The sequence below is a fragment of the Ahaetulla prasina genome, chromosome 4, assembly GCF_028640845.1.
Source record: "Ahaetulla prasina isolate Xishuangbanna chromosome 4, ASM2864084v1, whole genome shotgun sequence".
Classification (NCBI taxonomy): Eukaryota; Metazoa; Chordata; class Lepidosauria; order Squamata; family Colubridae; genus Ahaetulla; species Ahaetulla prasina.
This window is the reverse complement of record NC_080542.1, coordinates 25643090-25754823: the sequence shown is the minus strand read 5'-3', so window position 1 is coordinate 25754823 and position 111734 is coordinate 25643090. Positions and strand designations below refer to the sequence as shown.

Below are 111734 nucleotides of genomic sequence, written 5' to 3'. Positions count from 1 at the left end.
CAAGGGGAAGGTCGTTTACCTCGGTTGTAGAGCGTGTGTGTATATATATTGGTGAGTTTGCTGATTTGGAGCAAATTTGGCACAAGACAGAGCAAGAAGGAAGACACTTTCCTTATTCTGACTATTCCCATTGATTGGGTGACTGGAAGTTTACTAGACTCCCAAGATCCCATCCCAAGAATAACAACCTTCAGAAGTTCTGGATTGCATTTCTTTGTGAATTCTGGACATAATTCCTGGGTGAGACCAACAAGAGCAGGAATCCAGAATTCTCTATAGTCTTCCTTCAAAACAATAGAATCCAGTGACTGGCAAAACTAGGCTAAGACCTCGAACCTTGAGTTCCTCCTTGAATTTTTTCTACGGGCAAGACTATCTTTGCCATCCCAGAACTACATTTTGCCTGGATCAGCCATCCTTGAGCCATGCTGTCTGTTTCAGTTCTTCTCCAACGCAATGGTTATTTCCTGCTTCCCATTAACCTGCTCTTCTGGGCTACATTGGTCCTCAGGACTGTGGCCTCTCCGGTGCCAAATTCCAACCCTCTGTACCAGTTTGATGGGCAAGTCCGGCTTCGTCATCTCTACACGACCAATGAACGGACCGAACTCCACCTGGAGATCTTCTCAGATGGCACAGTGCGTGGCTCCAAATACCAGAATTCCTTCAGTGAGTATTTGGGAAATAAATCATTCTGGTTTCCTCCAAATGAGTTTTTCCAGAGTTATATGTGGAATTGGGGTACAGTCAGCTGGGTTCTTTGGGGAAGAATCGGGTGCTAGGTCATGAAATATGTTTTTTTTCAGAAGAGGACATTTCAGAACACGTAGCTTCTTAACAGATGTGTTATCTATAAAACAAATGTTAACTTTGTCCTCTGCTGCAGATGATCACACTAAACTTTCAGAGTAAAACAAGCAGTAGAAATAGGAACCGTAGAAGGTGTTCTGGTGGGCTCCCACAGATTATGCTATACAGATGTTACAAATAAGAATGAAGAGGATCTGAAGAGGTTGATGGCTATTAGAGTTATAACTCTTCTAAAGAGTTCTCCTTTTCACAAGTAATTTTCATTCCTTTCCCCACCAATCTGCAGGTTTGATGGAAATCAAAGCAGTAAAGTTGGGGGTCATTCGTATATTGGCTAAGAAAACCTCTAGATTTCTTTGCATGGATTCTGAAGGACATCTATATGGCTCAGTAAGTATAATTATCTGGGTTATATCTCTGTGTTGAGAGCAGTGGTTTCTCAATCTCGGCAGCTTTCGGATGTGTGGACTTCCTACCAGACTTCTCCAGCCAGCATGCTGGTTGGAGAATTCTGGGAGCTGAAGTCCACACATCTGGGAATTTCCAAAAAAGAAACACTGGTTTAAAGCAAAGGATCAATGGAGTAAAATAAAGCTGTATATTGAAAGATCCACCTGTCTGATTATGAGTTCACGCATTTCCAAAATATGCATTTTTGGGGGATCATCTCACACATTATATGGCAATAATGTTAAGTCTGCCGTTCAGAACACACAAGCACCAGTTACTGACCCAGGTGTTTTCCAGAGATAGTCGAGTTGTTTTCATTCACAAATTAAATTTACACCCCCAAAATCATACATACCAAAAATAATGTGTGATAGTACTGTATTAAAATCAAAGCAAACTGTTCCTGCATTTTAATCTTTTGATGCTGAGGGGACTTAATAGATTAGTGGATATATTCTGAAATCATAATAAAAAGCCTACATTTTTAGGGACAAACTAAAATGTGGTGACATCCCTTAAGAAGCTTTCTCTCTTCTTTTTAAAGTCATAGCAGCATTTATGTTTGTAGTCCCCTATATTTATTTATTCATTCAGTTTGCATAGTTGCCGATCTGAAACCAGTGACTCTGAACAGTGATTCATAAAAGCAATTAAAACAGTTGAAACACAATATAAAAAAGAAATTAAATAGGAATAAAAACTGAGACATACAGTATATTATGTCTTATATAATAACCAGGAAAAAGGGGTCCTTCATAAACTCTGATGTGTGTATTACAGGTACACACAACCACAATAGAGATCAGAATTTCAATTGTTAAGGAAGGCATTTGTTTACATTTCATGGTCATGGGAATGCGGTGATGGTCATAAGTGCAAGGAATAGTTGTAAGTCACTTTTGAGTGTCGTTGTAATTTTGAATGGTCACTAAATGAATGGCTTTAAGTCAATCTGCATCTATATACAATAAAATTCTCGTTCTGTAATCTTTAACTGGGGGAAATGATACATCATACAGTAAAACTTTTTCAACTGAGGTATTTCAAATGGGCTAACTTCTAGAAAGCGTCCAAAATTTGGGACTCCCGTGAGACTGAAATTTGGAAATTAAAAAAAAATAATTTAAAATCTAAAAATTATCATGAAGCATTTTATGACATCATGCAAAATGTCATAAAACTTTTCATGTGTTGATGTTTGACTGTGTTCTAGAGTTCAACATGGGCTACTTTAAAGGGAGATGCAACACTGAATATCCCCCTGGATTTTTAAGAACTATATTATTAGAAGGTCTGTCATTGTTGAAGATATTGAGGGTCTCCAAAGGATTTATCCAGTGGTGGGATTCAAATAATTTAACAACCGGTTCTCTGCCCTAATGATTTCTTCCAACAACCAGTTCACCAAACTGTTCAGAAAGTTAATAACCGGTTCTCCCGAAGTGGTGCGAACTGGCTGAATCCCACCACTGGATTTATCTCTGAAACAATGACCCAACAGGTCATGGGTTTTTTAGCATGCTATTAGAGCAAGGCAAATCCACTCATTACAAGGGGAGTGTGTTTTTGAGTTAAACATTTAATTACTGGGCCAGTGAAACAGAAATACTTTGTGAAGGGAGAAAAACAATTTTGAACAAATATTTCTTATTTTGAATCGTTATGTCTATGAAAATGAAGGGGATAAAAAATACAGGTTGCAAATTGCAATCCAACTTTTTTGACTTCTGAAATTTGAACTTGTATGCTGCAACAAGTTGACCGCAGTGCATAGAAATAGAAACTTTTGGCAGATGCTCAAGATATAAACGTTGCAAATAAACAAATGGTAAAGATGATAACACTGCAGAATTCAATGCCAAATTTCAAGCCTGAATGGAGGAATTGCACATTTGTTGATCATACAACACTATATTCACTGTTGATATAACTACTGAACAGTGAAAATAGCATTTCTTTAGCCAAAATCAATTTATATTATGGTGTAGCTTGATTGCATAGATTAGGTACGGCAATGTATATAAGGCTGAATTATAGATAGTCCTTACAACAATTTGTTTAATTCCTTTCATAGTTACAAAGGGACTGAAAATTGTGCACAGCCAGGTTTGATTAGATGCTAGACTAGAAAGTTCTTGGTGATAAGAATTGTCTGACAGTGAAAAAGATTACCTAAGGAAATTATTGTCTTAGTAGGAAGTACATGAATAACTGAAGCTACAAGAAATAATATAGCAGATGATGGCAGAAGATTGGATAAAATTTTTTCCTCAGGCTTACCAATTTGGTATGATCCTATATCATTGATTCTATGCTCACTTTGCACAGATAATTGTTGTACAATCTCCTGGCAATAGGTAGTTCTAAAGCAGGGATGTCAAACTGATGGCCCGGGGGCCCCGGATGCATCACATGCAGGCCACACTCATCCCTGCTCTGCAAAAGCCAAAAAATCACAATGCGTCATGTTATGTCACATGACCTGATCAAGTTTGACATCTGTGTCCTAGAGTTACACCCGTAATAGAGCTTGCAATTACCATCATATATAATGACAGTCATAAAGCAGGTCACTGTGTGACTGGACGTGATTTGATGTCCTTTTTTGCAGCAGTTGTTAAGTGAACCCTGTTTGCTGCAGGCCAGTTTTTGCCGAACACCATACATAAATGCAGGCTAGTTGCCAAATGCCCAATTGCAATCATGTGACTGCGGAAGAGGTGAAATTGGAACAGGGTCAAAAGTCCCAATTTTTAGAGTCCGTCGTAATGTCAAATGGTTGCTGATATCTGAAATCTTGATGTGGCCTTCAGTGGCCTCCTAACAATTGCTGCTTGATTGTATTTTTTAATGTGACACAAGAGAATTTAATACATACTGTAGGAAGCTATTATAGGAGCAAGATAACAATAAACTAACTTTAAGCCTAGCCACGTCAAAGGTAAATGAAATGAAATTCAGTTGTTTTTGCTTCTTTATTCTTGGCTGTCTGTAAAGGCTCTGCATTCTTGAAGACCTAATAATCCAAGCGATCTCTTCTCTTTGCAGCTGTCGTACTCGGAAGAGGCCTGTAACTTCCGCGAGATGGTTCTTCAAGATGGCTATAACGTGTACTATTCAGAAGCATACAATCTTCCGGTGAGCCTCAGCTTGATGGAGAATTTGGCCCAAAGCCGTCTGCTGCCCCCTTTCTCCCAGTTCCTACCTTTAATAAACAAGGTTCCCCTTGAACCCATAATCATGAACTCCGAATACATTCAACAGGTACATGACATTGAGTCACCTGATCCCTTCAACATAATGGGTCAAAATCAGGACCTAAGAAGCCCAAGTTTTGCCTTCAGATAGAGCAGGACAAGCTCGGCCACCTCTATTTTATTGCATTAATATGAAGAGTAAATATGAGGAAGACAGATCAGTGCAAAGGAGCAGAATGATGAGATTCCCAAATCCCAAAACAGACAAAGAATTTCTGTTCTGTCTGAATCACTTCAAATTTTCAATTTTCCATTGTTAATCTTGCTAGCTTTAAAAAAAAAAATCCAAGGTTTTATTTCTATTTATCCAACTATTTAAGTAACTTATATATTATATGAGGTTTATTTATTGAAGTAAGCTAGAGCGATAGGGAAGCAGGAAGGGAAGGCATAATGTGAAAATCTTTTGTGCACAGATATTTATATATTGTTATTTATATGCAACCGTTTATATGTGTATATTTTCTGCCTGCATATTTATTTCCCTTTCTGGCGAGGACCAGCCAACTGAATTTTAAATCTGATCATGATTTTATGCCTGATATCCCTTCTGTATTTTTTTTGAGTACTGTTTCTCCAAAAATCAATTAATGAGCCGTAGCAATGGGTGCAAAGAGGTTGGAGGCTGCATGTAAAAACAAGGCAGGACTTCCATCACATTCGCCATTTTGATTTTGTGACTCCCCCACAATGAGGTTTATGAATCAAAAGAGGCCGAAATCCCCTTTTCGCCCCATTTTTATTTGCCTTTAAAAAAAAAAAAAGCTTGTATTGCGCTTGTAAGCCATCATACCACTTAAAAGAGAGAACTCTAATAAGGAAAACAAAGTAAAGGGCACATATATTGATTATGAATGTTTATTTATTTGTAAGCTATACTACATTGTCATTAAAAGAATGTACCTCTGCTGTGTGTGTTTCAGCAGCAGTTGTTTCTGGTGAAACTATTGTTGTGCTATTGACAATTCACTGACTTGACACAAATCTGAAAATTGTTGTATTCTTTTTCTGTTTCTTCATTTTTATATAAAAATACCTGTTTCCTTGTGCTTTAATTGTGACCAGTGTTAACCGTCAGTGGGCTGAAGCGTGAATGGTGTATTTTTAATGTGAACACAAATAAAAGGCTTTTTTTAAAGAAAAAAGAAGTAATTAATTGACGTCATATAAATTAGTTCTTAGAAATGTTTTCATTGGGCAACAGTAATTATTGCGAAAATAAACAATAGTTTATCGTCGGCAGGGAGGGCAAAAAAGTCAGACCACCCCAGCAGTGCAAGAGAATCCTCAACTCTTTTGGCATCTCATATATGTTCAAAAGGGGCGGGGCTTCCATCATATCCACCATTTTGACACCGCCCCTCACTCCGGTGGACACCCCTCCCAGGAAGAGTTCCTACTACTTACTTAGTTACTCAGAAGTCAAAAGTCAGAATTCAATTCCATCAATTCAATACTGCTTTCAATGGCTCTTATACAAAATACGACATCTGTCTAATGTCCAAAGACCATCATTTCATCGCACAGTTTGATCCTCCTCCAACTCATTGTAGTTTCAGAATCTGTATGTCTGGTGTAAGCTGATGAGAGCACCTTGTGGGTACTTTCACAAAATTGCTTCCTACCAGCCTACACGAAAGGCCACCATTATTCCCAGTTTACTTTAGTTTTTTATTTATTTATCTGCTGGATTTCCAACCCTTCAGAAATCCAAGAGGACCTGCACAGTGTTCCCTCTTCTCCTTTCCCCTCACAACAACCTTGAGAATGGCTCAAAGTCACCCACTGAAGGGCTGAGAGTGGGCTTGAAGCTGGATCTCCTCATCCAGTGTCTAATGCTGGCTTTCTCAGGATGAGAAAGCCCTATACATTGTAAGCCGCCCTGAGTCTTCGGAGAAGGGCGGGGTATAAATGTAAACAAAAAAAAAAGAAAAAAAAAAAGAATGTAGGACATCTTTCCAAACCAAGACTCAGCTTAGACTAGCTCACCATTTATATTGTCTGTATAGGGCCAAGGAATATTTTTTGCAGATAGAAATGAGGCTAGAAACTGTTGCAAAATACTAGCATTTAATAAATCTTAATCCCAAAACTCACGTGGTACAGGAAGTTGGCATGTGCCAAGGGAGATGCCCTGGAGCCATGTTAGACAAAGAGCCGAACTGCTGTTGCTAAGGGATCAAAGGTTGGTTGGTTTTCCCAAAATACACTGACGGGAATTTCCAAGAAAGTGAAAGTGATTGGAATTGGGAAGCAAAACGCAGGATCCAACTCCATTCCTTTTGGCACTGGGGGAAAGTGACCTTGAGAAGAACTGCAGCACTGTTTACCATTATAATGGACAACTTTTTGGCCGTCAGTGATAGGACAACATCCTGACTGGAACACCATGCAAAAAAGTATTGTGGTCTTTTCTAAAACACCCCTTAGTATAACCGTGGTAGCTACAAAAGCACTAACTGGATGGCACAGGGAGGAGTCCTTCCCTCCCTCCCTCCCTCCCTCCCTCCTTCCTTCCTTCCTTCCTTCCTTCCTTCCTTCCTTCTGTGGCATCAAGAACCTCAAGTAAGGGTGAAGCATGCATCCAGACAGGGGCAACTGCAGGGAGTGGGTGGTCGAAAAAGTCAAGATGGCTGCTGTGGTTGTGCATTAAAAAGAGGTGGGCTTCACTGGGAGGGTTCCAGCCACCATCATGGTCTTTTTGACCTGTCCCTTGGATGTCTGCCCACTAAGGAGGATCTGATGGTCCTTCAACCATCTGCTGGATCAAGAGAAAGCTCTAGTGTCCCTAGGCCTTACCAGAATTGCAAAGAATACTGCTCTTTGACAGCAATTTCTCTTTGTGCATATACCAGCCTTAAAAGGCACCCTTAAAAAAGGACAAGGGTGCACACACAGGCATGTACATGTAGTCCTTACCTTACAACAGTTCATTCAGTGACCATTCGAAGTTACTGAAAAAATGACTTATGACCATTTTTCACACTTATGACCATTGCAGCATCCCAATGGTCAAGTGATCAAATTTCAGATGCTTGGCAGTGGTCTCATATTTATGATGGTTGCAGTGTCCCAAAGTCACGTGATCCTCTTTTGTGACCTTCTGACAAGCCAAGCTAATGAGGAAGCCAGATTCACTTAATAACCATATTACAAACTTAACAGCAGCAGCGATTCAGTTAATAACTGTGGCAAGAAAGGTCATAAAATGGGGCAAAACTGACTTAGCAAAAGTCTCACTCAGCAACAGAAATTTTGGGCTCAATTGTAGTCATAAGTCGAGGTACTAGGCCAATTGTTTGTATCAAGAGGCATACAGGTAATCCTCAACTTGCGACCACACTTGGGACTGGAACGTCTGATGCTAAATGAGGCTATTGTTAAGTGGGCTGTATCTGACTTTACAATATTATTTGCCAAGGTTGTTAAGCGAATCACTGCAATTGTCAAGTAAATCATGCAGTTGTTAAGTGAATCCGGCTGCTCCCATTCTCTTTGCTTGTCAGAAGCCAGCCGGGGAACTCACAAATGTCCTCAGGATGCCACAAGTGTTGTAAATACATGCAAATTGCTGAGTGACTGAATTTTGACCCTGTGACCATAAGGAAGCTGCAACAGTGGTAACTCTGAGGATCAATTGCAAGTCAGTATTTTCAGTGACAATGGTGGTCACTAAAGTTTAGTGAGTTAGAATGGTCACTAAAAGAATGGTCATAAACCTATGACCACAGTGGAGCTCAACATTTCTGTTGCTAAGCGAGATATTTGTTAAGTGAAATTTGCCTCATTTTACGAACTTTCTTGTCACAGTTGTTAAGTGAATCATTGTGGTTGGTAAATTACTAACACAGTTGTTAAGTGAATTTGGTTTCCCCATTGACTTTGCTTGTCAGAAGGTCATAAAAAAGGATCACATGACCTTGGGCCACAGCAACAGTCATAAATATGAACCAGTTGCCAAGCGTCTGAATTTTTCATCACATGACCTTAGGGATGGTCATAAGTCAATTTTTTCAGTGATGTTGTAACTTTGAACCGTTTGAACTGTTGTAAGTCAAGGACTACCTGTCCCGTATCTGAGCTGTAACAAACCATTCCACCATTAGGTTGTAGCAGAGATGCTCAAAATCTTAACTCTTGACAGCCATCTAGTGGCTGCAATTGTTTAAATAGGATCATCCTACTTTTAGTATGTTTTGGAATTGCTTTTGCTTGTTACAGAGTTATTTTTTACTAAAGGAACACAGCATCTCTCTTCTCTTGATTAAAGTAGTCCAACCACCTGAGGCCTAACTCTTTTAAAATTTCAGCAAGAACTTTAAAAAAAAAATGTTCTGGTTTAAAAGAGATTTATTCTTTACGCCACCTTTAAACTAGCAACTCCTTTATTTTTCCTGTTTGTGTGGAATCCTCAAAGAAGAATTGAGCTGATTTAATGAGAACAGAGAAGCACTGACAAATTCAAGATCTAAAGCAGGGCACTTCCAACCTTGGGAACTTTTAAGACTTGTGAACTTCGACTCCCAGAATTCCCCAGCCAGCATGGCTGGCTGGGGAAATCTGGGACTTGAAGTCTAAGGGTTTAAAGTTCCCAAGACTGGACTTCCCCTGGTCTAAAGCTTATCTTCTGCAGCATTTCTGAAGCCAACCCAGACTTGATGGCACCCAACCTGCTCCTTGTACTATCCATACAAGCATGTTCTTGTGGTGAGGGTCAGAGCTAAGATGCTCCCCAAAGAAACAGAAAGGGAAATTATAGTTTTGCAAAAGAAAATTCCAAGGTGAGGTTTTTGCTCCAATGATGAATGTGGTCAGAGGATGAGGTTTCACAAGGGATTGATAGCATCTACAGATCAGAGATCACACAGGAAACCCCACCTGAAAAAAGAGGAAGAAACTGGGGGTAGGGGGGGTGACAAAGATACGAGAAAGTTTAGGAAAACGTTCTGAACACCCATGCCCTAGTTTGCAAGTGTCTGCAACGTCTCATCACCCAGAAGAAAAACACTTTTCTAAAGTTCTTCAGATTTAGGATTATTGTGCAAAATTGGACTAATGCAGCAAGAGTTGTTGGGAATTATAAGTACTGTTAGGACATAGGTAGTCCTCGACCTACGACCACAATTGAGCCCAAAATTTCTGTTGCTGAGACAGTGGTTAAGTGAATTTTGCCCCATTTTATGACCATCTTGCTACATTTGTTAAGTGAATCACGGCGGTTGTTAAATTAGTAACAGGGTTGTTAAATGAATGTGGATTCCACATTGACTTTGCTGGTCAAAAGATAGCAAAAGATTATCACATGACCCCAGGACACCGCAACCGTCATAAATATGAGTCGGTTGCCAAACATCTAAATTTTGATCATGTAATCATAGGTATGTTGCAATGATCATAAGTTTAAAAAAATGATCATAAGACCTTTTTTCAGTGCCATTGTAACTTTGAACGGTCAGTAAATGAACTGTTGTAAGTCAAGGACTACCAGTAGTATGGAAAAATTGGATAGGAATTTTAAGTGTTTGTGGCCAATCTATTTGGAGGACTCTGAATTTTGGAGGACAAAATTTGGTGTAGGACAAACTAAAACATGGTCACTCATGGCTTAGTGATTTTCTGATGGGATTACTGCAACACTCTTTAAATGGGGCTGCCCTTGGAGACCATTTGGAAATTACAGCTGGTCTTGAATTGGTAGCTCACACTGTATTGGCCATCCCTCAGTTTGCCCATATTATATCACTGTTGAAGAACTGCATGGGCTCCCAGCGCCCAGAGGCTAAAATAGTAAGATTGGAGCCCAAATATTGTAGAATGAATGGGTATAGTTCTTGGGTTGGGCAGCTGATTTTTCTTGATTCTTGGCTGTATTATTTTTATTGCATGTGAGTTATGTATCACCAGGTAGGTGGCCATATAAATTTTTCAACATATAGACAAACATCTGGGAGGGAAGAAGACTTTTTCTAGTTGCAATCTCTGAATAGCAGTGATGCTCTTGGATTCGACCAGCCATCACATCTATCCTTTCACATAAATACGCAAGCAACCCCTCAACAGATATTCCTCAACTTATAATTGGGATCAACATTTCTGCTCCCAACCAAGGCAGTTGTTAAGTGAGTCACACCTTATTTACAACCTTTTTTTGCCATGATTATTAATTGGATCACTGCAGTTATTAAGTGAATCATAGGGTTGTTAACTGAATCTGGCTTCTCCCATTGACTTTGGTTGTTGAGAATCAGCTAGGAAGTTCACAAATGGCAATCACATGACTCCAAGATGCTAGCTTTGCCACTAGCTTTATGGTGCAATTATATATATATATTTATATTTATATATATATATATATATATATATATATATATATATATATGTATGTATGTATGTATGTATGTATGTATGTATGTATGTATGTATACACATACATACATACATACATATATATAATTGCACCATAAAGCTAGTGGCAAAGTGCCCAAATTTTGATCAGATGACCATTGGAATGCTGCAATAATCCTAAATGTGAGGATCAGTTGTAAATAGCCTTGTTTGGTGCTGCTGTAACTTCAAATAGTCACTAAACAAATGATTGTAAGTTGAGGACTATTTGTATTTCAACACATATATTCCTGAAGGAATTTCTCTCACCTTGCGTGCTCAGGCTTGCCCTGCGACCGAGGTCTCAAATATTTTCTTGCGCCCTTCCATGCCGCTCAGTGCATCGATATTCTTCCGCCAATCACCTACTTCCCGATTCTCCTGAGGGGATGGGGGTGGGAGAGAAACCAAGGGCCAGGAAATCAGTGGAGTCCCAGGCTTTGTGGGAGGAGTAACTTGTGTCCTGTTAGCTCACTTATGTTTTTATTTCTTGGAGCTCAGAGGAACTTACACAGTTCTCCTTTCTCATATTCTTCCCCACATCAACCCCATGTGATTGGTTGGGAGACAGTGGCCGATCCCCAGGTCCTTCATAGAGCTTCCAAAGCTGAGAATGGATTACAATCTGGATTTCTATGCTCTTAATACATCACTGTGACCATTGTTCCATAGAAGCCCTCATTCCCCTTTGCTTTGTGGAATCATCATCATCATCATCATCATATTTTAATTTGTATACCGCCCTTCTCCCGAAGGACTCAGGGCGGTGCACAGCCAAAATAAAACACAAAGAGAACAGTACATATAATATTAAGAACACCTCTTAAAAAACTTATTCAATTGGCCAAAAATTTAAAATACAGTAACACCCTATAAAAATTCACAAAAATGTAAAACCCATAAAAGCAAATTAAAAATTTTAAAATCAAGCCAGTCCAGCTAAACGGAATAAATAGGTTTTAAGTTCACGGCGAAAGGTCCGAAGGTTGGATAGGTGACAAAGTCCAGGGGGAAGTTCGTTCCACAGGGTAGGAGCCCCCACTCCTTAGTTCAGGGGTGGGCAATTAATTTTTATCAGGGGCCGCATGAGAAGCCTGAATTGTGTCAGAGGGCCACCAACTTTCTTTCATTGTAAAATACTTAAATTAAATATTTTGAATAGCTGGTACTGATAATCAGAAGAATAAAGCACTCTGTAAATATGTATATTAGGTTATGTGAAACTGTGGTCTATTGGTTAAATAAGAAAAACAATTATTGAACCAGTGCAATTTATTTTTCAAAATAAAAGTTAAAAAAAAAGTTTAATTTATGGTGTTTATGATTGGCCTCACGCGGGCCGGACAGGGACGTACAAAGGGCCGGATGTGGCCCGCGGGCCTTAATTTGCCCAGGTCTGCCTTAGTTGGTTTGGTTTAGTTTGATGAATCATCAAACTAAACCATAAGAAACTGAACAGAACGTTTCTCTTCTCCTGTAGAAGCAATCTATAATACCCACAAATTTGGAAAGGTTACTTGTGCCCAGTGATATAGTTGGATGTTCCTGAATTTTGTGCTATTCTGAAGAAATTTAGCACCCACCCTTCCCCTAAAAAAATGAAATATTTTGGGAAATATTAAAAAAGCCAGAATATTATATTTCCCTGGATGATTAAAAAAAAAAAGAAACATGTTTTAAATTCAGAAAGCAACTCCCTGCCCCCAGCAGATATTTGGTGCCTATTAAGAAAGACTGCCCAGCCCATCAACAGGACAAAGGACCTCCAGCTCCAGGGTGATGGGATTAAGACATGACCCTCCAGGACATATTAATTCTATTATTCTATTCTATTCTATAATTCTATTATTAGGTTAATTCTATTAATTCTAGCAGCAGACCTCATCATATGGCACAATCTCCTAAGGACACTGCCTCAGCAGTCCAAACTTCAACCAATCTTAGCTCAGACAAACGGGACCCCTACGGGACCCCATGGGAGTCTGAAAACAGCAAATAGATTACATATTCTTGCACAGGAACAGGAAGCTCAAGAGCAAAGCCCAAGAGAAGGTATAAAAGCCCACCCCCCTCAACTCCATGTGTTCAGCTGCATCAGAACCACAAACATGTGCTTCTGTTCATCAATTAGTGAACCCTCTTTCCAATTAGCCTCCAGCCTCCATTTTGTCTCCAGTGCCTTTCTCCCTGATTGGACCTGGATCTGGATATCTCTTCCAAAACAGTTAAGTTCTCCAGATGAGACCAGAGGGATCTCTGTTGTTATGAGAAATCTTTCCATATTGTCTCAGTTGCGGTCTTGGTTGAATAAGTACTCAGACTGAGGAAAGGAGAGGCACTACTACATGAAATGCAGAGGTTTTTCAAAACTCAAAATCAGCACAATTATTCCCCTTTCCCCAAGTAGACTTTATACATGCTCCTTTATACAAAGATTTCCCAACCTTGACAACTGTAAGATGAATGGACTTCAATTCCCAGAATTCCCCAGCCATCATGAGAATCGCTAGGGAATTCTGGGAGTTGAAGTCCACATATCTTAAAATTGCAATGCTTGAGAAACCCTCCTTCATACCCTTGCAAGTAATGTCCTGGGGAAAAAAAGTTTTGCAAAGGCTGTCCTCCAGGAAGGAATAAAAAAAAAGATAGTGGTCATAATACATATGAAAAGGGCTTTTTGCATTGTTTTGGCTGCCATCTCTCCTGCAGCTTTGGAAGCAGGGTTGAACTTTTTATGAAAACCAGGAATTGGAGAAAGGGCTCACTGGCCATCTAAATTGACTTTCTTCCTCCCAAGTGAACTTTAAGATTGCTATTTAAGGATAACAAAAATAAAAGGTTGCTGCAATGGTGGTAAAATGTAGCCCAAGGTGCCAAGAACTAAATTTAAGACTTTGACATACAACGTCATTAATGGGAAATTTCTGCCTGGAAATTATTCACCACCAATGAATGATCAGTCAGGCTGTAAGTAAATAAGCAGGCAAGTATGCAAAGTTTGGACAGTTCAATCATCTCAGAACTTCAGCCACCTTACAATGATCCTAGGCCAGGAATGGGGAATTTTTGGAGGCCACAAAGGGATGTAACATCCCATTTATGGTCTGCAGAGCCTCCAGAGAAGAGGTTTGAGGGACAACATATATTCAAACTATCCAAAAGGACTAATTTTGCTCTTTTGGAGATGAGTGAGAGTTTAAATGACTCTTAATCCGGTGGTGGGATTCAGCCAGTTTGCACCACTTTGGGAGAACCAGTTGTTAACTTTCTGAGCAGTTTGGCAAACTGGTTGTTGGTTGAAGAAATCATTAGGGCAGAGAACTGGTTGTTAAATTACTTGAATCCCACCATTGTCTTAATCCATTAAAAAAAACCCAAATCAACTTCAAAGTCTTTAGCTTAGGGGTCTCCAACTGTGGGAACTTTAAGCCTGGAGGACTTCAACTCCCAGAATTCCCCAGCCAGCTTTGTTTTGCTGGTTAGGAAATTCTGGGAGTTGAGGTCCTCTAGGCTTAAAGTTGCCAAAGCTGGAGACCCCTGCTCTAGTTAACAAAGATTACCCACTTTTTTTCTAAATGAAGGAAATGAATGACTCTGAAGCCACTATCTGTGTACTTCCTCTTCCTTCCCTCCCTCTCATTCTTGGCTGCTGATCCTCCCAGGCTCACCTTCTCTGTGTCATCTTTCTTGACCTGTTTGAGGTTGGCCCGCAGATCCATCGAGACCTTGTGCTTGGAGCCAAGCAAGGCCTGCATCATGGCATCAGCTGAGAGACGCACCCGGCGAAGAGCAGGGCGCTTAAATTTGCCTCGCAGGTCAAAAATCTTCTGGTTCAAATCTTGGATCTGGAATCAGAATAGACAACCTGTTAGCACGCTTGAAATTTAGTAGCAGCCGGTCACCAAATTCACTTCACAATTTTCCCCCACCTGGATGCTCTTCATATACATAGATTAAGTGATTGTGACTGGGAATTCTAGTCTCAACACATCTGAAAGTTGGGGAAAGTCAGGTTATATGAAGAAAACTTCAATTAGGAGTGAAATATTGTACTGTCCTTCCAGATTTCCTCAAACTTTCCCACAAACTGTCTTAAATAAAGAGCATTCTGAAACTGTAAATCAGTTATTTCTCAATCTCAGCAATTTTAAGATGTGTGGCCTCCAGCTCCCAGAATTCTCCAACCAGAATACTAGAGAAAGTTAAAATCCACACATTTTAAATTTGCCAAGTTTGTAGAACACTGTCCTAGCAAGATCATGAGGTCTGCTGGGCCTCATTATGTTTCAAACGCTCCACTCTCTAGCACTGATGATGTTATTAGGGCAATGAAATGTTTCCAAGCAAACAACCAAGTTCAGAGAGTACCAAGAATTCTGAAGATGAGGGTGAAGGTTTGTTCTCTGAGCTTGAGGGTTGGTTTCCAAACATTTTATTACCAGGCTAGGTAACATCTTCAGTGGAGTTGAAGGATTTGGGATCGTGGTGTATGACTGCCAGATGGTGTTCATGGATCCTGGTTTTTAACTGACGTGATATTTGCCACACGTAGAATTAGTTGCATGGTTACAGTTGATTTTGTAGATTAGAATAGAATAGAATAGAATAGAATTTTTTATTGGCCAAGTGTGATTGGACATACAAGGAATTTGTCTTGGTGCATACGCTCTCAGTGTACATAAAAGAAAAGATACGTTCATCAAGGTACAACATTTACAACACAAATGATGGTCAATATATCAATATAAATCATAAGGATTGACAGCAACCAAGTTACAGTCATACAGTCATAAGTGGAAAGAGATTGGTGATGGGAACTATGAGAAGATTAATAGTAGTGCAGATTTAGTAAATAGTTTGACAGTGTTGAGGGAATTATTTGTTTAGCAGAGTGATGGCCTTCAGGAAAAAACTGTTCTTGTGTCTTGTTCTGGTGTGCAGTGCTCTATAGCGTCGTTTTGAGGGTAGGAGTTGAAACAGTTTATGTCCTGGATGTGAGGGATCTGTAAATATTTTCACGGCCCTCTTCTTGATTTGTGCAGTATACAGGTCCTCAATGGAAGGCAGGTTGGTAGCAATTACTTTGATTTGATTTGATTTTGTAGATTACATTGTTTCTTTCATCCTTCTGAATTTTGTCTTTGGTTCTGGATAATTCCTGGTGGAGTGTGGCTGTGGGTTTGTGTGCTATTGCTATTCCAAGGGGTTGGAGCAGTGATGGTATTCAGCCAGTTCTATCCCGTTCGGGCGAATCGCTAGCGACAGCGGCAGGAGGCTCCGCCCACCCACCCGGACATAATCACATCCCGTTTTTGATGCTCTGCGCATGCATGCACTCACATTTGCGAACCGGTAGCATAGGTAAGTGAATACCACCCCTGGGTTGGAGAATTCTGGATGTCAAATCTTTAATCTCTACCCACACCAACAATGAACAGCACCAGTTCGATTGAAGCAACACAAAAATAATCAGCCACGTTACCACCCGCCACGCTCATGAGTTCATCAAAGCCTGGCACTCCACAAGCAAGTCCATACACATGGACTTACAATCAGCCTACAACCCCCTCCGAATCCAGACCAACTGCAGAGCCACCCAGAGACCCTCAACCAACCCATGCAACTCCCCTCTGCAGTTACCCTCCCAACAACCCTGACCTGCTATAATCTCCCTTTGACAAGACCCATCACAAGACCCTCACTTGACATACCCACACCTGAAGCCCCTATAAACAGAAGAATACTGACATCCCCTAAACTCCGCTGAAGATGTTACCTAGCCTGGTAACAAAACATTCAGAAACCAATGCACAAGCTTGGACAATTCAGCCTTCAACCCTCATCTTACACCCAAGCTACAGATATTTTCCACTGTTGCAAACTCTAAAGATGTAGGCATAATAATGTGTGAAAGAGCTATAGATTGGTGATAACTGCATGCAGGGTAAAAATTATTCTTAATTCTATGAATACTGTAGATGGGTGCAAATGCAGTAACAGAATTACAGAAAAAATGATTGGGGCAATCTGATCCCCAAGAATAAATGGAAATGGTGACTGCTTAGATCTTAGAAGATCTAAGAAAAATTTGAAGATTAGTTAAAGAAACAAAGTTATAAGAACTACCGAAGATGGGGCAGCATCTTATTAATATCAAATGTGGAACTTGGGGGAAAAATGGACCTGACAGAAAAGAAATGAGTGTAGAAATAGAAGGGCTGGCTCTGAAGAAACACGGACTGAATGGAAAAGTGAATAAACAGTATGAAAAAGTACACTGAGATGATTTGGTCACATACAGGAAATGAATGAGAATTAACCTGCAAAACAAAGAAGAGTGAATGAGTGAGAAGAAAGAGAAGATTGGGAAATCCATGATTGAATCCATGATGGAACTGACTAGATCCTAAAAAATGGAGAAGTGAAAATTACGAACAGTCAAAACGTAAAGCAGCAGGTGGACCTGGTGGAAGAATTAGAATGCTTTTCAAGGATTGAATGATATGGAGAGATATAATGAATGATGCTGAGGCAAACTAGGTTTATCTGGACTCCCTTTTATTCTTCTTATCTCATGTCATTTGTTTCATTCACTTATTATGTCTTACTCCTTTTCTGCACTTTGCAAACCTAGCGCAATATTGCAAATAATGTAGTTGCCTTTAAAAAGCCACCCTTCTCCCCAAGAACACCACAGTGTGCATATGTTCCACTTTTCCTGATTTGATTTACCCAATGGCCCTAAGTGATTTTTTTTTAAGCTGGGCGAAAAAGACAAGGCTGTGTTTTGCATTTCCCTTTTACTGTCATTAAAATGCCAAATTTCATTGGCTAAATCCTTCATCTGAAATACACTTAGGTTTTTTTCTATCTTGTATGATCAGGATCCACAAAAGGTGCCCTGTAAAGATAACTGTGACCCAAATCCCACCCAAGGCCCATGCTCAAAAGCTCACCTCATTGATGCTCTTATTGACCCGGACCTCCATGTCATAACGCTCCTCATCAATTTTGTCAATTTGCGCATGGAACTGCCGACATAGCTCCTATAGTAAACAAGATAATATAAGACAAATCAAACATCAGATTAGAGACAAATAAAGAGTAGGGTGTTCCTGAAAAAGTGCAAAGTGGATTTTTAAAGGCTATTGAGAGATGAGTCAGAGAACTGACTTTTTCGGACATTAACCACTTGAATCAGAATGGTCCAATTGGAGAAAGAAAAAGACAACAATTTCAAAACACTCCAATATCTCCAAATATGCTGGAGATTTACTTTCCATTAATACCCACAATTATACATTTTTCTCAAAGCTAAGACTTCTCTCAGCTGGCCTTCCAGTTGTGTTGGCCTATAAACCCCATGTCTAGTTCATATACCCGGAGTGCAACTGTTTGAAGAAAGCTAATTTTGAATATAGGCTTACATGAAAATTTTAATTGGGTGGCTTTTTCTAATCTAAAGTAATGTTGCCCCTCAAAGTAAGTGGGATGTGGATCATGTTGCAAGTGATTGGATGTCCAACTCTTGCTTTAGACCTACTGGCGCAAAGCAAGTTGTACAGCAAATGCATAATGCTCTTCTCAAAGAGCTTATCACCTTCCTTAAAAAAAGTCAACATCTAAGCTAGTTTATCCTGAAGATCAAAGATATACTTTAGAGTTTTCCTTTCCTCTGTCATCTGTCTTTATCTTTCGTCAAACTAGAGACTTTTCATGGGAAATTCAAGACATCTGGAGAGCAACCAATCAGAGAAGGCTGGCTTCACTTAGCCCAAGAAGCAGATCCTCTGCAATTTGGTCTGCTTTCTCCCTCCTTCATTTTCCCCACTTCTATGCTGACCTGCAAGTCCGTGAGGTTGAGTCCTGCTAGTTCTAAGGGGATGCAGCGGTCGGAGAGAAATCTTTCTTTGTCCTGGGAGCGTTCTTCTTCTTCCTTTTCCATTTCCCTCTTAGCCACTTGGAGCATCAGTGACTGGGTGAAAAGACAAGAGTTTGGGTCAATAAGCTGGGCTTATATCTTGCTTGTGTTCCTTCAACCTGATGAATATACCATGGCTTAAACTAGCTTTTCCCTTCCAAGGGACTCTGCAGAAGTATGGATGTACCCCAAGAATGGTGGTCATACTAATCCAAGAATTCTGAGAGTTGAATCACACACATCTGGAGGGCATTTAGACTGAGCACGTCCATTTTGTCAAGTGTTCCTTCCTACCAAGTATTTGCATCAAGTACGTGTGTGGGAGGTTGTGGTTGTGTGGGTGTGGTCTTCTCTTGGAATCTGAGCTACTGTGCATCTTTTCCACCAGGTTTTATACGCTGCACATAGTCCTCGACTTACAATTGACTCCCCAAACCTCTGTTGCTAAGCAAGACAGTTGTTAAGTGAGTTTTGACCCATTTTATGACCTTTCTTGCCATAATTGTTGAGTGCAATTGTTAATTTTGTAACACAGTTGTTAAATGAATCTGGCTTCCCCATTGACTTTGCTTGTCAGAAAGTTGCAACTGTCAAAGATACATGCCAGTTGCCAAGTGGTCAAAGTTTGATCATGTGACCTCAGAGATGCTGCAAAAATCATAAGAGTGAACAAGAGTCATAAGTCACTTTTTTTTTTCAGTGGCTTTTTAACTTCAAATGATCATTAAACAAATGGTTGTAAATCAAGGACTACATGTACTACGTTTTGCCTTCCAATCGCCTAGAACAGAGGTCTGCAACCTGCGGCTCTGGAGCTGCATGTGGCTCTTTCATTTCTCTGCTGCAGCTCCCTGTCGCTCAAAATATGCGTCACAACTGCCAACGTGTGACACCCACTGGCACGTGATTTATTGAGCTTTTCGGCCCATCTTTTTTTTTCAGAGTTCAAAATGTTTTTGTTGCATGCAGAAGTAAAAATGTGTTTTCTCTGTAGCTGGTCATTGATTTCATAAACTATAGTTTTTTTAATGCATAGCCATAAAGGTAAAAAGTGATGCATGCAGTGTTATCTTCATTTTAGATGTTAAAAGGGTTTTGTGGCTCCCGGTGTTTTCTTTTCTGTGGAAAACGGATCCAAATGGCTCTTTGAGTGGTTAAGGTTGCCAACCCCTGGCCTAGAAACTTGCCAGATGTGCCCCCAGAAGTGTTTACTACCTTGTGCTCTTTTCTAAGTGTATCAATACCCAGAAGCTCACTCTTTCCACATTACCTTGAGTTGCAATTTCCGAGAAGCTGATATCTTGCATTTTATCTGTGGTTGAACAAAAGAAGAGAGATTAAGAGGCATATTTCACATTCCGGAAGGATGGTGCTGAGAGGAACTTCCTAAAATTACAGGGATGACTGGTTATCCTGAATATCCTGTTCATAACATGGGGAGCAGTTTAATAGAAACAGAATCAACTGATTAGGTTTAGGTCTGGTTAGATTAGATTAGATGAAGTGACAAATTTCCAAAGGACAAACCGCAGTCACTTAGAGGAAAGGAGTGATAGGAAATAAAATATAATCTGCTTTGCCCAATGGGTTTAATTTCTTTCTAAATGAATAACAGATGGGATCAATGTAAATCAAGTGTGTCCAACCTTAGAAACTTTAAGGCCTGTGGAACTCCCAGAATTCCCCAACCAGAGTGACTGGGGAATTTTGGGAGTTGAAGTCCACAAATGTTAAAGTTTCCAAGATTGGACACCCTGGTCTAGATTAACTGACACCTAGAGACTGTTGGAATTCATTGTTGGAATATATTTCTGTGCAATAATTACGGTACTATTAAGCCAGAAGATGGCATTATTTACAAGTTTGAATCTATGGTATATAATCTATGCTCTTTTGTTCTGAGTAGTTTCCTGTTACATTTGTATAGCTGAGCAGTAAAGCACATAGTGACTGTACTTTTTGTTTGCTCTGTGTGGTGCTTTATATAAACTGAATTTCTAACAGAGACCATTTGGAAAAGGTCACATAGCCTCCATGCTTTTGAAAGATTTGAACAGATTTTAAGGAGCAGAAACATCCTGAAATGAGAAGGAAATTTGAGATGCTAAGCACGAGACTGGACACCTAATTTTCTGATTCTGCGACAGATTATGCACAAAGTTGAGTATCGATGTGAGACATAGCAGACCAATGTGTTCAACTTCTAAACTGCACTTTGAGCTTACACTTTGAGAGATGTGCAAAGTCATCCTGGCTTCATCTTGGTGTATTGTTTTCATGCATGATGATAAATTTACATTGCTCTCTGAAAACACACAGAGACGCACATATAGATACAGATACACAGACACAAACACAAACACAAAGTGCTGCATTGTTTCCATTTCTGCATTTCTTCTCCCTTTGTGTCCCCCTTTGATTTTCTGAGCCTCTCATTCTTAATCTTGCACTGGGTATTTCTGCATTTCTGTTTTTCAATTCAGCTGGAAAGGTTGGATTGGAACATACCTTGTCATGTGGCTCAATGGCATAGGCCCGGTAATTGGCAGATGATTTTCGGCGTAGGGGAGGCACTGTTGCAGGAGGAGGGGCAGGTTTGGGAGCCACAGGCGCCTTTTTTGTCTCCACAATGGTCTCCTGTACTTCCTCCTCTATGTATTCCTCTTCTTCCTCTTCCTCATACTACAGATTTAAATAATGCATTATCTCAAAAATGCTTTCTGCAGCCACGTTTTTGACATATAAAGGCCAACTGCACTTGCTGCTCTAACCCCCAGATTCCAGATTTTGAGAGAGGATATTTATGTAAGCGAGGGAAATGGTACAAACCCGCTCCTGTTCTTTTAAGTACTTTGTATTTTAATTGCTGACTTTCACTGTCCTACAGCTAGTTCTCAACTTATGACCACAATTGGGAACAGATTGCTAAGCAAGGGGATTGTTAAATGAGTCGTGCCTGATTTTATTACCTTTTTTGGACACAGCTGTTAAGTGAATTACTGTAGTTGTTAAATTAATCATGCTTTCGTTAAACAAATCCAGCTTGACTTTGCTTGTTGGAGGCCAGCTGGGAAGATTGCAAATGGCAATCACATGACCCCAGGACATTGCAACTGTCAAAAATAGATCCCAGTTGCCAAGTTCTTTAATTTTTGATCAGGTGACGGTGGGGAGGCTGCAACTGTTGTAAGTTTGAGGAACAGTTGTCAGTCACTTTTTTCAATGCCCTTATAACTTTGAATAAACAAATGGTTTGAACTAAATAAATGGTTGCAAGTTGTGGACTACCAATATTTTCCTGACAAATCCTTTTACTTACAAAGAACATGTGGAAAAGAATAAAAATTAAAAATGGAAAACTCAGAAATGCTACTAACAATAATGCATAACTTTATTTTCTCAAACTCTGCTGATTTTTGCCACTAGATGGCGCTTGAGTGAGCAGAATTTGAATTTTGGATTCATTATGGAAGACGACAATACAAGTAGTCCTCGACTTACGACCTCAATCAAGCCCAAAATTTATGTTGTTCAGGGAGAATTTGTTAAGTGAGTTTTGCCCCATTTTACGACATTTCTTGCCACAGCTGTTAAGTGAATCACGGCAGATGATCAGTTAGTAACTTAGTTGCTAAATGAATCTGGCTTCCCCCTTGACTTTGCTTGTCAGAAGGTTGCAAAAAGTGACCACATGACTCTGGGATGCTGCAACAGTCATAAGTTTGAACCAAGTATCAGAATTTTGATTACACCACCATGGGGATGCTGCAAAGATTGTAAGTGTGAAAAACGGTCATAAGTCACTTTTTTCAGTGCTGTTGTAACTTTGAATGGTGACTAAACTTTGAATGGTGACTAAAGGAACCATTGTTAGATAATTAGATAATTTAGATAATTTTATTTTGTCACAACATCATATAAAAAGGATTATATAGTATATAAACATATATATGAGTAAATATAAGGAGGTATAAGCATATATATATATAGGAAGAAGAAAAGAAAAACAATAGGACAGGAACGGTAGGCACGTTTGTGCGCTTATGCACGCCCCTTATGGTCCTCTTAGGAATGGGGTGAGGTCAATAGTAGAAAGTTTTTGGTTAAAGCTTTTAGGATTATGGGAAGAGACCACAGAGTCAGGTAAAGTATTCCAAGCACTGATGATTCTGTTACAGAAGTCATATTTTCTGCAATCTAGATTAAAGCGGTTAACATTAAGTTTAAATCTGTTGGTTGCTCTTGTATTATTGCAATTAAAGCTGAAGTAGTCTTTAACAGGAAGGACATTACAATAGATGATTCTGTGAGTTAAACTTAGGTCTTGTCGAAGGCGACGGAGTTCCAAGTTTTCTAAGCCTAGGATTTCAAGTCTGGTGGGATAAGGTATTTTGTTGTTTTCAGAGGAATGGAGAACTCTTCTTGTAAAATATTTCTGGACACGTTCAATTGTATTGATGTCAGAGATGTGGTGAGGGTTCCAAACAGGCGAGCTGTATTCTAGAATTGGTCTAGCAAATGTTTTATATGCTCTGGTTAGTAGTGTAGTGTTTTTGGAAAAGAAGCTATGCAGGATTAAGTTTACAACTCTTAGGGCCTTTTTTGCTATGTAGTTACAGTGGGCTTTGACACTTAGATCATTTGACATGAAAACTCCAAGGTCTTTAATGGGGTGGGGGTCATCTGTAAGGTAATGTCCATCAAGTATGTACTTAGTGTTTGGGTTCTTTTTTCCAATATGTAAGACTGAGCATTTGCTGGTTGAAATCTGGAGTTGCCAAGTTTTAGACCAAGCGGTTAGATGATCAAGGTCTTTTTGGATGATAGATGCATTGTCTGTGGTGTTAAATAGTGGTTAAATAAATGGTGTTACTCAATAACTACCGTATTACAATATTTATCTTCGTTTTCCAGATTCGTGATTCCTCAGAATGGCTTCTACATTTTTTGCTGTGATTTCATCAGGATGGGCATACTGATGGACAAAAGGGTGCTTTTGGGTACAGTGTGGATTTCTCTCGGTCTCATGTCTGCGTAAACCTAAAATGAGGCATACTAGAGCTACTTGCCCCATTAATGCTTTCTGTATCAGTTGCTCTACTACAGCAATGTTTTTCAACCTTGACCACTTTAAACTGAGTGGACTTCAACTCCCAGAATTCCCCAGCCAGACTTGAGGGAATTCTGGGAGTTGAAGTCCATGCAGCTTAAAGTGGTCAAGGTTGAGAAACACTGCTCTATAGCAGTGCTTCTCAATCTCACCCATTTTAGACCTGTGGACTTCAACTCCCAGAATCCCCAGCTGGCATGGTCTACTGCTAGTAGCGGCCACGCTAACTAGAAAGGATGGTAATTGAAGATCAACATATCTTGGGTCGTCCAATGACAAGCCAAAAATTCAGATAGTGTCCCTTTTTATATATGTTGTCTGTAAAGGGCAGGAACTAAATTGCATAGGCCCAGCCACCATTATGATTATTTTGAGGTATCTGTGGATATCCCTTACTAGATATCAAATAGGAAAGACGGGGGTGGGGGGGAATTCAGGAGTGCTTGAACAGAGATAATTTCTTTTAAGAAAATGAAATGTTTAAATATGCTAACAGAAAAGTCTGTAAAAATTGCCATGTATGAAGATGGTTTATTTGTTTTTGTTTTTTTCATGAAGGAATAGTCACTATTTATAGATTTTAATCTGAAGTGATGCTGGTGACATTTTGCAAAGCTTATCTTAAACTATTTTTTAAGGAGCTAATATCTGGCTAGACCCAGCAAAGAAGCTTTTGTCAAGTTTATCCTAAGTGACGAAAGACAAGTGTCTCGTGGCAAGATTCAAAAACCTGATGTAGGGCACATTTATTTACATATTTATTAGATTTTTAAAAAACCTTTTATTACTTTATAGGTAATTCAAAAGAAATAACTCTTCTGTCTCCTTTTTTTCACTACAAGAACAATCCAGTGAGTTGGGCTGAGAGAAGGTGACTGGCCAAAAGTCACCTTGGGACTATAACATAAGTCTCCTGGTGATTGGCCCAAAGTCACCCAGCTGACTTTCATGCTTAAGGCAGGACTAGAACTCACAGTCTCCTGGTGATTGGCCCAAAGTCACCCTGCTGGCTTTCATGCTTAAATTGGGACTAGAATTCACAGTCTCCTGGTAATTGGTCCGGTTCTGTGGGCGTGGCTTGGTGGGCGTGGTGTGGCTTGGTGGGCGTGGCAGGGGAAGGAGATTGCAAAATCTCCATTCCCACCCCTCTCTGGGGACAGCCAGAGGTGGTATTTGCTGATTCTCCGAACTACTCAAAATTTCTGCTACCGGTTCTCCAGAACCTGTCAGAACTTGTTGAATTTCACCCCTGCTCCTAATCTAATGTAAATAACAACAACAGAGTTATAAGGAGGCCTTCTAGTCAAACCCCTGCTCAGATAGAAAACCTTCTACCATTTCAGACAAATGGCTGTCCAATCTCTTCTTAAAAACCTCCAGTGTTGGAGCACTCACCACTTCTAGAGGCAAGTTGTTCCACTGATTAATCGTTCTAAATCTCAGGAGATTTCTCCTTAGTTCTCGATTGCTTCTCACCTTAATTAGTTTCCATCCATTGCTTCTTAACCATTAGACTAAACTGGCTTTACACATTACTTTTCAGAAAGCATATAAGTGTGAAGGTGTAGGTATTTACTTGCCTGCAATGACCGAACAATTGCCTGCAGTACAGTAACATTTCCCTGGATAATTTACCTTCTGCTCAACTCATATGAAGTGAACACCTTGATAATTTCTCCCAATTTATTAAAGGCTCTTGAGAGAAGAGAGAAAGATGCCTGTATAAAATAAAGGACACTGTTCTTTATCAGTTCTGGTGAAATTGCTTCATTTGTACTTACGGTGATCTCTTCCCTGTGGAAAAATGGAAAGATACCAGTCAGATTGAATAATTTTGTTTTGCCTGGTTGCTCCCCCATCCCCCAGGACCTTAAGCTGCTTCCTAGCTTTCCCCCTGCTGTCAGCATTTTAGTAGGATTATTTTTAATCTAAGGAGTGAGTCTTGTCTGCCAGCTCAAAGAACAGCGCTCTTCTTCTGCGGATCTTGAACCCGTGTCTTGCTCATTAAATTTTCCCAGGAGACACCCCATACCCCCTTCCCTCTGGTACATAATGTACGATAATTCCCACTGACATATCTTTTAAAAGACAAAACTACTCACTCTTCTGCCATCTTGTGAAAGCAACCTTCAGGTCCACTGGAATGAGAGAACAAGAAAAATACATTATTCATAACTCTGCCTCTGTCATCTCTCTCTCTCCATCACCTTGAATACATAAGCATATACGTGCACATTGTAATATATAATAATATGCAAATACAATATCTATCCTATAAGGAACTACTTGGGTGTAGTGGTTAAAATATCAGGCTAGAAAATGGGAGACCAGGAGTTCTTGCTCTGCCTTAGGCACAAGGCCAGTTGGGTGATCTTGCCTCAACCCGAAGAAAGAGGCAATGGCAAAGTACTGAAAAACATTGTGGAGAAAACTGCAGAGATTTTCTGGGGGCAGTTTCCAAGAGTCAGACATGATTAAAAAGAAGAAAAATCAACATCTATCCTGTGTTTAAGTCTCTATCTTTTATTCTGGTTTTTTCCCCCTTCCTTCCTTCCTTCCTTCCTTCCTTCCTTCCTTCCTTCCTTCCTTCCTTCCTTCCTTCTTTCTTTCTTTTTTCTTCCTTCCTTCCTTTTTCTTTTTCTTTCTTTCTTTCTTTCTTTTCTTTCTCTCTCTCTCTCTCTCTCCCCCCCCACTCCTTTCCTCCCTCCCTCTCTTCCCTTTCTCCTTTCTTCTCTCTCTCATCTGTCTATAGGTAGTCCTTGACTTGCAAGAGTTCATTTAGTGACTGTTTGAAATTACAACAGCACTGAAAAAAACCCAGCATGACTGTTTTCGTGCGTATGACCATTGCAGCATCTCAATGGTGACACACGACTCGGCTGCCTGGCAGCAGGCTCATATTCATGACGGTTGCAGTGTCCCAGGGTCATGCAATCCCTTTTGCGACCTTCTGACAAGCAAAGTCAGTGGCGTAGCCAGATTCACTTAACAGCTGTATTACTAACTTAACAATTGCAGTAATTCACTTAACAACGGTGACAAGAAAGGTCATAAAATGGGACAAAACTCACTTAACAAATGTCATACTTAGCAACAGAAGTTTTGGGCTCTGTTGTGGTTGTAGGTTGAGGACTACCTACACTTTTCCGTTAGAGACCAAAAGCTTCTTTCTAATAATAGCATCTTATAAAGCACCAATAGCACCAGTCATGCTTATCCTTCGTGACTCTCCTTGGATGTCCAGGCAACCTGAGAAATGTTTGCCCTTTGTGGGCAAACTGTCCCTGTGTCTGTGTAGCAGAGAAGAAAGCAGCATTTAAAACAAGTTATGGCAGGATTTAAGGCAGGCTTAAAAGCCTTATCCTTTTGATGTCATTTCAGGCTATTAGGATCATAATCCCGAATGTCACACCTGTAACTGCCAATTGGGAAACATTTTTGACATTTTGCACTGCTTCTGCAGGTCTGTGGTATGTGAAATACAGATTTATTTGAAGCAATTTATCTTGCTGTTTTACCACTCCTTCCTCCCTCATCCTCCAAAAGGCTGGTAGAGCGCCTTACATAAGAACGGGTGGGAACATTATCCTTTAAGTCTTTTGTTATCACCTTTCAAAGAAAGCTTCTTCAATGTATTTTGGTACGTGTCTCTCTATATGTGTATATGCAGACATTGGAACCCTGGTTGCATTGCTATGCTCACTCAGAAGTAAACAAACCAAATTTTAGCTTAAGGTGATATGTGAATTCAGCCATGAAATAATTTTACATCAGCAGGAATCTCTTCACCTCAGAGGGTTGTTTTGCATAGGTTGGAGTGATGATTTCATGTGATTATATATGAATAAATAAATGTTTAAATTGAAATGGCCCCTCGCCAAATTAAAGATACATACAATACATACATACCATACACATGCTACAAAAATTAACAAATTCTTCACTATTGGACCATATTTCCTGGATGTCTGCTAAAACTATTTTAAGGTGGGGTCTCCAAACTTGGCAACTTTAAGACTTGTGGAGTTCAACTCCCAGAATCCCACAATCAGCCAGCTAATTTTGTAGAGTGTTTATGGTTATGTACAACTCTTTATATACTGAATAGCTCAGACATTGCCAGATCAAGTCATAATGTGATGTATGAGCCTGTAAAAAGAAACAAATGTAGACTAAATTATTAATAGCAATATTTTTGTGAGAGATTATCAGAGGCCACCTCGATTTAAACATTTATTTATTCATGTATAATCACATAAAATCATCCAAAACAATCTTGTGAGGTACGCTGGTGGAGAGATTCCTGCTGATGTAAGATTATCTTGTGGCTGAATTTACATATCACCTTAAGCTAAAATTTGATTTGTTTTACTCCTGGGTGAGCATGGCTGGCTGGCTGGCTGGCTGGGGAATTCTGGGAATTGAAGTCTACAAGTCTTAAAGTTGACATGTTTGGAAACCCCTGTTTTAAGAGGACATTTACAGTGTGGTAAGAATCGATTTATGCCAGCCTTCATTATATCAAATTAATATAATTGTTGCATACTTTTGCTTATATATATATTTTTATGATGTGTTGTTGTTTTATATCAATGTTTGCGTATACTGTTGTGACAAAAAAAAACACCATTGGATCACCACACATCATCACACAAAAGAGCAAGAGCAAAGTTGCTCTGGCTGTAATCAAGAGATTATAACTCTCTTCAAAACCTCTTGTTGTTGCTTTCTAAATTCAGATCTCGCTTCTCACTCGGGCCCACCAGCAGCCAAGTATTGGCCTCTCTGAAAACTCACATTTGCGCAGACGTTGTATGAGACATCCTGTTATCACTTCAGTAATTTGGGCTGCTAAATTTGTGCTGTCTTATCGCTTCAAAAATGGGGCCAGGTCATTCCACAGGGAAGAGGCAGTGAGCTTTGCAGGCAAAGCACGTGCTCCAAAAACCAACAGCAGATGGAAGGCTGCTTGTTTGCTCAACTTGATATGGCATGTGTGCGTGCATGCAGCCGCACAACCATTTTTACAGAAAGCTGGATTGAGGCTAAATTCCCAACTCTGATTATTTTAAAGCAAGGCTTTTAAATAAGATCTCTCTCTCTCTCTCTCTCTCAAAGATGATAGTTGGAAGCTTGGCAGAGGGAAGAGATATGGGCAGAAATCCAACGGGGGGGGGGAACAAAAATACAGCGGCTGCGTGTTCAGCCCTCCCCTTTCTTAGGAGGCCTTTATTCTTAGCGTGAGGTGTGAAACGAATCCTTCAGCACTCTTGCGAGAGACATCTGCTGTGAGACTCAGAAATAAAGCTGGAGGGGCCCTGCCCAGAGCTGCTAAGCTCTCCCAAAGCTTTGTTATCTCTCTCTTTCTCTTATTCTCTGGCTGATGAAAAGAACAGCACTGCCAATGCTTGTTTGGATTGAGCCAGTTTGATTCAATGATTTAGATCAGGAGTGGGGGAACCAGAGTCCTAGTCCTATTGTAGGTATGGAAACCTGCTGGCCAGTTACTCTCTCTCAGCCCTGGAAAGAATGCAAGACACTTCTCTTCCCAAGAAAATGCGTAGACTTGTCAATGTGCAGATAGTCCTCAATTTACAAGAGTTTATTTAGTGACCATTCGAAGCTACAACGGCGCTGGAAAAAATGGACTTATCCGCTTTCCACATTTATTGACTGACCACTGCAGCATCCCCACAGTCACATGATCAAAATTCGGATGCTTGACAATCAAATTTAATATTTATGACAGTTGCAATGTGCCAGGATCACATGGTCCCCTTTTGCAACCTTCTGACAAGCAAAGTCAACGGGGGAGCCAGATTCATGTAATAATCGAGTTGCTAACTTAATAGCTGCAATGATTCACTTAACAACTGTGGCCAGAAAAATTGTAAAATGGGGCAGCACTCACTTAACAAGAGTCACACTCAGCAACATAAATGTGGGGCTCAATTATGGTCATAAGCCGAGGACTACCTGTACTTGCCAAGATCAAGACTTAACAAAAACAGGTCTATTTAATTTCAGCCAGTGGGGCCAAGGATAGATTGGAGTTCCTTTGAAACCGAGGTTTGCAGGTCCCCTCCTTCCAAGGAACCGGTTCCCAGTGAGCCTTGCCCTGCGACCCCTTGTGCTGGGGTCATGCCAGATTGCTCTGGCCTTGTCATCTGTCAGAAAATACTAAATTCCAATACCCTGGTGAGAATCAGGAAACCCTCCTATTGTATACTCCAAGAAAGCCTTTTTTGTGGCCAGACGGATAAAAATTGATGCCCCTTCCCCATAGTAGTATTCCTTATTGTCTTGAAGGTGTCTCAGTGTGGCTGGTTAATAAGGGAACAAGGTAACAGCCATCGATATAGAAGGCAGGAGGAACAAAGAAGCAGTGATTAAAGGACAGCAGCAACAAAAATGTCGCTACAGCCTTTAAAATCCAGGATTAAGAGTTGAGGAAATTAAATTGTCATTCTACACTAATAGGGTTAACTCTGTTAGAGTGGGGAGGGCCTTAGGAACCCGTGAATTGCATTGATTTTGAGTATTCTGTCCACATACGGGCAGCAAGGTGGTGGTGGGAGAAGCCCTTCTTGCATGCTTTATGAAGGCTGCTCTGATCTTCCCATAGACCAAGAAAGGGCAAAGCAGAAAGATGTAACAAACTACCGTACTGCTTGTTTGCTCATTATCTATTTGCCAACCAAGGACAGGGATAAACTACATACCTGAAAAATTCCACTCCACTTCCCCAAAGTAACAGAATGGTCCCTCTGTTTTACCTGGATAACGGGCAGCCAGCGAGGGAGCAGTTTCCTGGTGATGTGTGGATACCAAAGTGGCTGGTGGCTTTTTATAAAGAGAGCTGTTGAGCATCAGCTAAGCCTTTTTAGGGAAGAAGGAGAGAGGAATGCATTCCTCTGATAAGAATGGCCCTGATATGCCTAAGAGAAGGATGGAAAAGTGGGCCGGGGTGGGAACTGGCTTAGGTTGACAGAGCCCCAGTAGAAAGGCTGGTGTTGGCTTACTGCTGTACCTTTAATTCCAACTCTTTCATGCATCCCATCTAAAGCAAGAGGATTCCTACAGTTCATTTAATGATCAAAGTTACAATGACACCGAAAAAGGGGACTTATGACCGGTTTTCACCCTTACGATCGTTGCATCATCCCTTTGGTCACGTGATCAAAATTTGGATGCTTTGAAATTGGTTCGTATTTATGACATCCCACAGTGTCCTGGAGTCACCTGATCACCTTTTGAGATATTCTGCCAAGCAAAGTCGATGGGGAATGCAGATTCGCTGAAGAATCATCGTGTTACTATCTTAACAATGGCAGTGATCTCCTTAACAACAGTGGCAAGTAAAGTGGTAAAATGGGGCAAAATGTTTCACTTGACAAATGTTTCACTTAACAACCCAAATTTTGGGCTCAGTTGTGGTCGTCTGTCGAGCGTTACCTGTACATTCAAAGTCTTGTTCCAAGTTCACCCATGACTTGCAGAAACAATTGGGTGGAATAAGATTAAATCCAAAACATGATTCATGTTTATGAAAAGACTGTACATTTGGGATGGTCAGGCACACTTGTACAATTGTAGTCGCAAAGCTGCTTTTCTGAGAGGCAACTGGACTTTCTTGTTTTTTTTTTGAAGATGTTTCGCTTCTCATCTAAGATGCTTCTTCAGCTCTGTAGTCGCTGTGTTACTCATGGCCACTGTATGCCAAAGACACTGTTGTCTTGGCACATTAGTTACAAGAGGTTCATATAAGTGTGGTGACCGACTCCGTCAGCATAGATCAACCGTTCTCAGCTTGTCCTCTGGATGTGCCAAGATTAAAACTTTCTGAATTTCCAGCCAGCATGTCCAAGTAAGGTTCCCATCTTATCTGGGAATTTTAAGAGTTGCAGTCAGAGATGTCTGCAGGGAGGAGGGCATCAACCGAGTCAAGATGCTGGCTACAAACATGCAATTTAAGTCCTGCCTCTTTGATTGTGGCTGCCATCTTGGACTGTTTTTCTCTCCCTCTTGTTGATACCTTGGCTGTAACCTTAATCCTTCTGGAGCATTCAAGGCTGGGGAAAGACCAGAATTCCCCCTTACCTGAATATAAGATATGAGTAATCCTTCACTTTAAAAACTTCGTTTAGTGACTGTTTGAAGTTAAAATGGCAAAAGTGACTAATGGCCATTTTTTACACTTGCAGCATCCCCATGGTCATGTAATCAAAATTCAGATGCTTGGCGACTGACTTTTATTTATGATAGTTGCTGTGTCTTGGGGGCACGTGACCACCTTTTGCAACCCTTCTGACAAGCAAATTCAGTGGGGAAACTAGATTCACTTAAGAACGGTGTGACTAACTTAACAGCTGCAGTGGTAGTGATGGTCAATTCTGTTTGTAAGTCGAGGACTACCTGTACAATACTGGAATTAAGGCTGGTGACTTTCAGAGTGCCTGAAAATGAGGCTGAGTAGATTCATAGTTTAGCAGCTGCTGCACTGCAGCGTCTGCTCCTGCTACCTTGGGAACTGGCACTGCATTTGCCTGCTTCAAATAGTAAGATGCTATGATGGAAAAAGATAGCATTCAACTCCTAGAGTTGATGTTTTGGTTTTTTTTGTCTAGAATGGATCTGCAATTGGATAGACTGATGTTCCAATCTCCTCAAAGCTTTCTAAGCCAAATTAACTGCCAGTCCAAATTATCTGTTGGGATTATTGAGAAGGAAAAACTTCAGAGGCTTCACAGCTTGTTTGGAGCCACTTGGGTGAAAGAGCAAGACACAGATGTAATTAACAACAGGGTAGGGGAAATTATTCTCGCTCACAGTTTGCTTCTGCATCATCTCAACACAGCTCTTAATATTCATTTATTCGCAGGTGCAGTTCTTAAAGACTGCAGTCAGTCCAGAATATTCTTGATATTTTACCTAGTAAGCAAGATACCAACAAAGATGTTAGAGTAGCAGTTCAGAAAGGTTCCTGGTTTCAAAGAATCTTCTCTTGTTCTCATCAGCCTACCACATTCTATAGAAAGTTCACAAAGTATTAGGTTAAACAATGTTCTACTGAGGGTGATGAGCCTCATTGTCCCTCTCTGTGAAATGGACACACAACCAACAGCTTTAACCTGCAAAGGGATAGGGGGATTAGAGAGGTAGTAGGCAAGCCATCTTATGATAAATTTTCATTGTTGTCTTCCACTGTTGGTTTGCTTATGGAGGAAGCCAGAGGCAACTGTGCATTTGAAATGACTGCCTATTTAGGGAACATATCCAGGGAAGAATCCAACCAACTTGGTAACACATGAAGAGGGATTGGTTCCACCCCCTTGCATTATTGGGGAACAGGTTTAGCTGTTGTATGAAGGGGCCTGGAGTACAGGATTAAGTTGTTGCTATCCCATCTTAAATGAAGATATCTCATCAATATTGAGATATTAAAAGACCAGTTACCATGCAGGAAGCAAGTTATACTGCATCCGACAGATAAAATCAGTATTTCTCAAACTTGTGAACTTTCAGGTGTGTGGACTTCAACTCTGGGAGTAGAATTCTGAGAATTGAAGTTCATGCATCTGAAAGCTCACAAGATTGAGATAAGATTGTCTCAGAAGCATGCATTCTCCTTCTTCTTTGATCTGACAATTGAGACACTGATCAACAAACAGTGATTTTCAGCAAGAAGCTATTTTATTAAAAGACCATTAAAAAAGTTAGTGTAAAAGAAAACCTAGGTAGCCTCAGGGACTTCCATCTCTGGTGGAATTATCTCACGGGGGTTATCTGTAACCTCCTGGTCTCCAAGTTGAAACAACAAAAAAGTTTTTTTGTCTGTTTCTTCAACTGGCACAAATCCTGCATCTCTTGCCAGACGAGTCACTCGGGAGGAGAACTCGGATACTTGTTCTTTGTGGAGGTCAGGCAAGAAGCTACAAGAAGGACACACAAATCAACAAGGAAAGGCTGTGAGCTCTTTGTGTCTTGATAGCCATTCAGTTGTCCAGCTTATACATCAAGCTGCTCTAATTAAGGATAAAAATATAATTCCATTATTTTTTTCTCGGTCATTTGTTTTAATACAAATGCTTAATGAGCAAACAATGTATTCACTCAGTAGAGAAACCAGACCCTTATTGCATTAGTCTGTAATGTAATAAGACAGTTTTCAAAAGATGTAAGATTTACAATGGAAAAAATTGTAACCCAGGAGACTGAAACAAAATCTATTTCACACACAAACAAGATTTACAGTCCAAAGGCAGAAACAACAGCTAAAAACCATATCAGCAGCCATGAGAGTTAGGAGGAAATTGTCTTTAGCTCTTATTCACGCAATCAGTTTTGCCATATTCTTTTCTTGTCCTGGAGCTGGGAAGAACTCCTACTGCCCTCAGTTTTGCTGTCCTCCTAACTACCACTGATGCTCATCCAGAAAAGGACTTTGTTGAGCTGCTATATGTACAGGTGCACCATACAATGTTGTAAGGGCAGCGATGGGTGGCTTACTGTGGTTAAATCTGAATGTCATCAACTGTGATAAAGGATATAACCAGTCACTCCTCCATAGATTATATCCTGAGATGGTCCTTGCCCACTCCAAGTACTCCTCATCCAATCAACTTCTTTCCTACTTCCCCCTTCCCAAATTGTCAGTCTATCGATCATTAGAGGGGAGCAAGGGGTTAACTTTTCTTGAGCACCTCCTAGTGGTTGCTTGAAATGTGTGACCCGGATGCAGCTGCTGTAGAAGCGTTTTTTAAAGTCTTTGGAGCCTGTGGGGGGAATTTCTTAGCTATGAAGATTCTTAGTGATCCAGGTCATAGTTGTCCCAAAGGAGATTTTTCAGGAGGCAAACTGGACTTTCTTGTTTTTCTTTGAAGATGTTTCACTTCTCATCCAAGCAGCTTCTTTAGCTCTGACCGGATGGTGGGAAATGGAAGGATTTTTACTATTTATACAAACTGAGCAAAGTGGTATGTACAGTACAATGCAGTGAGCCATGTGCAGATCTATACATTGGGGAAACAAAACAACCACTTCATAAATGCATGGCACAACTTAGGAGAGAAAACCCATCAGGACAAGATTCAGCAGTCCATCTGCACTTAAAAAAACAAAAGCCACTCCTCTGAAAACAGCAAAGTCTACATTTTGGACAGAGAGGCCATATATATTAAAACTGAACAGTTTTCTCTTAACAGAGGGGGAGGGATATGACATCATCTGTTTTCAGTCTACAAAACAGTCACTTCAACAGTTCCAAGAAGCTTCCGCACCCTTTTGTACCATTCAGGTGACCCTAAGGACACAGACACACCTCCAAGTGGCCTCAACGATACACTAAAAGAACGCAAATGACCAGCCTACAAGGAGTCTACAAGGAATATAAATCCTTCCATTCCCCCCCATCCAGTCAGAGCTGAAGAAACTAACAGCTTTGGAAGCCATATTAGGCCTCTGCAGGACAGGGTTTTCTGGAATGCTGACAGAAGCTTCTTGGATGAGAAGCAAAATGTTCTTCAAAGAAAAACCAGAAAATGCAGTTGCCTCTTGAAAAAACCAACTTTGGGACAGCTATTGGATACTCTCTTGTACATCCAGCACAAAGGTACCCCAGACCACCCACTATATTATATCAATATTGGGGATGTTGAAATGGTCTTCAACAACAGGATTTGCAGTATATATGTACAGTGTCCATCTTTTGGCTGCTTTGATCTGATTGTTCAAAGCTGCCCATTTGAAAGCACACATACACGTAGGAGGTAATGCTGAGTTGTAGGCACAAATTGGATAAAGCTAATTCCACAGCAGACTTGCTGGACCATTTGGACCTAAAACAGACCAAAAATTTCAACTGCATAATCTCAGGTCACCATGACATCAATAGAGTCATTAAACTTTACACACCACAAACCACCACCAAAAAACAAAAACAAACACCAAATTACCCATATCAATAAAAAAAAACGCAATTCCAAAAAAAAAAAAAATCCCTCTGGAGAAGAAACAAAAAGGGCTATGTAGCAAATTTCAAAAACTGTTACAGAAATATATGCAACCAAATAAAAACTGAATGCACCAATTACGACACCAAGCAAGAAGAAGACCCTCTGCGCACAAATTCCAATCGTGCTTTTTATAATTTTGTGAACAACAAACTTAAAGACTCGAGATCCATCCCACCACTAAAAGAATCTAGCGGCAAAGAATATAATGATGAAACGGTTAAAGCAAACCTCTTCAACACATTCTTTGGGTCAGTCTTTGTTAACAGTAATGGCTCATACCCAACATTCCGCAATGGTACCAACAATGAGTATAACGATCTAACATCTATAGACTTCACAGAAGATAATGCTGAAAAAGCTCTTTGCAAACTGAAACCATCCCTATCTATTGGACCTGATGGACTATGTGCATACTTCTTAAAAAACTTTCCACTAATATAGCAGAACCCCTAAGCATAATCTTTGAAAAAGCTTTCACGACCAGTTCCCTTCCCAAACTTTGGTCACTAGTTACGATCATCCCTGTCTTCAAAAAAGGAGACCTCAGCCTAATTGAAAATTACAGACCAATCTCTCTATGCTTCGTCACCTGCAAAGTAATGGAATCTATCATCAACCAATCCATTACCCTCCACCTAGAAACAAACAACCTACTCTCTAATAAACAATTTGGTTTCAGAAAACAATTATCATGTAACTTACAACTTCTTCACTGCAAAAACATATGGACTACAAATCTTGATCAGGGCAAAGTAATAGATGGGATCTACCTAGACTTCTGTTAAGCTTTTGACTCAGTGGTACATGACAAACTTCTCTAAAACTAAAATCCTACGGCATTTCAGGACCCCTCCATAATTGGATAACAGCTTTCCTGTCAACCAGACAACAAGTGGTCAAAATTGGCAAGGCTCTATCAAATCCTGTTCCTGTCAAAAGTGGCATTCCCCAAGGCAGCGTTCTTGGACCAACACTCTTCATATTATACATTAATGATCTCTGTGACCATATCACAAGTGATTGTGTTCTTTTTGCTGACAACGTCAAACTATTTAACACCACCAACAATACAACTACCCTTCAAAAAGACCTTGACTTTGTATCTGAATGGTCTAAAACTTGGCAACTCCAAATCTCAACCAGCAAATGCTCAGTCTTACATATTGGAAAAAAGAACCTAAACACTAAGTACAAGCTTGATGGACATTACCTTACAGATGACCCCCACCCTGTTAAAGACCTTGGAGTTTTCATATCAAATGATCTAAGTGCCAAAGCACACTGCAACTACATCGCAAAAAAGGCTTTAAGAGTTGTAAATCTAATCTTGCGTAGCTTCTTCTCCAGAAACACTACACTACTAACCAGAGCATATAAAACATTTGCTAGACCAATTTATGAATACAGCTCGACTGTCTGGAACCCATACCACATTTCTGACATCAATACAATTGAATGTGTCCAGAAATATTTTACAAGAGTTCTCCATTCCTCGGAATACAACAAAATACCTTATGCCACCAGAAATCCTGGGCTTAGAAAATTTAGAACTACGCCGCCTTCGACATGATCTGAGTTTAACTCATAAAATCATCTATTACAATGTCCTTCCTGTTGAAGACTACTTCAGCTTCAATTGCAACAATACACGAGCACACAATAGATTTAAGCTTAATGTTAACCGCTCCAATCTTGATTGCAGAAAATATGACTTCAGTAACAGAGTTGTTAATGCTTGGAATAAACTACCAGACTCTGTGGTCTCTTCCCAAAATCCCCAAAGCTTCAACCAAAAACTGTCTACATTTCTAAGAGGTCTGTAAGGGGCGTGCATAAGAGCACAAGCGTGTCTACCATTCCTGTCCTATTGTTTCCTTTTGTTATATCCAATTAATATTGTTATTACATACTTCTTCTTGAAAGACAGTACTCAAGAAAAATATTTAAATGAATGGAAGAACTGGATTGACTATATTCAAAATAGATATCAGATTAAGAAATTTCGGATTGCCTTTGAATGAAGGATGTTGTTTTTGATTTTAATGGAAGAAGTCAGGTTATGTGAGAGAGAAGGATTATAATTGTGTTAGATTTTAAAAATTTAATGTATGACTGTTTTGTTTAATGAACTATACCTTGTGTTTGCTCCGGGAAGTCCGGGGGGGGGGGTTTGGAGGGAGGGGGGGAGGGGGAAAATTTTAATTGTTGTTGTAAAACTTTTTCAATAAAAAAAAAATATTGTTATTACATACTCATATATATATGCTTATGTATTGTATACATATATACATGTAATACATGTATTACATGCTTATGCTTATATATACATATATAATAATAATAATAATAATAATAATAATAATAATAATAATAATAATAATAATAATAATAATAATAATAATGATGTTTTAATTTGTATACCGCCCTTCTCCCGAAGGACTCAGGGCGGTGAACAGGTAAATAAAATACAGACAGAAATACATCATAATTAAAACAACCCTTAAAAAACTGATTCAAATTTGCCAATAATTTAAAATAACCTTACACCCCATAAAATTACAAAAATTTAAAACCCATCAAAATTCCATTAAAATTTAAAATTTAGAATTTAAAATCAGGCCAGTCCAGCCATACGAAATAAATAGGTTTTAAGTTCGCGGCGAAAGGTCCTAAGGTCAGGTAGTTGTTGAAGCCCGAGGGGAAGCTCGTTCCACAGGGTAGGAGCCCCCACAGAGAAGGCCCTCCCCCTGGGGGCCGCCAGTCGACACTGTTTGGCTGACGGCACCCTGAGGAGTCCCTCTCTGTGGGAACGCACCGGACGCTGGGAGATAGAAGCCGGCAGTAGACGGTCCCGTAAGTAACCCGGTCCTAAGCCATGGAGCGCTTTAAAGGTGGTAACCAATACCTTGAAGCGCACCCGGAAAACAACAGGTAGCCAGTGCAGTCTGCGCAGGATAGGTGTTACGTGGGAGCTCCGAACCGCTCCCTCAATAACCCGTGCAGCCGCATTCTGGACTAGCTGAAGTCTCCGGGTGCTCTTCAAGGGGAGCCCCATGTAGAGAGCATTGCAATAGTCCAGACGAGAGGTAACAAGAGCATGAGTGACCGTACATAGGGCATCCCAGTCCAGGAAGGGACGCAACTGGCGGATCAGGTGAACCTGATAAAAAGCTCTCCTGGAGACGGTCGTCAAATGATCTTCAAAGGACAACCGACCATCCAGGAGCACGCCCAAGTTGCGTACCTTCTCCATCGGGGCCAATGACTCGCCCCCGATAGACAGCCGCATCTGCAGCTGACTGTACCGAGGTGCCGGCATCCACAGCCACTCCGTCTTGGAGGGATTAAGTTTGAGCCTGTTCCTCCCCATCCAGACCCGTACGGCTTCCAAACACCGGCACAGTACTTTGACAGCTTCGCTGGGGTGGCCCGGGGTGGAAAAGTACAGCTGAGTATCATCAGCGTACAGTTGGTATCTCACCCCAAAGCCACTGATAATCTCACCCAGCGGCTTCATATAGATGTTGAACAGGAGGGGTGAGAGAATCGACATATTATACATTATACGTCGCCAAGACACTTCCAATTTTACGCGGGAGAAAACCCGAATAATCAAAGACCTACATACAAACACCCGCGAAAACCTCAGAAAATAAATATATATATATGCTTATATATACTTATATATATATTTCTGTGTGACAAAAATAAATAAATAAATAAATAAAAATGTACCCCAGATTATCCACACAGAAGTGCTTTGACTCGGCATGAAATGGAAAACTTCTCTTTTACAAGACATTTAAAGTTCTCTTTAGCAACAGGCTGATGAGATAAGAAAGAATGATAAATGGGCATACATGCCAGGGCAACAAGGCTGTGTAGGAAGATTCTTAACTTGGTATCAAAAACTCAACAAGACAAGCTCCTGAAAAGTTTTTACAACTGTGATGTCATTGCAGGAAGGCTTGTATTCTACTTACAAACTTTCTAACTTTTGAGGACATGTCTGTATATAACTGATGCCCTCAAAAGAATGGGCAAGTCCACACATGGAGATACATCAAAATATACAAGTTGAAATGGACAGTGGTTTTCTCCCAAACTCTCCTTCAAAAATAATTTATCCAAAAGAACTTTTTTCGTATCTACTTAACTAGCAATTTTTGTGACTTCTTCAATATTTCAGATTTCAATTATAAGTTGCAAACTCATCATTAAGAAGCTTCTGCTGAAGTAGGCCACTGGTTTATCTGATTTATATTAGCCTTGTTCTCAGCCTACGTATTCTAAAATTTGGTGGTGGTAGACTAACATCTGCTTTGATGGCTTTCTCCTTCTTCATGTCCTGCAGATGAGTGGATTTCAACTCCCATAATTCCCACAAACGATGACTAAAAATTAACTGAACGAAGTTGTAAATTTTTGTATAAATGTATTATAGAATTTGTTCATGAAGTTGATTGTCCCAGATTACCCAATATAAATCTGTACAGGTAGTCCTTGACTAACAACCGTTTGTTTTGTGACTGTTCAAAGTTACAACAGCTGACTTCTGGTTGATGTTGCAGCGGGAATGGCTGGAAAATGACAGAGCTCTGCTGGGCTTCGTGAAATGTAGCTGGCAACTGCTTGCCGGGAGACCCTATGGGGTCAAACTGCCCTGGTGGGGTGATGAGGAAAGGAGAGGCGCTTTGTTGATCACAAGGAAACAGCAATTTCCTCGTTCATCCAAAGAAAGCTCTCCCAAACGGCAGCAGGGATGACAGCCATTTTGGTCAGTCACAAGCAGGGACAACTGGGACATTAAGATCTTGTGCTGGGGTGGTCCGTTGACAGAACAGTAAAACTGGTTGAGATAATTTCCAACTTTTACCCCAAAGATTTAACTCAAGTAAAAAATATCAAAAAACAATCTCCGAACATTAAGAAAACGTTGATTGGATTTATGGAGAAGGATTAAAGACTAAAAATCAAAGAGAAAGATTAAAGATTGAAGACTCAGACACAAAAGAAATATCTAAAGGATGTTTTAAAACACAGAAAGCTTGGAAAAAGTCAGACAACATTATGAAAAGTGATTATTGGGAGAAATTGCTTTTCCAAACTCTATCTTTAACACCCCCCTGAATGGTTGACAGTCAGCTATTTTGACTTTTACACTCTGTTGAAAGCTGGAATTGGGAGCAGGGGAGCCATCTACTGGAGGAAAAAGATTACCGCAACGAGGGAAATTTGAGTGAAAGTGATGAAAGGTGAGAAAGCAAACAACACCTGGAAGGCTATTTGACCTTGACTTTATCTTAGTAGGTGATTTGGAGGCTTGGAAATATTTACTGAGCTATTTGAAGATTTTTAAGACAATTTGAATTATAAATATTAAAACTTTATTGAACTGTTCATTGAAAGGTGGATCTGAAAGATTTGAGGAAACCTGGTGGGCCAAGCTGGATTTGATTTATTAACATCATTTGACAGTTCATCCTATGAGACAAAAGAAGAAAAGCGAAGGAAAAGGGGGAAAAAAGAAAAAGAGAAAAAGAAGAAAAGACAAATAAGACTTTAAAATTTGGACAACTGGGAAGCTGTAAACTGGAAACTATAAAGACTGTAAAATATAAATTTATAGCTTTTAATGATTAGAAAGCTAGGGGACTTGGAGGAATAATTCTGGAATTGAATTTTAAATTATTAATAAATTTTATTAATAATTGACTTTTTTGGAGTTTTTAGATATTGGGATACTGGAATATTATATATATATATTGAGTAATTTTTAATATATTAATTTGTTACAAAATGACTCAGCAGGAGACAATAAAGTTCTATGAAGAAATGTTAGTGATGATTAAAAGTTTTTATGAAAATGTGACAAAGAATCATAAGGAGATGATGGGATTGTTCAAAGATAAAGAGGTGAGTGTAGAAGACCTTCAGCAAATGGTGGGAAAAGATGAACATAATATTCAGAAGACAGATGAAGAAATTAGAAGGACTGTGGAGGAGACAAATCAAAATAAGTTATAAGAAGACAAAAACATTGAAAAGACAGTAACAATAAATACTAAGAATCAAATAGATAATTCCTTAACAGCTTACAATAGCACAGAGGAAAAAAGGACCTCAAAAATAATAAAAGGGTTATGAATGGGCATTTAAATGATGCAGCAGAAAGAGATAAGGGGTAAAGCAGAGGGAACATTCAGTCTATATAAAAATGTTAGAAAGAAATATAGGATCCCAAGAGAGAAATATAAAAGAATCATCAAAAAGTCAATAAAGGATAAAAATCTAAAAAGGCTGAGAGATGACGGATAGAGACATAATACTTGTAATATTGTGACTGTATTAAACACTAATAGAAATGAACATAAAGTATAAACTGTGAAAATAGTAACATATATACAGATATATAATAGAAATTATTATAACCACAAATATATTAGGTTAGGAGGTGGAAGACTATGATTAAGTATATTTAAATGATTAATTTTGATTAACAGTGTGCAAAAATATACTGGAATTTATAGCTTTTATGGATTACAAATTCAGGGGACTTAGTCCCAGGACTGATTAAATTTTACTAATAATTGGTTTTATTGGTGTTTATAGAAAACTGAGTTATTGGAAATAGACAATAGAATAGAATAACAGAGTTGGAAGGGACATTGGAGATCTTCTAGTCCAACCCCCTGCTTAAGCAGGAAACCCTACACTTCTTTAGACAAATGATTATTCAACATTATAATATATATATAAACAAGTGTTGGAGCATTCACAACTTCTGGAGGCAAGTTGTTCCACTGATTAATTGTTCTAACTGTCAAGAAATTTCACCTTAGTTCTAAGTTGCTTCTCTCCTTGATTAGTTTCCATCCATTGCTTCTTGTCCTACCCTCAGGTGTTTTGGAGATTAGCTTGACTCCCTCTTCTTTGTGGCAACCCCTGAGATATTGGAACACTTCTATCATGTCTCCCCTACTCCTTCTTTTCATTAAACTAGATATACCCAGTTTCTGGTATATAGATATACCCAGTTTCTGCAACTGTTCTTCATATGTTTTAGCCTCCAGTCCCCTAATCATCTATGTTGAAACTTGAGTAATACTTATTTATTTATTTATTTATTTATTTATTTATTTATTTATTTGTCAATCATATATAAGGTAACAGGTAAAAGTATAAACATAATTTGGATAGATGAAAAGAGTAAGTAAAAAAGAAATATTAGGACAGGGACGGTAGGCACACGGGTGCATTTTATGCACGTTAAAATATTAGTGATTTAACAGGGGTCAACAAGCACATTGTATGAAGAAATGTAGTTGATGTTTAAATATATTTTTGGAGAAAGTGATAAAGAATCATAAAGAGAGAATAGTACTGTTTAAAGATAAAGCAGTGAATATGGAAGAACCCCAACAAGTGGGGCGGGGGGAGTACAAATTGAGAAAATAGTATTATACATATAAGAATATATTATAATTATAATGAGCATATTAAGGTTAGAAGTTGGAAGATAAAAACTATATATATGTAATCGTATTATTATTGTTAGTACTGTGTAAAAAATGTATTGACCCAGTCATTTTACTGCCCACAAAATATCTTGGTTGTTAAAGCAAAAATACAAATGAAACATATACAAAAAAAAAGTTACAACAGCTGTCAACTCTGAAGTTGAAAAAAATCACTTATGACTCTTTTTCACACGATTGTTGCAGCATCCCTGTGGTCATATGATCAAAATTCAGATGGTTGGCAACCAGTTCATATTTATGATGGTTGTGGTGTTTCAGGGTCATCTGATCCCCCTTTGCAACCATCTGTTAAGCAGTCAATGGGGAAGCTGGGTTATTAACTTAACAATGACAGTGATTCACTTAATAACTATGGCAAAAAAAATAGTAAAATGGGAAAAAATTCACTTAACAAATGTTTCGCTTAGTGACATAAGTTTTGGGATCAATTGTGGTCATAAGTCGAGGACTACTCAGACAACAATGCTGCTGAATAGAAAGAAACATGAGTGACATCAATTCTCAAAAAAATTCAACTCCAATGTAGAATTTGGAGGTTTGTTTTCTTGTCCTGCTGAAAATGAGAGAATGAAAAAAGCAAAACTTACTTTGTTAACTCAGCAATAAGAGTGGCTTTTGGAGCTGACAGCAGGCTCAAATTTGGTTTAAGATAATGCACCATACTATAAAAAAGCAAACAAAGAAGAAATGAATTTAATTGGAAGTAAGTAATCTTCGTCCCTCAACTTGATCTGGAGTGGTCTGTGCAATTATGAGGTTTTTGTCTATTAACTTAGAGAAATATTAATGAAATTTCCCCAAACTTCTACTTGTTTCATTATGCTGACATATACGTGATAATGGTGGCAAAAATTTGCACTGTTATACTGACTGAAATATGTTCTGTCCACATGGTATCTATGGAGGCATGGTTTTAAATATGGATAGCTGTCAGTAATTTTAAAAAATTCATATAGGTAGCCCTTGATTCATGACCACAGTGGAGCTCAGAATTTTGGTCACAAGTTGTTGCAGTAGTATACTGAGTCACCACATTGAGTCAACTTTTGCAATTGTTGTTTTGATGGTCATAAAGTGAGCCATTAATGACCACAGTGAGCCACTGTGGTCATTAAGCGAATCATGTGATAGTTAAGCAAGCCATACGGCTGTTATGCAAGTTCAGCATGTCCAATGGGTGTTTTTTGCCATTTTATGTGAAATGCAATCACATGACTGCGGGGTTGTATGGCAGTTGTAACTCTGAGACAGATCATAAGTAACTTTTTTCAAGGCCGACATTATTATTAATGGTCATTAAGCGACTGGTCATAAATTGAGAACTACCTGTAAAACAGTTTGGAGAGTTGGATATATCATGAAATTTGTGAAACAACCAAATATGATGAATGGGGAAGTGATCCCTTCTAACAAGGCCAATAGCTATTTGGTAACACCACTAATCTAGATAGATCAGCTCCCAGGGATGTTGATTATTTCCCACATCTCAGTAGGAAATCAATAAGGAAGAATCCTGGTTCCCCAGCAGAGAAGTTCCATGCTGCCCTAATCTTACCTGCAAGAAAAGAAGAAGATATTGAAAAGCTGTTGATATTTGGCTTTGTGATGGAGCTCAGGAAGGCACTCAAGAGGCAGGAAATGGACATGGACATCTTCTGTTGCAGGAAGTCCTATAGCATTGGAAAGACACAAACTAGTGAAAAAGGAGAGGAAGAAAAAGAGACGGGCCATGGACTTTAAAGGAATAAATTTGCTCAGCTAGTAAATTCAGATACCTTACCATAAAAGTAGGGTGTTGCAAAAAACAAGAAAGTCCAGTTGCCCCCAGAAAAAGCACCTTTGGGACAAGCTGAAGACTACATTTCAAAAAGTTGTTGGAAAAAGCGCTAGCTTAAAAAGAGGACATGTAAATATGTATCTCAGTAGACTGAGTAAAAACCTCCTGTATATATAGATCTAATAGATAAGGTAGTAGCAGTGCACCAGAAATGGTTTTTGGGGAAGACAAGCGCTAAGGAAAACAAATAGCTGAATAAAAGCAAAGTGATCATCTAATGTTGTACCTTGATGAACGTATCTTTTCTTTTATGTACACTGAGAGCATATGCACCAAGACAAATTCCTTGTGTGTCCAATTACACTTGGCCAATAAAAAAAAATTCTATTCTATTCTATTCTATTCTATTCTATTCTATTCTAATACACAAACTTGAATCATCCTGGTCTCCCTTTTCCTTTAGGAAGCCTCGATCAGGCAGATGTACGTAACAATTTTTAAAAAGTCTGCATTTATAAAGGTGAGATTCTTGGGAAATTATTACCGATGACCATGTATAAAAGCAGAAGCAGCATATAAAACCTCTACAGGTAGTCCTCAACTTACAACAGTTCATTTAGTGACTTTTCAAAGTTTCACTGGCACTGAAAAAAGTGACATAACTATTTTTCACACTTAGGACCATTGCAACATCCCCGTGGTCACATCGTTATAATTTAGATGCTTGGGAACTGACTTATATTTATGATGGTTGAGGGGTCCCAGAGTCATGTCAGTCTTATGATGAGCAAAATCAATGGGGAAGCTAGATTCACTTAACCATCATGTTACTAACTTAACAACTGTAGTGATTCGCTTAACAACTGGCAAGAAAGGTTGTAAAATGAAGCAAAAATTCACTTAACCAATGTTTCACTTAACAACAGAAATTTTGGGCTCAATTGTGGTTGTAAGTCAAAGACTACCCATATTTGTTAAAAGGAAGAGAATGTACCAATTGTGTACCTTTTGTAGCACACAACGCAGGAGAGTCACCTCCACTCTGAAGACCATCATTATCTTTCCCCTGCTCAGATGGGGCTGAAAAGTTATAACGGGTGTGATATCTCAGTTCGTACAATAGGGCAGTGACATTTTGTAAGGAGATTTCTTGGGCATTCTGTGAATGAAAAGATAATCAGCTTGAAAATGTGCACCAGCACAAGATCTTGTTCTGCCTGGTTGCAGCCATAGTTTTCATAAGTATCAATTTCTGTTGCTTGCCCCCCACCCAGAGATGGGTTTCAGCAGGTTCTGACCAGTTCTGGAGAACCAGAAGCGGAAATTTTGAGTAGTTCAGAGAACTGGTAGTAAAAATTCTGATTGGCCCCACCCCCATCTATTCTCTGCCTCCCAAGTCCCAGCTGATTGGGAGGAAATGGGGATTTTGCAGTAACCTTCCCCTGGATTGGAGAGAAAATGCAGATTTTACAGTATCCTTCCCCTGCCATGCCCACCAAGCCACACTCACAGAACCGGTAGTAACAATTTTTGAAACCCACCACTGCCCCCACCGCCCAAGTGTCATGCTTACTTTACTAGGATGGCCATTGATGTTTTTCAGCAGACTGGGATCTTCAGCTTCAATGCCAAATGTGATATATGGGCCAGTGGCAATATCTCCCCAATATCCTCGTGCTGGTATAGGTTCCCCTTTCTAGGAGATGAGAAATTTGAATGAGCTAATTTGGTCTGTAATATCATTCTTATTTATCCCTAATTAATTCCCAGTTACGGTGGGAGATAAAACAGTTATAAAGAGAAAGGGAATGCAGTAGGGCATGCATCTCCAAACTTGGCAACTTTTAAGATTTGTGAACTTCAACTCCCAGAATTCCCCAGCCAGCCAGCCTGGCTAGGGAATTCTGGGAGTTGAAGTCTACAAGTCTTAAAGTTGCCTTAAAATATTTTTAGCAGACAAACAGGAAATATAGTCTAATAGTGAACTTGCTGATTTATGATATGTACCACTCTTTAAATACTGATCAGCTCAGACATTAAATGGCTGGTTGAGGAATTCTGAAAGTTGAAATCTACAAGTCTTAAAGTAGCCAAGTTTGAAGACCCTGCTCTAGGGTTACAAAAGCAAAAAATGAAACCCCTTTTTCCAACTTCTGCTAAAAATTCTGCCTCTTTTAGAAGATGCACAATTAGGCCAATATGGGGAAACACCATTCATTTTGGACCATGGACTCTGGTCTCATGGTGGGAAAACTGACAGTTGTAAATTAGATTTGTGATTGCTTGAGATTCTTTCACATAGGGAACTACAAAGGGTTTCTGACATCTTAAATGCAGTTAGCACAAAACTCTTTGTAGCTTTGAGGCTAAGATTCATCACAAGGAAAGTGGTCTCTCATCCTGTAGAGAAACTTGAGTAAATGGCTGGGAAAATGGGAAAAAAGTAGGACCAAAGAAGATTAGAAATCTGTAGCAATGCTGAAAGATAGCCAACGTTATCCTCTGAGCCCACAACAGATCTGTTACTAGTATATGAGTGTTCATAATCAAATTGCAACAAATTTCTAAGGATTTCTGAAAGAGTGGCTGTGAATTGGATACTTTTGACTTATTTTTTTAAAAAAAATCTAGTAGTGGCTACATGTCATTTTCACTCTGTTGTTACAGCAGCTTTACTAGACTATATCAAACGAAAGTTAAGAGTCTGAGGTAAGGCAACTTTAATTTAATTTCCCCATTCCTTACATCCCCTGTTACTCATTATCATGCAGCATATGCTGCAGTAAAATATGCTGTTTTGAAAAGATAGGATTTTTAAATAACATGTATACAGGTAGTTCTTGACTTACAAACATTTGTTTAATAACTATCTCAAATTATAACGGCACTGAAAAAAGTGACTTATGACAGTTTTTCCACACTTACAACCTTTGAAGCACTCCCATGGTCATGTGACCTAAATTTGAATGCTTGCAAACTGGTTCATATTTATGATGGTTGCAATGTCCCAGGGTCATGTGATTTCCTTTTGCGACCGTCTGACAAATAAAGTGAATGAGGATGACAGATTCACTAAAAAGTGTGTCACTAACTTAACAACTACAATCACTTAACAACTGTGGCAAGGAAGATAGTAAAATGGATCAAAATTCACTTAAAAATGTCTTACTTAGCAACATAAGTCAAGTTGATTGAGTAATAACTGATCCCAATTCTCCACACTCCACACTCTACCTCCAGCCTCCCCATTCTTAGGTTTTAATGTCTGATTTTAATTATTTGTTTTAATTGTGTGTGACCAACTAATCCAAAAAGAACCCCCCACTAAAATCCAAGACAGAGAACAAGAAAACGGCACAGACTTCCTCCCATATATAAAAGACACCACAGACAGAATCAGCAAGATCCTCCACAAACACAACATCAAGACAGCATTCTGCACAAACCGAAAAATATCCACCATCCTAAGAAACCCTAAAGACAAAATTGAGTTAGAAAATCAAGGAGTATATGAAATCCCATGCACCCCCTGCCCCACCACATACATTGGACAAACCAACAGAAGAATAAGTGCACGCATTGAAGAACACAAGAACTCAGTCAAAAAAGAGGAACCAACTTCTTCCCTGGTCCAACACCTTAAAGCCACAGGACACGATATTGACTTTAAAAAGACCAGAACTATCGCCAAAACTGAACACTTTAACAACAGAATAATCAGAGAAGCCATCGAGATAGAAAAACGCCCACACAGCATGAACAAACGAGATGATACCTCCCGCCTACCAGCCATTTGGAAACCCGCCCTTATTGACAAACGAGTCCCTAACATGAGGAATGACACCAGACCCACACTCACTAGTTCCACATAGGATGTCACCACCAAACATCCACCCAGAAAGCAGACCCAAATCCACACTGATCATGAAGCACGACCAAGGACCAGAAGCCAGACTGCAGCTGCAACATTAGCCATTTCAAACCCCTCCAATCTATACATGCAGCAGACAGACACCCACTATGAAGATGTAGCACGATCAAAGACACGAAGCCAAACAGCAGCAATGCAGCTCACCAGCTCAAATCCCCCTGCAACTCAGACTAATCTGAGCACAACCAAGCCCCCACCCAAACAGGACACACCCCAGCCAATCAGAGCACAAAAAAACCCCATCCAATCAGAGCACAGCCAAGCTCCCACCCAATCAGTTCAAATCCTCACTAGCAGTTAAAAAGGAAGAAACAGCTGCAATCACACATTGCTCCCAGAAGCACGAAGCTGAAGCCTGAAGATGACGAATGAGACTTCGTCGAAACGTCGCCAAGACACTTCCAATTTTACGCGGGAGAAAACCCGAATAACCAAAGACCTACATATATATGTATGTATGTATGTATGTATGTATGTATGTATGTATGTATGTATATATATAAACATACATGCATGGCCAATAAATTTTATAAACAAATAAATAGATTTTCGGCTAAGTTGTGATAGTAAGTCAAGGACTATCTGTATTTTACATCATTGTCCAATCAGAACTACATCACACTACCCCTTCTCTCTCTTTACACTTTAGCAATTATCTAGAGCAGTGTTTCTCAACCTTGGCAACTTGAACTTTATTGTGGACTTCAACTCCCAGAATTCCCTTGCCAAGTCCCAGCATCTTAAGAAAATGAAAGGCCTTACGTGTTTGATGAGACGTCCAGATGCTAAGGTTTTGTTGGGGACATCATAGGTGGCTTCTCGCATTTCAAAGGCCATACCTGTATTACGCCAATGGAAAAATTCATGGAAGTTTATTGTTATGGCCTAGATGGGGAAAAAGAACACAGGTAGCCCTCAATTTACGATCACAATTGAGCCCAAAATTTATGTTGCTATGTAAAGTGGTTAAGTGAGTTTTACCCCATTTTATACTTTTCTCGTCACATTTTTAAAGTGAATCACTGCAGTTGTAAAATTAGTAACTATTGTTAAGTGAATCTGGCTTTCCCATTGACTTTGGTTGTCAGCAAAAGATGATCACATGATCCTGGGGTACTGCAATATGAATGCAGTACCCCAGCAAATATGAATATGCAATATAAATATGAACCAGTTTGAAAACATCTGAATGTAAATCACTTGACCATGGGGATGCTGCAATGGTCATAAGTGCGAAAAATGGTCACAAGTCACTTTTTTCAATGCCATTGTAACTTTCAATGGTTACTAAATGGTCTGTTTTAAGTTGAAGACTATTTGTATTGTAAGGGCAGGAGGAGTGCCACTACCATGATTTCTGTAGTCCCACACCCCAAATGTGCTTGGTTAATGTTTCCCCACATTTTAGCTACATACCCCATGCTCGTGCAGTTTCATGGTGAGATCCCAGTCACACACCCCACGGCGAGAGTCATAACGGGTGCCCAGGTATTGCCGGAGACGCAGGTCCCAAAGCTGCTTGATCTGGAAAGCTTGTGGGTCTGGATTCCGCCAGAACTGAAAAATTGCCTCTAATTGGTCCCGCTCCCTGAACTATCCAAACAGGAAAAAGAATTAGGAAGTTGCTGAACCACATGAATGGGGGGGGGAGAGGGAGAAAATTAAGGAGCTAAATACAGAAAAGAATGTTCCCCCCTGCCTTTTCATTACTTTTTTTTAATATTCCCTGCCTCTTTTATGCTTTTAGTAGTTTATCATAAAGTGTTCAGAGTCTCTCTGTGAGGAACAAACAAATAAAAATGTGGAATACAGTAACTTGGATCCACAATCCACGATGTGTGGCTATAGACTGTGGATCCCAAAGAGCCACGACAGCATGGTAAATATGGCTCCTTCACTGATAATAACGTGACTGTTGGATTATTTTGCATTTCACCTTGAGTGCAGAGAAGTCCAAAACAGGGAGATTAGCCAGCTGAAAGTCAGAGTCTGTGATGTAACGGATGAAGAGGGCTGCTTTTTCCTGCAGATAGGCAGCGGTCTGGCTCCGGAGGTGAGTGTTCCCCATTAGTTCCAAGAATGTCTCACCCTTTTCTTGGGTGAAGGAAGACATAGCAAAGAGATATCAGTTATAAGGCATTAAGATTCAATTTTCTGGATCTGCCACCTATCCCCAACCATCAGAGAGTGATCCGGAAGCCCAAGTCAACTGGTTGCAAAAGGAGGGAATGAAGCTAGAGTAGATGAGAAACCATACTTTCTCCTTACCTTGTAGGCCCATTTTGTCTGGAGGCTCCAGAGCCAGGTTCAAAAACAACAGCTGCCGACTTACAGCCTCCAGATTGTTCTCCAGAATGTAGAACTGAGTGAATGAGAGAGGCAATTAGCTGAGCAAAGTGGAAATTTTTCCTCATTACACTGTGAATATCAAAATGGAAACTGCCTTACATCGATTGGACCACTGAGTCATCAAGACCAATTTTTTAAAAGCAGATTAAAAAGATGTGAAACATATCACTGATCTGCAACATCTTATTAAGTTTGTCTCTTAATTAAATAAGACATGCTTAGCACAAAATGAAATATCTGATTGTCTGGCCTGCAGCGCTTCTCAAGCTGGCCTCACTCCTGCCTCCTTACTGGTTTTAAAGCAGAATAACTGATTGATATTTTATCAGTAAAATGGGAGATGTGAATTCTTCTCCAGTTTTTAAAATGAGGAGCCCACTCAAGCTGACAGAAGCAAATATGTCTGTGAATGAGATTGAGTATATGGTGTGCACCAGAGTAATATAAATTGGCAGGTTGTGGAAGAGAGAGAGAGAGAGAGATAGTTGACTGCAGGAAGCTTGAGGCGGTAGGGCTTTTCTTGGGGAGGGGTTCTGTTGTTTATATTTTGGATTTTTTCCTGCACTGTCTGTATTTGTAAATGAAGAAGATATTACAAAAATAGTGCAGCTCTTCAATACTGTTGCATTCCAAAAGAGCAGCAAATCTATCCCTCATTCTTTCCATTACAGATAATGCTTGATTTATGACAATTGATCCCCAATTTTCTATTGCTAAGTGGGGCCTTTGTTAAATGAGTTTTGCCGCATTTTACAACCTTTCGTGCCATAGTTGTTAAGTGAACCACTACAGTTGTTAAGTTAGTAATACAGTTGTTAAGTGAATCTGGCTTCCCTGTTGACTTTATTTGTCAGAAGGTTACAAAAAGTGATCAGAAGACCCCAGGATACTGCGTCCATCATAAATATGAGTCAATTGCCAAGCATCTGAATTTTGATCACATGACCATGGGGATGCTGCAACAGTCGTGTGAAAAATGGTCATAGGTCACTTTTTTCAGTCCTGCTATAACTTTGAATGACCACTAAATGAAATGTTGTAAGTTGAGAATTTGTATTTAGATGTTGAAAACATCCAAACAAGCTTCCTAGAGAGAAATTCTGGATCCTAAGTTTTTCAGCTGGAACCCACTTGGTAAGATCTCAGCCCCTGCATCCTTACACTCTTCTGGAAAATTCTTTTTCCATTATAAAAGCTTTCCCATTTTACTGTTTAACTGGTCCTCTCTACAAACTAATTCACTGTCCAAGAACCACTGCTTCATTCCTATCATAGAGAATTCAATGATTCAAGCAAAGCTCCTATGAGACCAATAACAGGAATTCAAAATTTTCTTTCACAGCCCTGCTCCATTCTCCCCCATCAATCTGCTTGTTATGAAGTGACACTGAAAAATGTTTGCCGTGAGAATCACAGTCGTTGACTCATAGTCTCATGGTGAAGGAAGGGCACCAAAGGACATCCGTGTGAATGTAGGAGTTGCTATGGGGGATTGCAGTGATGTTGCATCTGTGGTCGCACATGCCCTTGTTCCTCTTTGCTTCCACACCTCCACCTCACATGTCAACCACAATTCGCATGAACTTCAGCAGTGTGATGAGCTGAAGGACTATTATTGGTGGACAGCTACCAAAACAGCCCTGTCAAACTCCTCACTATGACAGGAATTAATTAATGTCATCACACATCTTAGGAAAAGGAAAGAAGGAGGCAATAAACCACCATCACTTTATCACATGGGCAAGATGACTTAAATTTGAGAAGAGAACTCATTAATTTTGGTGCCTCTGATATAGCCCAACAAAGAAATTCTTTCCCCTGCAGAAGAAAGTGCAGTTCTTCTCAATCTCCTTGGTGAATTTTAGCTACTGATGATAGACATTTTATGAAAAAGCAACTAAATAGCAGGAAGAATTCTGGTATTTTCTTGATGTTTCAAAACATTCTCAACTGCATCGTCAAGCATTTATGTATCATTGTTTATACTTGCAAAGGCTTTTATAATTTCTGTAGCCAGTCTGTTAGGGTCATTTTTTTTTTTTTTGAAGACTGAATATACTGCAACGGGAATGGACAATTGTGTCTTAAAAATATTTCAAATATTTATTTTTATTTACTAGTACACTTTATTACCTGCCTTCTCCCCATCATGGAAATCAGTAACAGAATAACCGACTTAGAAAGGACCTTGGAGATCTTCTAGTCCAACCCCTATGCATTTCAGACAAATGGTTGTTCAGTCTCCTAAAAACCTCCAGTGTTGAAGCATTCACAACTTCTGGAGGCAAGTCGTTCCAATGGTTAATTGTTTTCACTGTTAGGAATTTCTCCTTAGTTCTAGATTGCTTCTCTGCTTGATTAGTTTCCATCCATTGCTTCTTGTCATGTCTTCAAGTGCTTTGAATAACAGGTTAACCCCCCTCCTCTTTGTGGCAGTCCCTGAGATACTGGAACACTGCTAAGTAACACTGCTAAGTAAATGTTACAATAGTAAAGTTCCTATGCTGTCTCCAGGTCAGACTCAGACTTGTTTTAGTTTTAGCAAGATTGCTACTGCATCATTTTGCATCATGCATCCAAGATTTTTTGTTAAAACAACAAAACTTATCGCAGTTGCAAGCCTATTCCAAGAAAACTCCCATTTTGATGTGTAACTGACAAAACTTTATAGACTAAAGAACAATAAATGAAGACAATTCTAAATTATTTAACAGAATGGCAGTGATTTATTAATGAAAGAAATAATTTGCAAGTCCACTCACAAGCAGAGAAATGCTAATCCTGCAGCAGATGCAAAGAAATCTATATCCTAGCTATAGAATTTGATTTGTCCTGTTGTCGAAATACTATAGGTCAGCAGCCCCAACCTTTTGGGCACCAGCGACCAGTTCCACAGACAGAGGTTTTTCCATGGACCAGAAGGGGTGTGATTTAGTGTACTACCTGCATCCCAGGTATGGGGCTTCACTTGTTTGCCCGGCCCGGTTTCTGGCATGCTGTGGAGTAGTGCTGGTCCATGGCCCAGGTTTGGGGACTCCTGCTATAGGTGTTTTATTAAGTTATTAACAATATTAAATCAGCAAAGTTTAGCCAAATAACCCAAGAAACCATTCAGTCTCTGCAGAAGATAGTGGGAAGGAGGAAATACAAACATAAAATGAGGGCAAATGCAACATAATTATCAGAACAAATCAAAGTGCAAAAGTAGCATAAGGGAATCTGGCATGGAAGGAAAAGGTTACGCACACTGATTTTTCTCCGAGGCTGCCGATGCATCTGACTCATCGTTTTTAGGATGTGTCGTGCATCTATTGATCCCACTAGCAGGATGTTCAGTTCAGGAACGCCATTCTGGGATAGTTTCAGATGCTCCGTGGAGGATTCTAGAGCTACAGAGATAATTAGTATGTTCGTTCACAACTGCCAATATTCTATGTTAAAGTCATATGTTATTTTCCTAATAGGAAAATCCTGTATGTTCAAAAACTGGCAAGGAATGTTTTCATATTGTGCATCTGTAAACAACTGCACATACAGTAAATAGTAATTTGCAGAAATGGAAAATGGCAGAAAGTAGCTGTTTTAACTTTGTGCCATGTAGCAATTACGTTAGCTTCTGTTTAATTATGGAATCAGACAATTTGACTGGAGAATCTAAATCAAGGAGGTACAGCCTTTTTACAACAGTGAGCATGTCGAGATTTGATAGCATATTGTGATTGTTTTCACAAAATGCCCATCGTGGAAGGCTTTGTCTTTTTCTTAAAAAGCTGCCAGGATAGATATTATTCATCAAACTGCCCATTTATTTGAAGGCAAACCAGCTCATTTGGTCTTCTTTTAGGTTTTTTTTTTTCTAGTTAGGAGAGAACATTTTCTGACAAAGCCCTGGGCTAAAATTTTTATTTTTAAAAGATTCTGTCAGGACGATGCAATAACCTTGCAGATCCAGAGCATTTTTTAAAATAAACACAAACCCAGAAAAAGAAATGGATTGCAACATATCAATTTCATATTTTCAATTAAAAACACCTTAAAATTAATAGCAGATAGGATAGGCCTACCTAAAAATATTGATAATGGGTATAAAGGAGGGAGGAGGGAAGAGTAATATTACCACACAGGAGCATCAAGTTGTCTCTCTGTGTGTATATGTATATTTGTGTATTTAACACATATATAGGCTATCATGCAATAGAACATCAGCATCTGGTGGACCAAGAAATATTTTTTATTCAGAGGTAGCTGCTCTCTAAAGGTAGTATCACATTATTGAGCCTGCATATAAGCAGAGACAAGAGAGTTTTTGCTAGTGGAAGCAAAAAGCTCCTTCCACATTTGTGGAATGAGGCTCCAATTTCATAATAAAACATGAAAGCAGAGAGGAAAAAGGAACCCTGCATTTTGGAAAAAGAAGTGACACTTACACATTGCTTGCAAGTTGAGTGCTGGAGAAAACCCCCACCAAGCTGTGGTGCCAAAACCATTGCCAGTACCTGCTGCTAACATGGCTGCAAAGAAAACATATCATAAGAAAAACATAAAATTTAGGAATTATGTTTCAGGAAAACCCACCACAGTTGGCTTACTCTCTTGCTATAATGGTTACGTACTTTTCACATTCTTATACGAACCTGATCTTCCTCTAATAGTGTCACTCTGGGCAGCATGCAAGAGGAACAAACAATAACCAGAACAAATTACCATACATTAAAAAAAGCTATTCGATGTACACATTATAAAATGGCATCCAAACACAGCAAATAAATAACTAGAATGGAATGTCACTCAAATGGATCCAAACAGCAGGTTTTGCCATGAACTTGTTAATCTAAGAAAAACAGCTCTTCTCAGTTTCATCCTTTACCACAGAACTGATCTATCTTATAGGATTGCTATCTCTCATCTTGTGCAAATTGATCCCTATATTTTAAATTTCTTGTGAACAACTCTAGTTCTTGGAATTACTGTATACTTTAATGTTTTTAGACTCTATGAAACTGGAGAAGATGATTAAAAAAATGCTGTTCTTTTGATTTTACTCCTAGGGCAGTTTATTAAGTAGATACCACGTACCTTTCACTGAAAGGCAACTTGACTTACATAATTTGTGAATCAACATAGTTCAGGCTAACCTAAATTCTAAAACTGAAAGGACTTCCTGTTACTTCCAGGGCTTATCTCCATATTTAAGTGACCTGATCATATGCACCTTTGTTCCTAATTCAAGCAAATCTTTTCAAAGAGGACATGAACAGGCATGGAATACAAATCTCTAATTACACCAATTTGCCAAGAATCAAGGATAAGTAAAAGAGCATTTGCACTGAAGGGAAATAAAAATTCACTAGAAGGGATGGGGAAAAAAAATCAGAAGAGAAGGCTTTGCTGTAGCATTTGATATAACATGAAGGCATTTGTCATATTCTGATCCCCACAATGATCTCAGGTAGAGACTAGATTGGTGTCAAGGGACCATCTATCTACTAATATCCAGGACACCCAATTCTTATCCCAGTTTTTCATTTTAATTATTTCAAAAGTGCAAACCCTCTGGAATGAGCTACCACCAGGTATCTGCCAACTCCCTGATCTCCGGACCTTTCGACGCGAGCTGAAAACATTTCTGTTCCATTGCGCAGGACTGGCCTAATGGTTTTTAAATGGGGTTTTTATGGGTTTTATAGTGTCCAGCCAACTTGAATTTTCGCTTTTTAAATTGGTTTTAATTTTTGTATCAATTGTTTTATTCTGGCTGTAAACCACCCTGAGTCCTTTGGGAGAAGGGCAGTATAGAAATTTAAACAATAAATAATAAATAAATAAAATAAAGCTTATAGCAGAATTCATAATGTTAAGACTCCAAAAATTAGCCCAATAAACTGAGTAGGATGATTAGTTTTAGATTTCCTCATCTATTCTGCTTAGCAAGCTGCTTTTAAGATGAAAAAGAAGGCAGCAGTGTAATATGTGATTCTAAGGTTGGGTGGAAAGATAATGCATGGGGCATATATATGACTATTATCATATTGATTTGGACTAGGAGTAAAAATTCAATTTATTCATGTGAATAAATATATAACACTTGCATGGCATAGCCTACCTCTGATGGTCTTAATTCAGTTTTCTCTCTTGGAAGAATTAGGAGTTACGGTTTGAAATGAAAAATGAAACAGAACGATATATATATCATTATATATTGCTGTATTTCAGCAATAAAATATCTGCCAAAGATCACAAATTTATTTTCTGGCCTGTGTAGGAAAAGCTGGGGAAATTCTTTTCTGAAACCCTGATAAAGGGTTTTATCATAAATAATTACAATTGTGAGTTAAGTTAACTAATTATATAGGGCAGATTTTGGGTGCTTTGATTAGTGCTTATTAATCTGTTTTAAAATGGAGCTTCAAATAGATGTAACCAGAAATTGGATCCCACCATTTAATATTGCAATTATAAAATAAGGTGAAAAAGATGAAATAGCTCTAATCTTACTACATTATGGTTTAGCACAATCTTCCAATCCAGCTAATATTACTCTAAATCAGTATTTCTCAAAGTGTTAGGGGTCTATGGGGTCTGTGAAATCAAAATTATTTGCCAGCCTGTATTGAAAAATAGTACATTAAAATCCTATCAAACGATTGTGAGATGGTTGTGGCAGCAAATGCACCAATTTTATTTTTTTAGTATAGTAAATACTGATAAATATAACCCATACTAATAAAAGTTTTTTGGAGTCCTACATAGTTTTAAAACTGGGAAAGAGACCTGGAAGAAAGAAATTTAGGAAACATTCCAAAGGCTTATGTGGGTTATACCTATCAATATTTTCTGTATTAGAAATTAAAATTGAAAAATCTTAAAATATTTATTTATTCAACATTGAGGATGCCTTGAAAGGTCTCAAGAACCCCCAGAGGTTCTCAGACTACAATTTGAAAACTACTGATCTATATCAGTGTTTTTCAAACTTGGCAAGATAGGTGGACTTCAACTCATAGATGTTTGCTGGGGAATTCTGGGACTTGAAGTCTACACATCTTAAAGTTGCCAAATATGAAAAATATTGGCCTGGATAGTTTGTCTGAAACATATATTTATGTAGAATGTGCCACTGAATTCAAACCAACTTATTTCTGAGTAAATTGTAGGCATAATGCACCTAATATGCTATGATATTAGGTAATAGTCTGTGAGAGGAGGATGGGGCAGTACCGTAATGGCAATAAATAGATTTAAAGCAATATATTTGTTGTGCAACAGCATGGCATGACCCTTGACATCTGATATTCATACAAGTTGTCCTCAACTTACCAGAGTTCGTTTAGTGACTGTTCAAAGGTACAACAGCACTGAAAAAAGTGACTTGTGCCTGTTTTTCATACTTATGACCATTACAATATCCCCATGGCTTCCTGATCAAAATTGAGAGGCTTGGCAATGGATTCATATCTATGACGATTGCAGTGATCCGGAGGTCATATGATCCCCTTTTGCCACCTTGTGAGAAGCAAAGTCAATGGGGAAGCCAGATTCACTTAACAACCACGTCACTAACAACTGCAGAGATTCACTTAACAACTGTGGCAACAAAGATCGTAAAACGGGCGAAATTCACTTAAACAGAAATTTTGGGCTCGACTGTGGTCGTAAATCGAGGATTACCTGTACTCTTATTTAGTTGGCCCATCCCTTACCCTGAGTTTCCCTTAACCTTCTCCAGCACTGAACCTCCTCCACTGGATGTATGCCTATTCTGCTCACCGGCACTGAAAATCACTCCGGTCTATTTCGCCATCCCTTCCTCTTCGTTTGCCTTTAAGTGGGGTTACCCGCTTGTTGCCTCCGCTACGATCCTCTGCCGAAAAAGTGGGTCGGCGCAGGTCCCTCTGGCCCACCCTCCTGATGGAAGTCGTGACAGACAGCTCCCTGTTCAATCAGTCGCGCCATAGGACGCGCGACAGCCAATCCAAGCCCGGGAAAGGAAAAATAGGCGAGGCGTATCGGGTAGTCAGGGACGCGGTCTCCCTGGCAACGGGGCCTGCGGTGATGGAGCGGCGTTCCTGGCGTAGATTATCACAGAGATACGCTTTCTCCCCTTCTTCGTCGTTTGAATGAAATGGCGTTTCTCCACCCCTTGCTTCCATTTCAAGACCGCATATATGTCAGGCGTACATTATATGTACTCACTAATCTGCTATCATAATAACATAGAAGTCTCTGTGCTTCAATCATGAACTGCTTGGGGGGCGCGGGGTGGGGGGAGGACTGTCGGATTTGCTCCCGGGTGGTTAAAAGAAATTTAAAATGGAAGAAACCGGAGGGGGAAATATTTATCTACGAGAGAAGGGTTCTCCCTTGCTGATTGTATTAATATAATTTATTGCATGGGGAGGTGGAGGTGGGATTCCTATATTAATTTAATGTTCTGTTTTGCCTACCCGAAATCAAAGTAATGTACAGAGTAATAACATGCAGGCATCTGTAATATATGGAATAAAATCATTTAGCTATATAGGGATTAAAATTGGAAGACACTTTTGGCTGCCTTCTAGGGGTGGGCCAGAGTTTTGCAACCTAGATAGGTTAGCTCTGATACTGCACCAGGCAAAGATTATTGTTAATGGGGATTGTCTGGGCATAATAAATAATTGCAATTCAGCAGTCTCTTAGAAAGAAGCTGCACCACTCTCTTTGCTCTTTGGTTGCAAAAGGTGGCAGGTTAATATGTAGTGGATTATGTGCCATCAAATTGGTACTGACTCTTAGAACTACATAAATTTTCCTCTGCTCCTAGTCTGTTCTTTTACTTGAGGTTCACCTCAATGATTCACTCATCTCCATATTGAAATAGAGTCCATCCATATTGCTGCTGCTTGTCCTTTACTTCTCTTTCTTTCCTTCCACCTTCCATCATTAGAGCCTTTTTCATAGAGCTGGGTCTTTGCATAAGGTGGCTGAAGAGGGATAGTTTGAGTTTGGTTATTTGTGCCTCCAGTGAGAGAATTCTGGGTTGATTTGCTTAATGATTTATTTGTTTTCTTAGTTTTCTATGATATTCTCAGGTATCTTCAACAAATTATGCAGTGCTTGGATTCAAATCTTATTTCTCTTCTTTAGATGATTGTAGGGTGGGAGTAACTCCAATGGAATAGAAGTGGTTAGCTGTCTCCTTTATGTCATAAACTAGCAATATTTTATGTCTTGGAGATTCTCAGTCATCCAGGTCACGGTTGTGTCAAAGGTGCTTTTTCAAAAGGCAACTGGACTTTTTAAATTTTTCCTTGAAGACTTTTCTCATCCAAGAAGCTTCTTCAGTTCTGGATGAGAAGAAAAATGTCTTCAAGGAAGAAACAAAGAAATTCCAGTTGCCTTTTGAAAAAACACCTTTGGGAATGTTTTGTTATTCCACTTACTTTAGAATAAATGAATTAAAAATATAGGCAAAATAGTATTAGAAATATAGGATTTTCACCATTGAATTTCTTTACCCAACCTGCTTCTTAGTGAGGGAATGTTAGTCACATTAACTGGGAATTCTTGAATTATAGCTCCCAGATATCTTGTAGGTGTTTGTTGAGGAAGGCTGGGTTAAGATAGAGAAAAAACAAGGATCAGTTAGAGTTAGTGCAATGAAATGATCCTGTATTTAGCTTTGAGGATTCAGTACTATTAACAAAAATATAGGTGAACAGGACAGGATCTTACAATAGGATGAGAATGTTTTCCAGGCTCTTCCCCAATCCCAGTAGCCCCTTAAGCAAAAACAATAAGAAGCAACACATTTGAAATATAGAGATCTCTTATTTATTAACAGCCAAGAGTACTATTTGGTCAAATACATCAATATTAAAACTGATTTCAAAAGAGGAGTAGAAGTGGCTTTGAAAGGACAGCACCACTCAGGGTAATTCATAGGAACGAAGGGAATAGAAACAACACACACCAGAGTTATAAAGCCTTCTGCACTTTACACAATCTCTTCAATCATAACAGTTACACAACTCTTCAAAACTTAGAAGGTGGCCTCTTTCCAATGCTGGGCAGTTGATTTAAACATCTACATACTTGCTGATGCCAAAATGTGGAAAGGATGTTTAGAAGTTGGGAAAAGATTGAATTATTAACAAGATACAGTGGATGGAAGTACAGCACACAGCACTGACTGACAGTTCCAATATTATCTTTGATATACTGATCAATTCTCAAGGACTGAGAAAAGGAAAATGAAGTGAACTTTCAGCTGCAAGGAATGATCAACAGTTTGACATATTAAGCATCTCATGGCTCAGCAACTGCCATATTGAATGCTCCTCACTAACGTTCATAATTCAAAGTAAAAGAGATGTATGCGGCAGCTCGGCGGGGATTAATGTGATGAGGTTAACAGAGTGAGGCATATATTAAAGTCGAGTGGATACTCTTATCAACACCACAATTACAAAAACACACTAACAGGAAAACAAAATGGCCACCATGCCTCTCATGGGCAAAAATCTTGGCCTAGTTTTTTTTATTTGTCTGTTTGGTAAAGTGGGGGCATTATTATATCCCCAGGAAGTATTAGTAAAAATAAATAAATCACTGACTAGAAAACTGACTGGATCAACATTCTCTTCATATTATTCTAGTCCGCACCAGTTAAATATTAATATATCTTTTTCCTTTCTTTGCTAAAATGAAAGGAATTCATTTAAACCAATATCTGAAATTATAATACTTTTGAGGGTGTTGGTTTAGTTATGTGAGGCAATTGTCTCTTTTAGAGAAACTAAATACATTTTTACTCAGGATAGGATGGGAATAGTACATGTCTCTTCTTGTGTATTATACTGAAATCTTGAAAATGAAATTGAAAATCATTGTTCATATCTGTTTTATCAACTGTTCACCAGAAATATTTAAATTTTAAAATTTAAAAATAAATTGAAACAATTTCCCTTATTCAGAAAATGAGATAGTATGAATATGAATACTGTTTGGAGTAAGATAGACATCCAATTTATAGTCAGATCTATGAATCCCAAATAAGCATTTCTAACTGTTGTCAGTTGATTCAATGATTACTTCTTTTATTATAAATAAATTGATTTACAATTCTGTTCTCAATATTATTTTCCGAGGAATTGTGTAAATGTTTTATTGTACATGAATGAAATACATGCAGTCCTCGACTTACAACCATTTGTTTAATGACCATTCAAAGTTACAATGGCACTGAAAAAAGTGATTTATACCAGTTTTCACATTTACAACCGCTGCAGCATCCCCATGGATGTGTGATTAAAATTTGGGCACTTGGCAACTGGCATATATTTATGACATTTGCAATGTTCTGGGGTCATTTGACCACCATTTGTAACCTTCCCAACTGGTTTCTGTGAAGCAAAGTCAGATTTACTTTAAAGCCTCATGATTCAGTTAACAACTGCAGTGATTTGCCTAGCAAAAACATCGTAAAATGGGGCTTAACAATTTTCTTGCTTAGCAACGAATATTTTGGGCTCAGTTGTGGTCATAAATTGAGGACTACCTGTAAGAGGATCATCTGTTGTTCTTTGTTAAAGACCCTAAATTCTAAGCCACTTATTACAAATGTTTGCATGCTTTTCTGGAAGTGAAATACCCTGTTACTCAGGAATAAGCAAAGGTGTGGACTATGGCTTTTGAAACGTCATCTCTATACAACATGCTTCAGCTTTTCAAGGTATCCCAGTGGCTTCTCTCATCTAATACTGTTACAGATTGAGGCATCTCACTACTTCTATCACCAGCTGGTTGAAAGACGTAGAAATTATTGAATTCTTAGAAGCTCTCCTCAGTTTGTGCACTTCTGATATAACAGACTACATTTCCCCTCACTTCAGCATAAGTGGCTCCGGTTAATGGGAGTCATAACCTTACTTGCACACCTGGAGGGCACTAAGCTGGGAAATATGACTGTCTAGAAGAATGTGAAAGCAGGGATAGGAGGACAAATAATGGTAGATTATCTGTCTGATCTAGACGTCTTTAAATTTTTTCTCCCTAAAACAGAATTACTAAGGCATCAGCCCTATATCCATTTAGCTCTATTAGTCAAATATATAGGCAGTCGGTAAGGTATATAGGGATTGCACTGTAAGATTTTATTCATTCCCATTTCTTTTTCCTCAGTTCTTATTTTACAGAAAGATTTTTAAAAAAACAAAACCACTAACATAGCCAAAATTAGGAAGTGAAAATGAGCAACCTTGCCTCAACTAAAATTATTAGACAAGAACTGTAGCACTCTTTTTCTATAAATATTTGGTATAAACATGTTTTGAAAACCTAGTAATGCTTAACCCTTAGTCTTTTTTTCTGATAGAGTCATTAATAGGTAATCTTAGAGGTGAGGCTTATTATTAAAATGATGGTTATTCTCTTGTAAAGGACAGTTGTCCCTTCCCTTGGAACTAGAAGCACCTGCAAAATGCAAGATTTAAAACTATAATAATGGGATGAGAAATCAATTTCAGCAAGTGCTATAAAAATAATGGTAAAAATCCTAATATTAGTATCAAAAGGTCTAATTTCATTATATTTTTTAAAGGAGGGCATACTTTTGAAGGACTATGATCCTATCCAGAATTTGCTAACATAAACAAAATTTTGGCATAAAAGTTACATATATGTATTTTAATTCAGAATTATAAAACAATTTTTTGATAGTTTATAGTTATTCCTCTTAATTTTGATTCTGCTGAAAATAGCTGGCAGTGTAATCAGCTTATAAATTCTTAGCAAGCCATCCAAATTTTAAGCAATTATAGAATATTTCTAATAAATTGTAATGTTGCTATACCAAAAGTACTGTAAACATGTTTTAGGCCTTTGTAAAACTATTGTCAAACATTTTAAATCCAAGAGTAAACTTTTTGGATAAATGTATTTTTTCCATTTATAAAATGCTTCAAACTGCTTTCTAACAAACAGGAAACCTATTGTAGTGGTATAATAAACCAGTTTTAAGCTTGTAGCAAAAATGTAAACATGTCTTAACAAAGCAAAATTATTACAAGTAGGATAGTAAAATGCTAGTAAATATAACCTGCTTCCAGGAGGTTTGTAGCAAATTTTCCCTAATACTCTTATTAATATCAAACATTTCATAAACATACATATTGTAAAGCACAAGTTGTCAAACAGATAAATGCATAAGCAAAACTGTTATAAAACCAAAAAAAAATGTAATTGAAAACAAACCAACAAACCTTATGAATAGCTTAATACATTGGCTAATGGGTAACACACTATTATATTCTAGCATCAAACTGCAGGCTCTATAAATTATTGTTTCTAGTATGTGGAAATTTTGTAATAAGATGGTTAGAATATCCTACATTATGTTTACTAAAATTTTACATATGGAATCTACACATATGACATTTTACAATTTCAACCTACCTAGACCTATTTTGGACAGAGTTTCAATAACTTAAGGAGGAGTATATCTGAAGTACTTCAGAATCCAGAAATTCTAATCTCACTCTTATCCTGCAAACCTATACATCTTCCCAGAATATCTTTGAATTAAATAGGATTTACTTCTAGCTAAATGGATATAAATTCTAGCCTTAGTTATAACTTAAAGCCATTATGAAATTGTAGAAAACTTATTTTTAAACTAAGTTTTCAAGTGTTCTGTTATATTTTTTATCCAAGATCTAGTTTTATAAAGTTGTTTTATAATACAGTCTCCAAAAATTTTTAGTTATTGTAATTGGAGCTCATTTGCAACTTTTAGAAAATTTATTATTGAACATATATTTGTAGATTTGTTGATTATAGATTTTCATACAAAGTCTAATTTTCAAACATGGTAACACAGCAGCATTCAAAATGTGTATAAAATGATATCCCTTAAATTTTTTAGTTTTGAACCTATAGTGTAATCAAATAAAGAGGTTTAATGGCAGATTTACTTGGAGTCTGGTTGCCACATTTGACAGATAAATTGTTACTATTTAGTAATGCTTTTGTGAGGGGGGGAAAGGCTGTTTTTACATAAGACTCAATTTTCAAATGCATAAGTCAAATCTGAAATATGTATCTAAATCTGCATAAATTGCTTTGTAAGCTTCGTGGTTGACTAAGAGTAAATCTGTCACTTGTCTCCAATTACTAAGTAAGCATTCTTTCTTTTTTCACACAGTGGATTAAAAAGTTTTTTTTTCTCTCTGAGATTATTTTTTTTTTTCAAACAAGAAATGGCTCTGAGAAAAGAGACAAGCTCATAGGTTACCTTCCCTCCCACCCCCCCCAACAGGCATATTCAGGGGAGCCTCACCCACACACTCCCATTTGCTTTGGATGGGAGATGGAATGGTTGCCGGAGAAATCGGCCTGGAAATGAAGGATATCAAGAGGTCTTTATCCCAATTGCTGCATCCACTTCATCTTCAGGTTGCAGAGTGTGCCACTGAGCAATAGGTCTCCGGGGATTGGCCAGCATATCAGACCAATGGCGCAGCTCAGTACCCGTGGCATTACAGCCTACAAAGATCTTCCCAATCGCCTCATTCTTGCCTAGTTTGTCGTAATCCAGCACAGTCAGGACTACTTGGACTTTCTATAGAAAGAGAAAAGGTTGGTCATCAGCATGAAAAGAATTGGAGGTATGTATGAATTCAACTGCCTTTCCTACCACTGTTGCCAACTGGCCATTTCTGTTTTTAACTTCTGTTTCTCCATCTTGAGTTCCAAACAGAGGTGTGTGACCTAGAGAGTCCAGCTTGTAAGAATAATGGCAGAGAGGGGGAAAAAAGATGCTGGTTTGAACACATCACTTCTCTTTTAGTTTCACAATTATCTGAATTTCCAAGACCTTTGGCTTCCAAATAATTTGATCCTTCAGGTCAAGTGAAAGCTAACAGTGACAAATTAGCCAACAGTGACTCTTGGCATTAAAGCATTATCTTGGAGTGTTGCAAAGGATTACAGTTCTAAGGGTTTTTATTCTCTAAGACAGGGCAAATTGTAATAACCATAGCAAACTCTATGCCATTCTTTCCCAGTATGTTAGACATTGGATATAGTGATCTTAATTTTGGCAGGAAGAGGCCTTGTTGATTCATTAAGAACATAGATTCTGGGATGAGTAGCAAAGAGCTTGGTCTTGCAGTATGCACAATAGCAAAGTAGCTTGCAAAACAAACTAGCTCAAGGTCTTCAAATAAAATGCATACAATAGTCCAGTAATTCTTGTTTTGAAACAAGTAGTGCCAATTTTGGATAGATGAAAGTGACTGGAAAAAAATTGGAGCACATTTTCAAGTGAAATGGGATTGCAGGGAAGGAAGATTTACCTGAATTTGTTCAAAAGGCACCTCAAAACTGAAGGATTCATTATAATAGGGATTCAGTGTATTTTTCTTGATAGTTGTTTTCTTCTTCTTGATACGTTTCCCTCCCTGCATGAGATGGATCTTCACATATGGATCTTGGGTAGGATGACAAAGCGAAAAAAAGGTATGAAAATGTTCTATGATTCTCTTACTCCCAATACCCTGATGAGAGAATTTAATTTTAAAGCCATTCCTGGAAAAGTAACAAAGGGCAAAATTTCTATTTATACATGTATTTTCATTGTTGACTAAAAAAAATCTTCATGGCAAGTTTTAAAGCATTCATTGACCAGCCAAATTAAGAAAGAATGATACATACGTTCATTCCCATAGGTTGAAAACTGTTGACCTAAATCAAAGGACCTGGCTCATTTCTCCGTCTTTTTTTAAAAACCTACAAATATTGGAGAACCAGCTGAACTATGCTGTATTGAATAGGTAAGTGGCCTTCCCCCCCCGCAACCCTATTTTTCATATGAATATTATATATATATTCACAAGCTCTTGAGAATTATCTACTTCATTACTTCTCCTTACTTCTCCTTACCTCTTTCCCCATGGGGCAGTTTGCTTTTATAATCAGGAAGAGTTGAAGCCAGAAATTAAGAGAGAATAGCAGGGGCTTCAGACAGTAGTGAGTTGCTACCGGTTTGCCCCGGTTCTGCCTACCCACCCAGATGTCAAACATGGTCTGTGCGTGTGCAGAAGTGCGTGCGCGAGCGAACCAGTAAGAAAGGTAAACAAAAACCCACCCCTGGCTTCAGAATACCCCCAAAGTGATCATATGGAACATTAAAATATTCAGCAATTTAAATTAAATATAATGGCTTAATTCTTACCTGAAAGCCCTCCCACATCCATCTTTTTGAGATTTTTGGCTTCTAGCACAATCACTGTCAGTTTCCCAGCTGTAGGGACATATCGGAGTGAAAAACAAATGTCTCCCAATTTCTCATGCTGTAGAAAGAAACGAACCATTATTTCAAACCTAGGATGGATGTTTCTCGTAAGATATTTATGCCATTGTCAAGTTCTTGATTATCTTTCAAGAAGATAATTGATTATCCACGAGTTGGGCTGGTTATTACCCCAGTCACGTGGTGGTTTTTCAAAGAAAAGCATTTCCCATTTCTAATATATATAAAGCCACTAAGGCAATTTTTAAACTACCTTTCAGTTAGAGCTTTTTATCTAAAGTTCTGCACAAGTTCTTACCTCCTCCTTCTCTGCTGACTGCAGATCTCGCCATTCCTCGATCACATGCGCCAAGTCCACCGTGTTCATAGGGATACGGATCTCACCAATGACATCATGCTTGGAGAAACGGTCAAAATCATAGACGGCCATGACAAGAATCTTACCACCAAGTTCTGAATAAGGGACCTATGCATTAAACATAATGGAGATGCAGGATTAAATTGTGGGCACTTTCAGTTGAGCATTTGTTGGTAGGTGAGGGATTAGAGAGGTGAAATGAAGGGAAGTTCTACAATAGATGAGGGGAGACCAGAGTTAAAAAGGAAGATTACAGGGTGCATGTAGAAGAAATGTATTTGTTTATTTTTGGAACTTTGGCCAAGAAAAAGAAACATGAACTTACTTTAAAGGTGAAAGATTCATTAAATGTAGGGTTGAGAGTTTTGCGATGGACTTTGGTTTCAAACTTTTTCTTCTTCTCTGGAAGCAGGAAGACTTTGACGTAAGGATCAGAGGTACCCCCAATGTCCAGCGCTGGGAGGTCAGCAGCTTGTATAATACCCACAACCAGCTAGGAAAAAATTTTAAAATGAAAAGATTCAAACTTAGGAAAATGCCTTACATTGAGCCAAATCATTGGTCTAAAAACTCAGGATTTTTCAGTTCCTTTGAGTATATTCTGACAACCAGGAATTTCCTCAAGCACCTTTAAACATGTCATCACCTTACTCTATCCACAATATTTAAAAAGAATATAGATAAAGTTATCTTCTAATTCTAATCTTTCTATGCTAACTATTGTCTTTTTTTCTCCCACCCATTAAGGAGGTAAAGAGAATGTATTTTGTGATAGAAGTTGACCACTAAAAGTAGCTAAGGTAATAGGAAGAAACTGATCTTTTCCGATTATTTTTGGAAAACCTATGAGCTGGGGTTGGAACCTGGGACTTTCAAACGTAAAAATATTTAAAAATATTTAAAAATATTTACAGATCCCTCACATCCTGGACATAAACTGTTTCAACTCCTACCATCAAAACGACGCTATAGAGCAGTGGTTCTCAACCTTTATAGTGCTGCAACCCATTTAATACAATTCCCCACGATGTGGCGACCCCTTTAATACAATTCCCCACGATTTGGCGACCCCAACCGTAAAATTATTTTCATTTTGAATTTATCACGCCTGAAGCCGTATTGGCTAGTGATCTGAACTGCTTGCGATTGCCTTGAGGATGGAGGCATTAAAGCAGAGACTCCTCCCCTATTAAGTTTATCGTGCCTGCAGCCAGATTAGGCTAGCGATTGGGAGTGATTGCAGCTGGCTTGAGAGGGAGACATCAGAGTAAAGATTTCTCTCTTTTTTAATTCATCGTTCCTGAAGCCGAATTTGGCTAGCAATTTGAAGAGCCTGCAGCTGGTTTGTGGAGTCAACCATTGGAGCGCGATTCTTCGACTTGCAAGTATACTTCCCATATTTCCGATGGTCTTAGGCGACCCCTGGCAAATCGTCATTCGACCCCCAATGGGGTCCCGACCCACAGGTTGAGAACCCCTGCTATAGAGCATTGCATACCAGAACAACTAGACACAAGAACAGTTGTTTCCCGAAGGCCATCACTCTGCTAAACAAATAATTCCCTCAACACTGTCAAACTATTTACTAAATCTACACTACTATTAATCTTCTCCTCGTTTTCATCACCAATCTCTTTCCACTTAGGACGGTATGACCGTAACTTTTTTGTTGCTATCATTAAGGGTTAAATTGCAACCTATGACCATCATTTGTGTTGTAAATATTGTACCTTTGATGAAGATATTTTTTTTTCCTTTTATGTACACTGAGAGCATATGCACCAAAACAAATTCCTTGTGTGTCCAATCACACTTGGCCAATAAATTCTATTCTATTTTATTCTATTCTAAAATGTATATTTTGAACTCCTGTATGACATTTTCTTGCACCCTTAATTTCAAATATTCCCAATAGGATAGGATGAAAGGCTGTAGTTACTGTAGATAAGTAATACGGTTAATGAAAGTAAATTGTCTAGCTGTCCTATTTTATGATGAAATAATCCTTTATTTGATAGAATCCTTTTGGAAATCTATCTAGTTCAAGTTTTAAAAGAAAAGACACTGAAAATGCTCATTCAGAATTGGCAGCAAAAAGAGGACAGTGACCTGATCACCATCTTTCCCATTATAGAAAGCTCTATTGTACTTCCATTTACATTATAATAATTATTTCTCTACATGTATTCATTCTGATTCATTAATCAGAATGTGCAAGTAACTTTGCAGAACTTGTCTTTTCTTGACAATGCATTTCTTATTTGAACAGCTTCCTAAACTGACAGGAACACGAAGATCAGTTTGCAACTGTTTGAAGCTGAGGCACGTATTCATCTTGCCCACCTGTGTGCTCTGGAAGTCATAATCAAGAGAGTACTGGAGTTTCCCCAGCTTCTCCTCTGGCTTCTCCACTTCAGATTCCTGCAACAATGATGGATCTAAATCCTCGACTTCTGGCTGTACCTGGAAGGAAGGAAAGAAGGAAATAGTCAAAGTAATCAACAAAGAAGCATTAGGATTTAAGTAGACGAACAACTTCTGTTCACCCTTTCTCATTCTTTATTTAATTTTTAATCCTCCATACAGTATATGTTGAGATACCACATCTCAGAATTTGAGTGCCATCCTGCCTGGCAATTCTGATGGTTATGATCCTTGAAAAGCATCAAGGATGGGGAAAAGCTGGTTTCACTTGATCAGATGTAATGTGGGCACTGATACAAGCATTGGATCAGTGCTAGGTTTACATAACTTGTATAGGCTCCTACATCCTCATAAACTCCCCTCATTGTGAATTTTCCCTTCTGTCATATATAAATCTATCAGACAATGCTGATTTTAACAAATGGATGTTATTCAGACGCCAAACCCTTCAATATTTTAATGCTTGTTCTCCTGCATGGATGGCAAGCTTCCTCTAAATTCTGGTGGAAAAAGAGACTTAATATGAGAGTTTTGGGAGCAATGAGGAAATGTACAATAGCAATGAGAAAAAAGACCCCATATGTGGAGGAGGCAACCTAATATTCATACTAACACTTATCAGATGAATTAGTGCAATTATTGAAGGAATCAGAATAAAAGATGGAGGAAGAACTACTCTGCCACTGGTAGCAATGCAAATAAAATGGTGGAGAGGATGTTTGAATAAACATTTTGTTTTCCTGATCCCCTCAGAGTGAGCTTGGCTTAACATAAATAGAACTTTCAAGATGTTGGCATTCTAGTCCTTGACTCTATGGTTTTCTTCTATGGCAGAAGAAGCTTTTTTGTAAGGCCTAGCATTCACAAGTTTAACATCTTACAATCACCAGTTAGCTGCCTTCTGGGCAAAAGAATCCTCAAAACTGAACTGTATTTCAACCTCAGCAACTTAAGATGTGTGGAGAATTGTGGGAGATGAAGTCCACTCATCTCAAAGCTACTGCGGTTGAGAAACAGTTCTGTAATATTAGGCCTGTACTTTCCCCCTTATAAATATAGAACTCTGGGAACTAATAGTGTGAGAATGACTTATGGAAACTTATGAACAGCTCCTTCTTTTCAATGGTTTGACTGCTGCAAAAACTTCTACAATTCTTGTTCCGAATTCATCCTTTTGTTTTTACAAATGGATCTGCACTCAGAAAAATCAATGAGTCAGGTGATTCTACCTATTAATGGCAGCCTCCTCTACAATGTTATGATTTCGGATCTGAGATGGGGAAAGGCCAGATTTCCAAGTAAAATGGTGAATGTTCTTCCATCTTGCATCTGCCTAGTCTTTATTTCTGATAAGGCCCAGTTTCCTTCCTTCATAATTCTGAATTCAATTTTCTTTATCTCAAGACTGCCTCCTTGTGTGACGTTGTACAGAATTCATTTAATTGAAACTATTCTGCTTGAGCCAAGAATCAGTGCTATTTCCAGAATTTTCCAGAAGGAAAGGGCTTTAGACAACCTCTCCTCCTCCTCCTCCTTCTCCCTGGAATTGTAGTTCGTCATCTTGCCCCCAAACCAAGTTATTGTCTGTCATTTATTTCAGCAGTTGCATACTGTAATGATACCACCAGTAAAGATACTTACTTTCCATTGCTCCATCTGCTCCACTATGACTTTTCTGGTAGGACAATCACAACTAACATAACTTGAAATACTAGTAACGAAATGTGTTACCTTTTGATATTCCCCTACACCAGGGCTACTTAGATCTGGCCTGTAGGGTCCACCCGGAAAAAACGAAGGACCAGCCTATGGTACCTCTGCCAATGAAAATGGAGGGTGGGAGGGCTGTGCACAGCCTGCCCAGCTCCATTTTCAGCCGCAATTGTCTCCTGCAGCCCTCTGCCAGCAACAACGGAGCTCAGGTGAGGGGTGAAGTCTGCAGGAGGCCGTTGCAGCTGAAAATGGAGTCTGGAGAAATGACATTGAGCTGGCCATGTCCACCCTGGCCACACACCCCAGCCATGCCCCTGAAATCAAACACAACCCTGATGTGGCCCTCAATAAAACTGAGTTTGACACCCCTGTCATAGACCATGGTGTTTTCTCTATGTTGCAAGCAAAAGTCCTCAAATATGCTATACTTAACTCTGGGAGATATTTGGGAAACAGCAGACATTTTCTCCACTTTTAAGACTCTGAATTTGACCTACTACCCTCTTCTCGGGACATTGGTTTTACAGCACAGTTTGAAGTCTGCACGGTGGGAACAGGCTCATTTGAAGGACAACTTCTGGCCTTTTATGAAGATCAGCCCCAAACACGCAATCTCTAGTCATTAATAAATAAATGGTTTTGAAATCAAGGAGGTTCCTTTGTGCAAGATACGTAAATCCTCAAGCTGGGGAGCTATAGGAAAAAAACCTCACTGCCCACCTTATCAATGTAGCTTTTGCCCAACTCCTTCACTTCCTTCATGTTGATCTGTGCCTTGACTTTGTCTTTGCCTTTCTTCCCTTTCTTCTTCTTGCCACAGCATTTTTTAAAAACGCAGAAGCAGCAGCAGAGAAGCAAGAGGCCAGCAACAATGAGAATGGTGGCCAAAGCCCATGGCGGTACTAGAGTGGACGGAAAAGGAGACCAGTGAAAGGAGATGCCACAGATTCTGGAGCAAAGAGGTTGCCTGGTGTTATATTACTTCCTACTTAAATTTGACTTTTCCTAATTATCACTAGAAATATCTAATGGGCCTTGGCTGATCTCAGGCTGATCTTAATAGGGTCAGACCTGATTAATATAATGAGTATTGAGGTCAACACAAGCTCAAGAACTGGCAGCTGCTACTTCACAAAGTTGTATATATAATAATGATAATCTATTTAGATGTCAGTCTAAACATCTAGCTGACTGTCTGACTATCATAAATAATAAATTTATTATGAAATGTGGCAGAAGGAAGAAATTATTAAACATTTATGGAATCTCACATTTTATGCAGCAACGTCTTCTTGTTGATTGAGAAATCAAGTGAATCTACAGTAAATATTAGCTACCAATATATGCCGTAGTAGAAATATGGAAGACCAAGGTAGTTCTGCTTGACAGGGGAATGGAGTGAACCATTGCAAGTTATATTTAAATGGTAAAAAGTTACAGCGAAGAAATGTGTTGTATCTTGGTGACTATGTACCATAGGAAGATGGGTGAGAAATGTCAGGATGTTAGGATGTGAAAATGTTGGCTGAAAATTAATGGATAGTCCGTTGGTCTCCCACAAAGAATGAATTTTCGACAAAAGAAATTCTGCCTTCTTTGTTATAAGAAAAAGAGAGGGGTACATTAGAAGAAACAATATGTTATGTACAATGGAAATGGAGTATTAAAGAAGTATCACATAAGGGCCTGAACAAGGCATGCAGGACACTCGGCTTATTGGCCTTTAACATTTAATTGGTTATAGACTGTGCATTTTCTAGCCGTGCTTCAGGAAAAATGTGCAGTGTTTGAATTGTAAGCCACCCAGAATCATTTGACTTGGTTGGTCAGAGAAAGAAAGAAAGAAAGAAAGAAAGAAAGAAAGAAAGAAAGAAAGAGAAAACTGATATTGCAACACCTGCATGGCCTGTAGCCTTAGTGACCCAGGAAAGAACTTTTGTGGAATCATAAAAGATAGCCTTACAAATAATCAGTATTAAAAATAAGGCTAGGTATAATAAAGTATTAAAGTCATTTGATTCAAATAAATCAACCTCGGTAGTTTCAATTGGATTCACCCTCCAGTTTGAAATGTTATATTGGAAACAACCTAATTCCACCTACTTGGCAGTTTCCCCAATTTGTTCATGAATTTATCTTTCATGTCTGAAAAGACGTTTTCCTTGGATGGCATCTCGGTGGCATTGATAGAGGGCTCCATCTGGGATTCTGTCACTTCTGAATCTATCCTGGCTGACCTCCGTGCTGCATTCATTGTGGAATCTGGAAAGTGAGAATGAAAAGGCAGATAATTTATGTAATCTCTTGACAATTGCTATAGGTTTAATCTAAATCTTTGATTTTTTCTTCTTCTTTTAAAATTAAATAATGCAAATTAAAAGGGAAGTGTCTTTACAAGGGCATCTTCTCCTTGTTCCCCATAACCTCCCCCCCCCCTTGAAATGATGTGTTTAATTTCCCCCTGTTTCTATAGAAGGAGGAAACAAAGAACAAGAGGAGGTATGTTTATCAGGATCATTTTACATGATTAAGAGGTCTGGAGGTTGTTCTGTTTCCTATTTTCTTCTCATTATTTTCTGTCAATGGCCAGGATAAGCTTGAAACCCCAAGCACTGAAATATCTCCTGGCATTATATTTAAACTGGCTGCTTTATTTCTTGTAAAATTTAAAGAAGATCAATTCAGATGGTTTTTAAAGTACTGCAACAGACTTTAGATACACGCAGTCCTCGACTTATAATAGTTTGTTTAGTGACCGTTCAAAGTTATAGCAGCACTGAAAAAAGTGACTTGCTTGGCAACTGACTCATATTTATGATGGTTGCAGAGTCCCAGGGTCACATGATCATCTTTTTGACTTTCTGATAAGCAAAGTCAATGAAGAAATCAGATTCACTTAACTGTATTACTAACTTAACAATTGCAGTAATTCACTTAACAGCTGTGGGAAGAAAGGTTGTAAAATGAAGCAAAACTCGCTTAATAAATGTTTCATTTAGCAACAGAAATTTGAATCCTAAGTTGAGGACTACGTATAATGGAAAGAATGAAGGATAGATTTACTGCTCTTTTGGGATGCAACAATTTGGAAGAGCTGCAATATCTTTGTAATATCTCCCTATGTGGCCTGGTCTGGTCCTAATACTGTATTTGAAGCAATTATAATAGAAAATAGGAGCAAAGCAACAGAGCAAAGGGGATTGAGTTCTACCTTGTATTTTTTTCAAGCTTGCATTTTGACAATAACACCCAAAACCTTTTATCACTTCTAGCTCTGGTACCAAGAAGTATTTTGCTGATAGAGTGCAGGATTAAATAATAGTAATATTCTCAAGAACCATGAAAGTCTTATGCTTAATCCATCTTCAACTCTTCTGGTCCTCTCTCTCATTTTTCAGCGAGGAGTATTATATAACTTTCAGCATTCTTCTAAGAATTCAATAGATCCTTTAGATGAAGTTAGACTTGTCCATTATTTGCTCTAACTCACTGTGGCAATACATCTAAAGCAGCAATTTTATATTACATTGTGCACAACACAGAGATATTTTCCAACACAAAGGGCCTTTCAAATACAGTGGATTTAAATTCCTGTTATCTTTAGTGATGGTTGCAGATTATGGGTTTTTATCAACACATCTGAAAGACACCAAGTTGGGGATGTTTATCGCAGTAAATTTTATTTTCACCCATTTCTTTTTAGTTCATTCCCAAAGTTTCTTCCTTTTGGCTTCATTTTCCATTCATTATTGCCGCATCGCTCATTCCTCTATCTCTCCCCATGATTTCAACTGAATTTTAAGTCAGCTCCTGCTGCCTGGATCTAAGTGACATACATTTGCTTCAGAGGTGATATTCAGCCAGTTCTGACAGGTTTTGGAGAACCGCTGGCAGAAATTTTGAATAGTTCAGAGAACCAGTAATTACCATCTCTGGTTGGCCCTGCCCCCATCTATTCACTGCCTCCCGAGTCCCAGCTGATCATAGTCTCAGCTGATTGGCTGGGTCTTATTTTTGTTGCCCTGCACAGGAGAAAGGAGCTGGAAAGCAGGTTAGTGGGGTGGGGAGGGAATGGGGATTTTACAGTAAGTATACTTCCCCTGCCATGCCTACCAAGCCACGCCACACCCACCAAGCCACGCCACACCCACCAAGCCATGCCCACAGAACCAGTAGCAAAAAAAATTTGAATACCACCACTGATTTGCTTCTCCCATTGTCGACTAGGAAACTGGACCTACTAAATTTTAGGGAGCTTAGGAAGTGTTCATTTTAGAGCCAATTTTGAAAAGGAAACAGTCTTGATTTCAACTTAGTAGAGTTTTCCAATTCATCAGCTGGTTTTTGCTCATCCTCCCACAATGACCTTTCCGCAAACTGTGGAAACTGTTCATTCAGTCCAAACAGTGTGTCCTACGTAAAGCAAATTAAAATAAACAGGATGGAATAGCAGGAGAGAGTTATTAGCACAAATGAGATGCCTGACTTTTTCCATTTAGTTTTGCTCTTCTACTCAGTTTAATTATAAAAATGAACAGAGCTTCTTTTCTTTTCTTTTCTCTTCCTTCCTTTCTTCCTTCCTTCTTTCTTTCTTTCTTTTTTTCTTTTTCTTTTTCCTCTACTGCAACCATCTCAAAAGACCACACTGAATCTTTACTTGTTTGCCAGCTCACCTGTCAACCTACCCAACCAGTCTGCTCCTTAACCTCAACTGTCCAAAGAGATCTTTCCTGGTACACAATTTTGGCCTAGATCCCAGTTGCAGCCTAGCATGTAGAAAACCAAATGACAGAATAAATTATCCATGGCTAACTTTCCACAAGTTACGCTTTTTATTGACCTTTAAAAAAAATTAAACAGTCTCCATTTGTTATTTGGAGCATTACAATCTGTGGTACAGATTTACTTCCTCATCTCTTCTTTGTGAGAACATAACTGCATTGCCTCGAGCATAAATGTCTCTCAAGATTGGCACTTTTTAAATCAATGGTCTGGCGCCAATGCATCCATTCATTTGCTAAATGGAAGCCCTTCAAGCTTCTAATTTCATTCCTGTCAAGCACAGATGTGTTTCCCCTGTGCTTTGTCTATACAACATACACATCCAATTTCAATCATTTAGTTCCCTTCTCTTCCACTGATTTATTCCAATTGTCTTACAAGCTTCCTCAAAGTATTCCAAAGACCATATTCAGCCCTTGTATTGCCCATTTTGATTTAGTCTTGTTGCACTGTTATATTGCAACAGAGTGCCCAAGATGATCAAAGCCACTATGTCTAACCCAACTGCTCATAAATCTTTCATAATTATAAAAGATGCCAGGAGAAATGGAAAAGGTTTAAAAGAAGACACTCTGGAACTAGAGCTTTTTAGCAGTTTTCCTCAAACAAACAAATGTGGAAGCTGAGGTTCATTAGAGAGAATGGAATTGCTACTTTTCAAAGAAGCAACTGTAGTATGTTTCTGTGATGGAAGACAGATGCCTTCATGGTCTGAAAGGAACATTCAGACTTCCAGAAACATACCTACAACTATTTAGCAATTTGGAGGCCAGCGATCCCATAAAGAACAGAAGGGCCAAAGGCAACAGAAGAGACAGCAACTGGCAAGTCTAATGTCTCTATATAGTTAGTTAAGCCAAAATTTCTGATAGATGAGTAGAGAGCAAACATCGTCTAACTAACATAAAGTTAAGAGAATTTTTCAATGCAGGGCAGGAGGGAATAATTAAATTAAACAAGCATCTTGTTAATAGAGGAGAAAAACTAAAGAGAACATACAAATAAGCAGTAAAAGAAACACACACATACAAACATGCAAAACTAGAATCCCTAAAGCAAGAAAAGAGCAATTTTGGAAAACAAAAAGTTTTTGTAATATAAATTCACTGTAAATAATAATTCACAATCTGAACAATTTAAGATTTTAGCTTCTAAATTATTGCTGATGCACACTGGATAACTGAGAAGGCCAAAGAATACAAAAAAATGTCATGATAAAGCATTGTGATGATAAAAAAGATTTTGATTGTGTTGATTTTTAAAAAAGGAATTTATTTAATAACTATTAATTAATGAATTATTTAAGAAATTGTATCAAATTAATTTGAATGTAAAGTAAACTTATAGAGGAATCTTAAAAGTATTTTGTTGACTGGTGAAGTATTGAATGTTAATGATATTGAGAAGGTAGATATAGATAGATTGCTAGATAAATTGCTACATAGGGAGTGATACTGGGGGGGCATTGTAACATCTATTTGGGAAGGAACTTCGAGGAATTAAGATAGAGACTAAAAGAAGGAAAGAGAAGAAGAGGGATGGATATATGGTACTGTGGAAATTTTTTTAAAAAAATATCAAGATGATGAGTACGACCCCCACAATTACAAAAAAAGGGGACGAAAAAGCAACCTCGACAATAGTCTTCACCTCAGGACCATGCTCAATGGAAAGCATGCTGGGAAGCAAGAAATTAGGCTCCACTGTGAATTTGCAGAGTATGCAATCAACTTTGACATCAATACAGGAGACAATGATGAAAATGCAGGAAGTAACAACAAAAAAACATGAAAGCATCAAAAATGATATGGGAGAAATGAAAGGAGAGATACACAAGTTAGATGTCAGAATTGGCACAATGCAGGAAATGATAATAAAAAATGAAAAGATAAAAAGGTAGGAGCTAAAATGGAATAAGTGGGACAAAAATTAGATATAACAGAAAGCAGAATGATGGCAGCAAATAGAGATTTAGAACAGGCCATAATAAACTTAGAGATGAAAAAAAATCAACGTTCTATCTTGGATTTCAAAATATTGTGGAAAGTAAGGAGGAAGAGCTTCCAAAATTGATGGAAGAACTCTTAGCAGAACCTCTGTAAAAATATAAACAAGAAGTTGAAAATGAGATAGACAAAATCTATAGAATATATATAAACTATGCACGTAGACATAAACTCCCTAGAGAATAAGGTGCATGTAAGGTTTGTGAGAAAGAAAACTAGAGATGAAGTCTATAATAGAACAAGAGAGGATCCCCTGGTTTACAAAGGAAAATATATTACAACGTTAAAACAGGTATTGAGAAGAATAAGGGAACAATGACAAAAATCCACCCAATTGCTAAAATACAAAGTCATGTTTAGATGGCTCATCCCCAAGGGGATGTTAATAACTTGGCAAGAAAAGAAATTTCATATAGACTCCCTGGAGAAAGCACAAGAATTTTATGATCATTACATAAGTGAGGAGGATGAACAAGATAGCAAAGAGGAAGCAGAAAACAAAAATCAGGAAGAACAGACATCAGAGGAAAAAATCACGGAACAAGACATGAGAGAATGGAGGGAAATAGAACGATAGGAGAGAGAGCCAGGACAAGAGCAAAAACTGAGAAAAGAACAAAGAAAGGACCAAAACTTGCATATAAATAATAAGATGGAAGACGAAATAAGAATGCTATCCTTAAACATCAATGGCATCAACTCACCTTCTAAATGAAAACAAACATTAATAAGACTCCAAAGAGAAAAAATGGATATTATCTGCCTGTAGGAGACCCACATTAAAGAAAAACATGGTAATTTTTAAAAATGCCCCAAATTAGGAAAACTGTATCTGGTGCTGGCACAGAAAAAAGAGAGAGAGATTGCAGTATACATAAAAAATAAGTTAAATTCAAGGAAAATATTTAGTGATGAAGAAGTTAGAATTTTTATGACGGAAATAACAACAAATCAAAAACAAATACTTTTAGTGACAATCTACACACCAAAGCAGATTTTTTTTTTACAATAAACTATTTAGGAAAATAAAAATGATACAATAAACTATTTAGGAAAATCCCCTTCATGGATTACTGCCTTGTTGTGGCAAAGGGGCTTGCGTAGCTCAATGAAGTTATGAGCTATGCCGTGCAGGACACCCAAGATGGACAGGTCATAGCGGAGAGTTCTGACAAAACGTGATCCACTGGAGAAGAAAATGGCAACCCACTCCAATATCTTTGCCATGAAAACCCCATGGACAGTACAAAAAGGAAAAAAAGATATGATGCTGGAAGATGAGCCCCTCAGGTCGGAAGGTGTCCAATATGCTACTGGGGAAGAATGAAGGGCTAGTACTAGTAGCACCAGAAAGAATGAAACGACTGGGCTAAAGCCGAAAGGACACTCAGCTGTGGATGTACCTGGTGGTGAAAGGAAAGTCCGATGCTGTAATTTTTTCTCCATAGGAACCTGGAATGTAAGATCCATGAATCAAGGCAAGCTGGATGTGGTCAAAAAGAGATGACAAGACTGAACATCGACATCTTAGGAATCAGCGAACTAAAGTGGACAGGAATGGACGAATTTAATTCATATGACTATCAGGTATACTACTGTGGGCAAGAATCCCTTAGAAGAAATGGAGTAGCCTTCATAATCAATAAAAGAGTAGGAAAAGCAATACTGGGATGCAATCCCCAAAATGACAGAATGATCTCAATTCTAATTCAAGGCAAACCATTCAATATCATAGTAGTTCAAGTCTATGCCCCAACCACTGGTGCTGAAGAGGATGAAATTGACTGGTTCTGTGTCAATTGATACAGCATCTGATAGAATTAACACCAAAAGATGATGTCCTTATCATCATGGATTACTGGAATAACAGGCAAGTTTGGCCTTGGAGTACAAAATGAAGCAGGGCACAGGCTGATAGAATTCTGTCAAGATAATACAATGGTCATAGCAAACACTCTTTTCCAACAACCTAAGAGATGACTCTACACATGGACATCACCAGATGGTCAACACAGAAATCAGATTGACTATATGCTCTGCAGCCAAAGATGGAGAAGCTCTATACAGTCAGCAAAAACAAGACCAGGAGCTGACTGTGGCTCAGATCATGAGCTTCTTCTAGGAAAATTTAGGCTTAAACTGAAGAAAGTAGGGAAAAAGCACCAGGCCACTCAGGTATGAACTGAATCATATCCCTGATGAATATACAGTAGAGGTGACAAATAGATTTAAAGAATTAGATCTGATAGACAGAGTGCCTGAAGAACTATGGACAGAGGTTTGCAACATTGTACAAGAGGTAGCAGCTAAAACCATTCCAGAGAAAAAGAAATGCAAGAAAGCAAAATGGCTGTCTGAGGAAGCTCTGCAAATAGCTGAGGAAAGAAGGGAAGCAAAAGGCAAGGGAGAAAGAGAAAGATACACCCAGTTAAATGCAGAATTCCAGAGAATAGCTAGAAGAGATAAGAATGCATTCTTAAATGAACAGTGCAAAGAAATAGAAGAAAACAATAGAATAGGGAGGACCAGAGATCTCTTCAAGAAAATTGGAGATATGAAGGGAATGTTTCATGCAAAGATGGGCATGAAAAGGACCAAAATGGCAGGAACCTAACAGAGGCATAAGAAGAGGTGGAAATTACACAGAAAAATTATACAAGAAGGAACTTAACATCCCTGATAACCATGATTGGGTGGTCACTGACCTTGAGCCAGACATCCTAGAATGTGAAGTCAAATGGGCCTTAGGAAATCTGAGCAACAATAAAGCTAGTGGAGGAGACAGTATTCCAGCTGAGCTATTCAAAATCTTAAAAGACAACGCAGTAAAAGTGCTACACCCAATTTGCCAGCAAATTTGGAAAACTCAACAATGGTCACAGGATTGAAAAAGGTCAGTTTACATTCCAAGTCCAAAGAAAGGCAATGCCAAAGAATGTTCAAACTATCACACCATTGCACTCATTTCACATGCTAGTAAGGTTATGCTTAAAATCCTACAAGCTAGGCTCCAGCAGTATGTGGAACGAGAACTACCAGAAGTACAGGCAAGACTTCGTAGAGGCAGAGGAACTAGAGATCAAATTGCTAACATATGCTGGATCATGGAGAAAGCTAGGGAGTTCCAGAAAAACATCTACTTCTGCTTCATTGACTATGCTAAAGCCTTTGATTGTGTGGATCACAACAAATTGTGGCAAGTTCTTAAAGAGATGGGAGTACCAGACCATCTCATTTGTCTCTTGAGAAACCTGTATGCGGGTCAAGAAGCAACTGTGAGAACTGGACATGGAACCACTGATTGGTTCAAAATTGGGAAAGGAGTCCGGCAAGACTGTATACTATCATCCTGTCTATTTAACTTATATGCAGAGCACATCATGAGAAAGGTGGGGCTAGATGAATCAAAAATTGGAATTAAGATTGCCGGGAGAAATATCAACAACCTCAGATATGCAGATGATGCCACTCTAATGGCAGAAATTGAAGAGGAACTAAAGAGCCTCTTGATGTGGGTGAAGGAGGAGAGTGCAAAAGTTGGCTTGAAACTCAACATTAAGAAAACTAAAATCATGGCATCCGGCCTTCTCAATTCCTGGCAGATAGATGGGGAAGAAATGGAGGTAGTGACAGATTTTATTTTCCTGGGCTCCAAGATCGCTGCAGATGGGGACCGCAGCCAAGAAATTAAAAGACGCTTGCTCCTGGGAAGGAAAGCTATGGCAAATCTAGACCACGTACTAAAAAGCAGAGACATCACCCTGCCAATGAAAGCGCGTATAGTCAAGGCTGTGAAGGTTGGACCATAAGAAAGGCTGAGCGCCAAAGAATCTAGGCCTTTGATGCTGGAGAAAACTCCTGTGAGTCCCTTGGACTGGAAGGCAAACAAATATGTCAGTCCTAGAGGATATCAACCCTGACTGCTCTTTAGAAGACCAGATCCTGAAGATGAAACTGAAATACTTTGGCCACCTAATGAGAAGGAAGGACTCACTGGAGAAGAGCCTCATGCTGGGAAAGATTGAGGGCAAAAGAAGAAGGGGACGACAGAGAACGAGGTGGCTGGATGGAGTCACTGAAGCAGTAGGTGTGAGTTTAAATGGACTCTAGAGGATGGTAGAGGACAGGAAGGCCTGGAGGAACATTGTCCATGGGGTCGCGATGGGTCGGACACGACTTCGCAACTAAAAACAACAACATTTAGGAAAATAACTGAATTAGATTGTGAAAATGTCTGCAAAATAGGCGACTTCAATCTGCTGGTAGACAATATAAGTGATTACAGGAGTACAAAGAAAAATAAACAGAAAAGACAAAAACTATTGAGTACGTTTTTTTGAGATGGTGCAAGAATTAAACTTAAGAGATGCATGTAGGCAGTTAAATTCAGGGAAAAAACAATATACTTTCTTTTCTCACCCCCATAATTTGTGGTCTTGAATAGATATGGCATGGACGAATCCAGAACTGATTAATAATTTAGAGGATATAGAGAGCTCACCAAATATCTGGGCAGACCACAATCCAGTGATAGTAAAATGGAAAAGCCAGAAGAAAAAAGTAAGATGGACCCAAAACCAAAGAATTGTAAAAGAAAAACCATACGTACAAACAATGGAAAAAGAATCGAACATTTTCTTTAAGGAGAACAAGAAAGAACAAACAACATTACAGAATTTATGGGACACCACCAAGGTATATCTGAGGGGAATAACAATAGCCTACGTGGTGAGAAGAAATAAGGAGAAAAGGAAACAACAAATGCTACTACAGGAGAAACTCAAAAAATTGGAAACTTCTCTGCATAAAGAGCCGCAGAACGATAGAATTATCCAAAACTACTTCCAAACATTATACAGTCAAGAAAGTATTTTAGAAGAAAATATTAAAAAGTATTTATAAGAGAGGAACCAGCCAAACATTTCTGAGGAAGCGAGAGTAATGTTAAATGATAAAATAACTTTAATAGAGATGAAGGAGGCAATTAAGAAAGAAAAAACAATAAAACACCAGGACCAGATGGGATCCCCGCGGAAATATATAAAAAGTTTCAAGAATCATTGGAGGAAATTATGCTAGAAATGTATAATGAAGTATTAGAGCGAACTAAAATGCCAAACTCATCGACTGAGGCATTCATAACACTAATTCCGAAAGAAGATATAGATAACCAATTTATTAAAAATTATAGGCCAATCTCATTGCTAAATGTTGACTATAAAATATTTGTGACAATTATAGTGGAAAGACTCAAAAAATACTAAATAAGATTATTCATTCGGACCAAAATGGATTTTTATCCAAAAGACAAATAAGAAATAACACAAGAATCATAATGAATGTATTAGAGTACTATGAAGCCCACTCTGAAAAAAAACTAACACTAATATTGGTGGATGCACAAAAGGCTTTTGATAATTTAAATTAGCGGTTTCTTACTATGCAATTAACTAATATGAAATTCGGAGAAAAAATTATTAGAATGATTAAGGCAATATATTCAAATCAAACAGTGAAAATAATGATAAACGGAGATCTAACAGAGAAAGTCACCATAAATAAAGGGGTTAGGCAAGGATGCCCACTATCCTGTCTTCTATTTATCTTCCATTTATCCTCTCATTAAAAGGTTTGCTGACACAGGTTAGGGGAAATCAAGAAATAAAAGGGCTAAAAATAAAAAAAGAAGAGTACAAAACACAGGCATTCACAGATGATATGGCTTTCATAATGGAAGATCCCCTTGAAACAGGAGAAATATTAATTAGGAAATAGAGAAATTTGGTAAGGTCGCAGGTTTAACAATAAACAAAAACAGAATGAAGATAATAACCAAAAATCTTACACAAGGCCAAAATAAGGAAGTAGAGATGATATTGGAAATTCAAGTAATAAAAAAATCTGGTTGACAGCAAAAATTTCCTCCATAAAACTATTACAACAAACTCAGATCTTGGAGAATTGGGCAAAACTACAATTATCTCTGGTCGGAAGAATTGTGACTATAAAAATGAACATTTTACCAAAAATTCTATACCTATTTCAGACTGTACCTATAAAATTAGAGGAAAAGTTTTTTGTAGAATTAAGTAAAATAATTCTATTTATTTATTTTGTCAAGAACATATTAGGTAATAAGTATAAGCATGGATTGGATACATAAAATAGATATACATAAAGGAAACATTAGGACAGGGACGATAGGTACGCTAGTGCTCTTACGTACACCCCTTACAGACCTCTTAGGAATAGGGTGAGGTCAACAGTAGACAGTCTTAGGTTAAAATATTGGGGGTTTGGGGATGAAACCATAAAGTCAGGAAGTGCATTCCAGGCATTGACCACTCTGTTGCTGAAATCGTATTTTCTGCAATCAAGTTTGGTGTGGTTTACCTTAAGATTGTACCTATTGTGTGCTTGTGTATTGTTCTGGTTGAAGCTGAAGTAGTCATTGACAGGTAGGACATTGTAGCAGATAATTTTATGAGCTACCCTTAGGTCATACCGAAGGTGGCGTAGTTCTAAGTTTTCTAAGCCCAGAATTTCAAGTCTGGTGGCATAAGGTATTTCGTTGCGAGCAGAGGAATGGAGAACTCTTCTTGTGAAATATTTCTGGATACATTCAATTGTATTAATGTCCGGTATGCAGTGTGGGTTCCAGACAGATGAGCTGTATTTGAGAATTGGTCTAGCAAATGTTTTGTATGCTCTGGTTAGTAGTGTGATATTACTGGAGAAGAAATTACACGAGATTAGGTTTACAACTCTTAATGCCTTTTTGGCGATGTTACAGGGGGCTTTGGCACTTAGATCATTAGATATGAGTACTCCAAGTCCTTGACATAGTGAGGGTCATCTACAAGGTCGTGTCCACTCAGTTTGTATTTTGTATTCTGGTTCTTTTTGCCAATGGGTAAGACACAAATGCTCCTAATTCAGGGGTGTCCAATCTTGGTAACTTTAAATTTTATGCACTTCAGCTATCAGAATTCACCATTCAGGATCTTTACATTTTTGGCCGTTAGAGTAATGCCATCTATATTGCAAGGTTTTTTTTATGGTAGTTGAAGTCCATAGGTCTTGAAGTTGCCAAGGATGAAGTTGCCTGCTGTAATGTGTCTATGCCTACAAAGATCAGAATACTGAAAGCAATGGCATTTGCTGTGACACTCTGTGGAAACAAAAGCTGGATTTTGAGCAAGCAGGATTGAAAAAAAATAATGATGCTTTTGATGCTGGGAAAAAACTCCCGAGAATACCATGAATAGCAAAAACAAACTGCTTATAGAACAAATCAATCCGGAGAGACCAGGCTTATATTAAACCACTTTAGACACACTATGCAGAAAGCCAGCTCTCTGAAGAAGGCTGTAATTCTGGGAATGGTGAGAAAGAGAAGAAGGAGAGGACCAACAGTAAGGTGGGTGGACCCAGTTACAGTGACAATGGGTACACAATTGGAAGACCTGAAGGACCAGGTAGGGACAAACAAATCACCAAGAAGAAAATATATCTGGGTGATTGCTAAGACTCAAAAGTGACTTTAGGGCACATAATTTCTAAAAGACTATTCATAAAATGGTTGTGCTCCACTAGCCAATTCTTCTTGATTGCCTGGCTCATTGCCATTAAAAATACATATAATAATATACCATTATTCTATAATACATACTTTATTTCTTCAGATCAGTGCTCCATCAACCTTTCTGGCCTGGTGGACTGGCGGAGGGGGGGCGGAATGGCAGGCAAGTGCATGAGCCTGCACACAAACATATTCAATTCCATTTGTGTAATTGGTGGGGGTGCACATGTCGCTTCCACAAATGGAACTTCGCATGTGAGCATAAGTGGAACTGCACCCACGCATGTGCTTCCCAGTCGCTTGCACGACTCTGATGGGGACCCCTGCTTTAGGTAATCTATCCTTGAAATGTTATTTCAAAATTCTTCTCCCCCCCCCAGGTATTCTATGCTGAATTGGGGTCGGGTGACTGTTCCTTGCATGAGTTCACATACCATACTATGCTATAAACCATGCTTAACAGGTTTAGCCTGGCTAAGTTCACAGTCCTTGCCAGGCTAAACCAGAACTTAGTAAAAACTTAGTGCAGTAGGCAAGTTTGGAAGGCAAGGACTTGCACATGAAGAACTGCATCTCCATCCCCCAACTGAACCATAGCATACGTGTGTGTGTGTGCGCGCACATGTGGAAGTGGATCTGTAGCATTTGTTTGTATTAGCATACTGTATTTCCTAAGAGCAATAAGTCACAGCTTGAATCTGTTATTGGGTTTTGGCTTAGCCTGATGTATAAATCACAGATCTATTCTTTCTTTGACATCTCTGCTGTTGTTTCAAATTTGGTTTTATGTGCTATACAGTAAATCTGCAGAGTTTCAAAACCATAACAGCTAAAAAGGAAGGAGAACACATCAGGCACTGACCAACTAAACCATCATTGCTTTGCCTAACTACAAACCTGTGGCTGGACATGTTAAACCAGAAGACAGTTTGTTTCTTTGTTTCTGCTTTAGCTTTTTGTGTAATGTCGACATTGTAGTTTGTAAATATGACTTAGAACCTATATATTACACATGGTTGACAGCCTGGATTCCTTAAGAAAACAATGGTTAAAGCAGTGACTTGGCATGACATGAGACAAGAAAGCAATATTTAAAATCTGAACATAAACAAGCTCTCTCTGTTGCTGAATATAAGAGTAAAATCACTGGGTAGGAATTGTGTGCTAACAGATTTGGCTCAGTATTAAAAGAAATGCCTAAGGTTTTTTTGGCAGCAGAACAGATTGACTCTCCTCCACTGGAGATAATTAAGCAGACACCAGATAGTTTTCTGTCAAAGATGCCATTAATTCATTTTGAATTATAAATCCCTAACTGAGCAAAAAGTTAGACTTAATGACCTTCATGATCCCTGCCAAATCTGTCAGCCTGTTGTTCTAGTTTTTTCACTGTCATGCTAATTGGCTAAATACAAAATCAGAATGGGGAAAAAAAAGGTTATGTTCTATTATATAGGATAAATATTTTGCACCTTTCTCATTTTAGTAAAAGTAAGCCAAAATCTTGTTTTAATCTAAAGGAGCATCAAACGAAACAGCATCTGGTTAGCAGAACTAAGAGAAAACTGAGATTTGTGCCAGGGAAGTGGCAATGCAATGCTTTACAAATATATTTGGAGGAATACTGTATTATAATAGTGAGGACCTTCATACAGGACTTTGACTGCACTAAATCAAACTGAGTTGAATAGCGAGGGCCCACTATTATGGTAAAGACAGCTTTAGTTACAAAAATCAACAACATGGATAAAGCAACAAAAAAACAGACAGTTCCATTGGTTTTCTTCGATATTGCAGACTTCTCCCAGATTTGCCTGCAAAATTATCCCAGAGTGTGAGACTGAGGGCAAAGCTGAACTGAAAACCAAACAAAATGACTGCATGAAAATGAAGAAATAAATAATAATTGTTTGAACAGTGGCTGTTTTGTCCACGAGAGCATGCGTGGTGGAACTACAATATCCCTGAGTGGTTTCTTGCTTTCTCTTGTGTGCAAGCATTCAAACACACCCCTTTCGCATTGCTTCTCTCTATTATGGCAAGCCAACAGGCACCTCAGGAAAGCTGCCAGAAATGGGGGGAAGGAACATTGGAAGAAAGGAAGATGCAACCACCACAGCTCTCAGCTTTACAAAATGTAGCACAGGTGCTAATTGGATACAATATCTCTCTGGACATTTAACAGAAGAGCAGCAAATTGAACAAATAAATAAATTAAATAAATAAATTAAACAAACAAGCCAACTTCAAGAAGGCGGGTGCTGCAAGCCCAGGTGATGAAGAAGTGTCTTCAAATAACAAAAGGGGACGGTGCTCAGAATTTCAGGACCTCGGACAGAGGCACCACCTAACCAGATTGGGATTATGCAAAATTCCCTTAATTGGAGAACCAAATTCCCATCCTTCTCAATTCTGTCTCTGATCCTCCTCCTTTTTAAATTAAATCCTACAAATCCAGCACATCCACCATCTCCTCTGACTCCGTTTCCTTCCAAAACACACTCTGACCACACCACTTCCACCATTAATTCAGTAATGGCCCTCTGCTTCTGGTTTTGACAAATTGCTCAGAAAGGCTTTCTTCTCTTTTCTTTTGCCCCCTCCTCTCCACCATCACCCCCCCCCACACCGCCTCCGGAGACCTTTAGCATGGGAATGACTTCCATACTGAATAATTAACAAGGGACAACAGAGCTGGGTGCAAAGGACCAGAAAACTCAAAGGGACAGCTATTTCAGATGATCCACAGCACATGCTTGTCTCCATTTCAACCAATCAAATGGACAGATTTATTTCTTCTTCTTGGATAGCCACATTCATCTCCAGCCAAATAGGCCAGGACAGACTCAGGACCTTGTTGTTCCGACCTAGGCTTCCTGAGTCAGTAAAACACATGAGTAGTCCCCAAATCCTCTTTTATTGCAACAGCTGTGAATTCTGTTCATTCACAGGTGAGTCCCAAATAGTTGTAAAGAGTCCTTTGGGAAAATGCTGATAATCACGCACCTTTATCTCCCTTGACACGCTACGAAAGACCTAATTGGCCAAGCCACATGGAGTCCAGAATCAAACAGAGCTTCAGACTTTAAACTGAACAGAATTAACAACGTTGCTTCCTGCAAAGGCCCATGTGCCTTTGCTCCTCTTTTAAGTCTTATGGGAGGGGCCAATCATCTCCAAGCCCTACTCCTGAGTCGTCCCTTTTGTTTTAACTATTCTTGCCTTCTGGCAGCTCTGCACATTCATGCATTGGGAACAGGGTCCCCCTGTTCCTCTGCCTCACTGTGGTCCGACTCTGGAGGCTCCGGAGGCACACGTACCTCCCAGATGGCCCTTTCTCTGCATTTGACACAGAGCCCTAGTCCAAGCCTTCTCCAGACTCCAGGACTGGCCCATGTTCCTCCCCAACCTCCTCACTGTCCAACTCTGCTGCCAGTTCTGCAGGCCACTGGCAGACCACAACACTTGTAATAAACACTATAGAAAAAGAATCTCTTCGGTGCAAGCCAACTTGCCCTAATCATTGCTTTCTTACAAATAGGAACATGTCTGCAATGTTTCAACTTGAGGCATTTGAATTCCTTTTTACTTCTCTCAGCCCCAAATTCTGCCTAGGATCATGTGGATGAAGGCTACGATCTGTCCTTCAGCACCAATCGCTTGAATTGCTCTGCTTTCTGCATTGATTGCAGATGCTGCTGATCATTGATTGACTGATTTTTGCAAATGCGATCCAGTTTCATATAAACTCAAAGCCAACAAATAAATAATGAAACAGGATTTATTTTCTGAGGCCTCCATTGTTGATCCTTTGTTGAAACCTAACCAATTTGTAGTAGTTATGAACTATTAGATGAAATAAAACCAGACTGTTTGTTGGAAACAAAGCTAAAGTGTAGAGTAAATAGCAATAGAAATAGCACTTAGACTTATATACCACTTCACAGTACTTTACAGCCTTGTCTGAGCGGTTTGCAGAGTCATCATATTTCCCCCCACAATCTGGTTCCTTATTTTACCGACCTCAGAATGATGGAAGGCTGAGTCAACCTCGAGCCAGTCAGGATCGAACTGCCAAATTGCAGGCAGCTGGCAGTCAGCAGAAGTAGCCTGCTTTCTACATTCTAACCACTGCACCACCATGGCTCTTATGTTTGGGACACATAATGTGAAGACAAAAATAATATTGAAAAAGCTTAATACAATATGGAAAAATCAGTCTATAGTGGTATCTCGGTACTCAATTGCTTTTAAACTCTTCAAATTTGGTACTCAATGCATTTTGACATGAACATTTTGTCCCAGTACTCAACACACAAGCTAGAGTTTGTCAGTGTCAGCTGCCTGTGACTCATTACCCTTCCTGGCCAAAATAAAGGGTCTTGCATTAGTCACGTAGTCTGTTTGGTACTCCTTTTTAGTACTTTTTGCATCTCCTGGAACCAATTAGTGATGAGATATTGAAAAATATATCATTGATGAGGCAAACAGAAGAAGCAATCAGTGACAGACCATCTTAGCAGGATGATGTCCATCAAGCCATGAAGAGTCAGAAATGACAATTACAAGTTTGCTATTCCATATTTGCAGGACTCGCTGTATTATTGTAAAGTTAAGCTAAGCTACAACAAAATATAATTAGCCATTGTGGTCAAGCTAAATCACAATGTGACCTACTTAAATGACTACAGGTAGCCTTCCACTTACAAGCATTTGTTTAGCCACTGTTCAAAGTTACAACAGCACTGAAAAAAGTGACTTATGACCAGTCATCATACTTATGACCATTGCAGTATCCCCACAGTCGTGTAATCAGATGAACTAAAATTTAGCTCATTGCGTCAACTAAATATACAAATAGTAGCAGTATTTCTACTTGATTGTCAAGTAGAAATACTGCTACTATTTGTATATTTAGTGTATTCACAGTTCTTCCTGTGAAGAACTATTGGGGCAGAGGAGAGATCAGGTTTCTGGTGACCTCTTGGGAAGAATAAGAGCTTAGATGAGGATCTATAGGATTGAGTCACAATCTCCCTCCCTCATCTTTGGTGGTGGCGTTTAATGAGAAATTACATCAAATCAAGTTCTTATTTCCTATTTCCTATTACAGAATGAATGTTTCTTGATCAGAACAGCTGTTCATTTATTGCAACACAGTATTAGGGTTCCAAGTAATACACCCATAGCAAACAGAACTCCAAGACAGGCAGGTTCCTCAACGATAGTTTTATTGGATACCGGTGAAAACCAATTCTGAATATTCCCATGGTTTTACACTTAATTAAAAATTTTCCCATTTCCCAAACAATCATTCATATGGTCCCATCAAAATGCTGTCCAGTTGCCTGATAACTTCACTCTTCCACTCTCGGGCCACCTGTGGGAATGTCCTTGGTTCTCAGGAGAAAGTTCCCAGGAGAAAGTATTTTGTTTTGGCTACAAAACCTTAGCTGTCACTATTCCCCCCTCCCTAACTTTCAGCTCCAGAGTGGCAACACTGAAGCCTGAAAATGGCCTCGGTCAGGTCAGCTTCAGGGTTGACGCGCAGACAATATTGTAACCAGAAATAAACATCCCTTACAGGTGCTGCTGGACAGTAATCTTTAACTGATTGAATTTTTCTTTAACTATAACATTTCAACTCTTTCCATCTTTGGTATTTTTCAAAGAAGGGGGGGAAAGCCTGGAAATTTGAACAGGAACAACTTTTAAAAATCAAACTGTACTTGTTAGATCCACCTCATTGATACATACTGTTTTGTGAGTGCCACTATTAATAAGACAATTATCATCATTTATTCTTTTCAAATTTTATTTTCCTTTGAGCTCACTGTTAACTGTTGTCTTCCCACTCAGGGATGGATGGATATAAATACATTCCATCTAAGAAGTAGACTAGAGCCTGTGAAGTAATGCATTGTAAATATATTCATCTCCAAAGGTTTTCTTGCTGCTTGTGACAAATCAGCCCATCCACCATTCTGTGATCTGAAAGGTTATATAAATATCCTTCTGATTATGTCTTAGCAGGACACAAAATCTGATGGTACTTGTTACATAGGGTTTAGAAGTACACAGGATTAAATTTGGATCTTACACGGAATGGGAGATTACCAGATGTGTAGGCAGAATGTGAAGTCGGAAAACCATCCCTGAAAAAGGCAGTATGACTTCATAATGTTGCATGCTTCTGAAGTCACCAAGAATAAGCAAGTATTCAATCTTCTCACCTTTTTAGAACTGCAGCACTGAGAGTTGATTTCTTTTGTGAACAGGTGAATCTTAGTAAATATTGAAAAACACTTTGGGGAGAAAACTCCCAAGTTAGGTGCAGCAGGAGTTGGTACATTCTCCCCCCCCACACAAGTTTTTACCTATACATATCAATGCGTGAATAGTGTGATACCTGGGTATCATACATTTTGATACAAATAGACATAATATTTTTCTATTTAATAACTCATGGTTATTACATTTCATTTTCATTGTTTCATATTATTTAAACATACCTAATACTACCACCCTTCAATTTCTAAACCTCCTTCTTATTAGTATATGTATCTTGTTACATCAATATATATATATATATATATATATATATATATATATATATATATATATATATATATATATATATACATATATATATATATTTGTTTTCTGAGGTTTTCACGGGTGTTTGTATATAGGTCTTTGGTTGTTCGGGTTTTCTCCCGTGTAAAATTCATAGGCTCACCTCTACAAAACCTCCCGTGTAAAATCCATAGGCTCACCTCTACAAAACCTAGCCAAATTTCTCGCCAAACAACTACAGCCCTATGCAGAATCCATCACCTCACACGTAAAAAAACTCATTCCAGTTCATAGAGATCATAAAGAAACAAAACTTACAGCCCAGCGACCTACTCGTGAGCTTGGTTGTGCTCAATTTAGTCTGTGTTGCAGGGGATTTGAGCTGGTGAGCTGCATAGCTGTTGTTTTGGCTTTGTGGTTGTGCCACATCTCCATGGTGGGTGCCAGTCTGCTGCATGTATGGATTGGAGGGGTTTGAAATAGCTAATGTTGCAGCTGCGGTCTGGTTTCTGGTCCTTGGTCATGCTTCATGATCAGTGTGGGTTTGGGTCTGCTTTCTGGGTGGATGTGTGGTGGTGACATCCCGTGTGGACCTCATGAGTGTGGGTCTGGTGTCATTCCTCATGTTAGGGACTTGTTTGTCAAGAAGGGCGGGTTTCCAAAAGGCTGGTAGGTGGGAGGTATCATCTTGTTTATTCATGCTGTGTGGGCGTTTTTCTATCTCAATGGCTTCTCTGATTATTCTGTTGTTAAAGTGTTCAGTTTTGGCGATAGTTCTGGTCTTTTAAAGTCAATATCGTGTCCTGTGACTTTAAAGTGTTGGACCAGGAAGAAGTTGGTTCCTCTTTTTGAATGAGTTCTGGTGTTCTTCAATGCGTGCACTTATTCTCCTGTTGGTTTGTCCAATGTATGTGGCGGGGCAGGGGGGGCATGGGATTTCATATACTCCTTGATTTTCTAACTCAGTTTTGTCTTTGGGGTTTCTTAGGATGGTGGATATTTTTGGTTTGTGCAGAATGCTGTCTTGATGTTATGTTTGTGGAGGATCTTGTGGAGGAGAAAACCCGAATAACCAAAGACCTATATATATATATATATAGGTCTTTGGTTATTCGGGTTTTCTCCGTAAAATTGGAAATGTCTTGGCAACGTTCGACGAAGTCTCATTCATCATCTTCAGGCTTCAGCTTCGTGCTTCTGGGAGCAATGTGTGATCGCAGCTGTTTCTTCCTTTTAACTGCTAGTGGGGGTTTGAACTGATTGGGTGGGAGCTTGGCTGTGCTCTGATTGGCTGGGGGTTTGTCCTGTTTGGGTGGGGGCTTGGTTGTGCTCAATTTAGTCTGTGTTGCAGGGGGATTTGAGCTGGTGAGCTGCATAGCTGTTGTTTGGCTTTGTGGTGGTGCTACATCTTCATAGTGGGTGTCAGTCTGCTGCATGTATGGATTGGAGGGGTTTGAAATGGCTAATGTTGCAGCTGCAGTCTGGCTTCTGGTCCTTGGTCGTGCTTCATGATCAGTGTGGGTTTGGGTCTGCTTTCTGGGTGGATGTGCGGTGGTGACATCCTGTGTGGACCTCGTGAGTGTGGGTCTGGTGTCATTCCTCATGTTAGGGACTTGTTTGTCAATAAGGGCGGGTTTCCAAATGGCTGGTAGGCGGGAGGTATCATCTTGTTTGTTCATGCTGTGTGGGCGTTTTTCTATCTCGATGGCTTCTCTGATTATTCTGTTGTTAAAGTGTTCAGTTTTGGCAATAGTTCTGGTCTTTTAAAGTCAATATCATGTCCTGTGACTTTAAAGTGTTGGACCAGGAAGAAGTTGGTTCCTCTTTTTGAATGAGTTCTTGTGTTCTTCAATGCGTGCACTTATTCTTCTGTTGGTTTGTCCAATGTATGTGGTGGGGCAGGCGGTGCATGGGATTTCATATACTCCTTGATTTTCTAACTCAATTTTGTCTTTGGGGTTTCTTAGGATGGTGGATATTTTTGGTTTGTGCAGAATGCTGTCTTGATGTTATGTTTGTGGAGGATCTTGTGGAGGAGAAAACCGAATAACCAAAGACCTATATATATATATATATATATATATATATATATATATATATATATATATGTAGGTCTTTGGTTGTTCGGGTTTTCTCCGTAAAATTGGAAATGTCTTGGCAACGTTCGACGAAGTCTCATTCGTCATCTTCAGGCTTCAGCTTCGTGCTTCTGGGAGCAATGTGTGATTGCAGCTGTTTCTTCCTTTTTAACTGCTTGTGAGGGTTTGAACTGATTGGGTGGGAGCTTGGCTGTGCTCTGACTGGATGGGGTTTTGTGCTCTGATTGGCTGGGGGTGTGTCCTGTTTGGGTGGGGGCTTGGTTGTGCTCAATTTAGTCTGTGTTGCAGGGGGATTTGAGCTGGTGAGCTGCATAGCTGTTGTTTGGCTTTGTGGTGGTGCTACATCTTCATAGTGGGTGTCAGTCTGCTGCATGTATGGATTGGAGGGGTTTGAAATGGCTAATGTTGCAGCTGCGGTCTGGCTTCTGGTCCTTGGTCGTGCTTCATGATCAGTGTGGGTTTGGGTCTGCTTTCTGGGTGGATGTGTGGTGGTGACATCCTGTGTGGACCTCGTGAGTGTGGGTCTGGTGTCATTCCTCGTGTTAGGGACTCGTTTGTCAATAAGGGCGGGTTTCCAAATGGCTGGTAGGCGGGAGGTATCATCTTGTTTGTTCATGCTGTGTGGGCGTTTTTCTATCTCGATGGCTTCTCTGATTATTCTGTTGTTAAAGTGTTCAGTTTTGGTGATAGTTTTGGTCTTTTTAAAGTCAATATCGTGTCCTTTGGCTTTAAGGTGTTGGACCAGGGAAGAAGTTGGTTCCTCTTTTTTGACTGAGTTCTTGTGTTCTTCAATGCGTGCACTTATTCTTCTGTTGGTTTGTCCGATGTATGTGGTGGGGCAGGCGGTGCATGGGATTTCATATACTCCTTGATTTTCTAACTCAATTTTGCCTTTGGGGTTTCTTAGGATGGTGGATATTTTTTGGTTTGTGCAGAATGCTGTCTTGATGTTATGTTTGTGGAGGATCTTGTGGAGGAGAAAACCCGAATAACCAAAGACCTACATACAAACACCCGCGAAAACCTCAGAAAACACACACACACACACACACACACACACACACAATTATTCCCCTCTTATTTCTGTCACTATTCTTTTTCTTTTCTTTTCATGTCACTGCAGTATTCAAAGATGTTTATTTTCTATCTTCAGGAGTTGGGTACATTTTAACAACTCTCTGCCTGGCTATCTCTGACTGATGAAGCTGCTTGGATGAGTAGCACAACTTCTCAAACCAACAAAAAAAATTAGTTTGAGTGCAATGACTCAACCTTCAGACAACTCTGTCTGGATGACTGAGAATCTTCATCAACATAACACTTCTCTTCTTAGGAATTAGTGCCTATGCTTCTTCTACCTTGAAAATGTGTTTGTTCTTTGGTTTGATTGGTTAATGGCTGCTGAAGCTTATAATGTAAAACTGACGATTGCTCATTACAATATTGAGACTGCACCCTGATATATGATTGTATTGTTTCAGATGGGGGGGGGAAATCTTAAGGTTTTCCATGCAAGCAAGGAGAAAATTTTCAGTTCAGCTTGTTCGTTGATGTCCTCATGTTCTATTCATAGAATTTTTTTAAAATTGATCCAGAAGAATGCTTGGAAGTTACATTCCCAAAGTACAGCCTGAACTAGTACATGAAGACTGTGCTTAGAATGTCTATTTTATTAATGGATGGTACATTTACTATATCAATAATACAGTTGTAGATTTGGAAGGTTATATAGACCATTTGAATCCAACAGGATCATGGAGTTGAAGAGAGCTACATTAGCCCACTTGAGTGCAATGTTTTGTTAGATTCATCTCTTGCTGGGTCCAACTTTCTTTTCCCTAACACCAGTTTAAAGAGCCAAATCTGCTCTTACAGGAAGTTTGCGATTTACAACAGTTCATCTAGTGACCGTTTGAAATTAACACGTACTGAAAAAAAGTGACTTGTATCCCTTTTTTACACTTATGTCCATTGCAATATCTCCATAGTCACTTGATCAAAATTTGGATGCTTGGCAACTGACTCATATTTATGACGGTTGCAGTGTCCCATAATCATATGATCATTTTTGCGACTACTGACAAGCAAAGTCAATGGGGAACCCAGACCTGGCAGTGGAGTCGGACAGTGAGGAGGCTGGGGAGGACAATGGGCCAGTCATGGAATCAGGGGAAGGCCTGGACAAGGGCTCTGCATCGGAGGCAGAGATGGGGCCAGGGCCATCTGGAAGCGATGTACAGACCCTGGAGCCTCCAGAGGCAGACAGCAGAGAGGCAGAGGAACAGGAGGAGCCTGTTCCTAGTATATGCATGAGAAGAGCTGCCAGAAGTGAAGAGCAGCTGAAGCAAAAAATGACGATTTGGGAGTAAAGCCAGAAGTTGATTGGCCACTCCCATAAGGCTTAAAAGAGCAGCAACAAGCCATTGGGTACTTTGTGGAAAAGCAACATTGATTCCAGTGATTCTTGTCAGCATCTCTTGAACTTTGTGGGGTTTTTTGCCAAGAAAAGATCAGTGATAAGGCCAAAGGACCGTTTAGAAAGAATTTGTTTTGGACTAAGCTGAGAATGAATTAATTCTCAGCTGTTTTAATAAAATAAGTTTGTTCAGGACTGAATTGTGTTTGGTAATCACTACTTGGGCCTCAGTCACAACACAAGGTTGCAAAATGGGGCAAAACGTCCTTAACAACTGTCTCTCTTAGCAACTAAAATTTTGGGCACAATTGTAGTCATAAGTTGAAGACTTACTACATGTATGGAAGTGGGATTTTAAAACCATTACAGTTTGTCCTTGATTTGTAATCGTGGTGGGTTGCTACCGGTTCACTCTGGATTGGTAGCAGGAGGCTCCGCCCACCCACTTGGATGCTTCTGTGCATGTGCAGAAGCGTTGCGCAAGCATGAACTGGTAGCAATCTGAATTGAAACCCACTACTGATTTGCAACCATTCCTTTAGCGATGGTTCAAATTACCATGGCAGTGAAAAAAGTGACTTACAGCCGGTTCTTGCACTGAACAACCACTGTAGTGTCTCATGATCAAAATCTGGATGGTTGGCAACCAGAATGGTTGCAATATCCTGGGTCATGCGATTGCAACCTTCCCATTCCCCATAAACAAAGTGAGTGAGGGAAGCCGGATTTGCTTAACAACTGCATGATTCACTTAACAACTGCAGCAATTTGTTTAACAACCCTGGAAAAAAGGTTGTAAAATCAGGTGTGACTCACGTAGCAACCACCTTGCTTAACAATGGAAATTCAACTCCCCGTTGTGGTTGTAAATTGAGGACCAACTGTATAAAGATTTCCAGATCCTCTGTGATTGGTGCTGTGTCCTGAAATCACCTTTTCCCCCTGGACACATTTCCTGCCCCCCTCTGGTTTACTAGATGAATGTACAGTGACACCATCCTTTTCTGAAGAATTTTCAGAGATGTCTTTTCAACCTCGGGGTCTATTTCTGTCAACCTCTGTGCCTCTCTTCCAATTTGCTCAGCTGTTATTTTAAGTGTTATCAGTTTGGAGACAAGCAGAAGGATGCAAAACATCCTTGGCTGGAGATAGAAGTGAAAAGCCAAGTATTGGATGTAGCCTCTGTTCATTTGGGAAGGACAGACTAACAGAACAGGATAACAGAGTTGGAAGGGACCTTGGAGGTCTTCTAGTCCAACCCCCTGCTCAGGCAGGAAACCCTTTACAATTTCAGACAAATGGCTGTCCAGTCTCTTCTTAAAACCTTCAGTATTGGAGCATTCAAAACTTTTAGTTGTTCTAACCATCAGAAAATTACTTCTTAGTACTACATTGCTTCTCTCCTTGATTAGTTTCCATCCGTTGCTTCTTGTTCTGCCTTCAGAATAGCCTGATTCTCTCTTCTTTGTGGTAGCCCTTTAGATATTGGAACATTGCTATCATATCTCCCCTAGTCCTTTTTTTCATTAAACTAGACATACCCAATTCCAGTAACTGCTCTTCATGTGTTTTAGCTCCAGTCTCCCAATCATCTTTGTTGCACTTGTCTGCACTCTTTCTAGAGTCTCAACATCTTTACAATAATCTCAACACCAGAGATTCACAAGCTTTCTTCTGGATTAACTAAGAGATCTTCTTCCATTAGAACTGATATTAGGGAACAGTTCTTCATCCATGCTTTTGAAGTAATTTTAAAAATTGAAAGTGGGAACTAATTCAGTAGCCCAATTTCTCCTGTCTTTTCTTTTTACAGGAAGTTATATCCCTTCAAGCCTGAAATTTACTCATCCACTTCAAAACTATCCAGATCCTTTCTCAGGATCGAACTAAGGAGGGAAGGCACTGTGATTTTAAACAAACCAATACACACAAATTGTGAACAAAGAAAGGAATGGGCTAGCCATGTGCCTCGCAAAATCCAGGCTCATTATGTTTCTTCTTCCTTGGAAAGATAAATATCTTTAGATTAGCTGCTCTAATTATTTTTGGGCTGGCCGGCTCAAGCACTCTTGCTTTCATTACAGATGGCAGGAAGAGGAATTAATTTAATGAACATAGAATAATAGAGTTGGAAGGGGCGTTTCAGACAAATGATTGTCCAGTCTCTTTTTGAAAGCCTCCAGTGAGGCTCCAGTGGAGCACTCACAGCTTCTTCTTCTTTTTAAATTTACATTTTATTAAATATACAATTAAAAAACATTAGACATGGTGCGATTTGTCTGGTACATACTTTTCTAACACTTTTTCTTTCATGTAGATTAGAATATAACATCATGCATATTCCATATATACTTTTTGTACATTCAATCACACTCTAGTTACATACATATTCCCTTCATATCTATTCAAATCCTGTTTACTCCTATCTAATATTTCTTATATTATTATTATTTTCCTCCCCTTTTCTTCACTTTGTTTCTAATTCTCTATCCCTACATTCCTCCTTTTCTTTAGCCATTTATAAAATCTATTCTAGGTTACACAGAATTCCGATTCATCTTAATCTTTGAGCTCCATTGTTAATCTGTCCATTTCTGCACAGGTCAATATTTTATTGATTATTTCTGCCTCCTGTGAGTTCTCTCTGCATTTCCAATTTTGTGCGAATATCAATCTCGCTGCCGTTAATATGTGTACCATAAGATATATTTCTTCTTCTTTGTAATTATCTCTTACTATACCAAGAAGGAAGAGTTCTGGCGTCATATCTATCGTCTGGTTTAACATCTCTTCTAGCCACTGTTTTATTTGGAGCCAAAAGTCCTTGGCTTTTGGGCATCCCCACCATATATGATAATAAGTGCCTAGTATTGCTTTACATTTCCAACATTTCAGTGAGCAGATTTGCACAACTTGGCCAGTCTTGAGCACCGACAACTTCTGAAGGCAAGCTCTTCCAATTTTTGATTCTCTCACCGTTAGGAAATTTCTCTTTAATTCTAGATTGTTTCTTTTTTTGGTTAGTTTCCAGTTATTATTTCTTGTTTTGCCTTTTGGTGCTTTGGAAAATAATTTGACCCCCTTTTCTTTGTAGGAGCTCCTCAAATATAGGAAAAGTGCTATCTTGTCACCCCAGTCCCTCTTTTCATTAGACTGGACATACCCAATTCCTGTAATCGTTCTTCATGGCATTAATCAATTCTTCATGCCTTAATCAATCAGTTCTTGATTTCATGGCAGCCAGGGGTGGCTGCTGGGAGTTTTCAGGAGTTCGGGAGAACCCAGGGGTGAAATCTACTTACCTTCCTTACTGGTTCGGAAGTGCACGCACCACGCACACGTCACATGCGCGCACAGACCTTCTGCGCATGTGCAAAACCTTGTGCAGAAGTTAAAAAATACATTGACACCTGGGCGGGTGAACAGAGCTTTGCTCTGCCATTGCTACCAGATCGCTGAACCCCAGCCACAATCGCTACCAGATCATGCGATCCGGTCTGATCCAGAAGCATTTTACCCCTAGGAGAATCTCTAGCTAAGATTCTTTGCAGTCTGGAGAACCCCAAAATCCCACTCCTGGCTGGCCCACCCCACCCCACCCTGTCTCTCAGAAGTCCCCACACAGCCTCTTTTGGATGCAGATAAGTGCAGGGTGCTCATGGCGGCTCAGGGAGGACAAAAAACAGGCCTAGCGGAAGTTCAGGGAGGCCGGAAACGGGGTCGTTTCTGCCTCCAGACGGCCTCCAGAGCCTGAGGAGGCCGTTTTTGCCCTCCCGGAGGCTTGAGGAAAACCTCCAGAGCCTGGGGAGGGCAAAAACAGCCCCCCTGGCTGTGGTGCAGGAGGCCAACTAGGCTATGGCGACTATGCCCACGCCCACCCAGCAACCTGGCAGAGAACCCGTTGCTAAAATTTTTGAAGCCCACCCCTGATGGGAGCCCCTTTGTGTCTCCAGCTCAAGCAATCATATGGGCTGCAGAAATCCAGAGGACCACTTGATGGCAATCAATGCTGACAGAAATCTCAAATGCATGGTTGCCATCTCATGGCTATTTGGAGCTCTGCAGCACCCATAGGTCATTGTTTCTCAATCTTGGTTCCTTTCAGATGTGTGGATTTCAATTTCCAGAATTCCCCATCCAACAGCTAAAATCTGAATCCTTGATTTCTTTCCTTTCCATCCTTTACATATTTTTTCCCCCCACACTTAGAATACTGTGTCCAGTTGAGATCCTAGAAAATGTGAGAGAAGAGCAAAAAAGATGATAAAGAGTCTGGCGGCTAAATTGTATGACAAGTGGTTGATGGAGCTAGATATAGCTAGCCTATCGAAGAGAAACATTAGTGGGAACATGACCAGCTGTCTTCCAGTACTTGAGGGGCTGTCACAAAGAAGAGACTTATTTTCTAGGGCCCCAGAGGGCACGATAAGAACTGATGGGTCGAACCTTGTCAAAGAGAAATCCAACTAAGGGGACATTTTCTGACTGTGAGAGCAATTAATAATGGAAAAGCTTGCCTCCCGAGGATGTGGGTGCTCCATCACGGAGGTTTTCAAGAATAGACTGGACAACCATTTGACTGGGATAGTCTAAAGTCTCCTGCCTTGAGCAAGGAGTTTGACTAGAAGACCCAGGAGGTCCCTTCCAGCCCTACGATTTGAGGTTTTGCACCCTCATGATTAGGTAAAACTTTGTGTCTACATATTGTTATGCAGAACGTCACCTGGGGGCTCTTTAATTTAAGCTGCTTAACTTCTCTTGTGTTTTGTTTTTATGCATAGAAAGCCTCATTGCATTTTATAAATTACTTCCTTAATTGTACTACTATTGTTCCCATACAAGGGGGAAAAAAATCAGTAATGTGACTTTCTTGAAAAAGAGGAAATGCCAAGATGGCCAGCTTCCATGGCTCATGAAAATATTGTCTATAAGCAAGGAAATACATTTTCCTTGTGGACAAACTTTTATTCATATGCATATTTTTTTAATCATTTAATCAACTAAAATACAGTCAACCACAGGTAGTCCTCAACTTACAGCCATTCGTGGCATTGAAAAAAGTGACTTAGAACCAATTCTTGTACTTACAATCATTGCAGCATCCTCACCGTTACATGATCAAAATTCGGGTGCTTGGCAACTGGCATATTCTGGAACATCTCATGGTCATGCGATCACCATATGTGACCTTCCTTGCTAGCTTCCAAAAAGCAAAATCAATGGTGGAAGCTGGATTCATTTAATGACCTAAGATTCACTTAACAACTGCAGTGATTTGCTTAGGAAAAAAGGCCATAAAGCCCACTTAACAATTAAGCAACAAAAATTGGTCCCAATTTTGGTCATAAGTCAAGGACTGCCGGTAGCCTAGCCTTCAATTTCTCTTTGTGAACAAGTGCATCCAAAGAACAAAAATCTGGGATTCAGAAGCAGTTGTGTGTGATTCTCAGAATTCTGAAAGTTCATTTTTCATAGCAGCAACGTAGCAAATTAGTCACGACAAATTTATTTATGTTGTGAGCTGCTGCTTTAGGAATGCTTTGCTCACTGGAGCCCAATGAGGATATAAGGAGAATAAATACAAGCATCTACACAGAGAGGAGTCATTTAAGTGGAATGGGCAGTACAAAAATGTGGTGAATTAAAAATAAAAATATAATAAATAGCCTGCTGTATCTCTCCAAAGATACCCTCCAAATTTTCTGGGTTGCCAACATAGGTAGAGAAAAAGTAAATGCATGCCATGCCCAATAGCAAAAACATGCATTTCATTACACTTATGGATAGAGAAAAATATTTGTCTTGGCTGATAACCTTATCTATTATTATTAGTGTGTTTTTTTTTTGTTTACATTTATACCCCGCCCTTCTCCGAAGACTCAGGGCGGCTTACAATGTATAAGGCAATGATAGCAGTAGGAGAAATGCCTCTGTACTTAGGCCTTGATTTAGTTAGTTTATTTTAACTATGGTTTATTTAACCCAAATGGCTAATAAATCTTTGCCAGGAATGATCTACCATATCATTTATGGCATGGACCTCTGGTAAAATTCTTCTCCATGATGAACACTAAGCATGCCTTAATGCAGGGGTCTCCAACCTTGAAAACTTTAAGACTCGTGGACTTCAACTCCCAGAATTCCAGCTGGAATTCTGAAAACTTCCAGAATCGCAGGAATACCTCCCAGCTTTGCTGGCTGAGGTATTCTGGGAGTTGAAGTCCACGAGTCTTAAAGTTGCCAAAGTTGGAGACCCCTGCCTTAATGTGTGGTACAAAAGAGATACAGGTAGTCCTTGACTTATGACCACAATTGAGCCCAAAATTTATGTTGTTGAGTGAGACATTTGTTAAGTCAGTTTTGTCCCATTTTACAACCTTTTTTGCCACAGTTGTTAAGTGAGTCACGCCAGTTAATAAATTAGTAACCTGATTGTTAAGCGGGTTGCTTTGACTTTGCTAGTGAGAAGGTTGGAAAAGGGATCACAGCACTGGTCATAAAGATGAACCAGTTGCCAAGTGCCTGAATTCTGAACACACGATCATGAGGATGCTGCAAAGGTTGTAACTGTGAAAATATGTCATGACATATTTTTCAGTGCTGTTGTAACTTTGAAGGGTCACTAAACAAACTGTCGTAAGGCAGGGACTACCTGTAATTCATCATGATTAATTCTGAAATGGAAGGAAAGGTGATTGAGGCTAGCCAAGACATATTTTCCTGTAATTGAGCCTGGAAGCATGGATGTAAATCATGGTTGTTAAGCAGGTCACCATGTTACTGCACCCAATTTTGCAAACTTTTTGTGGTGGATTTTAAGCAAATGCAGCTGTCATTAAATGAATCCAGCAAAAAACACCAAAAATAGCAGTCATGTGACTGTGGAAAGCTGCAAATAGTCGTAAATACATATAAAATCTGTTCTATGTAAAGTTCCACTTTGGCTATTGCCTCATGAAGCACCACATAGAACAGAGACGGTATTGGAATGTAAATAGATGACATTTTTCTTCTTCTTTTTCTGTCATCAGATGCTGGCGATCATGTTGGCAATCCTATTTTTATCAACAGCCGCATGAAAAAGTACTGCTGAGTTAGTCCAAACCAATCCCTTAGAATTTGAAGCCATGAGGTTCTTCTTCTGTCTGCACCTCGTTTGTCTTCAATTTTTCCCTGGAGGATTAAGTGAAGCATGCCGTATTTTTCTGGGTATTGCATCATTTTCTGGGAAAGTATATGCTTTCAGGGGGAGCCTGGAACCCTCATGGAGTGTATCCCCAGGTGGCAGATTTGGGGGGCCCTACCCAGTATGGCTTTTATGCTGTAATGACGGGTTGGAGGGAATCAAATACCTTCTGTGGACCAACAGGATTGGTGAGTGGCAGCTGGCTCATCAGTATTGACTGATCACATTGGTTGGAATGGCTTTAGAAGAACAGCACTTGGTGTGGTGGCAGCCACTTGAACAACATGTGCCCAGCAGTGTAGAAAGCAAAGGGAAGACTACTACACAATATATTTCCTAGGAAAATGATATTAATGGTGGCAAAAACGTAATAATGGCCCCGAGTATGGGCACCCCTTAAAAGGGGCAGGGGCAGAGGTGGTATTCAGCAGGTTCTGACCAGTTCTGGAGAACCGGTAGCGGAAATTTTGAGTAGTTCGGAGAAGTGATAAATACCCCCATCTATTCTCTGCCTCCTGAGTCCTGGATGATCAGGAGGAAATGGAGATTTTGCGGTAACCTTCACCTGCCACGCCCACCAAGCCACACTCACCAAACCATGCCACACCAAACCACGCCCACCAAGCCACGCCCACAGAATCAGTAGTCAAAATGTTTGAATTAGCCATAGGTGCTAAGAATCTCTCAGTCTGCTAGAAGTACGATAAACCCAAAACTACAAATTGGAATGTGGAGAAGCCTGTATGAATCTGGGAAAATACACAACACTATCAAAGAAATGTCCAAATATGATATCTCTATATTGGGAGTAAGTGAAATGAGCTAGCCTGAAGATGGAATGTGTAGATGACATATTGGGACTTACTAATATTTGAAATCGAGAGGTTCAAGATAAAGACAAGAGGACAATTAGTAAGTGAAGGATTCATCTGTGATTGGTTTAATTATTACAGAATTTTTGAAAAATTTAAACTTGATTAAAAAAAGTTCTGTTTTTGCAGGAGCTAATGCTAAATTGGATGACAGTTTATGTTCTGAAGTTGTCAGAATTTCAAAACCAGGTTATGAGTAGCTCTGGGGAGGCCCATCATAACTTCAAACAGTGGCTGTGTAACTGGTTGTAACTTGGAGGACCAAATTATAATCAAACAGTGATACATGGTCTATGCAATGGTTGCAGGAAAGCTGACAAAATTAAATACGCCTATTTCTGGCTGGGAGGCAATTCCATCAATGATTTGGGAAACTTGTTTTTCTCCAAGATATGAAGCAAACCTTGGGGATGAATCCAATACATAGATTTTCAGACATGAATTTAGTGAGGAGCCACTAACCTTGCAAGTTGTTTCCTTCCCACCAAAATCCAAAGGTATAGCCACAAATAGTATAGAAATAACAATAGCATTTAGTCTTATATACCACCCCATAGTGCTTTACAACAGGGGTCTCCAACCTTGGTCCCTTTAAGATTTGTGGATTCCAAAGCTGGCTGAGGAACTCTGGGAGTTGAAGTCCACAAGTCTTAAAGGGACCAAGGTTGGAGACCCCCGCTTTACAACACCCCCTGGGTGGTTTAAAATGTAGAAATATTATTTGCATATTGATCCCAATAATGTGAGTCCTCATGTTACTGACTGAGGAAGGATGGAAGACTGAGTCAACCTTGAGCCAGTCAGGATCGAACTTCAGGCTGTCGGCAGAGTTAGCCTGCAATTCTGCACTTTAACCTCTGCACCACCAGGGGGCACCGAAAGCAGCTATTTTTCTAATGCTTATTAAGCCTGGAGAATCCCATTCCCACTTCTACCATGGAAGGAATATTGAATATATAAAAATAAAGCAAAAGTTCATATGGACATTATTCTAGTTTCTCTTGTATGAATACTGAAGGTTAAAAAAAACTCAGCTCCCTTCATGCCAGTGAACTGAATTCATTGGTGTAAAGTATCCATATTCTCTGCAATAAAATTATCCCTTTTTATGATATTGGGAATCCTTTCTGACTACACCTGTCAAAAATTAGCCGCGTGGTTTCCTGCCATTTTAAGGTAGAGACTGCTAAGTTAATCAAATAAAAATAGCAAATGGGGGAAAATCTTTTACTCAAACTTCCTCGAATCCCCAAATAAATTACCCAGATCTAATCCACATATCAAAGGATAAGGTCTGTAAATCCAGATAGTTAATTAAATTCCAGCGGAACTGCATGTTCACAAAAAAAACCCACATCATAGGTGACATACCTACACACACACACACACACACACACACACACACCTCAAATGTCACCCTAGAATCAGCCCATAAATATTTCCACATCCACGACAAGCTTCCTATAAAACTTTGTCACTGTACCCCATTTCTCTGCAGCTGCCCCCCAAAGTAAATCCCTCTGCTTTGGGAAATAAATATTTCTCCTTTCCTCACAATAGTCTAGATCTCATTTTTATTTATTCTTGTGCAACCCCAGTTCGAGTTGGAACCCTAAATTATTCTTCCGACAACTCTCTCTTACACACTTACACATTGGAAAAGGAAAGCTTTGTTAATCTACCGGAGCCAAAAAAAAAAAATAAAAAAATGAGGAGGAGATTGGTAGCACCTTTTTCAGCCAACAAATCTTACTAGAAAGCATAGCCTTTTATGAGCAACAGCTGATTTTATGCCTTTTAATAAAATCTGATGGTTTGGATAGGCACCAAGAGACTTTGTGACATTTATTTAAGTAAGCTACGTTGAATCTAGTGGATGTTACCTACACATTGATATAGAAAATGTTAACTATTTCTCCTAACCATATCTTGCAATGCATGTCTTAAATTTTCTTTAGCAGCTTCCGGAGAGGTAAGAATATTATTCTACTAAATAATATTTTACTAAAGGGAGAACTTAATCTGTTGGTGCAATAAAGCTTCCAATTTCCTGGATCAACCTTCTTTTTGGTCATGAGACCTACCTACAGGTATGAAAAAATAGTCGAAGCAGGCTGAGCCCAAATTCTCTAATTCAGAAATCCTTTCATAATCCACAATCTTCTGCGCCTATCTTGCCTTCTTTTCCAACAACCTCATTTAGAAGGAAAATGAAGTGTGTATAAGGGAACGTTTTAAACTCCTAGATGCCCCATGCATGCATATGATTATGGTTGAGAACATGATTAAATACATAATCCCCAAAGATCCTTAAAAACAACTGCTTGGATGGGAGTTAAGCTCTTGTTAACCTTCCCTCTGCCATTTCTTCCACCAGCAAGCAAAACAAGAGTTCTGTGTAAACGTCAACCTCATCTCTACTCTAATCCAGCCAGCTCCTTTGTTGAAGGCCCGGTTGCCAGACCCACTTATTTTTAGCAAAAGCACCTGAAATCCATCTAACAGCTTTCATAACAACCGGGCTCCAACAACTTACTGCCAGAGAGAGAGCATGAGAAAGCATTTACACCCCAATTTTATTTATAGCACTCAGAGAGCCTCTGGATTATGGTCTGTTTAAATTCACCAAGGTGCATTTCCTAATGTTTTTTAATAAAAAAAAAAGCACCTGTGTGAACAATTTGAATAGGCACAACACATCTAAAATAACCAAATAGTTCTGCCACTTATCACTTGAGTGCAAATGTTTCTGTCTGTGCCTCTATATCTATCTATCTATCTATCTATCTATCTATCTATCTATCTATCTATCTATCTATCTATCTATCTATCCATCCATCCATCATCTCTCTTTCTCCTCCTCCTCTTCCTCCCCCTATCTTTCTCTCTATATACCATATACCTTATACTGTATTTTTCGGACTATAAAACGCACCAGACACACCTTAGTTTTTGGGGAGGAAAATAAGAAAAAAGCTGATTGGCAGGTGGATTGGCCACCTGGAATACCCCCAATCAGCTGTTCCCAGAGGTGAACTTTAGCAACAGGTTCCTTGGTTGTGAGCTCTGCGCCTTGCTTTTTTTCCCAGCCTCTGAAACCTCAGTTTGAGAGGCTGGATGGGGCTACATTTATAAGACGCACCCAGATTTTCACCCTCTTTTTGAGGGTAAAAAGGTACATCCTATACTCCAAAAAATATGGTGTGTGTATGTGTATGTGTGTTTTGTGTGTTTGTGTGTGTGTGTGTGTGTGTGTGTGTGTGTGTGTGTGTCTGTCTGTCTATCTGTCTGTCTGTATATAATTATCTTTGCATTTATTCATGATAGTTTTCAACCAGTTGTAGAAGTTGCATTTTTAATTCTTTACAGCCTTATTCTAAACGTTCTGATTGGAACAGAAAGCCACCCCCCCAAAAGAGAAGAAAAAAAGGAAAGGAAAGGAAAGAAAAGGAAAGGAAAGGAAAAGGGGGGGAAAACCTACATGCATGTGTAGAGGCAATGCACAGACCTCTTTACTGCAGCCCCAACATAAATAAAGATTAAAAGATGGATTTTTGATAGAATTTAAATGAATTCTGGATTAAATTCAAACTGTCTTGAAAAATCCCCCAATGGTCACTCAAATCCTAAAAGCTTGCTCAGAAATTGTGGTCCATGACAGTTACTTCCTGTAAAAGAAATTAGAAGCCTGTCTGACTCCTCTCAACTTCATCCTTTCTTTGATTCACACAATGCTGCATTTCTGTGGAAGCCTCTGCAGAGGCTGACTTTGAAGTTAAATTAGGGCTACTGTATCTGCTGCAGAAATTCAGATTACCAGAAGAGGGCAGCAAAGGTTAGGTTTGCTATTACTCTAGGGGCCACTTGGGATTTTTACAGCTCAATTTTGATTACTTTAATTAAGCATGAAGCACAGTGTTACAAAAACGACCACTAGTGGGGTGACACTGACCATCTGAACACAATCTAGCAAACTATAGCAGCGAGAGACATGAATGGTTTTTCTCTTTCTCTCTAAATGCCTAGACAAGTATGGATAGGCCAACTTGATGACGTAGGAGCACTCGCAAAACGCTACCCATCTCCTTAGGAAAACCATGGCAACCTATCCAAGCCTCACGTAGCCTAGCAGGAGGAGGAAGGAAATCCACACACTTAGAACACTTCAATCTGCTCTTTGCCAAAGCAATATCTGTATTTCTCCATCTGACCTTCTTTGGAAGATATCTCAAAAATGGAAGAGGATGTAATGGGGGATGGGGGGGACACACGACTCTTGCTTTTGGGGAAACCAAAACTTTCTCATCCCTGGGCCATTCTGAGTCTCACAGGTTGCTACGGAGTTGCTGTCTCCAACCTCAATTTATTCCTTAATATGAAAAAATCTATATGGATAGACCTCCACTTATGATCACAATTGAGCCCAAAATTTCTGGTGCTAGGTGAGACATTTGTTAACTGAGTTTTGCCCCATTTTAGGACCTTTCTTGCCATAGTTGTTAAGTGAATCATTGCAGTTGTTAAGTTAGTAACAAAGTTGTGAAGTAAATCTGGCTTCCCTATTGACTTTGCTTGTCAGGAGGTTCGCAAAAAATGGTCACATGGCCCTGGTATATTTCAAGGCTCAAAAATATGAACCAGCTGCTAGGCATCCGAACTTCGATCATCTGACCAAAGGGATGCTACAATGACCCTGTGAACAATGGTTTTAAATCACTTTTTTCAGTGCTACAGGTAGCCCTCAACTTACAATAGTTGATTTAAGTTATGTTCAAGGTTACAATGGCACTGAAAAATGTGACTTATGACCATTTTTCATAGTTAAAACCATTGCAGCATTCCCATGGTCATGTGATCAAAATTCAGGTGCTTGACAACTAGTTCATACTTACTTACGTCGCTGTGTCCCAAGGTCATGTGAACCCCTTTTGCGCCCTTCTGACCAGCAATGGGGAAGCCAGATTCATTTAACAACCAGGTTACTAACTTATCAGCTGCAGTGATTCATTTAACAGCTGTGACAAGAAAAATGCACTTAACAAATGTCTCACTTAACAATATAAATTTTGGGCTCAATTGTGATCGTAAATGAAGGACTACCTGTACTTGTAATTCGCTTCTGGATAACAAACTCTTGTTTGTTGGAAGCCTGGAACCATGGAAGCCTTTTCTTTATACCAGCTGTCCCCAACCTTTCCTGCTTGACAGCCCGGCTGGGGGCTGGAGGGGAGGGGAGGGGAGAGGGAATGGTTCTGTGTGAGTGGCAGGTGTGCATGTGAGCGTGCACAGCTCCATTTGCACAAGCAACGGGTGCTCATGCAGCCCGGTTCTCAACGGGCCATAGCCCGATAGTGGGCCATGGTTCGGGGGTTGGGGACCCCTGCTGTATACAAAAGCATTTCCTAAATCGATTTATCAGCCTGAGTGGAAAGGATTCACCTGCTTCATTTCTGACTATCGTTTTATTAAAGGCTAAATAGGAAAGCCAGAATGACAAAGAAGCAAGTGGTAAGCTAGATCCTCCATTACCTTTGCAGCCCTATAGCAAGAGAATCTAAGGCACAAAATAAAACTTTTCCTAACATGCAGACACAGGGCAATGATGTGGGAAGCGTCACCTACTGAATTTCTACATGCAATAGAGGAGCTCAGTATTCAGGTCGCCTATGACAGTGTGTACTGTTATAGCTCCTGGGTTTATTGCATAATATTAGTTATGCTGCCTAAACTCTGACAAGTGCCCCCCCACCAACCTTTTGGGCACCAGGGACTGTTTCTGTAGAGGGAGATTTTTCCCGAGGGCCGGAAGGGGCGTGGTTTCATGTGCTGCCTGCATTCCCCTAAATGGGGCTTCGCTTGTTTGCATGGGCCTGTTTCTGGCATGCTGC

At 39.2% G+C, this 111734-nt stretch overlaps 4 protein-coding genes across 6 annotated transcripts; 1 reads left to right on the top strand and 3 right to left on the bottom strand.

The window, feature by feature from the left end:
* The first annotated feature begins 425 nt into the window (after nt 1–425).
* FGF21 (fibroblast growth factor 21) lies at nt 426–4608 on the top strand. Its single transcript, XM_058182597.1, has 3 exons — nt 426–669; nt 1097–1200; nt 4309–4608. Exons 1-3 carry the CDS (start codon nt 426–428, stop codon nt 4606–4608), a joined length of 648 nt encoding a protein of 215 aa, XP_058038580.1.
* Nucleotides 4609–8977: 4369 nt separating this feature from the next.
* On the bottom strand, nt 8978–26045 carry TNNI3 (troponin I3, cardiac type). Its single transcript, XM_058182596.1, has 9 exons — nt 26035–26045; nt 25714–25726; nt 21331–21504; nt 20093–20134; nt 18745–18876; nt 17858–17947; nt 14570–14746; nt 11172–11282; nt 8978–9414 (listed from the first exon to the last, which is right to left on the bottom strand). Exons 1-8 carry the CDS (start codon nt 26043–26045, stop codon nt 11181–11183), a joined length of 741 nt encoding a protein of 246 aa, XP_058038579.1. The 3' UTR covers nt 8978–9414; nt 11172–11180.
* Nucleotides 26046–33633: 7588 nt separating this feature from the next.
* DNAAF3 (dynein axonemal assembly factor 3) lies at nt 33634–59435 on the bottom strand. Of its 3 annotated transcripts, none has more exons than XM_058183653.1 (12): nt 59312–59435; nt 55972–56055; nt 54791–54933; nt 51464–51557; nt 51132–51289; nt 50612–50788; nt 49958–50080; nt 46838–46960; nt 46270–46423; nt 45043–45157; nt 44075–44149; nt 33634–33864 (listed from the first exon to the last, which is right to left on the bottom strand). In XM_058183653.1, the coding sequence occupies exons 2-12, from the start codon at nt 56051–56053 to the stop codon at nt 33666–33668; spliced, it is 1443 nt and encodes a 480-aa protein (XP_058039636.1). In that variant the 5' UTR covers nt 56054–56055; nt 59312–59435; the 3' UTR covers nt 33634–33665. The 3 variants fall into 3 exon arrangements, with proteins under 3 accessions (XP_058039636.1, XP_058039637.1, XP_058039638.1); XM_058183654.1 differs by having other exon boundaries at nt 59245–59425; XM_058183655.1 differs by lacking the exon at nt 33634–33864 and adding an exon at nt 34138–34850.
* Nucleotides 59436–65916: 6481 nt separating this feature from the next.
* Nucleotides 65917–87670, bottom strand: SYT5 (synaptotagmin 5). The gene is made up of 9 exons (XM_058182595.1): nt 87595–87670; nt 74431–74589; nt 73048–73229; nt 70534–70653; nt 68516–68683; nt 68131–68298; nt 67755–67872; nt 66877–67010; nt 65917–66140 (listed from the first exon to the last, which is right to left on the bottom strand). Exons 1-9 carry the CDS (start codon nt 87668–87670, stop codon nt 65931–65933), a joined length of 1335 nt encoding a protein of 444 aa, XP_058038578.1. The 3' UTR covers nt 65917–65930.
* Between the last annotated feature and the right edge of the window lie 24064 nt (nt 87671–111734).

Excerpts from the sequence above, each read along its gene's own strand:
- SYT5 (XM_058182595.1), bottom strand. The coding sequence starts at position 87,670 with ATGTCGACATTACACAAAAAGCTAAAGCAGAAACAAAGAAACAAACTG. Across the intron at positions 73,230-74,430 it reads CAAATTGGGGAAACTGCCAA|TACCGCCATGGGCTTTGGCC; the intron begins GTAGGTGGAATT and ends CGTCCACTCTAG. Across the intron at positions 67,873-68,130 it reads AGTCAGCAGAGAAGGAGGAG|CATGAGAAATTGGGAGACAT; the intron begins GTAAGAACTTGT and ends TTCTTTCTACAG.
- DNAAF3 (XM_058183653.1), bottom strand. The coding sequence starts at position 56,053 with ATGTTAGCAGCAGGTACTGGCAATGGTTTTGGCACCACAGCTTGGTGG. Across the intron at positions 50,081-50,611 it reads TGAAACTGCACGAGCATGGG|GCCATAACAATAAACTTCCA; the intron begins GTATGTAGCTAA and ends TTCCCCATCTAG. Across the intron at positions 44,150-45,042 it reads ATCTTCTTCTTTTCTTGCAG|TATGGTGCATTATCTTAAAC; the intron begins GTAAGATTAGGG and ends GCTTTTTTATAG.
- TNNI3 (XM_058182596.1), bottom strand. Across the intron at positions 20,135-21,330 it reads CCATTGAGCCACATGACAAG|ATAAAATGCAAGATATCAGC; the intron begins GTATGTTCCAAT and ends GTTCAACCACAG. Across the intron at positions 17,948-18,744 it reads TCAACCTCACGGACTTGCAG|GAGCTATGTCGGCAGTTCCA; the intron begins GTCAGCATAGAA and ends TGTTTACTATAG.
- FGF21 (XM_058182597.1), top strand. The coding sequence starts at position 426 with ATGCTGTCTGTTTCAGTTCTTCTCCAACGCAATGGTTATTTCCTGCTT. Across the intron at positions 670-1,096 it reads CAAATACCAGAATTCCTTCA|GTTTGATGGAAATCAAAGCA; the intron begins GTGAGTATTTGG and ends ACCAATCTGCAG. Across the intron at positions 1,201-4,308 it reads AAGGACATCTATATGGCTCA|CTGTCGTACTCGGAAGAGGC; the intron begins GTAAGTATAATT and ends TTCTCTTTGCAG.